General features: G+C 39.5%; 8 protein-coding genes, 3 non-coding genes and 1 pseudogene across 11 annotated transcripts in view; all 12 read right to left on the bottom strand.

The window, feature by feature from the left end:
- Positions 1-9605, bottom strand: part of st6galnac3 (ST6 (alpha-N-acetyl-neuraminyl-2,3-beta-galactosyl-1,3)-N-acetylgalactosaminide alpha-2,6-sialyltransferase 3) — a 109780-nt gene extending 100175 nt beyond the window's left edge. The window contains exon 1 of the mRNA XM_085377614.1: positions 9548-9605. Coding sequence (XP_085233740.1) covers positions 9548-9565 — 18 coding nt within the window. The 5' untranslated portion in view covers positions 9566-9605. The remainder of the gene's footprint in view (positions 1-9547) is intronic.
- A 27902-nt stretch (positions 9606-37507) lies between these two features.
- On the bottom strand, positions 37508-42022 carry rabggtb (Rab geranylgeranyltransferase subunit beta). The gene is made up of 9 exons (XM_085377979.1): positions 41985-42022; positions 41543-41650; positions 41038-41235; positions 40628-40733; positions 40470-40522; positions 40061-40171; positions 39498-39623; positions 38835-38984; positions 37508-38643 (listed from the first exon to the last, which is right to left on the bottom strand). Exons 1-9 carry the CDS (start codon positions 41985-41987, stop codon positions 38503-38505), a joined length of 996 nt encoding a protein of 331 aa, XP_085234105.1. The 5' UTR covers positions 41988-42022; the 3' UTR covers positions 37508-38502.
- Positions 42023-43185: 1163 nt separating this feature from the next.
- acadm (acyl-CoA dehydrogenase medium chain) lies at positions 43186-52097 on the bottom strand. Its single transcript, XM_085377010.1, has 12 exons — positions 52032-52097; positions 51211-51322; positions 50949-51046; positions 50201-50270; positions 49823-49923; positions 48890-48970; positions 45840-45970; positions 45570-45678; positions 45189-45329; positions 44294-44389; positions 43931-44179; positions 43186-43849 (listed from the first exon to the last, which is right to left on the bottom strand). Exons 1-12 carry the CDS (start codon positions 52044-52046, stop codon positions 43778-43780), a joined length of 1275 nt encoding a protein of 424 aa, XP_085233136.1. The 5' UTR covers positions 52047-52097; the 3' UTR covers positions 43186-43777.
- Positions 52098-59955: 7858 nt separating this feature from the next.
- rps8a (ribosomal protein S8a) lies at positions 59956-63435 on the bottom strand. Its single transcript, XM_085377131.1, has 6 exons — positions 63399-63435; positions 61843-61949; positions 61479-61578; positions 61096-61271; positions 60516-60645; positions 59956-60109 (listed from the first exon to the last, which is right to left on the bottom strand). Exons 1-6 carry the CDS (start codon positions 63400-63402, stop codon positions 60000-60002), a joined length of 627 nt encoding a protein of 208 aa, XP_085233257.1. The 5' UTR covers positions 63403-63435; the 3' UTR covers positions 59956-59999.
- On the bottom strand, positions 60753-60820 carry LOC146613093 (small nucleolar RNA SNORD38). The gene has a single exon (XR_014907082.1). It is a non-coding gene; the product is annotated as a small nucleolar RNA SNORD38 (small nucleolar RNA).
- Positions 61369-61438, bottom strand: LOC146613092 (small nucleolar RNA SNORD38). The gene has a single exon (XR_014907081.1). It is a non-coding gene; the product is annotated as a small nucleolar RNA SNORD38 (small nucleolar RNA).
- LOC146613091 (small nucleolar RNA SNORD46) lies at positions 61680-61789 on the bottom strand. The gene has a single exon (XR_014907084.1). It is a non-coding gene; the product is annotated as a small nucleolar RNA SNORD46 (small nucleolar RNA).
- Positions 63436-66256: 2821 nt separating the features above from the next.
- Positions 66257-74020, bottom strand: hectd3 (HECT domain containing 3). Its single transcript, XM_085377725.1, has 20 exons — positions 73957-74020; positions 73147-73592; positions 71779-72032; positions 71546-71681; positions 70974-71095; positions 70465-70578; positions 70256-70338; positions 69976-70141; positions 69714-69795; positions 69428-69610; positions 69294-69346; positions 69029-69197; positions 68836-68949; positions 68571-68660; positions 68077-68283; positions 67840-67969; positions 67288-67362; positions 66826-66907; positions 66660-66731; positions 66257-66500 (listed from the first exon to the last, which is right to left on the bottom strand). Exons 2-20 carry the CDS (start codon positions 73495-73497, stop codon positions 66416-66418), a joined length of 2568 nt encoding a protein of 855 aa, XP_085233851.1. The 5' UTR covers positions 73498-73592; positions 73957-74020; the 3' UTR covers positions 66257-66415.
- A 1087-nt stretch (positions 74021-75107) lies between these two features.
- Positions 75108-79093, bottom strand: best4 (bestrophin 4). Its single transcript, XM_085377735.1, has 9 exons — positions 78942-79093; positions 78757-78857; positions 78438-78671; positions 77581-77735; positions 77389-77466; positions 76793-76945; positions 76172-76252; positions 75935-76089; positions 75108-75375 (listed from the first exon to the last, which is right to left on the bottom strand). Exons 1-9 carry the CDS (start codon positions 79091-79093, stop codon positions 75108-75110), a joined length of 1377 nt encoding a protein of 458 aa, XP_085233861.1.
- An 8655-nt stretch (positions 79094-87748) lies between these two features.
- Positions 87749-95630, bottom strand: LOC146613087 (uncharacterized). Its single transcript, XM_085378248.1, has 3 exons — positions 95452-95630; positions 89146-89294; positions 87749-89059 (listed from the first exon to the last, which is right to left on the bottom strand). The coding sequence occupies exon 3, from the start codon at positions 89055-89057 to the stop codon at positions 87816-87818; it is 1242 nt and encodes a 413-aa protein (XP_085234374.1). The 5' UTR covers positions 89058-89059; positions 89146-89294; positions 95452-95630; the 3' UTR covers positions 87749-87815.
- A 1631-nt stretch (positions 95631-97261) lies between these two features.
- LOC146613086 (uncharacterized) lies at positions 97262-98263 on the bottom strand (annotated as a pseudogene).
- A 5489-nt stretch (positions 98264-103752) lies between these two features.
- glis1a (GLIS family zinc finger 1a) lies at positions 103753-143887 on the bottom strand. Its single transcript, XM_085377873.1, has 8 exons — positions 142994-143887; positions 133841-134002; positions 117226-117339; positions 114097-114223; positions 110724-110877; positions 104606-104739; positions 104421-104519; positions 103753-103895 (listed from the first exon to the last, which is right to left on the bottom strand). The coding sequence occupies exons 1-8, from the start codon at positions 143885-143887 to the stop codon at positions 103753-103755; spliced, it is 1827 nt and encodes a 608-aa protein (XP_085233999.1).
- Between the last annotated feature and the right edge of the window lie 292 nt (positions 143888-144179).

Raw genomic sequence — 144179 nt, 5'->3', positions numbered from 1 at the left:
GCTAATTTGATATGCATTCAAAGAAAAACAGAGGAGGAGGTGCTAAATCCAGATGCAGCCAGCTGCCTCACGCTACAACTGCTTCTGCTGACTCTTAAATGTGTGCAATGGTAAATGACTGGAGCAATAACTTTAAAAACAGAAGCACTTGATTACTGAAGAAAAACATTGCCAAGTTTGGTACCAACAGTTTTTATGTATTTTCCCCAAATCAAGGGACCATATGGACGTTTGGGGGTTTTTTTTTTTTATTGAGATTTAAGCCAAACCCCTGAGAATAACTCCGGTGTTTCTGAAAGTTAGGATTTCTATTCAGTCAAAAACTGAAGCAACCTAAACTTTTCAGATGAAAATACAGCTATAAGAGTGCAGTCGACTGTAATGATTAAAGAAAAACAATGGCAGATTAATAACTGCACTCAAATATTTTCTGCATGAATTGTCACTCTGTCCCCTTGTTTCGGGGTAATTAAAGTTTAAAACTTCAACCTTGACATTACAGCTCCACCGTGAACGCATGTACAGTAATAATAGGGGTTATGGCCCAGAGGTTCTTTGTGAGCGACGTGTAATTTTATGCTGCTGACCGTGACTGCAATTATAGCGGGACTTAATTTGTAGGCTGCCATATCACCTCTTTCATTAAACTGTGTGTCGTTTCTTTGTGTTTAGTCCAGTAAAGGGACTAGAGAAAAAAAAAAAAAGGATGGCCAGTGCTGGCAGCTCAACTCGTATCGGAAGAGCTCAAGCAGCCTGAACTGGCAGAGCAGCACATGATTAAACACAACAGGATTAGAGACTGGCTGAACAACACAACCAATGAGAAGGAGTAAGGCAAAATCAGAAGTCTTTCCCAGATGCTGATAAGATCCCTTGTGTAAGTGAGAGGTCACTACTATGACCGCTGCACTGTGGATTAACGCCAGATCTGGAGGGAGGTGATCGCCCTTGGTTACTACTGTGGATAAGCTAACCTTGTACTAGCTTCTGCAGCAGTGTGTGTATGTGCACAACAGATGTAGGTTACATTACCATAATAAAGCAGCCACACGCTTAAATGGTACTCTGTTGGCTCAAAAGGGTTCAGAGGATAGACTGCAACAGCAGAGCAAAAGACAAAGACTTTCTTTGAGGTCTTTGAGTCAGGAAAAGGACTCAGCTAAAGTTTGGGTGAAATCTGATTTCTCCTCACGTTTTATTTCTAAAATATTATGGAACATAGCTGCACCATTTTTTACTGAAACCTTCACGTTCCTGCAATGATGTTACAATATGAAATGTCTTCATGCGTGGCTGAATTTGCTCCTTTTGCAGTGGCTCTTGAAATAAGTTAGAATCAATATTTCTAACAGGGCTGCTGTGTCAACAAACAATGATGACAATGTGACAATATGAACAAGGTTACTGGCATGCTCTGTAAAAAAGACATATAGCTAGAGTAGCTTCACCCACTGGTTTTGATTTTTGATTTTTAAGCGTCAGTGTTGTACTAGCCACCGCCAGAAACGACCACATTTAGACGAGAATGTCGAGAAAAGTTATCAGCTGCCACTAGCAAGCTTGGTTAGCACGCTGCAATGCTCAATTAAAAGCATGGCATCCTGACCTGTTCATTCATTCATTTTGAGGCTGCAAGGTGTCCAACTTTTTAGCGGGGTATCACCCAACCCTAGCTCCTAGCTATTACTACCTATTATTTTAAAACTTTTCACAAATGCAAATTAAACAAATGAAAACACAAAAAGAGGTATAAACTCACAAGCCTCTTTGTTTGGGTAACACAAATATCTAATCAGTTGCATTGCAGTAATTCAGTACATTTCAGCACGTAGTCAGTATGTTGAAGTTCAAAACCAGCTTTAAAATGGGGAAGAAAGGTCATCTTTAGTGACTTTTCAAGTAGCATTGGTGCTGGTGCCACACAGGTTGAGTTTACTCTCCCACAAAATATCCAGTAAGTGACAGTTTTCTGATGTCTGAGATCAGAGGGGAATGGCCAGACTGCTTCGAGCTGACAGGAAGGCAACAGTAACTCAACCACTCATTACAACCCAGGTACGTGCAACATTTCGAATCCTGAAGCATATGGGGTACAGCAGCCGAAGACTACAGCGGCCAAGAACATAAAACTGAGGTTACAGTTTGCATCGGCTCACCAAAAATGTCCACTGCCCTCTGTCCAAGACATCATCATACCTTTATAGCTATGCCATCTGGACAAACCACCTGATAGTCTTCATTATCTTGATAGCTGCCCTCACCTCCTCCTTACTAATCCTCTGGCTACAACCTACCTGAGTATTATTGCTTTCTGACCACAGTGTTGTCATTGCTGCTTCCAGCAGGATAATGCACCACGTCACAAAGCTTAAATAATCTAAAACCGTTTTGTTTTGTTTTTTACAGGACAATGAGTTCACTGTACTCATTGTCCTGTACCCAGTCCCCAGATCTCAATCCAATAGAACTACACCTTTGGGATGTGTGGAACAGCAGATTAACATGATGGATGTGCAGCAGGGAAATTTGCAGCAACTGTATAATCCAAGATGTAACTAAGTAAATGTCCAGTGAGTTTAAATCCTAAAACCTCCCTGATTTTAAGCATTAATTGGATAGCTCGATTTTTACTTTTCAGACAAAAACTAAACAGTTATGGTTTTGGGTTCAGGGTGTATCCGAATTCGGATTCAGCAAACTTCAACTAAACTTCTGCTGAAGTAGTTAAGAACGTGTCACAGTTCCACACACCCTTAATGCGTAAGAACCTATTTAACTGTAAGTAATTGATCTATTCTACTTTAGGACTAAAAAGTTTTTGTCTCCCTGTGCGACCAGGCAACTATAAAACAGTGGATTCTGAGACTTCTCCTGTAAACTTCACACTCAAGAAGTAAAACAGATAAAGGGAAGAATGGTACAAGAGGGAATCTGAGCAGGGATTTGATAACAGTTTGAATACAAACTACAGTATCTGCTTCATTCAACATCCTGCCAGTACCCCGTGCTTTCTCTAAAACTGTGACGGGACACGTTTTATCAGCTCCCTTTCTATAGCAACATAATCACATGGGACAAGAGGGACTCAGAGAAGTGCCATTCATCCCTGAAACTCTTAAGAAATGGGACACTGGCTGCATTCCCCATAGTTGTAAAAGCACCGCTCTACACCCACTAACGACGGTCTGTCTGTGTGTGCACGCATTAATTAATCTAAAATTTCGGCTTGTGTGTTTTGGTTGGTGTGCACCCACATCACCCCATCGGGCGAATTTGCTGCTCTGGCCCTGTTCTGCCATATGTGGTTAGCAATGAAAGCAGAATAGTTGTCTTTTGATGTGATGTGATAGAGGGCTTATTCTGAACTGTTAGCACAGAGGACAACAGCGACAGCCTTTCCCAGCTTAAGCACAGCTCTTCACAGACGAGCTCACTCCAATTAAAACAAAAGATGACAAAGGGGGAACTCTGCATGTCACATTTCTTTTTTCAGACCCTACTTGGTAGGAAACTGTGAATAAAACAATGTGTTTGTGTATATTTACATAATCACTATGATAAAACTGGGACAAACACATTAAAATGTCTATCTAAAAATACATTTATTCTTGTTTATGTCATTTTCAGTCTTTGTCCCTTGTTGAGCCAATACATCTGAAAGCATATTGGTCAAACACATAAAATAACCTTCACCTATGGTCACAAGCTTTAGGTTGTGACCAAAAGGATGAGATCGTGGGTACAAGGACTGCAAATGAGCTTCTTCCAAAGGGTGGCAATGCTCTCCTTTGGCGAATGGCTGGAGCTCAGTCATTCATGAGGAGTTCAGAGAAGAGCAGCTACTCCTCCACATCGAAGGGAACCAGTTGAGGTGGTTGAGGTGACTAGGATGCCTTCTGGGCATTCCCTAGGTTAGGTTTTTCACTTCTACCAGAAGGAGGCCCTGGAATAGACCTGAGACACGCTGGAGTGATAACATCTCTGCTGGGGAAATGAAGATATGTGTGTCTCTGTTTAGACTGTTGCTCTCTCGACCTGGACCCAGATAAATGGGAGAAAATTGATGGAACATTATGAAGAAAGTGATGAGTCCATGGAGGATGGATGCAGAAGCAAAGAAATTGTGAAAGACAACAACTGCTCTGAAAGAAAATCTCTGATTTTGGAGGAAAACTTGCTGCACTGACTGGGACCTGCTTGTTCCTGACATGGAAAAGCTTCATGCGTTCATGTGTGAGAGCAATCCAAGGTGTGGAGCTGTAAGAACAAATTAGTGTTTCAGCTCCTCTGAAATCACCTATCACAACAAGAAAACAGTCATTTTGTGTGCTGATATAATTGCTACTCTTACTCCAGCACAAACACACACTAAACAGTGACTATTTGGACAGTTAGGTCAGTCAGTCTACAAGCATTCCCAGAGGGAGATTTCTAACGCAGCTAGCAAAAAAAGCAATTCAATGCGTGTAATTTCTGAGTTTACTCAGATGCAGTTTAATGATACTCTTCATTTCCCAGATCTTTAAAATAGGGGTTGAGAGTGCTGAGCTAGTATGACCCAGAGACCCACAATAGTCACAATAATGGAAAATCCTCTAGGATGCAATAAACCAGAATTACCCAATAAGTTTACAAATGGTGACCAAGATAATGTACACTCTGATAAAAGCACTTCACAAATGAAAAACAATCTTGTCAGTGTTTCCCTGGGCCACGAAAATAACCTTAACAGCTTCCTTTTAAAATTCAGCAGCATACATGATGCTGCAATAACCTGATATCTGCTAACATGTCAGACCTCCACATCTGGCTTTAATTCATGGAGTCATTTGTTTACCTAATATTAGTTAGTGGTTAAAATTTTAGTTGGCAGTAAACTTTGAAAATAAAATAATAAATAATAAAGAGATGATGGAAAAACTGGTGTATGGAGAAAAAAAATCATAATATTCCTGAAATATGTAACTTCAACATCCCCCCAGGTTTCCACTTAAGAGAAAACTGCCAGAAAGATTAAAATGTCAGGCATTATTCCTCAATAACAAAAACACAAACGTCACCGTGACTTTCATCACTCTGTGGTTTTATTGGTGCTCTTCTAATTGCACTGAATCAACGGAAAGTTATTTTCTAAAGACTGCTATTATCTATACATATTCAGCAGAAATGGAACACAATCATTTGCATATTTTGTTTGTTTTGGGGGTTGTTTTTTTTTCATTTTGCAGTTTAATTTTTGCAGCACTTAAATTACATCATCTATCCATCCTTTATTGCCTATTTAAGAATGTAAAAAGAAAACAATATGCACAGACATCCAAGAAATCCATGAAAACGCTATACAGCTACTGGACAAATCAACATTTAAACATATTACAAGAACATATGACAGTAAATTGTTGACATTTACCTTAAAACTCGTGCAGAGAGTATATAAATGATATGATAAAGTCAATGTGATGCTGGAGGTCCTCAACTAATAGCTCCTTTAATGGGAATCGTTTCTGTTTATTCCCAGCTCTATATTTATTCTTGGATTCTGCTAGAATAGTTCTGCATGTTTGACAGTTTCCCCTTTACTTACCTTAGCATGCCATACTGAGCCTTGGTCTACACACTTAGTGCATCCTGCCTCAAGCAAACTTTTACCGTCTCTATATTTACGCTAACTTCATTCTGATTGGATCGATTCACAATCAGAACGTTTCTGCACTCACAGCCAGAGTATGCGTCTCATTTGATAATGTTAAGGACATTTACTATTGTGTAGATACATTATTTACTTAGTACTTACAAGTGCATATACTTAGTACTTGTAGACAGACTAATCTCACTATTTAAACTTGCCATGTTTTGTATGATCACTATAGCAGCGTATGTATATCAGAAAAAAAGAAAATTTATTATATGATTGAAGTATTAAAGACACAAACATTTGTATTAGGTGGGTTTGGATTTATGTACCTCATAGCCACTATCTACATCAGAATAATACGGAGCTAATAAGAAACAAGGACACTGGTATCATTTAATTTAAAGTTACAGCTCATTTACTTGCGTCCACTTCTCGTTTACATTTCGTTCAGTCACTCTGAAACTTGTACCGTGTAATTATATTTTCTTTTTTCCCCGTTTTTGATATTACAGTGTCAAATCTAGTGTGAAATTAACTGCTGTCTCCCATAACAAAAACAGCCTAACAGAGCAGATGCGGGTGTGACAGTAAAGTTTTTGAAGTGACATATTGTTTCTTGATGAAGCTGAAGAGGAGGTCGTGGGTGTTTGGATACTGTCAGTCATCTTTCAACTATAGCAAAAAAATAAAAAAGGATAATATATTAAACGTGGCAAAAACACATTATGTTAATGGTGATGAACTGATTTTGTGTATGCTTTTTTTAAGAGAAAGGGAAATGAACATGTAAAATCCTCTTAGAAGGCACAACGCAATATGTTCAACTACTCTTACAGCATCAAAAACCTCACGATCGAGCACAACAGACTAAGAAGTTACCGTATTAAGCTTTAAGCACACAAGTTACAACACAAAACTCATTCACGCCTATTGTTGGGTACCCCATTCAACTGCTCAATAACACAAATGTCTAACCAGCCAATCACATGATCGCAACTCAATCCATTCAGGTAAGATTTCCTGCTGAAGTTCAAACCAGTATCAAAATGTGGAAGACAGATCATTTAAGTGATGGGTTGGGTGTTGGTGCTTAACAGGCTGCTGAGTATTTAATCAACTGTTGATCTGCTGGGATTTTACCACACAATCATGAGTTTACAGAGAATGGTCTGGAAAAAAAATTAAAAATATCCACTGAGTGACTGATCAAAATGCCTGTTTGATGTCAGAGTCAGAGTATGGCCAAACACTTTGAGCTGATAGGACACCACTAGCTACTCAAATAACCACTCATTGCAACTAAGTTATGCAGATGAGCATCTCAAACCTTAAAGGAGATGGGCTACAGCAGCAGAACACCACACCACATTCCACTACTATCAGCTAAGAACAGAAAACTAAGAGTACAATTCACATTGGCTAAGAAAAAACAAGACTTTAAAAATGTTCCCTGGTCTGATAAGCGTCAATTTCTTTTGCAATATTAGGTTGACTGGGTCAGAATTTAGTGTAAACATCAGCAAAGAGTGGATCCACCCTGCCTTGAATCAACAGCTCAGGCCTATGCTGTTGTAATGTTGGAGGGGATATGTTCTTGGTACACTTTGGGCCCTTTATTACCAACTGAGCATTTTTTAAAGTCTGACAATATACCTGAATATTGTTTTTCACCATGTCCATTAATTTATGATCACACTGTACCATCATCCTCCAAACTGGTTTCTTGAACATTAAAATTAGTTCACTGCACTCAAATGGCCTTCTTGGTCTCAGTTAGAGCTCAATCCAGCACCTTTGAGATGCGGTGAAATGGGAAATTTGCATCATAGATGTGTGATGCTAACACATCAAATATGGAACAAAATCTCAGAGGAATGTTACAAGCCCCTTGTTAAATCTGTGCCACAAAGAAATAAGGCAGTTCTGAAGATTAAAGGGGTCCAACCCAGTACTAGCAAGGTGCACCTAATAAAGTGGCCAGTGAATATGTAACGTCAAAATCAACTTCAATTGCTTCAGTCCTGACAAACACACTCATTCTTGCTTCACAGTTTTAAAGATTTTTGCTTTTTTTTGGTCTTAAGTGATATAATGGTTGGATGGATGGATGGATGGATGGATGGATGGATGGATGGATGGATGGACTTTCAGACTTCTTTCCTTGAGCAGTCCATTATCTTCTGATCGATTTAAATGAATCCGTCAAAGTAGCAGGATACAGATAGTACCAACCAGGCCTGTCAGTGTCCTTGTATCACCATGACGTGGCTACATTTCAGGTTACACCGTGGGTTACCATGTCGGTTTCAGAAGGGTCTGTGGTTACACGAAATCTATTATGACACATAGCTATAAATCCCTAGTTGAATCAACAGTGTAGGTATGTCATAATCACAAAGCTTTTTTAAATCCTACACTGTAACATGACACAAACTTCACTAAAAATTTAACTACACACCGCTTTGATGACGTCCATGCAGTTATTATGGCTGGGAGCGGCATTGGCCATTTGCAAAGGCTACATCATAAGCTCTCCATAAGCTCTATTATGACACATAGCTATAAATCCCTAGTTGAATCAACAGTGTAGGTATGTCATAATCACAAAGCTTTTTTAAATCCTACACTGTAACATGACACAAACTTCACTAAAAATTTAACTACACACCGCTTTGATGACGTCCATGCAGTTATTATGGCTGGGAGCGGCATTGGCCATTTGCAAAGGCTACATCATAAGCTCTCCATGGAATCAACAGAGGTCTAAATTAAGCCCAACAGTGGTCCAGAGACCTGTTCGGCTGTCATGGGGCAAAAGGTTGACCATCCTCACGGCCCTGAATCGGACAAGAAAATGAATGATAGACAGATACTTTGAAAATATCTTTAAGAGTTCAGCAATAACCATTTTAACTAAATATCTGTTGGCTTGACAGGAAAAAAAGCTGCCCATACTATCGCTACCTTCACAATTCAAGCCTAAATTATAACTTGGGAAAACAAAACAGTCCAATTAGTTTAGTTTAGTTAGATTCATTAAGCAACATTTTAAAACACTCTTTGCTTCTGAAACTCATAATCCCTAAATTTTCACTGTCAGCTAAGCAAGCTTTAACCTGCTGAGCAGATTTCAGACACTATGTTGTGGTTCCCAACTTTCTCAGGTATACACCACTTCAGAAGTTGAAAAAATGTTATTTCTCCACACGTTACAGTTTTTTACTAATTCCTTTACATCATTAATCATTTATCTTAATTTCACTGTATATTTTCAGCAGACTGTCCATGCCCTGCAGTTTGAACCACTAGACTATGTGTAGAACTCTGGAAAGCGGTGGTCGATATTTTTCATGATATTCCTACATTTCACGAAGAAGTTATTTAAATCATAAAGACAATACCTGCTACTGTCATCCTTTATTAAGAGAAATCAGTGTGTAGTCCCATTAAAGAAGTTTCAAACGAAGTGAAATCTGCTTCCTGTGAAGGACGTCAGAGATTTGTTAACTTTCCCTCAGCTCACGTGATGTGAACACCTGGACATGTCAGGAAGGATGTTGTGTGCACAGCTGGCTGGCCTGCTGATGCTGCCATTTATTTATTTATTTGCTTGTTTGTTAAATAAACACAAACATGGGTTGAAAACTAAACTCAAACACAGGAATCTGCTTCCATCATATTTGCACAAGGCCCCCCCAAAACACACACAAAAAAGCCCAGCAGACAGGAAGCAGAGGAGGGTTAATTACCTCCGCCGAGCATCACCACTGCCAAATGCAGCTGCCCGGATCACGTTTCAGCGCACATCTGCTAAAATGCACACTGGCGGAAAGCCGGCCACGTCTCAGCCTCCTGATGTGCGTTTCTTCCTTTAATGACAGCAGCATATGAGTAAGAGAAACCCCCTCTTACCTTCCACATCCAGGCCATTCTTATTTCCACGCAGACAATGGTGGACCGCCTGTTTTCTTCAGCCCCTAAACGCGCTCACCACCTCCGTCTGCAAGCACGTTTCCTCACGTGCTCATCACAGGAGCAGATGCGGGTGCAGTGCGGTGGTATGCGGGGATCGGCTCCATAAATGTTGGAGTGTACCGTTATTCGTCTCCTCTCTGTTTTTTTTTCCTCCCATGGAGCTGCTGGGACCTGCAACGACGCTGCGTTGCTACTGGCCGGCTGAGACGCGTAGCCCCGCCCCGTGTGCGGCACGTGACCGCCGCTGACGCCCTGGCCCTGGCGTTTTACAACATCAGGAACATGAGGACGAGGGAAACAATAATAACAGAGGGTGCTGTGTGTTGAGTGTAGGCAGAGACGGACTTTAAGGTTATGCAGTACCGCCCCTCATTTCTTCATAATTTGCTTCCAAAGAGCCAGACTCGTTTTTCAAAGTGGTCTTGGATTTTTCCAGACATTCCGATGGTCTTCCAAAGTTTTTTTTTTTTTGTTTTTTTTTTGGAACATGGGCTGTTTTTTCACTCATTTTTAGTCCAGTCCATCTGATCCTTTTCAGAGGAATGTTTCTTGGTTTTTTTGCGGTTTTTGTTTTTTAATTAAGCCGCTTAGTGAAAGAATCCATTTCAAATTGCATTTCTGCCTCAGTATGGTGTACAGTGTGTACACGTGGGGGATAAAAGAAGAAGTGACAGGCTTAAAAAAATTATCTACTGCAGATAAACAGTATTTGATTGGCATGTCCTTGAGGAGAAAAGGTAAAGACCTGACACAGGACCAGAGAAATGTATCTGGCCCTCCTGTTGACATATAGTGTCCATTGAAGCCTCATCAGAAATGGTCTCAGTGGGAGAGTGGCAGTGGCATCGGGTCTCATGGAGTTTTTAGTTCACATTATTGTTAAAGTATACAGAGGATGTCAGGAGGTTCATCAGTGTATACAGCCATTTGTAAAACAAAGGGAAGGCTCTGTCATGGGTGTGGCTGCGTTTCAGCCAATAGTTTTGGAGATCTTGTCAAAATTGATGGAATTCTGAAAGTAGAAGAGCATCGTTAGATTTTCATCCAATCTGAAAGTCTTCTGATTGACAATGTTTTGGTTTTTCAACATGACAATGAAACACCGAGACACACTGCCAATAAAAGTAAAGCTGGATAGAAAAACACTAAATGAAACTTCATTAGTCATGGATTGGCTTCCCAGGAGCCCAGATCTCAAAATTGTTGAAGCAGTGTGAGATCATTTTGATGGAGAACATAACAGAAAGTAGCCAGCATCCAAAGAAGAGCTTTGAATGTCCTTCAAGAAGCCTGGAAAACTCAAGACTTTTAAACAGTGCTGTGTTTAAACAATGTTACTGCCATAGGTAAAGTGTGAATCTAACTATATGTCACTTACTGTTGCCTGAAATTTGTTCAAATAAGTGTACTGGATGGCGTACACTGTTTGAGTTAAGACATGAGTGCTTTTCCAACCAGAGAAGAGTTGTTTTTGTTTTTATTTAATATCCCTTTCTTGCAACATCTCATTTAACTGTTTGAAACATAATGCAGTGAGGCTCCCAGGTAGTCTGGCATTATTATTATGATTATTATTATCATATTAGAGTCAAATGGTAAATGGCCTTTATTTGTATAGCGCTTTACTCGTCCCTAAGGACCCCAAAGCGCTTTACACAACCAGTCATCCACCCATTCACACACTGGTGATGGCAAACTACATTGTAGTCACAGCCACCCTGGGGCACACTGACAGAGGCCAGACACTGGCGCCACCTCTGACCACCACCACCAGGTGAAGTGTCTTGCCCAAGGACACAACGACCGAGACTGTCCAAGCCGGGGCTCAAACCGGCAACCTTCCGATTACAAGGCGAACTCCCAACTCTTGAGCCACGATCGCCCTCAAGACAAATAAAGGCATTTTTTAGTCTTCTTTTGAAGACTGAGAGCCAAACGTAACAGCTTAAAATGTCTGGCTAATATCAAGCTTAACCTGATATAACTATGCAGTCAATGAAAAATCCATTTATTTAAATTTACTGCTGGACTTAATAGATCAGATATTTTTCAGCAAGATTTCTGCTCATGTTCAGAACTGTCTGCACAATTACACTTTCACACATGTTTGATCTGTGTTTTGGGATGCTTTTTACCTCAGCTACATCACTGAAGCTAACCAAAATGAGAAGGAAAGGGAACATTATGCAAAGCGTTTATAAGTAACTTTTCTATGAAATATTTATACTTTCATGAACTTGGTGGTATGATGTTGTCCTGAATTATATCTAATCTACAGAAAAAAGTGCTGTCAGTCATATTCACTGATTTTTCATTTTTCTCATCTCTTTCTCTGGTTTCCTCTTCTGAATTCATACAAGTCAAAGTATAGGTGTAGGAACCAAGAGAACAAGTAATCATTACTGTACAAAATCAGAGTAAAATACATATAGACAACTATTTATATTCTGTGTGTTATTAACAGAATGCCAATCTTCATCTTTATTTTTTAACAAAAGAGTTATCTGATACCAATACTGTGTGTTGTTTACCTTTGAGGCACACTGATCTGATCAGACACTATACTCCAGTAGTCCTTGAAATTCAAAAAGTTCTAAACTGGTAAATTGTAAAAATCAACATGTGATTTCACCAGTGCCGAGACGAACAAAGTTAAAATTGAATCATAAGTCAGGCAGAAAGAGGCAGAATGATAACACAGTGCACTGCTGAGAGAATTTGGAACTGGAAAAATCTAATCTGGGATTTTAATGTGAGGATTTATCTTCCTTTTTTTATTTAGCTTGCTCTGTGAACCCAAAGCACAGCTGTTACCTTTGAACTGGCAATACAGGTCAAATGTGCTCGTGGGCCTACAGCTGGACTGCAGCTGATGGGCCCTGGAGCTGAGGGTGGCCCAGTTTAAACTAAAATAATGACAAAGTCAATGTTAATTCAATTCCATTCATATCATTTTGGTTCAGTTTTACTAATATAAATTCACAGTCACAGCCACCTAAAGATACTTTATATTGTAAAGACCCTACAGTATTAGAAAGATGTTTAAAGTCCATTTGTTTCATTAACGGTGGATCTTAGAAGGTTAACCAAAGCGATGGGTAACTGGGCATGCTTTCAATAATTTAAGGATCTCATATGTGTTAATTCACTTGTGGTTTGCTTTCCATATCACAATGGTCTAAGAAGCGTGTGGATGTCAGTGCACAGTGAGGTACATTTTTCTTCTGCCACTCTTTTGTTACCTTGGTTTTGGGTCATTCTTATGCTTGAAGACCCATCTGTGAGTCATCTTCAGTGTTCTGGCTGAGAGAAGGAGGCTCTTGTTCAGGATTTTGAACCCTTAATAGAAAAACAGCTGCAAAGCATGTTTCCTCCTCCGTGCTTAAGTGTGGGGGTGGTGTGATTTTGGTTTCATCTGACCACAGCAGTCTCTGGCAAATTTAAGATCATCCTGTACATGTTCCTTCTTGAGCAGAGGGACCTTGTGGACCCTGCATTGTGTGTTACCTCCCAGTTTGGGGCTGATCCGCCACCTTTCTCATGATCATTCTAACCCCATGAGGCAAGAACTTGCATGGAGCTCCAGACTGAGGGCAATTGGTGGTCATTTTTATTTGTTTCATTTCCAAATAATCACACCAATATTTGTCATTTTCTCACCAAGCTTCTTGCTGGTGGTCTTGTAGTCCATTCCACCCTTGTGCAGGTCAACGGTCTGCTTCTTGATGTCCTTTGACAGCTCTTTGGTCTTTCCCATGATGGTGGAGGGGGAAAAATCATTGTGAGGACGTGTGCTTTATACACAAAATAAGCTGCAATCAGTAAGAGTATCTGTAATTGACTAATTGTATGACACACAGCCAATCTGGGAATTCCGGTTGAGTTATTTCACTCAATGACATGCAAAGCGACTTATATCTTTTATGTAATGTATTTTTTTGTGGATTTTTGGTTAATATTCTTTCTCTCTCTCTGCTATAATGAAACTATTATAACAATTAGAGACTGTTCAATACAAATTCAACAGGGGATTCCCCCACTGTCCACACAGAGTCCTCGCTCTTTACATTCAAATAATTATTTCCTTCACTGTACGTACAACTGCTTAAAAATTGAGACAGACCCCATACACTCCCATTTAAAAAAAAAAAAAAAAAAAAAAAAAAAAAAAAAAGCTTTACCACCCCACCACCACCCCTTTCAACACAGCAGCACAGTGTTTATCTTTTTTCTATTTTTAAACCCATTTAGGAGTCACCACAGCAAATTATCTCCTTCCTTCCCTATCCCTAGCATCTTCTGTCACACAAATCCTCTGCATCCATAAACTTTCTCTGGGTCTTCCTCTTCCCCTCCTGTCTGGCAGCTCCAACTTCATTACACCCGCCATCCCTCCTCTGCACATGTCCAAAACATCTCCGCCTTTCCTCTCTAACTTCTCCAAACGCTCAGTCTGAGCTGTCCCCCTCATGTACTCATTTCCACTCCTATCCATCCTGTAAACTTTCTTTTATAGTTAATAAATTACACATTTAAATTGCATTAGAGGTTCATTCATGAGCACAATTACTCAGTGAGAGGGTTTGTACCGTTTGATCTTATTTAGTGTTCAGTTGTACCGAGACACACAGGTGCACCTTGCTAACCAAGCCAGCTAGCCAGTGCTGATACTTTCCTGGGTCTGCCTTGTCATCCAAATAAAGTCACATAAATTTTTAAAGCAAAGAAAAATGGCAAAAGTCATGCTGGCAATAAGTTTTCAAGCAGCAGAATACAAGCCGACGACACAGCAGCATAAAAATAGATATACTTCTGGGGTGTTCATGTGTGCCCACATGCACATTCATACTGCTCGAGTATAATCCTAACTTTTCCATATTAAGTCAATCAGTGACAAACTATATAAAAAAAAAAACTATAACATTTTAACCCCTAATGAACTTGTTGACAGATGGCATTTATCAACAGATATTTTATATTGGTGGTTTTTCTTCTACTAATACATAATCAGATGTACTTAAATGTAGTAGAATTTTTTTGCATTTGTATATTTTCAGTACAAATTCCTGATTATACTTGTGTGCCTTTACTCAAATAACATTAAAACACAGTAAAAGTACTGCCACCATAGAGTTAAGGGTTCAATTTACATAGAGGGCAGGTTGGTAACAGTTGGGAAGGTAAAAAGTTAAGGCTATATTTATTTATTTCACGACATGACATTTATAGATGCAATTTGTGTTGAAATATCCATCAGCCCTACTGTTATATTTTTGGGAGCTTATAATTTTTAAATTAACTGTGGGAAGAAGCTGAAACAAGGGCAATAAACTAGAAAATCTTTTTACGTTTGTTTGCAACATCAAAATACTTCAGAGGAAGCACACTATGGGGAGATGCATGAAAAAAAAAAGTTTCTCTGACTCAAATCAACAAGCTCTTTTCTGGAAGCAGGATACTGAGTCGTACAAAGAGAGTATCAAGTGCAGTATAATGTGGAGAAGAAGTCATGTTGGGAGAAAATCAGTGTGAAAATCAGTGATCTTGTCAGATCAAAATTAACCTCTGGGAACATGTTATCTTGTAAGAACAACATCCATATGTTGTTCTTACAGCAAGTCCTGCTGGAACACGATCGCCGTTCCAAAGATAGCACATTTTAATCTTGTGAGGATAAGATATTTTTGTGGGAATGCGATCAGGTTGTTGTGAAGTTATTGCAGTGTGAGAAAACAAGAACAGAAGTTGCAGGAGCAGGTCGTTACATTACGGAAACAAGATCGATTTGTGGAAAGAATTATTGAAATGAAAATCATGCAAGTCTAGATAATCTTGCTGTGCTGTTGTGACAGCTCCTTCCATTTGCCACAGATTTGACATTTTCCAGTGTAGTCGTTCTCCCAGTGGGCTCTTTGGGTCAGCGCCGCCTTTTGTAAGGAGTGTCAGGAAAATGTAGAATAATTTAATTTTTCAAGTGTGTCCTCTGACTGTAATAAGTCTTTGGGGATGCAGCCACACTGCTGCCAAGTTTCATTTCACCTCGCTGCATGATGCAGATGTTATTTAGCTCTTTTTTGCTTTGAGAACAGACTAGAGCCAGAGTCAAGGATTGACTCATAAAATCAAATTCACAGCAACGATAAAAATGTAGCAAATAGTTAAAAACTTAAATCACCATTGTGGTTGTTTTCTCTCCCAGTATTTTTACTGGGTGTTGTTTATTAGGCAGTTTCTTGGAGTGGACTTAATTATGTAAGACAGACACACACTTATTGTACGGCTATATCAGTAATGCTGAGAGAAAATAGTTTGTTTTTAAGCTCGCAGCTCTGTTTGATTTGTTTTTCTTTTATAATTACAAAAACTTATGTGAGAACATTTTTGTTGTTTTCTCTGGTGGGTAGATAAAGTCAAACTTGCACTTTTTTTTTCAAGTGCTGATTTCACATGAATGCAAAACTGTGGCATTGAAGAAAATTGATCAATTACCTCCAAGAGCAGTAATCAGTGCTGAAGTTGTGAAAGTTTCTAAATTAAATCCTGAAATATTGAGAAGTGAGCCAAATTAGATTTTTGTCATTTTTCCATTTGTATCTTAGCTTTTTGTTGTTGTCGTGAAATTCCAGCAAACAGATGCCGTTTGAGGTAACACAAGGACTCAAGGCTACCTCAGGATACCTTAAGAGTCTGTTACACAGCAGGAAAATTACAGGTCCGCTGCTGTCAGCGAGAACATGCAAATACCACACAGCATGCACACAGGTGACTGATGAGCTCGAACGAGGTCATGAAGGGATGAGGATAACCACTGAGCCAGTGGACTATCACTGTGTGAGGTCATTAGTGTGTTTGATTACCTTATTTTTAATCATCAATATTCCCATAATATTCATAAAGTCTTACTGTTTTATTAAGCCTTCTTTTTTCTGAGTGTGTGAATGGGTGGATGACTGGATATGTAAAGCGCTTTGGGGTCCTTAGGGACTAGTAAAGCGCTATATAAATACAGGCCATTTACCATTTACCATTCTCTATTAGCCTTTTTACTGTAGTTCTGTGTTATTAGAATTTATTACAGGGCTGCACAAGTTACTCTTTATTTAAACAGTCTAGAGAAAGAAACAACAGAATCATATTATTACCAGTAAAACAGATAGCCAAAACAGAAAACACAATCAAAAACAACCTGTGGCTTTTCTAGGCAGAGTTTCCATGTTCTAGCTCGTCCATGTGTTTGTTATGGATACCCTGGCTTCCCCCGACAGCCCAGAGGCATGCGCTTCAGGTTAACTGGTGATTTTAAATTGGCCGTATAGGTGTGAGTGCGGCCATCTGTCTCTCTGTATTAGCCCAGTAATATATTGGCAGCCTGTCCAGGGCGTAACCCACCTCTCACCCAATGACAGCTGGGATAGGGTGCAGCCTAACTGTGACCCTGTACAGGATTGTGAAAGAGGATGGACGGATGGAATCAGAAAATAAAAAAATAAAAGGTTTTCAAGCTAACCATCAGTTACCAAAACTTTTCTCATTTAGAGTCAACAGCTGTATGTACTGTTGATCCCATTACAGTTTGTGCTTCTTATGGAACAGTTTTTGCTCCAACACAGGGAATTTAATAAAAGTGATTGTGGAGCACCAGTGTGCTACTCACCACTTTTGGATGAATGCAACTTTGTGTGCTTATCCAATTTGAAATGCAAGTTAAAGGGTGGCTCCTTTGACAGTGATATTGCTAACGTGCACCAGCAAGTGATCAGAATGGCACTTCCAGGGAGTCGTACAAATGTGGCGAGAGCAGTGTATGGCTGCTGAAAGGGAGGACTTCAAAGAAAAAGGCTGAATTTAAATGAGGTTTTTGCTCTTTATAGGTGCAGTGGTGGAAATTTTTGATGGCACCTCATAAATTTATCATGTAACTCCAAAATAGTGGTATTCATGAACATCAATGGATGAAGAGCTTGCCATTTTTACATTTTCTTTCATTATTACACATTCCCAAGAGATCGGTGAATAAGGAATATTTTTGGAATGAGGTTGCTTCTTTGTTGCATTTGATTCATACAAAATCACAGAGATGGACGTGGCTGAAGAGTTTAGGTATTTGAAATGCTTTGCTACAGGGAAGAAAGTCACTAAACAGAAATGGCTGCAGCCAAACCCTCTAACAGCGGACCAATCGATGGCAGCTGTCAGCAAAATAAAGTATGGAGAATCTGACCTTTCTCTTTAAGACTGCAATATGATAAATAAATAAAAAAAATTTAAATGCTAAAAAAAAAAAAAAAAATAGCTATATAGAGCAAACATTTGTGGATTTTTTCTCTAGTCACCTGAACTTAAACCTACTTAAGTCTATGAAAGCTAAGCATTGCTGACATCCATAAACTGTATATTAAAGATGGACATTGTGACATCACACACTGGTTAGTGAAGTCCTGTTGTGCAAGCAGATGGTAGGTGTTAAAGGTTAAGATTAGTCTGTGAGTGTGTGTGAATGATAGATAAAATCACTTGTACAAAAAATGTTTGTGTGAATGTGATCATTGATGGGTGAGGAATGCTGTATAAAGTGCTCAAGTAGAGTAGAAAATGTAATTATTTAAGAATCAGTCCGTTTATCCTCTACCATGATTTTCCCACAGACTTCTAATCATCAGATTTTTGCAGCCAAAGAAGTCGCCCCCTGCTGGCCTTTGGGGGCAATACAGGTTTAAGGCAATTCTGCACTGGCTTCTTTCAGAATCTGGAGCTATGTTAATCTTTTTACATACAGACAACTCAAAAAGATCTTCTTTGATGCATTTTAACACCATTCAAAGACATTATGGATGATCAGGTTTGAATCATATGATGCTGCCATCAAAGCCGAAGAGGGTAAAATAAATACAAAGATATTCTGAAATAAAATGTTATAAGATTTTTTTTTTTAACTTACCATTCATATTGTTAAGGTGTTATTTATTTTAATAAAAAAGTTTAATTTAACACAATGACCACACTGTGTACATACATGCTGATGAGATACAATAGATCAGTCCATATGATGACAGCCTGGTCAGTGTTAACTACCTTCAGAAAATACCGATGTAAATAAAGTTGTCTCCTTTCAAAGAGTTTGCTTAAAGGCGATCTCAAACTGTTACTTGAATGAAATCCTGTCTTGCCAAGGTGTCACATTCCTTTATGAGAGAAGGATTAAATATATTGTAGAAATCTCATTTTAAAAAGCCAAGGACACACAAACACAAGTTGTGGCCACACAACCATCAAATTTCAATTTAACCTTCTTTGACAGCACATATTTGGAGAGCTGATTTGGTTTGAGACATTGATTTTATGTTCTTTCACAGAAACTCTTGGAAATATCAGAGAAAGTGATAGAAACTTGGCAAACATCCTGTCTGTCTTTCCCATCACGCTATTCTGATGCTGCCTTTGTGTTCCTCCTGCCTGTATGGAAGGCTGTAATTGAGTTCAGCTGCAGCCTGCCTCCCTGCCAGATGACATGACACCTTGAGTAAACAGAAATTTTCCAAGATGTCAGTCTTGTTTGCAAATGAAAGAAACCAATCTCAGGTTCTCTTTTTTTTAAACAAAAAATATTTGATATACACCAGCTGCAATTACTGAAGCACAAACAAGCATGGATTCACGAGGTACAGACACTTGCTGCTTGAAAAGAAGCACATACCCACACCTATAAAACGCTCTGAGTGGGTAACCACAGCCTGCTGGTACACCTCACTTCTTTTGATTAGGTTCTACAGCATTGATTAAACTTCTCAGTTATTTTCGGCAGGTGTGAAGCAGGTCCTCTCAACAAATCAATAGCTCTATCGGGGATATCACCAAATCTCCTTCTTTCTCGCCGTCTCCATCTCTTCTCTTTTAAAGCTTTTCAAACAGAGCATGAAAAAAGTAACCCTCAAACGCTGGAAGTGCAACATCACGGATTAAAATTCTCAGAGTAGCGTGTGCGTGCCACTGAAAGAGAAAGTCAAGGTCATCTGCATCTGAAATGACCTCTGGATGATTAACGGACTACGGATCATACTCTGTCACCTTTCATGATGTGATAAGCACCTATCAGTCTCAAGGAAGCAGAGGAAGGTAGCGCTACACCTTCAAGTTAGAAACTGTCTCAGATGGGTGTCTCTGCTTTGTACAGTGGATCAAATGACCGACAGCTTCACCTTCAACTAGCAGCAAGTGAACTTCCAGTTGACTTTCCAATATAGAAACAAAGTGTTTTGTCCCACTTCCACAGGCCTGATGTGTACAAACCAAATGCATGCATGTACATATTTACTTAGTATACTGTGCCATGGCCAAAAGAAAATCCTCATCCTCATCAATCATATTTAAATATCCACCCACAGCAGCAATAAAACCCTAGGGTTTCTCGCTTGTGTACTGATGGGACGGTGTGTTATGTTGGTAGTGTTCCAGCGTGGGCACACAACATGTTAAAATCCTACATGGATTTAAACTGTGGTATGGATTTAGGACACAGCTTAAAGTCTTCCCCCTTGCTAGCAGCTCTAGAAAGCTATAACATGATGCTGACATTAACACTAACAAGTTAATAAAACCAAAATATTCATCTCCTTAGCATGCCTGCATGTCAACATTTGCTGTTCAAAGATTTTTGCTTTACAGGTACTTGGTTACAGATGTGAACTGCTCCATTGCATTTTTGCCTGATGTAGAAGAAAGCTTTGTGATGACAGAGTTATTGCACTAAACAGGAATATGTGCAAGTTAAACTATCAAACAGCTGTAGAGATTTTCCACTCTGAATGTTTTGGGAAACAAAAATCAGGAGGATTCTTCCTCTGAGGACCATGCATATCAGTACAAAGGTTTGTTCCAGTAAATCTGTTATTTATATTTCTAAAACTCAAGAAAATTCAACCATCCAGATTGTATTTTTGCACTGAAGGCATTACAACAAGAAAACACTAAACATTACTTTTGTTTCAACAGCATGGCATTGTGATAAAAGTCCAGAAGTTGGCCTCCCTGCAGATAAGGGCCACCCTATTAAAAATGTTTGAACCACTGTGAAACAAATAATATGACAAAGGAGATCAACTGAAATCCTGTCTCAAGCAAGAATATAGGGGGGAACAGCCAAACTGCATCAATAGATATCAGCTCCCAAACGCTCACAGAGTGCTGTTCAAAGAAGAAACCATGCAGCACAAGCCGCTTGTCTGACATTAGTTATCACTGCGTCCAAATGCTCTTTCAGTTTCCAAAAGCAAACAGCCACCGAGGCATGGTGTTAAAAATGGTTCAAATTTTTTACAACTCTAATAAAATATAAGTGAATTTAGGAGCTTAATGTTGTTAGATTATTAATATTAAGTTAGCTAAATAAATGCCACTACATACCATGTTTTCTCTGAAGACAGAGCAAATGCACAAGCACATGGAAGATGAAGGTTAAAGGTTAAATTGTTCTAAATAAAAGTGCATGTTGAGACTGCCTGATTAGCAGAGACAAATACAACCATATGGTAGGAAGAAGACCAGCCAACACGCTGTCAGTGACTGATATGTTGAAAAAGTTGTGATCCCAGGTTTCAGTTCACACTGGAATAAATCAGAGTCTGAAGTGTTATAATATTTTTCGTCCTAAACACCATAATACACCTGAATATGAATATTCAAAAAAATAAGGAACACAGCACTGGAATAAAATAGAATAGCCCTTTATTTTCATTGTACATGTACAACAAAAAGGGAACGAACCTCATCTAGTGCAGCAGACTCTTGGGCTCAGAAATGGGGTTAAGTCAACCTTTAACAAGCTGACAGTAAACACTCTCCTTTCCTAACTAGGGGGACCAGGTGGGACTGCACAGCACATTTATCCCTTGTCCTCCTGCCCCAAATATTGAAACAATGTCCTACATTTTGATTTGTTCCAGTTTTTGAAAGTCAACACTGAGAAACTTTTATTGAGTGGCTGTGGAAAAAAAACAGCCACTCAAAAGAATTTAATCACGGGTCTTCTGCAGATTAACACTTCACTGTCTTTTGCTCCCTATGCCACCGCTAAAGTGGAAAATTGCAGATTTTTCATAGAAAATAGAAAAACACAAATGAATGTGAATCATACCATAGCAAAGACTGAGAATTACTTCCCACTGGTTTCACCCAACTATTAGAAATGTCATAGAGTTTGTTATGCTTCTATCAGTTATGTGTGAGCTCAAAACAAGATGTACCAGTTGATGGATGAATCCCACTTTAACCCAAATGATTACTAAGCAACTGAAGCAACAGGTAACAACAGTGTGATGGCATTAGCCACGCATCGGTAAAATCAGTCCATACATTCACCTCAGTTTGTTTCGCAGTTAAGTCAAGCAATATAATCAATTAATGTCTTTGCTTAAACCTAACAGTGATATTTTGAAGTGCAGCTATAATAGCATTTAGTGGTTTTACCAAAAGAAAAGTTTTCTGTTACTAATTATGTTTCTCTTTCTTTGAGTTACCTGATTTGGGAAGGTGGCTGTTTCCTGTCTGGGCAAAAGGCGTGGCCAAGAGCTGAGGAGTTGGATGGTCGTGCTTGGCAGGACCAACCAAGTGCTTCTCAGAAACGGGGATGTTTTAGGTTTACTTATGTAGTTTCGTGCTTAGTTAGTATTGGCGTTTGTTTTTGTTTCCCCTATCGTGTGTAAATGGTTTGGCCAAACCACTGTAAAGGTTACCCTCTTGTGTCTTTGTGTTCAGGTCAGTTTGTGAGTTGTGTCCACGTTGTTTGGTTAATTTTCTGGAAGTTACAGTTTGAGTAGAATTATATTTAGTTGACCTCTTTCATGGGCCTGCCAATTATATTTTGAATTTTGTCTGTTTGAACTTTTTGGGGTTGGTTAAAATTAAAAAAGGCCATTTTGAAGACATTTTTCCTGTGTCCTCTATGCCAGGGGTCTCGAACTCCAGGCCTCGAGGGCCACTGTCCTGCAAGTTTTAGATGTGTCCTTGATCCAACACAGCAGATTTAAATGGCTAAGTTACCTCCTCAACATGTCTTGAAGTTCTCCAGAGGCCTGGTAATGAACTAATCATTTGATTCAGGTGTGTTGACCCAGGGTGAGATCTAAAACCTGCAGGACACCGGCCCTCGAGGCCTGGAGTTCGAGACCCCTGCTCTGACAGTTTTAAACATTACTGTTAGAAACATAATGAGGAGAAGCTTCTTCCCCCCAGGCTATTCGGGCCCTGAATCAGGTGTAGGACTGGACTCTCACACACATCACATCACCGCACGCACTCTGTTTATTTGCACACTAATTATAATTTATTATCTCTTTTTTTCTTTCAAAATTTCTTTCATAAATCGTTATTTGCACATTCTTACTACTGTAAATTTCTGAGTTAAAATCTGTAAATTTTGTAGTAATCTGTGAATCTTGCTGTCATTCTTACTGTCATTTAATGGGCGGGCATTGCACAGCAATAAGCATTTCACCACATGTCGTTCTGTGTATGGTTGTGTGTGTGTGTGACAAATAAAATTCGAATTTTAACTAATTTTTTTCCGCTTGTTCCACTTGGGCCTATTCCTGCTGCCGTAGGCTAAGTGACAGGGTGCACCCTGGACAAGTCACCAAGCGTTCAAACCTGTGGGCTATTTGGAATCAACAGTTAATGACCAGTTAGTTAACCCTAACCTAAACAATATCTTTGGACCGTGGGAGAGAAACCCTAATTCCCAATAAAATGCTATAAGAACTTGGACTATATCCACTATTCATCACTAATCTATTCAGTAATCTATTCAGTATTTCACTCAATCAATTAAAAAACAAAAAACAAAAAGTGATCCCCGTAAGTAAAGTCTGTAGTATTCATCCTCGATATGTCATGACAATTCATCTAAAAGCTTTTCACCAATGAGAAATTGTGTGCCTTCAGCACACAGTTAAAACAACCACCTTTTTTAAAAGTGAGAATGTGAGAAAAAATATTTTGAATTTTTTTAATGCTTCAGATTAATGTTTGCTCACATTTCAATAGAATGAGTTGAGACTTGCCATTTTAGACGAGCTTCTCTTGCGTCTGATAACAAAAACTGCCTGCAGAGAGAGAGAAAAGACATTGTGTCTGAAGTGTTCCCACAGAAGCTTGTGATGAAAAGGTGTGGGGAAAAAAGTACCCGAGGACAAAAAGTTAAAATCGTATAAATGTGTAAAAATAGAGGGTAACACAGAGAAAGGCGGACAGCCTAATAGTCATAACAGATTTAGACTGCTTGAAGGAAGCATTGCCCTGAGGTTCATTTAAGTACTTTTCTCTCATCAGCGAGGAGAAGATCTAAAACTGTGAAAAGAAAAGAGAAGCCAGTGCAGTTTTTTCTCCCAGAGCTATTGTCTAAAAATACTGGACACCATGCTGCGAAGTATGGCTCTGATTTCAGTTTCACAGAACCTGCATCCATTTGCTTGATGGGAACAGTTGGCGTTGGTCTGATTCCCAGGCTTCAGTTCGGTGCAGTGAACCCAGTAAGAAGATGCCTGAGTGATGATGCCCTCTCTGCCCCCTGAAACCCTCCTCCTGTGCTGACAGACACAGACACAAAGACTCTGATAGAGGCTCTCAGCTGATGGAGACAAGCCTGTAAGTACTATTGTAGCAATAATAATTGCAGATATAAGTGATGTCAAAGCATACCTCAGCATGTACAGTGGGGGATTCAATTTCTAATAAGGAGGAATTCCTCTGTTTTATATTACATACATACACATAGTCAAGCTGCATGTTCTCCACATTTGTTCAAACCTGAAAATCCATTTTATCCCAGCAGGATCTTGAAATGTTCTGAAAAAACCCCAGAGACGTAATTTCTCTTTCACAGTCTTCCCATGGCTCCAAAATTTTTCAACAGGTTTGTGGTCAGTTACAGGAAAATCTTTGGTCTTAAAGGCTTAAAATAAGTATATAAGAAATTAACATATAGAGAAACCTCAACCTTGCATTCTTTTTAATGGCCAGCGGGGGAAGGGGGGGGGGGGGGGGGGGGGGGGGAATGTCCCGTGGTTGCAAAAAGAAGTCCGGCTGCATAGAAGTCTGTAACAAAATGACTCCACTTCTCACTTGTTTCAACACCTCAGGAGACATTTTTGCAAAAAGAGTATGATTTCAATCTCCTTTTTTCAATCTTTTTTCATATGACATTAGCTCTGGTAAGTGGCTATCATGTAAGCAACCAATGTCCTTGGTTTATTCACCAGTGGGATGTGTCACAGTGACTACATCCATGTTTTATAGTCCATATAGCCTTCAAAGCTGTGTTTGAACTCACTTTTCTGCTGCAGTATGAATCATTCTTCACAAAGATGCAAACCAGAGAGTCGAAGATGCCTCTGAAGAGTAGACTGCTACTCTTTCTTGGTCTAGGAGGAGTGGATTCAAAGCTCAGAGCAGTGACTTCAGACTTCACTATGGGTTCACCCTATTGCCATTCACCTTTGTCTTGGATTCAGCAGTAAACAGGAGTTTTTCCCTCTTTCTCCATGAAATGCTGGCATGTCTTAGCCCAACACGGATGTTTTTTAAGACATCACTTGAGACACTACTTGTAGACAACAGATTTTTTTAACAAGGCTTTTGGTGAAAAGTCTTAGCAAATTCTGTCTGTGATGAAGCTGTTTTTCTGTCTCCCAGTGAATGCAACCTACAAATCTAATTTCAGAGTGGAAAATAATAAACTTACACCAGGGTTCTTTATGTAAGGTTTATAGCATGAAGCCAGAGATCTGAGAGTACACCACAAGTCAAAACAGCCTTGCAATACTAATTGAAAACAACCTGTTAGACAGATGAATTAGTTTAATACAGTGGACACAGATATATTGTTAAAAATGATTCACTGATCATGAAATATTGAATAGCTAGCGTTGGGAAATGGATTTCTCCAGAAAAGCTACTTACTGTGGCTCTGTTCTGGCCATTACTTTGTCTTAAGTCTGGGCTTCTTATAAGAGTGTGGTGAGTTCTGTAGCTCAGCTGCAGGGGAAGGGTTGGCCAACTTGGCTGGTAACGATCGTCTAATCATGCCTCCTCTATTTCAGTAGCACATTGGGACCTGGAAGAGGAAGAGAGCTGAGTTGGAGCAGCAGTGCGAGGAAACTGGGCAAACAAGAGAGAAAGGGACAGCGGCTGCTGCAGCTTGGAAACAGCTCTGTAAATAAAAGTCACAAATATTATAACCACTGTGTGTGTCATGCTTTCTAAAACCCATTTATGCTGAAAGTCTCTTTGAGGAGTATGGGAAAAATGGCATCGGTGTTCAGTGGGTTTCAAATTAACAATATTAGTTAAGTGTGGATGTGAGGTTGGCTCAAACTGATCGAACACCATAAAGAATCAAATAGTTTTAAAAAAGATATGACGTATGGTTGATCTGAGTACAGGAACAGTACAGTACAGTACAGTCTCATTAAGCCATGACTGGGATTTTACTTTGGAGTGGTGTGACCTTAATGAGCCAACAATGTTCAGGATAGTGAAGCAAGTGTTGTTAAAATAATTTAAGATATGCTATGCACAGAGATGAACTGGGAGAGAGTAATGGATCATAAAATGATTAAAACAAATTGGTCGGTGGTAACAGATGTAATATAACATGAGCATCAAATAGAAGCACATCTTTGGGCCATTATTTCTGGAAGGCTGACTTTCCTGATGGGGAAAGAAACTGCAATTTCAATTTCACTGGTATGCCCTGATAATCCAAAACATAAAAATAAATCAAACAGATAAAACTACATTGCTCAAATTTTTTTTATCATATTAGAAATTGTGCAGAATTTTTTTTAAATGGGCTTATTTCTTTTTCTAATATTGACCTCAGCTTCTGTTCACTGCACTTGCCTTGAGCACACAAATCCCACTCGCCAGCTTTTCAAATCATTTTGTTTATGAACAGCATCCAACCAGAAGAAAGCTGGCTTAAAGGTAGAGTAGTATCAAGACCTACTGTAAGATAAATACGTTTTTTTAAAACAGTGGATCATTCAAAGCCATTGTAGCAGAACCAAATAAAAACAAGGACCCTGAAAATGATTGTAATCAGTTGGACCATAAAATGTAAAGGTGATTAGGAGATCCTGACAAAATGATAACACTATCAGCAAAATTTAACAGCTGCTGTGGAATCTCACTGTGCTTCAGCAGGTGGACTTTTCCAGGTCGTCACATTTGAAATCTTCATATTTATCTTTTTCTTGGCTGCTTTCTGAGCTCCTTTTATCTAAATCTAATCAGCTGTATTACAAATTTGGTCACACATTACCACACAAGAAATCTCTGTTAGTTTTTTTTTCTCTATTATTGAATACACTGACAACTTTTTATAATTAAAAATGGGCTGAATTATAATTTTGGTGAAATATAATGGAAATTTTAGCTTTAATTCAACATTTAATTCAACATATTTTCACAAAGATTATTTAGAGTATTTTCTCTGGATTGATCTCAAACAACAAACCCTTCTTCAGAAAACTCTTAATTTTCACAGTTGTCTTATGATGAACATTTTAATATTTCATAGTGATCTGGTAGTTGTGGCTTTCCAGAACAGACCTGTGTAAACCACAATTTTCACACATCTGTTTCAGAGGCTATACTCACACTTCGTATCGCCTGCAGCCACAGAAACAGCGGATAATCCGCTGTCCTGTGTTCCTCCGCTTTCAAGACAGCTCACAAGAATGAATCATTTTGACTCACTATGACAAATTTCTCTCAAGCATAAATTGAAATGTAATTACCACAAGTTCTTTTGGACACTGTGTCATTTTGTTAATGTATGAATGATTCATCTCAGAACACAAGGTTCATTTGTATTAATAAATGAATTGCAGACTAGGAGTCCGTGCCCAAGTAAAAATTTAGTTTCCATTTTCATTTTCCCTTCAGCAGCTTTAAGGACATTTTTATTCTTTCTGAACTCTGATCCATGTCATCATCACAGTCCAAAATTTGTGCTTTACTGCCTCCTAGTGAATACAACAGTAGGTGATAATGGGTTAGAAAAATTTGTCAGATTACCAGTTATCACTGTAGGGCAATAAATATGACATCTGCTGCTTTTCACACACATCATACCAAAGACAAATCTAGCACCCGGTGGTCCATTTACCAGCTGTTATGGAGCTTTTCATCATCTCATTTTTTCTTGTTATTGTGGAAATGTAGCTGCAACCTGTCATTTCAAAAGTTATGGAAGAAGCTGTTCAGGGAAAGATGAACGAGAGGTGTGAAGATCTGCATCATAAAAGCAGATGTCAAAAAGTGCATAACTCATTTAGGTTTTTATTCCAGATTTATTGTAAATTAAAAATAGGGAAGATTTGGATTATAATTTATAAGAAATATTTAATGCTCTGTTCTGGCTATTACTTGATTTCATCAGGCTTAACACTATGACCACCTGCCTAAGATTGCATTTGTCCCCCTTTTGCTGCAAAAAGAACACTGACCTGTCGAAGCATGGATTTCATGGACCCCTGAGGACGTGCAACCAAGATGTTAGCAACAGATCCTCAGCCACATCCATCAGGGAATATCATTTCAATGTAAGCATGTACATGGTCTGTAACAATGCTTAGGAAGGTGCTACAAAGTAACATTCACATGGATGGCAGGACCCAAAGTTTCAAAGCAGAAAATTGCCCAAAGCATCACACTGCCACCACTGACATCCCCAGGTAAGGTACGCATAAGCATCCGACCATCCACATGATGTAAAACAAGGGTAGGCAAGTCCAGGCCTCGAGTGCTGGTGTCCTGCAGGTTTTAGATGTGTCCTTGATCCAACACAGCTGATTTGATGGCTAAATGACCTCCTCAACATGTCCTGAAGTTCTCCTGCTAATGAATTAATCATCTAATTCAGATGTGTTGACCCAGGGTGATATCTAAAACCTGCAGGACACTGGCACTCGAGGCCTGGAGTTGCCTGGGGAACTCGACACTACCCCTGATGTAAAATAAAACATGATTCATCAGACCAGACCGACTTCTTCCAGGGCTTCATGCTCACATGTCCATTATTCGTCCTTTCGGCAGTGGACATTGGTCAGCATCCACACTCTGACTGGTCTGCAAAGCCACATTAGCTCATCTGTCAGACCAGACCACACAACTTTTCCTCACCACATGCATCACTGAGCCTTAGCCATTGATGTTTTGGAGATGCTCTGACCCAGTCATCTAGCCATCAGAACTGGAACCTTATCAAATTTCCTCAAATCATCACCCTTCCCCAGTTCCTGCTCCCAACATAAACTTTGAAGATAAAATGATGAAGAGATAATGAGTGTTATTCACTTCACCCCTCAGTGGTCATAATGTTATGCCTGATTAGTGCATACCTCAAAGGTATGTTTTATAAGTTCTTCCTTTTAAAGAGCAGGGTAGTGCTAAATATACTGATAACAAGTGAATTACAATTAAAAATCTGATGTATCTCACAAGTTCTGAATTCCTAACAAAGAAGACTATTAGGTTCTTGCAACCTATGGTTAAGTAGCTTGTAGAACCACCTTTAGCAGCAAGTAATCCTTTTCTGTGTGACTTTATCAGTCTCTCAGTGGGAATTTTGGCCCATTCTTATTTACAGCGTTGCTTCAGTTTATCAAGAGGCAGGCATTAATTTTTGCACAGCTCTCTTAGGTTTCTGCCACAGCATTTTAATCTGGTTGAGGTCTGGGCTTTGACTGGACTGTTGCAGCACAATGATTCTTTACATTTTCAGTCATTCTGTTGTAGATTTGCTGCTGTGCTTGGGTTCACTTTCTAATTGCATGACACAATTTCGGTCAAGTTTTGATGACTGAGAATGCATCAAGACATGTAACTCTAGGGTTTCGTGCTTCATCTTGTCTGAGCACACTCTGACTTTGCGGTGAGTTTGCTGGTACAACCACTCCTGGGAAGACTGGCATTGAGCAAGACTTCATATTAACCATCAGCAGTGAGATTTCAAGCATTTCAATAATCATGCCTTCTACACTTCTCTATCTACTGATGTCTCGTTTCACTACTGTGGGGTTTTTCCTTAGTAACTTCAAGTTGTTAGTTGCTTAGAAAATCAATCCTCATGAGACACAATGAAATATTCTCTTGAAAGTTGAAAGTTCAGCCCAGCGTACATCTCAGAGGTGCCCTGCTGTCATGAAACTGCAGATGCTCCAGAACAGCTTCCAAACAGACCTTGAGTTCAGATTGTTTTGCCTGCTGCTGTTTCTGAGGTCAGGAGTAAACTTTTGTTCATGTTACTCAATAGCACTACCTGTAGGGATGTTCTGTTTTCTTAAGAGTCTGGCTTAGTTCAAACTCTCTTAAAAATATAATGTTTGATGTATGAATAAAATATAAGAAAAAAAAGAAATCTTATCCAGTCTAAGTGGCTGACAGTTCACCATAGAAGAAAATGAGTCATTAAAAAATCATGAAGGATGGTGTTGATGCCTGATCGGAACTTCAGGTCACAGCAAAAAACAAAAAAAGATAAAGTGGAAAGTAATTAAGATGAGAACGAAGTCATGATTTTCTCTCTTGATATTTTGCAAGTCAGTCTCACAGCAAATGTACACCAGCTACAGCTTTCTACAGTGGGAACGGCTCTAAAATTATGAGATACTTTCACTTATTCCTGTTTCTTTCTACTGACCTGCATACAAGTCATGTGAATGTCATATTTTTTTATTTTTTCCATTCCAGGTGGTGCATGACTCAAACACTGGACTTATCCTAGAGACTGGGGTTTAGATTCTGTGTAGGTTCGTTTTTAATATTTAATTTGTATTTTTTAAAATATATATTTTTTGCTGTTTAGGCATGTTATCTTTAGAGTTTGACCCAGGAGACTTGGAGTTTGCGTCCTATGTGGTATCATTAGTTTTTCTGTATTATTTTTTATATTGTTTTTAGTTGTTCTTCTGACAGTGTTTAGTTTTGTTTGGTTTTTGGGTGCAATTATTTTTTCATACTATTTTTAGACATTGTCTTTAGGGCCATCATAGCTGTTACACCTTTTGCTTTGAAACTGTGCAGTTTTTAATCATCTATACATCCACACATTTTCTTAATTGCTTTTCCATTTCAGGGTGATGAGAGAGCTGGAGCCTATTTCACGCTCGTGTTCGTACCAATTTAGAATTGCCAGTTAACTTTAGTGTGGGAGGATTGTAGAGTGCCCAGACAGAACACCCACACAAGCACCAGGAGAGCACAAAAACTCCACACAGAAACGCTCCAGCCAGCCAGCAGATTTGAACCAAGAACCCTCTTGATGTGAGGCAACAGAGCTGACCACTGTACTGCTTTGGTACCCCATGAGGAACTTAATTGTTGAATAAAAACTGGACTTGTCTAAAGAGCAATCCTGACCGCCTACCACCATCCATAAAGCTGAGTATTAGACTTCTTGTTTTCACCAGGAGTCATGGGCCAGTTTTTCTTGGCTGAGCACACAGACTTCTTGACCCTAGTCTTCACTGGATGCCTCAAAATTCACATTGTGAGCAAAAACTTTGTTGAATTTTGGTGTTTGTTAGCGTTGGACCTTTTCCTGCTAAATTATCCATCTCATGGTTTATCATACAGACATGACAGTGGTTTAAAAATTCTTATTAATAAGTAATCCAGGAAAAAGTCAGTTACGTTTGTGAGTTATTTTGTCTTCTTTAGACAGAAGCTTCAAGCAAAATCAGCAAACCTCAGAGATTTTTGAGGCAGTTTTGTTTTTCTTCACCTTCAGACTGAAAATAAGCTCACTGCATAGAGCTGCCTGAGAGATTTTAGACACCTGATATCCTTTCACTTCAGCCAAAGCACTGAAAAACCTATATTTTTGAATGACAACACGGTGAAGCTTTAAGCAAAGCCACAATACCAGCTGCAGCTGCTCTGTCAGTTGATGGGTAACAAACTCACCAGCAACATGAGGTAAATTATAAATTTGTTGGAAACAAACAAGACTGTCCAATTCATGCCAAAGCTGCAAAACCGACCTCTCGCGGAGCTGCTGGGAGGCAATAACAGAAGCAGAATAAAACCAAACTGGGTGAAAAGTTAAAAACAAAACTGCTCCAAACTCATGAGTAATCTCTACACACATAATATTGCTGTGGCTTAATTAAACATTTATTAAGTGATTGTCTGCTGTGCCTGTGGTTTAGCAGCGTTTGGCTGCAGCTGCCTGTCCTGGACTAATCCTCTGTATTTTGTGCTGAGAGATAACGAGAGGGTGACAGGACTGAGAAGAGGAGAGGGAGGAAAAATGGGTTGCGGCTTTCCTTGCAAACAAATACGACAGAGAGGTGAAAGCTGTGATCCATCCATCTGTCTCTCTGCTCCTTTTCTCTCTTTGGTTTCCTCACTCTTCGCCTCTGTCTCTCATTCACACTTTTTTCTTTTTTTTTTTTGCTTCTCTCCCACCTTCTGTCTTCCCTGTCTCTTTCTCACTAATGAGAGCCAGTGGGGTTTCTCAGCAGCCTAACAACCAGCATGTTTGTCTCTGCCCAGACACCAGGGGCCCACAGATTACTGCTCCCCCATGGACTAAATGAATACACAAATAAATACAAGGCTCCCAGTATATTTTCTGCAGCACCACATTGCACTAAGAATATAACACGATGAAAAATGCATGCAACAGGAATGGTGGCAGAGGTGAAGGCAGGGCCAGGGGCACCTTGGGTCTGATTGGCCCCTGCATACCTCACGCCAGAGTCAGAGAAGGATGGCTTGTTAGTATTATGGATGGAATATTGAACAGGTCAGCTGAAGATGTGGGGGACCTCATGATTCCAGGTTTTATTAAACGAGGTGGCACAAGGGCGGCCAAGGAAACTGCTGGGAGGCCAGGGGCAAAATCATAAAAAAATATTTTAAGATATCATCTACAAAAAGACACAAAACAAACTGATGCAAAATGACCACAGGTATATCCAAGAAGGCCAAAACACACTAGAAAAACCCAAATCAGGCTCAAAAGTTCATAAAAAGATTGAAAAGTATTAAAAAATAGACCCAATAAGACCACAAGCAGATTCACAAGGACCACCGACAGCCAAAAAACAGTGAGAAACGTGTCCCTCTGGACTCACAGAGCTTAAAAATGACCATGCAATCATGTTAAATATCTTAACACCTTCACAATGTTCTAATGGCGCTTCTCAACAGGAATTAACAGCTCTATGAAATAAGGCTTAGACACAGACACAAAATGACCACTGAAAGACACAAAGCAACAACACATGAAAACAAAACTGAAAATAAATGTAAAAGGACTACAAACAGCTGTAAAATAACCCTGTCACTAACAAGAATCAAAACTTTAAACGCGTCTTATCTAAAGTTACTTCCCAGCATGATGAAGTTCATCAGAATATTAATGTAAAATGTGCTTCACCATCTTCACGATCCTGATGCTCTAATTACTGCCGGGAGATAATAACGTTCTCCATAGTTACTGCAATCATTTTATCATTAGACTGACATTTTATTAAAGCCTTTGTTAGAAAATTGTTTCAGTTAAAGTGTCATTTTCTTATCGCCGTTACATTGCAGGGGGAAATCTTATCTTCATTACATGGAGGAAAACAGGTAGGAGAGAATTACAGAGACGGACTGCATCCATCTTTTTACCCCGGTCCATTACTGCAGTCTGCCACCGCTGTGAAACACAATCTCTCACACAGCATCGGCAGAGTCTGTGGGCTGCCAGCTTCATTACTGCAGCATCAATCTTAATGCTGGAAGTAAAAGAGTTTTATCCTAATCAATGCAATTCATGAAAGTCTTTAACTACAATCTGTTTAAATGCTTAACATTAGATATTAAAGCTAAAATATCTCATGACAGACTGTGGATTTAGTTTATGGATTGCAAAAGGAAAGAATAAAACTCCAGTATGACACCGTCTATAACCTGACTTCAAAAACATGTAAATTTCAATAGCATAACCAAAAACTAAATGTAGAGTATACTGCATGTTATGGCTTGTGTACTGAACTGCATTAATTTAATGCCTAATACAATTTCTATCCAGTCTGTTGGTTTTATATAATTATGACGGACTTAAGAGAGACTTAAAGCAACATATATATATATATATATATATATATATATATATATATATATATATATATATATATATATATATATATATATATATATATATATATAAAGGTAAGGCTGCCATCTAGTGGCAAAGCTAATTTAGTTCTGCAGAACGAGCTCATACATATGAAAACGACGTCTATACAATATTTAAGATTCTGGTACAAAGTACAAACATGTTAAAAAAAATTTTTCAAATAGTGACTGTTTATGCAGTTCAGAGGCGTTATGACAGGGAATCAACAGACTCTTTATGAATGCTTTCCATAACCTCTGGGCTTCCAGACTCTCTAATCAGCCAATCACATGGCAGCAACTCAGTGCATTTGGTCAAGATGACCTGCTGAAGTTCAAGCTGACTATCAAAGTGCAAACGAAAGGTGATTTGAGTGATTTTAAATGTGTCAGAGTTTTTGCCAAACAGGAAGGTCTGAGTGTTTCAGAAACGGTTGGACTATTCTGATTTTCCCACACAATCACCTCACATTCTATCACATGTCAGAGGTCAGACTGCTTTGACTGATAGGAAAGTAACTCAAATAACCACTCGTTACAACCACAGTATGTAGAAGGGAATCTCTGAATACAGCACCGTGAACCTTGAAGCAGCTGAGCCACGGCAGCAGAAGAGTTTTGAAAGGTTTTCCTTTGGTCATGTTGCACTTTTTAGAGTGAAATAACTGCAAAAATGATTCACACAGCTTAACCCTCTGATGCATGAATTATGAAAGCCTTGGTCAAGATTTTTTTCTTAAGTGCTTTTATTCTTCTCAGGACATGAAAAAAAATGTTCAACTCTTTTTTCCCCAAAAATATGTTTTTTTATAAAGTTATAAAGTTGTCCACTCCAGTGGACTACATGCGCCTGAGCACTTAGCATGAAATACTGTGAATTTACTATAAAAATTTATTACCTTGTGTTCTATTGTAAATATACAAACACTTGTTTGCTTGTATCCTTTGAAAAACATCTCAGCAATTTTTTTGGAACTTTCAACTCATAAGGCCCCAATGTTTAGACGTAAATAACAAAACCAATCAACAGTCCTAGCTGTGAATCCTACACCTGAATATGGCAAACTATCTCCAACAAGAGCAACATTTTTGAGTCTACACAGTTCTATAACGATGCAGGACAGTATTACCAAGCCCTTAGTAGCATGCTGGAAGAAAACACAAACTGACATCTTAGTCTCTGCATCTCCAAACACTTCTGTGTTCATCACACCTAGGCTGTCCGTAGTTCCTATGTCTCTGTTCTGCTCTGGCAGCCACTCTCATCATCACTGGACTTATCACTGAACTCATCATCACTGCACTCATCAATGAAATCATCATCACTGGAGCTGGATGGAATTTCCTGGACTATTCTGTACGCTGCCTTATTCTTTGCTGCATTTGAAGTCTACAAAATATGATAAAATAACTATTATAGTAACTCAAACTACAGCTGATCTGCACAGAAATATACATTTTAAATGAGTAGCTTATAAATGTAACAATTATATGCTTACTTATAACCAAAACAGTCCCAAAAAACAGTGAGACAATTTATGACTTATGTTAAAAAAATATAGTGGGTAATGCATGATGTCCACTACAGTGGACACATGGTTAATCGTAGTTTTCTACATATTAGACATAACAATTTCTTATTCCAAACAGATAATATCCTTCCCTAGATGTTACTGCATATCATCATATTTTTTTTACCTGTTGGGCTCTTTTAGCATAGAAGGATTGACAGGATATGCCAGCAGTGGTCGGCAGGGGTGACAGTTTGTCTGCCATCTTTGATTCAGAGGAAATTTACTTGCAGTTGCACTAACTGAACACTGAATTGACCTCAATGGAGCATGGCAGCAGAGAGCACTCTAGAGGCTAATATGCAGTTCCACCATAGAAACCAATGCATTAAAGAGATATGTACGTTTTAGTAGCTGTCCACTCCAGTGACCACTATGCATCAGAGGGTTAAGTTACCGTGCTCACAAGATGAAATGTTTGCATATCACACATGCAAAGATGCTAAAGTAACAGCAGACACAGGTTACAGCTTCAAAAGCAAACCAACAGCAAAAAAAACCCCAATATTTAAAACTAAAATATTAATTGTTGTTTAATTGTCTTTCATTTAAAAATCTCCCACATTTCAGTGCTCCAGCTCACCCAGTGTGAAAAATGCATGTTCCTCTTTTCATTTTTTAAATAGTTTTCCATTTTTAAGTAACATCACAGTGTGAGGGGCTTACTTGGGGTTATGGGTAAACATTAAACCAAAACCTTTAATCAAGAAATCAGCACATTATTCCACAATGAAAAATAATCATCACTCAGTATCACCATAATTAGCCCCATGCGAGCCAAATGAAACAGCCTGTCCATTAGTGATAATCTAGCTGTAATATAGGAGAAAAACAAAGGAGGTATTTTCTCTGCATTATTTACCTCTTTTGATTTTTCTTATATTATATTCATATTTTTACAGCAGTAGGTCTGAATCCTCCTTACCGCTGATCATTACACCTTTTCTTCCACCATGGAGTAATCAGCTTCATCTAAAAACCTGTTAGTATTTTATTGGTAGTCGATTGAAGTTTACCTGAGCATGAGAGGCAGCAGATGGCCTTCCTCTTTTGTTAGCTGAATAAGTAAAATAAACCAAACTGTTACCCTGGTCTGCAAAATGGATTTGTTTACTCTGTGGCTGTTCAAGTTCTGTGTAACTTTTATGTAGTTTGAAGTAAATTGCCACCATGGCACCTTTCTCACTTTGTCTTCTACAGCAGGGTAACAATAGATTCTTCTAAATTGAAGCCCAAATACGTAAATAGACTCGATGTGCATGTTAGAGATGAATTGCTATGGGATTTGAAAATTCAAAGCCCAAGTTTAGTTTAAGTCTTTGTGGGGCATTATTCAAATTTATTCACCAAAACACTATGGAGACTCTAAACTTGTATCACTTACAATTAATGTAAAAGTAGACTTTAACTTACACGTTTACTATTCGGATTTGGGGAAAAGTCTCAATATAGTTGCCTTCTTTTCATTTTCATTAGAGTCAAGTTTCAACTTGTATTTTAAATAAGCTCCAGCTGCTCAGTTAATCACACGGGGTCCAACAGCGACAGAGGCGGCGCCGCGTGTTTGATTTGGCTGATTTTTACATCAGAAGCTCTTCCTGACCCCAAGGGATTTGTGTTTCCTCCTGGAATCAAATTCATATTAATGACACAAAACGTATATTTTAAACAATCAAACAGAAATAAAGCAAAACAACATCATCATCAATCATATGGTCCTTTTAATGCTTGATCTGAAGATGCTTTTATGGGTTTGAGCGGCCTTTTCATCCCGACAATAAAATCTCGTTTTTGACATCATTTTTGTCTGTTGCAAGTTTGAATCATATCCAGAATGTACAATTACGGGAAGATAAAACTCCGATGACTGGCATTATTTATCTGCATTATCTTTGTTTGCTGACGAAGTCAATTTGTTTTTTATTTTAATATGTTTAGTGAGCAGAATCCATTGAAAACTGAACTTTAAAACTTATAATAACACAGGGGTCACTCTATGTGACTATTCATTTTGTATAGCAATAACATTTACTCAGTATTAAAAGCCCTTAAAAGGGGAAAACTAATAAGAACGAATGCTTTACCAACTCACTGATAATGTCTCTCTTTATTGACACTTAACAGTTAACAAAGAACAGATAGAAATTTAATTCTGTAAGACGAGAAGAGTGCACAAAGTGAACTTGAAGCTGTCTGAAAAGCCATTTCATTTGACGGTAAGACTGGAAATATTTCATGTTGCACGCACTGTGGAGGCAAATCTAACACAGCTGCACTGAGCAACATACATTTAAATAAATAGTGTAACTAGGATCCTGGATAAGACATTAAACGTACCAATGATAGTGTTTAAGCTCTGGGTGGTTCCAGTCACAAAGAGAACATTTTCTCTTTCCATAAAGCCCGCCAAAATAAGAGTCTGTGTAGGTTTTATTTTAATGCATGGAGAAAGCTGTCCTATGACGCATCTCCACTTCTAAAGCCTACTGAGCAGTGTTGCTCTTCACATGCTCTTATCAAATACATAATAAGCTAAAGGCAGGAAATTGAAAAAGCTCTAGCTTTATGTGTGACAACATACTAAAACAGCAAATCTAACTTTTACCTTTTCTCCCTCAGCCGAATTCATCTGACTCATCGCTTCCATTCTTCACTCTCAAGTTCAAAGCTGATAAGCTATGAATATTCCCAGTCATTCCAGTAACAAACATGATAATAAAGCACGATAGGACAGAATAGAAGGAACTTCTGGCCAAAGAAACTCATAACACTAATAGCTTCTTGGCTAGAGGACAAGCTGGAAGGTGATAACATCAGGAAGATGAAACATTTTAACTGTGAGCAAACTTTCACATTTTCCCCCACAAACTGACATAGTGAGTAAGTTGAGAAGTTGTTGTTGCATGTTGTTGAATGTTTTTGCATGATTTCCAGCCTTCTGCAAAGATGACACGTCAAAGCATCTTTTTAAGCCCCTCCTTTCGTTGCAGTGACACAAGAACACCGACTCGATGAGTAGCAGGAGGATTAAAACAGAGAGGTTCAGAGGAAGTCATGTCCAAACTGTGAGACTCTGTGCACCCGAAATCCAGCCGTGCCATGAGCTTCTGTTTTGTGCGGGTGGAAAAAGTGTCTGTGTGATGCATCAGAGGGTTAGCTGAGGAGGTCAGGCTGCAGGCCAATACGCTGAAGGACATCCTCGGGCATGCACAGCACCGGATTCACCGGTTTGATCTGTTCGTCTCCAAGCAGGGAGAGACCTGCAACCCCGAACAGGGTGTGGAAAGGATCCACCTGCAAAGGAGGATTAATAGGAATCAATAAGACTGATTATAGAGAAAATACTACAAAAGTGGGCCACAGAAATGGACCAAAACACTTCGCACTCAGTGTCTTTGAAACCACCTGCTTTACCTCACATGCAAAGACTTTTTTTCAGTCCAAAACATAAATATTCAAATTTAGATTCTTAAAATTCTTCTCACCATATCTCCTGGTCTATCGGCAAAACCTCCCGTCTCCTCGTCTTGACAGGCCAAAATAAACTTTCGCAGCTTGTCTTTGTCAATCCAGCGGATCCTGCCGATGATTTTCAACGAGGCCAAAACCCACCACGAGTAGCACACATCTGGAAGCTGAATGATACCGAAAGTAAACCACAGCTGTTGCACGTATTTTCTGCCACATGCCGGTTCAGAATATGGAGGCAGCAGTCTGCAGAGACACTGAGAGCTCCCTCTACCCACTCCACCTCCTTTAGCTCCACTTTTCTTGGTAGGATATGTCTGAAACACCTCAACTAGGAGGCGTCAAGTCAGTCAGCCCAGTCAGTCTTAGTCAGATGCCTGACAACCTCAACTGCCTCCTTTTGATGTGGAGGAGTGGCTCTACTTTGAGGCCCAAAGAGGACAGAGAACCCAGCCACCCTTTGGAGGAAGCTGATCTCCTCCTTTCAGGCACATTAATATTTTATTTAATCTTAAAAACTGTATTTATTACCAGGTAATCCAATAAATCATCAGCCTGTTCAATCTGCATTATTGCTTCTACAGCTCAAACTCTTCAACTGCGAAGGAGTCTGAACTTCAAACTATAAAACCAGATACTTTCATTAAGTAACTCAATACTTCACAGTGTTTGGCACAAACCTTCTCAGGTCGACCATTCAGGCCTCCAGACGGCAGCTGTCTCTCACACAGCCACCACCCCAGCAGGTCAGCGTTCAACTGGTGTAACTGGCCAGTGAGCGACAGGAAGCCAGTGCAGCAGTAAATCTGACAGACAGGAAGGAAAACACCGGAAATTGATTTAAATAACAACTGATCCTAAAGTGCCAAATTCACCACCATCCAGGTTGAACACGTCATCCTTACACTGCAACTGTCTTGGCCTCATTTATAAGTCAGCTTCATTCAACAAGACTGGTGTGCAGGAGCAAATCAGGCAGGAAGTGTTAACTTAACATATAATTCCTTTATTTTATTTTAGGTTGAAACTTAAAAGAGTTTTGCTGCTTTTGTTTAAAAAGATTGATTTACTGTCTGACATCAATTCAATCAATTTAAAAAATGAAATTGTTATGATTATTGAATCTATTGACAAATAATTGCAATTTTGCTCAATTCTATTTTCTATCAAATAGAAACAAAACACTTCTGAGAGTCTCCAAACTTCTCTGTGGGAGTAAATATCAGTATATCAGTGAACTCACCTGACCAGCATGAGACTCAGAACCAGGTCTGCATCCAAAGCCTCCATCAAAGTTCATACATGACAAAACAAACTCTACGGCTTTGTCAACATTGATCGTGTCCATCTTGCCCTGGGAAACAAAAAACATCTTAAAATGAAGTATAATGAGCTTAAATTAACAGTTTATTAAAACATGCTTGTTAAGACTTAAGAATGAAAGAGCTGTTGAGTCAACTGATGAACTTTGTGATATTGTGTAACTTTATTATTTATTTAGCCTCATTTTATCGACACAAAATAAAGTCCGATGCTCCCACATAACACTGCCGAGTAATGGACTTTCTAAAACAGGTTCAACTATAAAAAGTTTTAAGTTAAATAATAAATCATGTAAATAATAATTTACATGGAAAGACTAACATACATACCAGTAATGCGAGTGTAGCAACAGCGCAGAAGGAAAACCGTGTGTCTATTTCTCCTGCAAAGACAAAAAAAATTTAGAAAAATTGTTCTTAGCTTTATTTATTTCTTCCCTAACTTAGAAGCACGTGTATTGTGGGATGTGAGAGTAAAACTCACTCACCCCACTTGTCCCCCGCAAAAGAGCCATCTTCCTGCTGCAGCCCTTTGACATATTCCACAACTTTGTCCACATCAATCGCATCTACGCTGTCATACAAGCACAAGATCTGAGGAAGAGAGTTCACAAAATACTAATAAACAAGAGAACATAAAATACACCATGTGCAGACCATTCAAGTTCCTTTACAGACCAGACACTATGGGACACAATTTGAGATGTTTATTTGAGCTAAATATAAGCAGCACTATGAAGAAAAATAAATAAACATCTAGAGGAATAAACACTAGAACTGCTAAAAAATTTTGCTAAAGAGGGGCCAATTCAGAAATATTAAAGCACATATAAATATTTAAAAGTTCAGTGTATCATCTAGAATTAAAGCTGTAGAGAATACGAGAGTAATCTGCTACCTGGACGGCACTGAGGGTGTAGAGCAGGTGGGGGTCATGTCCGATGCTGGCGCTGATGCCTCCACACTCGTGCTGACAAGCTTTGATGAAGTCTACGATCTCCTGCTGGTTCATTCTGGGTAGCTCCCCCATCAGGTCCATCACAGTCAGCCCCCAATAGATGCCGCTCATCCTCAAGTACTCAGACAGCGTGTACTCCTGACAAAACACCAAAGGTCAGCAGCGTTAGTTCAAAAACATTGGCTGCTTTTTAGTGATTGCCCCTCTGAACTCCAAAGTCTACCACAGAAGCTCAACTGGATTGTTATCTGGAGGTTTTGAAGACCACCCATTCAGCGACCCCTTAGAATTTGAGTCCCACACTTTCTCATCCCATTCAGTAACTCCTCATCTTCTTTGGGTAGGATCATTGTCGGCGGGATGACAACGACCACCCTTTTCTTGCAAGTGGCCAAGCCCAGAATAGAAACACAGATATCAAGGCTCTGATGAGGCCTGTACTCACATAGTCGTCCTTTTTGGAGCCGTAGGCAGCGATGTAGTCTGCGTGTTTCTCCAGCAGCAGCGTGCTGGGAGCGTCGGGCTTTATGATCACATCTTTCACCTGGGTCCCCTGAAATTCAACACACATCAACAACACGTCAGACAGCCTTAAAACTCAATAACCTGAAAAAAATCAAACTTGACTTCTTCCTCTTCGTAATCTAGCGCTGAGTTAACCCCTGTTTAGCAGATAAATGGCTGACTGTTAACATGATTCACGGCTTGTTGACAGGCTGCTACATGCTAACATCTTAGCCACTCTGCTAGCTGCTTTCACTGATTAGCGCGCTTGTGTGGGACTAAGTTTGGATAGACTAGAGGAAAGAGCACACTTACATAATATTTTATTGTAATGTTATCCTAAACTACACTCGTTATCACACTAGAAACAGGTCGCTAGTTACCATTCTGACATGATCCGGCGTTTTCCTTCTTCCTCTTCTACAACAATTCGGGCTGTTGGTTTGAAGCGCGTTATTGCCACCTATTGGTTTGGAAGGAGAACTGCAGCCTAAATCCTCATATTTGAAGTGATATTTGTTACTCGAATATATTTAAGCACAAATGTTCAGGTATCTTACTCAAGTCATTTATTTTTGCAGTGTTGGGGGAAAATTTCCCACTGCAATTATTTTTCCATAACCATCATGTGCAACTTCGAGCAAGGCACCACTGAAAACACTATGACCAGCTACATCACTGTGTGGTTTGGAAACTCCACCACCTGAATCACATAGTAAATGCAGCAGAAAATATCACTGGTTGCTTCATTGCCCTCCCTCCTCAACAACTGTAACACCTGCCTAGCAGTCAGTATTGTGGTGACCTCCCCCATCAGACTGATACACAGCTTCAAAATATTGAACTCCTTCCTTCCTCAACTCACTCCCCACTCTGTCCCCCTAGAAGACTGGATTCTAACCAACCCACACACGAGCAATGTGTCTTACACCTAGCCTTTACATAAAGGACATTAGTGCTGCTGTTGTGTCTTGACGACTATATGGCTGTTATCTACACATATTACTTCAATTACAGAACTGAAAATGAAGCAGACTTTTTAAAGTTAAAGAAGTTGTTTTAAAAGTCCTTAAATATAATGAATATTTGACAGATTCCTAACAAGTGAAGCTTGCAATAAAAAGAAATAAAATAAATAAATAAATAAAAAAACGACATGGTTGTGAATGCTGTCATTAGGTAATGAGCCCTCTCTCAGCACGTGGAGGACTCAGAAGAAATGAAATTTAGAAAAGACTCAAACTGCTTGTTTATTTAGCAAATGGGAGAAAGGAGAAGAAAAATAAATGTTTAGACTGAATGAAATAATTTATTCAGTGACAATTTATGGACACAATTCTCTATGATGTGACAACGGTCTATCGTCAGCTCATCCACACGTGCCTTGTCTGCACAGGTAAGCCGTAAAGCTGACGCTTTACACTGGATATTCATTTGAAATCTAGAAGAGACAGCAGCTAAATGTAAAATCAAACTGTTTTCAGACAGCATGCAATTTTACACTCATCAGTATGTTTATACATTCTGGTAAGAAATTCATTTCTACATTTAAAACCTTTTGTTTTTAAAAAAAAAAAAAAAAAAAAAAAAAAAAAACACAACAAAAAAACAAGCAAAGATCAGTATGAGAGTCAGAACTGAGAGAAAAGGCTTAGAGTAAGGCATGAAGAAATTAATGACCATTTATCAAACTTCTGATACAAAGAAGAGTGAATGTGATCAAACACCAATCACACTGTTCAAGTACTGCAGCAACAGAGTAAGGCTGAAGGTTAGTGCAAGCCTAGTCCCTTTTTTCTAACTTTAGTCCCAACAGTTCTGGTTCATCAGCAGAAGCTTCACAGCACAACAGGCAATTGGTAGATCACACTATTAATGCTACACAGTATGCCCCCACCATCATCATTAACAGAAACTGTTCTGTGATCAGGACATAGCTGTGTCATATTCTGCGACTTGTTGGATTGGTGTAACTTATGGCATCGTGAATTCTGAGGCAAAAGGAGGCTGATGAGTCTTGTTGATCTGGATCACTCTTGAAAACCGCAGTAGGATGAAGTGACATTAATGCAAAATTTTGATCGTTATCCTGAGTTCAAGTGGCCAAATAGAACAGAAACAAATACATTATGTATACCAAACATGAAAAGTAAGTTTAAATGATGATGAGCAGACTTCATTTCTTGGCTCTTCCCAGGTGTTCTCGGGCAATAATGAGCCTTTGGATCTGAGCTGTGCCCTCGTAGATCTACAAAAGAAATCAGATTAATTAAAAAAGATGAAGCTGAGATGGTGTAGTAGTGCATAGTTACACATTATTGTCACCCACCTGGTAGATCTTTGCATCCCTCATGAGCTTCTCTACAGGGTACTCGCTATTGAAGCCGTTGCCTCCAAATATCTGAACAGCATCAGAGGCCACCTGATTGGCGATGTCCCCTGCGAAGGCCTTGGCGATGGAAGCGTAGTAGGTGTTTCTGCGGCCCTGGTCCACCTCCCAGGCAGCACGCTGGTACGCCATCCTAGCCAGCTCTACCTTCATCGCCATCTCAGCCAGAAGGAAGGACACAGCTTGGTGCTGCAAAACAAGAAACAGAAGCACGTTGATCTTTTCTTCATCTGAGTTTAAAACAAAAGCAGTCCAACTAAGGATACCCAGATTTTAAAGGACAAACAAAATGCATGAACACACCTCAGCAATAACTTTGCCAAAGGTCTTCCTCTCCAGAGCGTAACTGGTGGCTTCGTCGAGTGCCCTCTGTGCCAGGCCGGTAGCTCCTGCTGCCACCTGCATTGGAGCAAATACATGAACAACCGTGCTCAGACAAATCTTCAGCTACAAGTTTAAACTTTTGTCCTTAAATCTGGTGATGTTGCATCCACTGTAGTCCTTGTTTAGTTTCCTGCTGATGTTTTACTACATTTCAAAGTTCCTGTTGTAACAGAGGCAGCTCATAAACTGAAACAAAGCCAGGGTTTTCTTTGGCATTTTGCCTATATAGGATAGAGACAGTGGACTGACAGGAAAGCGGGGAGAGAGGGGGAAAACAGGCCGCAAAGGGCAGGAGGTCAGACTTGAACCTGGACCGCTGCTTTTCTGGCCATGCAATCACATGGTCAACCACTGAGCCAAACTGGCACCCAATTATCGCCATTTAAAATCATGGTTCATATTTGTTAGCACACGTTTGAAAATTTAAGAGTCCACACTAGTGCATCTTTGTACTGCTGAGTCACACTCAAACTACAAGCTCAGAGACAACTTTGATCAATATTAGACAGTGAAAATAATAAGATATTCTCCTTAGCTGCAAGTGTTAATTCTCCAGGAGCACAATATATATCCCTTAAACTGTAGCAAGTTAAATTAGATTCAAATGACAGGAGGGGGGGGGGGGGGAGAAATCCACTGCTTAACACCTTTAAAGACCAATAACTTCAGATTTTTGCACTCCAATTTCTAATCCTTTTATTTGCAGATATAATTTGATGCCAAAAGATGAATCATGTCTTTACTTCTTGTAAAGATGAAGCTATGCACAGTAGTCGTTACAGATGTTAGGTTTTGTCACAGCTGGAAAACTTACTGGTGGCCTGGTCATGTCAAAGGCACCCATGGCAATTTTGAATCCAGATCCCTCTCCGATCAGGACATTCTCCTTCGGTATTCTCACATCCTCAAAGGTAATGCCCCTCGTGTCAGAACACCTCTGGCCCATGTTCATTTCCTACAGGCACAAAAACAAAATAAAATTTAAAATGGGATACATTTACAAACTGAACATTTTTCCTCCTTTTATTACATATAATTTTTAACAAACAACAATCATTTGCACTACTCAGTAAATTATCTGACATTACACGTCTAATGTTTATAGAACAGAGCATCAAACTTCTGCAACATTTAAAATATGATTTACTCACTGAAGAATGTGCTTAATGTTTTAAAAGACTCTTTTTCAGCTCACCTTCCTTCCTATTTGAATTCCCGGAGTGTCTGCATCCACAATGAAGCCAGTAAAAGCCTTGCTGGCTGAACACTTGGGATCTGAGTTAGTGCGAGCAAGCAGGAAGTACCTAAAAGTATTAGAGACTAAATTACCAGACAGAAGTTGCTGTAGTAGTCAGAGAGAAAAGTAGTGCGAATTTCAGCATTCAGAGTGGCCTTGAGGACGAATGCCCTTTAAAACTGATCACTACAACTTTGCAATACATCAGCAGCAACTGTGAGCACACACCAGTTAGCTTTCCCTCCGTTGGTGATCCACATCTTCTGCCCATTAACAACATACTCATCGCCCATTTTTACGGCTCGTGTTTTGATGCCAGCCACGTCAGATCCTGCCCCGGGCTCAGTGACACAGTACGCCTGCAGAAACCCACACAGGAGTTAAAATGAGAACAGCAGCACCGTCTTTCATTGCATGTTTGCTGCTGTCAGCACACAGTAGTAAGACACAGAGTTTATGGTCCTTTTTACAAGATAAATAAGGCATGACGGTATAACAAGAAGCACTCTGAACTGCCTTGTTGTTCAAAGTCTCCTACACAAACAAACTTTCCTTCATTTGTTACCATTTATTCTGTAAAGGGTATTAATAAACAAACTTGAAAGTTAAATGCTCTGTGGATTACAATTAAGAAATTAAAATCTAGGAAATTCTTTATTTGCACCAGAATCTAATGCCTCTGTATCAACTTTGTTGTTTAGTTGAAGAAGAAGTTAAGTTCTTTTTGTTTTTCCTAGAGCAACAAAATGTTCTTTTTAAAATTCTCGCTGCATGAAAGGCTCTAAAAGATCTCTCAGTTATGATTTGTCATTTGCTAATGTTGATAAAGGTCATCCAGTAGTGCTGCTAGATAAGCTCGTGAGTCCACTGAATATTACAGATTTCCACTGAGGTCTACGGAAGTCCGTCCACAGAATTCCTCATTAAATTAGCAGAAACAGTTTAGTAAGAACTCTCCCTTACAGAAACAGGAAGTCTCACTGGGTAGCCCTTTCAGTCCCAATTATGGAAATTCATTCATCGAGAAGTTTGAGCCTGATCATCTCCTGCTTATCCAGGGCCAGGTCTCAGAGGTAGCAGCCCAAGCAGAAGAGCCCAGACCTCCCTCTCCCCAGCCACCTCCTCCAGCTCATGGCACACCGAGGTGTGCCCAGGCCAGCCAAAAGACATAATCAGAATCAGAATACTTTATTGATCCCTGGGGGAAATTATTTTTTGTTACAGTGCTCCATTTTAAACCAACATTAAGACAAGACAGACAATACGCTAACTAAGAATAGTACAATATATACACACACACATATACATATATATATACATATATATATACATATATATACATATATATACATATATATATATACACATATATATACATATATACACATATATATACATATATATACATATATATACATATATATATATATATATATATATATATATATATATATATATATATATATATATATATATATACATACACATACATACACATACATACGTCACTTATAAATAAATATTTGGAAAAGAAACATGTGTAGTTGTAGCAGCAAACAGTGTGTTAAGTGGATGCGTTGTACAGGGAGATGGCCACAGGCAGGAATGATTTCCTGTGTCGTTCAGTGGTGCTTTTCGGTAATCTCAGTCTCTCACTGAACGAGCTCCTGTGACTGACCAACATGTCATGGAGTGGGTGGGAGGTGTTATCCAACATTGTCTTTATCTTGGACAGCATCCGCCTCTCCGACACCACCTTGAGGGAGTCCAGCTCCATCCCCACAACATTGCTGGCCTTACGGATCAGTTTATTAAGTCTGTTGGCATCTGCGACCCTCAGCCTGCTCCCCCAGCATGCAACAGCATAGAGGATCGCACTGGCCACAACAGACTCATAGAAAATCCTCAGCATTTTCTGGCAGATGTTGAAGGACCTCAGTCGCCTCAAAAAATAGAGACGACTCTGGCCCTTCCTGTAAAGTGCTGTGGTGTTTTTAGCCCAGTCCAGTTTATTGTCAATGTGTACTCCAAGGTATTTATAGTCCTCCACAATGTCAACACTGACCCCCTGGATTGAAACAGGGGTCAAGTGTTTCCTGGTCTTCCTGAAGTCCACGATCAGTTCCTTGGTCTTTGCCACGTTGAGCTGCAGATGATTCTGCTCACACCACGTGACAAAGGAGTCGACCACAGCCCGGTACTCTGTCTCATCATCCCTGCTGATGCATCCAACCACCGCAGAGTCATCAGAAAACTTCTGAAGATGGCAGGTCTCTGTGCAGTGGCTGAAGTCTGTGGTGTAGAGGGTGAAGAGGAAGGGGGAGAGGACAGTCCCCTGTGGTGCCCCTGTGTTGCTAATCACCTTGTCAGACACACACTGTGGGAGACGTACATATTGTGGTCTTCCTGTCAGGTAATCAACAATCCAGGACACCAGAGAAGCATCCACCTGCATCGCTGCTAACTTATCACCCAGGAGGGTCGGCCTGATGGTGTTGAAAGCACTGGAAAAGTCAAAAAACATGACCCTCACAGTGCTCGCCGGCTGGTCCAGATGGGTGTAGACACGATTGAGCAGGTAGATGATGGCGTCCTCTGTTCCGAGACGAATCTCTGCCTCCTCCTGGTAGGACATGCCCAGAACGCCTTACCCAAGAGGCACCAAGAAGGAATCTCAATCAGATCCTCAAACCATATCAGCTTGCTCATTGTGCCATATGGCAACGGCACCTCTGCTCGGACTCCCTCCCAAATGACTGAAATTCTCACCCCATCACCAAGGAAGGGGCCAGCCAGTCCAGAGAAAACCACCACTTGCATCCACATCTTATTTTTTTTGGTCACTACCCAGAGCTCATAGCCATAAGTGAGGTTAGTGATTTAGAGGGATAAATCAACAGCCTCCAGCTGACACTGCAGAGGCTCGCACCCAAGTGTGAAACAGCAAGAATGAGAATTAGCACCTAAAAATATGACGCCATCATTCTCCACAAGAAACACCTGAACTGAATGTTTGTAAGTACTTTAATTCTAGATGACAGTTTGGCACATTGACACTTAACTAAAATCAAGAGTAGTAACCATGACAGTTAAAGATCTAATATTTCCCTATCAAATATTACAGAGGAAAGAAATATTCCTTAAAATATATGAGGGCACTCTTATCTGTATGCATGTTCTGCAGTAGATGATTGAACTACTGCAGAACAAGCAATATCACTAGATGCTGCATTCTTCCAAATATCAAATCATGTCATCGTTTCCAATTAAATACTTACACACATGAGAGGCTCCTCAGTCAGCCGTCCCAGGTATTTCTTCTTCTGTGCATCACTGCCAGCAATAATGACAGGCATTTGCTGTGTGGGGGAAAACAGATACAGTTCATTCTAACACAGCTACTCTTCTCCTCTGTGCTCAATATGCATGAAATAAACTTTGGGAAAACATCATTAGCCTTATTTTCTTAACATGAAATACTTTTGTACGTGTGAATCTAAACAGCTGGCTGATGAACAGTCAAAAGCCGGCTCCAGAGAGCCCGTGATGGCTGATTACATAAACCCCCAAGTTTCCCCCCGGGTTCAAAATAACCTTTTAATCATCCCTGATATGAGTTCTGTCCTGCTGCCAAACTCTTGTTTATTGGCTTTCGTTTTAAATTGTCTTCTTGGTAAATGGACTGTATTTGTATAGCGCTTTACTTAGTCCGTAAGGACCCCAAAGCGCTTTACACTACATTCAGTCATCCACCCATTCACACACACTGGTGATGGCAAGCTACATTGTAGCCACAGCTGCCCTGGGGCGCACTGACAGAGGTACCTGCTCCGATTCCTGTCCATATGTACTGAAAAATTATGCCTCTCTGGCTAAGACTTCTCCTTTTCCCTTACTTTAGGAGACATTTTCTCCTCTGAATGTGGAATGAGAGTCAGATTCTGATAATATATGGCCCCTTGAAGCAAAATTGTATTTGTAATAATTTGCTAAATAAACAATATGCTTGGCAGCAGTCCATTTTTGGTGGATCAGTTGCAACAACAGGTTCTAAAACATATTTAAACAAGTTACAAAGCCAGTTTAAAGGCTCTAAATCTGGTTCTAGGTTTGTGTCTTGGTGGGCCTTACATAAATAAATAAATAAATAAATAAATAAATAAATAAATAAATAAATAAATAAATAAATAAGCAAGCTGTGAATAACTTACTCCGAGAGAGTTTGCCTCCATGGCAGTTTGCATCCCTGTGCATCCATAAGCCAGTTCCTCTGTGATGAGGCAGCTGTCAAAGCTCGACAAACCCATTCCACCTGAAAACAAAGAGGAACAAATAAGGTTTTCAAATGCAGTGTTCAGTGTGTCGAGTTTCCTGAAATTAACACATGTCCACTGCCATTTTCCCCCAGGAACAGCAAACATGGTCACACTAGGCAACAACATTACAGCTATCTGTATTATCTCTTTATGTAAAGGCAACATGTATGGTATGATGGAGACTGCACTAATATTTTACCTGTGAATGAATCTCATCCATGCAAAGCAAAGTTTAGAATGAGCCACTAAATTTCAAATAAGAATGCAACACACCATATTCCTGTGGAATGTGACCGTTAACCAGACCAAGCTCCCACGCCTTCTTGATGATGGGGAAAGGATACTGTAAAGGGAGACAACATGTCAGTGTTACCACTTTTAATTTCGTTGTACCTGTAACAATGACATTATGTTTCTGATTGTGATTCTACTAAGCCTCTAACAATCATGCCAAAGGGAAAAAAAATAGAAAGGTTAAAGACAAGTCTGTGTACACAAGCAAATATCCACACACACACACACACACACACACACACAGTTTTTGTCCGCTAGAGTGGGATTTTCACGGCATATTCTGCACCAAAATCTGTGCGTTCATCATTTGTTTGAAGCCAGCTCACCTCCTGCAACCACTTTTCTGAGAATATGCGATTCTTTTGTGGTTCGGACTCCTGACATTTCTTTGTAAGTGGAGGAACACCAAAGTAACTGCTTATAGGAGCTTGCTTCTTCGACATCTTTACGACTTCTAAACAAATGTCTGTCCTCCTCCAGAAAATCTTATGTACGCAAACACGCGTTGCAACTTCTTATCTGATGCGCGTCTTTTATTTTGACAGCGAATGCGCACCTGCGGACCACTTATGTGCACCCCTGACTATAGACCTACTAAGTGATAACCGTAATTGAAAATCTCTACAGACATCAACAGTACAAGCACATCTACATATATGAAGTAAAAAAAAAAATTTTTTTTAAAATTTGACAATCGCTACAGCAGCCCAATCCTCGCTTTACTCACTTCACCACTCTTGTCATAAGCAGGAGCAACAGGTATGATCTCTTCTCGTCCAAACCTCCTCGCCAACTGCTGGAACTCCTTCTGCTGATCGGTCAACTCTGTGGGCCAAAGAAGCAACAAAGCATTTTAGCTTTATTTTAATAGATCCCTATAAACTACATCACTGGAGCGGTTATTTGCTAAACAAGAATTTCATGCATCAGTTACATGAGACCCTACTTTAAAAACAAAATGATATTACCAAGGCCTACAGCCTATTTACCAAATGAGAAGCCAAGGGGTGGAGCAGGGCTGCTGGAAGATGCTGTGGCACTGGCTGTAGATGTAGAAGAGCTCTGCAGACGGATCCCACACCGCACACCAGCTCTGAGGACCTGTATGTAAAAAAACATAGGTATGCATCAGACAGTTTGTGACACCTCACACCTGTTAAATTAAAAACTTAAGAATCATTAATCACCACCCATGAAAATGACACAAAAAGCCTAATGTGAGGGCACTTTCTTAGCACTGCGAGTTTCCTGTTCGTGAATTCTTTACTCATATTCATAAGCCTGTGAGCCGTGGTAATGTTTGGCTGCAACCCAGGAATAGGAGCATTAATGGTTGAGTTATTTGTCTTTTACTGCCGTGTTTGACAGTTGTGTCTTCATATTCCTGTTTACTTCTGTAACAGTGCTTTTCAATCGCTTGTTTGTTTGCTGAGATGTAACATTGAGATTTATAAAGGGGTAGAGTCTGTCTCTTAAATTTCTTTGAAAACTCCAATGTTGCCTAGTCCAATTTAAAAAGGTAAACCTTTTGGTGTAACTAATGCACTAATGCGTATTTTGACAATATAAAATTACGTGTAGATTTAGGAGAAACCTTTTTACATGTAGACTAAATGAACATTCCTCTGATAACGTCTCATAACGCTACAGCACTGAGCTAGCTAACGCTAGCGTGTGACGTAGCCGCTAAACGTGCAGAAAATCGGATGAAGATCGATAAACTGTCAATCGGGAGGTGCTCACAGAAAATCTTTAAGGAGTTAACCCACAACAGAGACAGGTAGATCATTGCTAAGATAGAGAATTTTACCTTGTTCAGCAGCATTGTTATTGCACCAGAGGACTCTCTACACTAACCGTGTTCTACCTTTGCCCTACTTCTACATAAGCGTCCTCTCACCCAATCAAAGCAGTGACATTAGTCACGTGTCATTGGTTGGCCGTGACTGTGACTTTTACCCCAGTTAGTTACTTAAAAGCTTCACCTTACAGCAGATATCACTTTAAAATGCGTTAAAGCACAGAAAGATTACTTTAGCCAAATAAAACGAAACTAAACCTAGATGTTTTTCCCCCAAAAAATAATCATTAACTAAAATAAAACACGACCAAGATTAGGCTTTAGTGCACATTTATGGAGAATTTGTACAGGTGGAAAGTAACGAAGTACAAATACTTAAGTAGAATTTTCAGGCATCTGTACCTAACTTGAGTAGTTTTGTTTTCTGACAACTTTTTACATTTACTCCCTACATTTTTAAACAAATATCTGTACTATCTACTCCTTACATTTCAAAACAGACTTTACTTTTGACTTAACGCATTTGAGGGAACTTATTATTATTATTTCAAACATCAAACCAATTTCACCATAAACAGTGACGCATGAAAGGCAATCCTGTTCTCTGTGGTATTTAATAAACTGAAAATTTAAAGCTCACTTGTAAGTCCTGTGTTTTTTAATCAGATGTTAGAATCAGATTTTTTTTCATATTGTGAAACCTGCTGCAAAACAAACCATAGCAGACTAACTGTGTTTTTAAAAGGTTGCATTAAAATCCGCTGCTTTTTAGCACAGGGTAAACAGGTTAGCTGGTTGTACTGTGATGGATTTAAAGTTACGGTGTGTGAATGGTGAACAGTGGTTGTGGTGCTCATGGTCAGAGTCAGGTCACATCAAGTGTAGCTGAGATGAATTTGAATTTAAGCTGATGATGCTTAGATTCATTGACTGAATTCCACCTTCATACAAACTGTACTGTCTAATATAAAGGCAGCATAAACAGTGTGCTGTCAGTGCAGAGGATGGAAATCAGCCAGGCCAACATTAAACATCTGCTGACATCTTGTTGAATTTAGGTGTGCAAGAAAATCTACTCATAAGAAATTACTGCGAGTTGTGATTCTTTTCTCCACACTGAGCCACTACAACTAATTTTAGGTTTCCCCCTCCTGCTGAATCCCACTTTAACCTCGTTCCTACTCGTTTTCCTGTTAAGAGGCAAAGTCAGTGTGATCAACTATATTATTATTGTGTATTATTATTATTGAGACAACACAATCAAAGGTTCTGAATATTTTGAAATGATTTAATAATTTAGGTGAGCTTATTGATCCAAATATCAATAGTATCAGTACCACCACTGCTATTGGTACTGGATCAATACTAGCACAATAGTATCAATACTTCATGCTCATTAAAAAAATGTTCAAAAAGCTCTTCCCAGGAGGGTGACACGGTTGCCCCCCTGGTGGTCTTCCTCGGGTCCTCGTACTCTGGGACCTCTGGATGTCTAGGGCCTGGATCTCCTCCATACCTGCTTCATGCTCTGGGGGACGGGGCTATGGCTCCCCACACTCCGTGCTGATCCACACAGGTGTTCACAGACACAAACTACACCTTTGTTGGCTGCTACCTCAAATCACATTGTGCGCTGTCAATCATGCGTACTGCACAGTAACATGTAATATTTAGTATCTACTGTTAGCTACTGTTAGCTACTTTATTGTGATGGTGTTGTATTTATTATGTTGCTCTTTTTTGTTTGTTTTCTCTTCTGTTTTTTCTTATCTCCATACAGGTGATCCAGGTGTTTTGTTTGTTTTTCAATTCTTTCTTTCCCCTTTCTCACCATCTCTTCTCCCCTCTATTTTTCTTTCTCTCCCTCTCTTTCTTTCATTCTTTCTCCCTGTCCTATCCCCCAGTCATGTCTACCCCGTCTGTAACAACCGAAAATCAAGTAAAATAAATACTTAATTATAATAAAGGTCAATCAAATATGACAAGGCCATGATGATCCAATTGGTAAAGTAAATCCGCTTGGCATCTTTCTTGGCCTTCAGACAACAATTCTGATGGCTAAAGATCCAAACGGGACAGGCAAAAAAAAAAGAAAGAAGAAGTGGCAGGATGTACTGTGAAGTGTACAGGGCTCTACTCTGCACAGATTCAAAAAAATGCTGCAAAACTGATACTGCAAAAGCAACCTGAGAGTTTCTCAAACTAAAGAAATGAGATATTCTTTAATGGTCAAGTCAACCCAACAGAGCATGCTTTTCAGGCCTGGCAGAGCAGGACAGGACAGGTGATGTCCATGAGTTTTTCAGCTATTGACTACAAAAGGTGTCTATGATACAGTTACTAAATGATTTTGAAGTACTGCATCTGTTTTCTGGACAGGAAACACTCAAACTCTCTATTAAAAGTTGAGTAGTTTTGAATATTTGCAAAACATATTTTAGTCTATCGAACACATTTTAATATTACAGGGAGTGCAGAATTATTAGGCAAGTTGTATTTTTGAGGAATAATTTTATTATTGAACAACAACCATGTTCTCAATGAAACCAAAAAACTCATTAATATCAAAGCTGAATGTTCTTGGAAGTAGTTTTTAGTTTTAGCTATTTTAGAGGGATATCTGTGTGTGCAGGTGACTATTACTGTGCATAATTATTAGGCAACTTAACAAAAAACAAATATATACCCATTTCAATTATTTATTTTTACCAGTGAAACCAATATAACATCTCCACATTCACAAATATACATTTCTGACATTCAAAAACAAAACAAAAACAAATCAGCGACCAATATAGCCACCTTTCTTTGCAAGGACACTCAAAAGCCTGCCATCCATGGATTCTGTCAGTGTTTTGATCTGTTCACCATCAACATTGCGTGCAGCAGCAACCACAGCCTTCCAGACACTGTTCAGAGAGGTGTACTGTTTTCCCTCCTTGTAAATCTCACATTTGATGATGGACCACAGGTTCTCAATGGGGTTCAGATCAGGTGAACAAGGTGGCCATGTCATTAGTTTTTCTTCTTTTATACCCTTTCTTGCCAGCCACGCTGTGGAGTACTTGGACGCGTGTGATGGAGCATTGTCCTGCATGAAAATCATGTTTTTCTTGAAGGATGCAGACTTCTTCCTGTACCACTGCTTGAAGAAGGTGTCTTCCAGAAACTGGCAGTAGGACTGGGAGTTGAGCTTGACTCCATCCTCAACCCGAAAAGGCCCCACAAGCTCATCTTTGATGATACCAGCCCAAACCAGTACTCCACCTCCACCTTGCTGGCGTCTGAGTCGGACTGGAGCACTCCAGTGATGTTGCAGCTCTGAAATATGGCCGAACTGGTGGCAAGTGGCATCTTGGCAGCTGCACGCTTGACTTTTCTCAGTTCATGGGCAGTTATTTTGCGCCTTGGTTTTTCCACACGCTTCTTGCGACCCTGTTGACTATTTTGAATGAAACGCTTGATTGTTCGATGATCACGCTTCAGAAGCTTTGCAATTTTGAGACTGCTGCATCCCTCTGCAAGATATCTCACTATTTTTGACTTTTCTGAGCCTGTCAAGTCCTTCTTTTGACCCATTTTGCCAAAGGAAAGGACGTTGCCTAATAATTATGCACACCTGATATAGGGTGTTGATGTCATTAGACCACACCCCTTCTCATTACAGAGATGCACATCACCTAATATGCTTAATTGGTAGTAGGCTTTCGAGCCTATACAGCTTGGAGTAGGACAACATGCATGAAGAGGATGATGTGGACAAAATACTCATTTGCCTAATAATTCTGCACTCCCTGTAGACAAGAATAACACAAGTAAATAAAAAAAATTGCAGATTTTAAATGATGATTTCATAACCATGTCTTCTTGGGAAGCTGAGTTAAACTAACTACTGCCAGACTCAAGAAGTTATTTAAATAGAACCTGCCTGACAAAGTGACAAAGACTAAAACAAACACATTGTGTGTCCCATGATCTAAAGAAACAGGTGACAAACAAAGTCATTGACATCTATCAGCCTGGAAAGAGTTACAAAGCAATTTCTCAGGCTTTGGGACTCCAGTGATCCATTGTGAGAGTCATTATCTGCAAATAGAGAAATCCTGGAACAGCAGTGAACCTTCTCAGGAGTCAACGCTTCGACTTCAACTCACCCAAGAGGTCTCAAAAGAACCCAGAAAACCATCTAAAGAACTCAGAGTCTCAGTGAAGGTCGGAGTTCAGTGATAAGAATGAGATTGGGCAAAAATGGCATCCATGGGAGAATTCCAAAGGCTCATCTCACATTTTCTAAAAAAATATCTAATGATCCCCAAGAGAGAAAATGTTCTGTGGACCGAGAAATTCAATTCTCTGGAAGGTTTGATTCCTGTAACCTCTGGCATAAAACTAACACACCATGGAGGGTTACGTGGCCATGTCAAAATCCTGACTTAACCCTGCTTGAAATAATGAAAACCGTCTGCGCTTGCATTAACACAATTTTGCGAAGAAAAGTGGAAAAAAGCTCCTCCACAGTGATACGAAAGACTGACAGTTACTACCAGAGATGGGCAGTAACGCGTTACTGTAATCCAGTTACTTTTTTCAACTAAAGAGTAATGTACGGGATTACTATAGCAAAAAAAGTATTTAGATTACTGATTAGATCAACCATGGATAATAAGGAGTGCAGGAGAGAGTACGAGCATGCAGCATTCAAAGCGTTGACGTACTAACATTACTTTGAGTTTTATTCCGTAAAAAGTGAATGAAACATTAGTGTCCACTGTACACTCTGCGTGGGAATGTGAAATTCACAGAGAAACCCCTGGATCCCCCCACTAACATGACTGCTGTGGCACCAGGCAAACCTCCACCCGCCCCACTCCTGCTAAACAGGTGACAATAGATTTAAGAGCGAAAGGACTTAGTGCCGCTGAATCTTTAATTGTAATTATTTTTTGCCGTGTTTTACTTGCATCTATTTGAAAGAGCGAGTGTAAACACAAAACATTATTTTATTTTATATGTTGAAATATGCAGAAAACAGTTTTTTTTTATTTTAATTTAATTTTTTTTTGACATTTAGGAGTCACTGTACAGTATCATGTGCATCAGCTTCAATAATTTGTTACAGATATCCATCTAAATGTCTTCTTCTTTTTTTAACAACGAAAACATCCATGCAAAAGAAGAAAAAAGAAGAAGAAACTAAGAAGAAGAAAAACAAAACAAAATGACAAAAACAATTAGTGAGAGAGATTTAATTACCAGTAATATAAATAATAAATCTAAGGTTAACAAAGTCTAAATCTGGCCTGCGTGTTATTATATAGTCCATCCATTTCTTACAACATGACACACACAGGTCCCTCTTGTAGTTCACATCCGCTCGTTTTCTCCATCCTGTAAATGTCCATTATGACGTCCATCCACATGTTCATTGTTGGGCTCTGACATGAAAGTCATTTTTTGTGAGGGCTTTTTTGCCTACCACCAACAAAATATTAAACAAATATTTATCGTTCTCTGTCCATCCTTCTGGCATGAGTCCAAAAAATAAAGATTTACTTTCTAGAGGCAAATAACTTCCAAATATCTCTTGTACTGCTACATGTATTCCCTTCCAATAAGTTTTAATAACACGACAGTCCCAGTAATTATATGATAATGATTTGCATTTGTGTTTCCACAATTCTTCCAGCAAATGGGAGGGTTACTTTGATTTTTGGTGAGATGTAATAAAATATGTTATCAGGCTTTTCCAACCAAATTCCCTCCAGCTCTGTGAGCTGCTACATTTCCATTGGTATGTCCTTATTGTTTTCCACTCCTCCTTCATAATATCTATACCTCCCTCCATTTCCCATTGTTTTAATATGTAGGGTTGAGTGTGATTTCATGTTTATTAACCCTTTATACAAGGCAGCGATAAAGCCTCTATCTTTATTTGAGCTGTATGCCCAGTCTAATAGCTGTTTGCTTAATTCAGCCTTAGATTTGATCTTTTTGCCTCATCTGTAGGTATCTACAAAAATCCAGTGTTTCTAACGAGTATTTTTCTTTAACCTTTTCAAAACTAGTAGTCTACCTTTCTCCATTACCATACATAAAGCTGTTAATCCTTTATTTGTCCAATCTTTGAATCTAGAATCCAATTTACTTGGAACAAAATGTGTATCGTATGCACACCACTTAAGAATTGCTACATCTTCTTTTAGTTTATACTATTTTATTACTATTTCCCAAATTTTAAAAGTCAGCTTGATCCATGGATTTAAAATAGTTTTTATTAAATCTTGCAGGCTACTCGCTAATTGTATTCAAGCAATTGTGTTTTACTCACATTAACTTTGTATCCTGATAACAGAAAATAGGTTTAAATGTTAAACAAGTCTCTTCAAGTCAAAGACAGTTGCATATAACTCAATTTTTGCTTAAAGCAATGTGCATAAAATTGAAAGATTAAAACTAATAAAACAACTTTTAGAAAGAGGCTTTTCATTTGATTCAATTTTATATGATGGATTATGCAGAAAAAATGAATTGGGCTGAAAGTTCTTTTGCTTTATTCTGTAATCAGGTTGTGCATCATGTTTTCGAAAAGTAACTACTTAATGATAAGTAATCATTAAGTAATGGATTACTTTTTTCGAGAAGTAATTAGTAATTACTTTTTTTCAAGTAACTTGACCAACACTGGTTACCACAAATGCTTGATTACAGATTAGTTTTTGCTGCAAAGGGTTTCGTGACTCATTAGGTTTAAGGGGAATTGTTTTTTCACAAAGGTCCAGACTGAGGTTAGGGTGGTGTTTTTACCCTTAATGAATGGAATTTTCTCAGGTTATCTTTTGGCTAATACTTTTTAACCTAAAACACACCTCCTCATCAAATTGGTTTAAAGACTTAAAACATTTAACCACGTGAGTTTCAATTAATGCAATCCTTATGTTCTTCTAAGGAACTGATTTTCTCATTTTCTATACACACACACACACACACACACACACACAACACTTTACCTCTCAAATATGTTATCCAATATTTGCAGGCTACATTGGCAGAAATAAAACATCCTCAAGATTTTTTCTGGTTATTTGCATCAAATCCACTGCTAAGTGTTAAAAGTCATACCTCGACTCCAACACAAGCAGTGTTAATGTAACGAACAGACATTAACAAGTATTTGCCTTATATTTACACCAACACCTAAGCAGCAGAGGCCTTTCCTCATTAAAATAGGTGTGGGAATGTCATTCTAAATAGTTGCTTTTACTCAGATCTGAATACTAGTGATGGGACGTTCTGTATCGAGGCTTCGGAGCGTGTGTCGAGTAATGGAGGGGGCGTTTCCGCGAAGCGCGTATCGAGGCATGCTTCATTTATGGGAGGAGCTGAAAATGATGACGTCCGAAGCCTCGCTGCCCGGCTGTACCACGTGACTGGTTCATGAAGCGGTTCGAACTTTGCCGCAAATAATCATTTTCCATACTGCCAGCATAAATATACACAGTATAATGCCATCACTACACTATAGGTGTTTTACACACTCCTTTTGTTGTTGACATTTACAGGCTGTGTGCAAAATGCCACACTCTTCAAATTCATGCCAGCTATTATTTTTACGTCCAGTAGGTGTCCTGCTAGAGCAAATGAAGCTTCATGAAGCTTCGCGTTGGGGTGAACCAATTGGATGAAAAGCTTCAGTGCTTCATGGGGCTTCATCTGCCCATCACTACTGAATACTCCTCCAACTCAGCAATTCATCTAATGCACTCTTTAACGCATGCAGACCTGAAGGCAGTCAGAAATCTACATTTTTATATTTGTCACTAATTATAAGGTGTGATCTGTTTACCCCCAGTTAGCCTTTGAAAAGAAAATCCAGTTCTGATTGAATGCACAAATAACAGTCACATCCAGTGAAAGAGCAGACACAGTGGACAGTTGTGGGACGTTTGGATTTTATTGACGTATCAAACAGCTGTACATCTATTTGCCTTTCTTGGCCTTGATCTTCCTCAGGTAGAACTCCAGCTCCTTGCCCTCCAGGATGTAGCCGTCTGCTCTGCCGCACTGGCCGGGTCTGGAGGCGATGCAAGCTGCATGAAGGAAGATGGAAGCAGAGTCAGTCACATTATCAAGGTCAGTACATCAAGTTTCAGATGTGTGGGTTTGATGTTGCAGAAATATATTTAAGGCAATGAGAGCATGTTAACGTCAGTCTTTGCATTTCTCCTGTCATTTGACCTTTCAATAAAAATACAAATATTTTATTCCTAGCAAATTTTTAAACAGTCGCTCAAAATTATTTATAATTCTTGTGGAAAGTGAAAACCTTTTTGTTAAATACACCAAAAACACTGCCCTGGTATTTGTATTTTAACACATATGCACAAGATAAACTACCACACATGATTACACTTTCATACTCCAAAATGAAAACTTTCAAACAGCACTCACCACTTATCCAAGTAAAAATAATTCTGCCACAAATGTTGGACTTACCGAGCAGTTTTCCCTGCTGGAACTGCTCTTCCAGGAGTGAGCTGATCTTGGCGTTCTTCTTGCGCTCATCGTACTTCTTCTGGGTCTTTTTTGACCTCTTCCTGTTCAGGATCTCTTCCTCCTCAGGGCTCTGCATCAGGATGGGAAAGCAAAGCTCTTTAGATGTTGCAAAAAATTACTGCACAAAAACCACATGCTTTGAATGTTCTTTTAATGAGCAACTTCAGTTGACAGGTCTTTCTCAGAGTCTTTACTATCACCACTTCCATTCAGTAGCAGAACTGGACAAGTTATCGTCATGGAAAGACACATATCAAATCTGTTATCTTTGTTAATAAAGATAAAAGGCTTGTACTTTGGTTGTTTATGGACAAATAAAGACGTCTTCCACTGAAGGGAGACGAAAGGCATTTAAAAAAAAAAAAACAACTTAAGAGTCTTTGGTATGACAAAGCTGCTGCATATGAAAGCGATGTGCCTCCATTAGCATTTAAAAAGCGTTCACAGTAACACAAGAGAATGCGAAACCTAGTTATAACATGCTTTAACTACAAGCATCAACACTGAGCTTATGACATACCAGCTTGGCGCCCTTCTTGCGTCCCAGTGGAGTGGCGTAGTGAGCCTCATACCACTGCCTGAAGGGAAGACTGTCAACAAGGACGATGCAGTTCTTCACCAGGGTCTTGGTTCTGACCAGCTCGTTGTTGGAGGCATTGTAGACCACATCAATGATCCTGGTCTTCCGTGTGCAGCCTGAATACACAAAACCCAGGCACGATCATTAAACTTCCCATTGAATCTGACTACATAGTTTCATAAATCATTTAACTATGAATAGAGAGAAGGTGTCTTTCTCAGGAGTCTTTGCTGTCACCACTTGCATTCAGTAGCAGAACTGGACAAAGTTATCATCATGGAAAGGTGTGTGGAATATCAAAAGGTATTCCAGGAGAAACTTACACTCAGAGCCCCATGAGAAGTTTCCATTGTCCAACCTCAGAGCTCGGTACTTCTTGTTCCCACCGCGGACCCTCACCGTGTGGATGCGGCGAGCTCCAATCTTTAAAAAAAAAAAAAACAACAAGAACACATTGTATTATAGTTTATAAAATGATTTGTGTGAAACCTCCTTTCCTGAGCAGCAGCATGCATATGCTTTGAAGCGTGTCAGTGTAACTATGACAAGTCCTAACATTGGTAAGCCCAAAGCTTTGAACCAAAACGGCTCAAAAAAAAGACCCACCTAAGGTCAAGTTTTCATCACCCACGCTACCACATTATTCAGTCTAATCAGGTAAGAGGTGCCCCCCGCAAAAAAAGTCACCTTTGTGTTTGCAGCAGGTCGCCCGAGCTCATACTTCCTCTTCTTGTGGTAGGGTTTGCGTTTACCGCCGGTCTTGCGGCGTTTATGCCAGTTGTCCCTTGAGATACCTGCAAAAGTAAAATACGGAAAACTAGGAGTCAGTTTACTGGGCCAACAACAAGATGCTAGCAAGAAGATTATTTTTTTGTGCTTGAGCAATCAGTTCTCCAAGGTAAGGGTTGTCCGCAATTTGATTTGGATTCCGCATAAAAGAGTTTCATCATGTCGCTCAAGCAATCAAATGGTACTTTAAAATGGCAAGATGTAGTTGCTTTTGCAAAAAGTTAAAAATTAACAAAGCCAACTTGTGTTGCATATTAACACAGATTTAAACTATTTTAACAGTAAACAAAAAACTGAGATGAGCCAGCTTCCAGACTCAAAACCACGCAGCAATATTTCAGGACTTGCCAATAATAACACAGCTAACAGCATCTTGACAAAGTGACCAACACCAGTTTGGTTACATGCAATACTCAGATACATGCATTCAGAAGCTCTTACAGACCCACTACATCACATTGGTACCTTAAAATCTCAGTCTTCTAGGCTACAAATACACCCTAGACTGTGCTATCATAGCATTCCTAAAGTCAGGACATAAACATATTTCCACAACTATTATATATATTCGTTTGGGTTTTCAGTAGTAATCCAGGGGCCCTACATCACCAACGTGGACCTAAAGCCACCAAAACATGTGGCTAGTGACATCTCCTGTGTTCCACCCTGCATGCAGGCCTGCTAACTGTCCCACTCAATGAGCATTAGTCTTTATTCTCCAAGTGGCTGGTGCTCCACTACTCCATGTTATGGTTTGAATGTGGACCAGATAATTCAGTCCATCTTCCAAAGCACAACAAGGAACATTTAGAGGTGAAGCCCAAGGTGTCCCACTGGAGAACATGAATGCATCATAGAGCATGCAGGAAGGGAGACACGAGACAGGCCGGGTCTACCTGCGACATAGCTTTCAAAATAAGATGCCTCTAAATAGGACAAAATAAAGCTGAATTAAGCTCGACAACAATAACTAGACAAAATACTTCTCTAAAAAAGCATAAGCATTTACATTATTACGTTAAGCGTCTCAGCCAAGCAGCGTGACAAGATCACGATAGGCATGCTAACTAAGCTAACTTCGACCAGCCTAAACAGTTGAATTTGCGAGCAAAGATGTCCAACACTTCTCGTATAAAGCCAAATTAACGCGAAAACACCGCTACTTCACAATAAAACGTCCCAAACCAGCCACAAGAGAAGTCTTTGGGGACGCTTCAGCCTCAACAGCTAACTACATAGCCATTGAGTGCAGCCATCTTGGATACTCGCTTCAGATAACGACTAGAAAATATTTCTTTAAAACAAATTCAACATACTATAGACAGCAAAGAGTCAACTATTTCTATTTAGATGACAACATTTATCGCTATAGCAAACCATTACTGGAATATTCCTTCGTTAAAACATCAGATGGGTAAGGATTCGGTCTCCGGCGCGAGCATGAAAACACGTACCCATTCTCAGGCGCCGGCTAGAAAGAGGAACCGCAAGGGCTCATGGGGAGGTTTGAACACCCTAGGTCTCGCGAGAACTAACTCTTCAGCGAACGAGATTTCCTTTATTGTCTCAGAAAAGTTTCGAGATATCACTACCAGAGACAGAACAACATTACAGAAAGTACAAAATTGCTTTCATATTCTCTAAGGTTTTCATTTTCTTCTTCTTCATCAGACTGTTTCATTTATGTGTGGACACAGCAGATCATCTGCCTCCATCTCACTCCATCCCTTGCATCCTCTTCAGTTACACCAGCTTTCTGCATGCTCTTCTTCTCCTCTGAGGTCTTCCTCCGTCCAGTATATCCAATTCCCTCCTTTGCACATGTCTAAACCATGGTAGCCTTGAAACTCTAACTTTGCCTCCAAATCGCTCAGCCTGACCGTGTCCCTCTGATGTACTCATTTATAATCTTGCCTATTCTGGTCACTCTCAATTAAGGTCTGAGCATCTCCAGTTCTTCAACCTCCAGCTTTCCCTCCTGTCTTCCTGCAGTGCCGCCATCTTCATACACCATAGCAGGCCCTACTATCATCTTGTAAACCTTCCCTTTCACTCTTGCTGTTATCATTTTTCCAGATATCGCTCAAGGTATCACATACAGGTGCATCTCAAAATCTGAAATATTCTGAAAAAGTTTATTTTTTTCATAATTTTATTCAAAAATGTGAACTTTTTTATATCCCAATAACACATCTCAAGCCTTTTTTGTTTTATTTTAGATGACTGTGGCTTATAAATCATGAAAATCAGAAATTCATTATCTAAAATGATTAGAACATATAGTATATATGTTACTATATGTTAGTTAAGTCATATTTTTTCCAGTTGTGGTCTGAAGTTTACACACTCGTCATGGGCATAAATATCATGGTAATTCTGGGACTTTCATGATTTATTTGCTTATGCAACATACATCTTTCATAACTTTAAAAAAACAAACAAACAAGAATTGGATGTACAAATTTGAACTTTATTTTCCTCTAATCCACACAGGGTCCAAAATATGCATGCACCTCCTCATATATTTGGCTAAAATCTGCTTTAGCAAGATACCAGATACTTGTGGTTCTGCCTTAATTCTGGCAGGATATTTGGCCACTCTTCTTGGCAGAATTGGTAGAATTCATTTAAATTGATTTCCCTGGCATGGACCCACAATCCACACATTTTTAATAAGGTTAAGGCTGAGGCTTCGAAAGCGCCAGTCCACACGCATTATGTTAGCCTGCTTCATCCATTTCAAAACCAGTTCTGTTAGGGTGTTTGGGCTCATTGTCCTCTTGAAACACCCAACTGCCTTCAAGTTTAGTTGTTGATCCAAAGTAAAGTATAAGAATTTGAAGGTACTCCCTCCTCATTATTCTATCCACTTTGTGGAATATACCAGTTCCACTGGCGGCAAAACAGCCCCAGAGCATGATGCAACCACCATCTGGTATAATGTTTTTAGGTCATCTTTACTCCTCCAAACAAACCTCTTGTCACTGCAGCCAAATAACTCAGTTGGTCTTGTCTGACCATAAAACTTTTGTCCAGAATGTATTTAGCTTGTCCATCTGGGCAGCGGCACATTTCAGTCACGCTTGAAAGTATCAACTTTGAAGCAAGGCAGTCTTTCTTGGTCAGCAACCTCTCAGTCCATGGTGATATAAAACTCCCTCCACTGTTCCTGCAGTCTCCAGCTCATGTTAGGCTTAAGTATTTCGCTGTTCCTGAACATCCTAACCAATTTGATCTTATCTAAGAGTGACGGTTGAGTTTTTTAACAGACCTTGCCAAAGGGATGGCAGATCCAAACAAAGTATTATTTTTATTTACTTGTCCTTTTATAAATTCCATCTGTGCCTTGTAGCAACTGTCAGACAAATATAACCACAATAACAGAGTTGTTACCATTGCAGACATTAAAGACACTAACAACAAGAAAGTGGTGTAGGAACACAATCACACATCAAATATAAGTAAGGGACATCCATATCACACCACATCATATAATCACCTATATTTGTTGAACAGAGAAAGGTTGAAAAGACCTCTGGGCTCAAGATCTTTTATAGACTGGGCCATTACTGCCATATGAAGTGGCTGGTGAGTGGATAATGACATGTATTTAATTACTGCTGTGACAAAAGGACTTGATGACTGCAGGGAATGGTGCAAATGTTCTGTTTATGTATTTGCATGCACGCGTCTTTCAGCGTGCCTTTGTCTGCTTCTCACTGTGTATCACCATGTTGTTATTTTTGCTTTTGTACTCCAACTCTCCTCCCCGAGTCCCGTCACGCTGCTTAAATAGAGGAGCCACGATTAAACGATGGCTACCTGCTGTTGACCATCCTTCCCTGGCACTGCCCTCTCCCTCTTCAGTGGCTGAGTCACAAACCACACCCCGCAACAACTTCTATTTTGTTTTACAATTTTTAGAGTTAGTAGTGAAAACAGATGTCATTTCAAAATGTATAATAAAAGAATAGACATAATGTTAAAGAACGTGTAACACAGGTACTTTAAATAGGTTGTTTTCAGATACAAATATAATAAAATAAAGATTAAGAATGAGTAAATACATATAATGCGTAAATCTGATGTAAAATTTTATTAACAGTAATTAATTGGACCGTGTGTTATACAGATGACTTTATCTGTTTGATCATTTTTAACAGTTTGGGTTTAGAAACACTGTTTACTCATTTTTATTACCAGCAACATTTAAACATGACATGTCATGATAACTTCTTCCTGTTTTGTCTGGGTTAAATGAGTCTTGAAGAAAAATTTGATCTTTTACTGAGTTGAACACATAAAAAGTTAATAAAAACCATACTGAGTCACGTCCATGTTTCCATATAGTTATTTATTATATACAGCTATTGGTTATTTGGCAGTTGTGAGGGTATGGTGAAAAGTTGGCAAGATATCTTGATTCGACTGAGTTGTGGCGTGTGCAGCGGTCAGTGAAACAGTAGGGAGATCACTCTTCCCAGGGACTCATGTCGGTATCAATGGCCACACAGTTGTACGCAGCATAGCGCAGCTTCTCCTCACAAACTTTCGCACTGCAGGACAAAACAAGGAATAGAGGAAACACAAGACAATAATGTAACAGTGCTGTCAACTTCAAAAACTGCTTAATAATCTTTAAGAGATTTAACTTCTGTTAAATCATCAATGCATCATTAATAACAGTGCACATAAAGCACATGGGGTTGTTATACCTCGGATAGTTGGGTAGATAAAGGGTACTAGAACATGTGGAGGACTGTGGAAGTGCATCAGTCGTTTCAGAGCTGAATCAAGAAAACAAACAACAAAAAACAAATTACAATCAAATCTAAATCTAATTGTAGTCAAATAATAATAACTACGTACACTTGAACTCACCCTTGTTTGTCAGGAAAGACGTAGATAGGTGCAGGAAGACGACTTCGACCGGTTACAAACCTCAGAAACCTGCTGCGATCCTCTGAAGACAGAAATCAAGAATATCAGTCTGGGTCAAAATCTGCACTTGAATAATGCAGACACAAATACAATTTAGCATCTTTATATAAACCTAGAACCTAGACCATAAATTCACCATGAAAGAGTGAACCGAGCTCATAGACAAAGCACGATAAGGTTTATTTTTCAATCTTATACAACCCGTCTTCTTCTTAACACCAGAGGATCTGCCCCCTGCTGGTCATTACAAAAAATAGCAATTTAAGGGATTTCTCCATTGGCGTCATTTTTCGGACCCAAAAGCTTTATCTGTCTTTTATATTTGGCCATTGGTGCAGAGTTTATGTTGTGAGAGCCATTTACTACTTTTTAAAATGGGGCAAAAATAAACAGTGAACTCACCATTGGTGAAGTTTGTCAGCGCCTCCCATAAGTACTGCACTCTAACATCACTTTGTTCCAGGTCCTCATAACGTGCTGGTGGGGAGAACAAAAGATTACAATGGTTTGGTTACTTGCAGCATTTTGTGACTTAATACAACTTGCATCTTATTACTTCACCTTAACTTGTACCTTAACAGAAACAACATCTCAGACCTCATTTGTGGTCGAGGATTTGAAAGGAACGTGGATAAAACGAAGATGGGAAAAGTCCCACAAGAGGTCAACCTGTTTTGTATTTTTAAAGCTACGCCAAGTCCACTTGTGAAAAAAGGTACCACATGCATACACGGGTGTACTGAAAATGAAATACAATTCATTCGAAAACATAACAGATACCACTGCTAAAATTAGATTTAGTTTAAACTAAGCTAGAATTTTATTTGAATTTATCCACTTCCAGTTGTGTCTTGGATAAATTACTTGCAAATGGTCCCATTTCACTTTCTTAATTACGACAGAAAAATGTCTGCTTATAGTCAAAGTCAGTTTAAATCCAGGCCGGACACTCACTGAGTCGCTTCAGAGCTTCCACAGTGATCTCTGGGTCTCCACATATTTTCTTTTCCACTTCCTGCCAGGTGAGCAGGTCCAGCACTGCCTGAGGAACCACCTTCAGCAGTCCCGTCTGTATGGCAGCAATCTGTAACACACGTGTACAAACCACTAAAACATCACTGGAGTATTTTACAAAGAGTTGGCTTAAAGAGTAAAAGAAATACGGGTAATTCCAATTTATGTGAAGCCCACCTGCTGTTTGCTCTCCTCCATCCGAGCTTTCTGCACCAGGCGGATAAACTCACTGCGGTCCTCATAACGAACTGACACATTACTGCCACCGGGGATCAGTTCCACCATTGAGCCATCCGTCAGCAGAGTGGTGTAGACCAGCTCCTCCCCAAATCGGAACTCAAATGTCTCCTGGTCCATGTTCTCCATGGCCTCCAGAAGGTTTACCTGAACACATGTTCACAGTGAGGCAACCAGGAAAACAACCCATCCAATCTGTTAATTCCTTCTAGATTTTAATTTTAATGCAAAAAGAAAAAAACAAACCCAAAACGCTACATGAAACAAATGTAATCGATCAACAAACTGTAGGAGCAAATTAATAATTATTATAAAATAGTGACAATAAATTCTTGTACTTTTATGAAACACAGTCAGCAGAGACTTTTCTTCTTTCAAAGCTTTGACATTTAAATGACACCACCATGTAAATGTAATGATTTGAATATCCTCACCAGTACAGAGTCTACTGCAGCAAAGTCTTTACTCCAGCTGACAGCTTCCCCAATCAGCTGCTTCCACACAAGCCCCGGAAGAGCCAAAACCTGCAGGAGTGAACACACAGCAAGTCTGAAAAGTCAAATATCTACAACTAATAAATATTTACAATGGTAATTATCTATGTTACAATAATTTAATAAAACCATTACATTTTTGTTAAAACCCAATAAATATTCTTACACTATTTCTAAAATTGCAAACAACCTACAAAAGACTCACCAAGAAATCTTTCCCTCTGAGAGCAGCACCCATCAGCTGACCGATCCACTCGTATTTGTGGAACTCTTTACAGGAAGGGGTGGGAACGTAATAATCTCTAGCCTCAAAGTCACCCTGACAGATGAGCAAAAGACACTTTTAGAACAACAGTGATATCCATTCTGATGATAGGCGGCAATGGGATAGTGACTACCTGATTGGATGTCCGGCTGAAGAACGGGAGAGGCATGGGACACTCGGACGAGCTGGGGCAAAGCTCCTCCGACATGTCTGCGAGGCTATCTCGAAATCCACCTCCTTGGTCGATAATTCCCTCTGCAATGAACTTGCATTCCCACCACTGGTCATAACGAGCGGGCCACCTGAAGGATCAAAAAGGCACACTGGAGATTCAGATTTTAATCCTCGAGTTATAAAAGTCCTAAATATTGGACACAAGAGGCTGATAAAATGCACACCTGTAATCTAAAGTTTTCTCAAACTTGTCTGACGGCTTGAGACCCTCATACACCTGCAAGAGGAAAAATAAAGCATCTGAATTATTGCACATCTTCTCTACACATTGAATTTTAGGCTTCCTTCTGGTCCCTACCTGGTTGAAGACGGCGTTCTTGCAGGTTGGGTCCAGAGATGAGTTGTCCCTGTGCTCCATGGCCAGACGTCGGTTAATGTAGAGTCGAGGCATGAAGTTTGGCTTACTGGTCTCCGAGTCTTTCAGGCACTGAGTGATGAGGGCTGAGCGGCGCTTGGACAGCAGCAAGAACTGCTTTATGCTCTAATGGGCACCAAAAGACACATGTTATAAAGAAACACATAAAAAATGCTTGCTGTTGTGCACAGATCATAAATGACATGTTAAAAGCTTTAGGACGGCTCACTTTGATCTGGTTGAAGGTACCCAGGCTGTAATCCCAGGCTGGCACTAGGTGCGGGAGCGCGCTGTCCAAAAGATTGATAAACCTGCAGACAGAAAGAGACACAAACTGGAAACACCTTCTGTTTACAGATAACATGGACAATCAGAACACTTTATCTTGAGGGTAAAGGCCTGAGAAGTTGAAGAAGGATATTTTTTCCAAGCCCGAAGACAAATATTTAGTTCTGTAAAAAGTACATGGGGCACAATGTTCGCTGACCTACCTCTGGATAACTAACGCTCTGCGGTACAGGATATCTGGTGGGGTGCCCTGCAGACGTGGGTAGCGGACGAGGTTAGAGGACTGGAAAACATCAGCGTTCAGACCCAGATCCCTCTCACAGGACGACTTAATCTTCAAGCCTCGGATCCGCACATCTATTCCATCCTCTGTAAAAGCCAAAATGAGGAAAAAAGCGTTGCTTTATGTTCAGTGCAAAAGCTCCTGCAAAAGCATTCAAACAGAAATCAGCTAGTTTGACACAAAAACATAAAAATTCTGACCTCTACATTCCTCGATCCGAATTTCTATAACTGGTAAATGGGAAGTCATATCCTCAAGCACACACACTTCTCCTATCAGATTACTAGAAACATAAAAGTAAAAGTACATAAATGTAGAATATAAACTGTAATCAGTATGCATTCATTTTTGAACTTTTTTTTTTGTTAAATTGCAAACTGTAGCAATAATCTCGTTTGACAAAACTTACTCATCTATGGTGACGTCACTTAGCTTCTTTAGGTTGTCTCCTTCTCCTCCAAACACTGTGACTCTTTTGGGCATGTAGTTATCATCCGTTGAGTCCACAGTCAGTATCAGCTTACTAGTAAACAAAACAGGCAATAAATAAAATATTGAGACCTCAGCAGCTTATCAGTGAAACAAAAAGAGACATAAAGTGCTTCACATTTTTAAATGTCTAATATAGCAACTCTACGTGATGATTACACCATCATAGGGATAGTGCAAAATTTGGGTATAATACCCAGATCAGTTGTTGTCAAACTTCTTACTTTAGAACCCAAAAACATTATATTCATACCATTATATATACTAATATTAATATATACATTACACCACAAGGCAAAAAACTGCATGTGGCACAGTTTACATTACAGTTTATCTTAATGATCTTGTTGTCATAGTCACTGCACTGTCCAAGCCTTTGACTTTATTTTTACTATTCTTTACTATTACTCAATTTTTGTGTTTCCTTACTTGACCACAGTGCCTTTCTTCATGTGCAGGCGGATCCAGTGTTGGCCCTGCATGCCGTCGCTCTCCCAGTAAGTTTCAACATCGCCATCTGTCAGGCAACTCGCCCCCCCGCTGGGATCTTCCTGTAAGCAAATATCAAGGTTTGATGAATGGACTGAATTCATAAACAAACCCATTTTAAATTCATAAATACATACATATTTGTCATACCCACAAATAATTACATGCATGTTATACTAGACTGTCTATCATGATGGTCACTGGGTCAAATTAAAGTAATAAAAACTTCTCAGATCAATCTAGTTTCCTTTCACTGCATTTTTGATGTCATCAGGAAAGAGGTCCAATGTAACTCCACCGAGAACGCCAATCCATGTTTTGCCAACGTTAAAAAGAAAAGAAAACAAACCTTACGGACTAGTTACTAGTATTCTATTTACCTTAACATGACATCACAAACTACAATCCTCATTTTCTTTTTTTTATACTTAGGAAGATTTAGACTGTTTGAAATGAGATTTAAAGTCAGTCGATGCGAGTTTCATTTGTGACGAGGGCTTAATTTTGCTCACCGAGCATGAAGACACATCGATGCTGGTCACACACTGCTTCACACTCCCCAAGTTCTCGTCCTCTTTTCCTATGTGATCGTAGAAGTAATGCACGAGGTCCTCATCACATTCATATGTCCAAGTAGGAGGAACATACCTGAAACAGTTCAACTGAGCATTAATTGCATTCATTTTAAAATCTGCTGCACCAGAAAACTCAACTTTCCATTTTAACTTTGCACAGACGGACTCACCTCAGCTTCTGGATGGCAGCCTCATCACACTCTGCGATTTTGGGTTTCTCGCCAATGTAAAGTGCATTCTCCACATCCACCACTTGTTCCCACCTGTTGCAGGGCTTGTGGTCGTAGCCAAAGAGCTGCTGCTGCCTAGTGACAGTCTCTGGTGACTCCACGGGTACCAGCCTGTCGCCTCCCTCGGTGTGTTTACACACGAGGATCCAGCCTTCCTCCAAATCTTGGCCCGGACGGTGCTCCTCCAGCTGCTCCTGGGGACAGCCACGGATCAACTGGTCAACATTTGCTTTCTTACCAAATTTACAATAATTGAGAACACACAAATCAACCTATAATACCTTTTTCGAGTTCCATATTTTAAATTTTGTGTCACAGCTCATAAAAAATTCTTATTTATCTTGTATACAAAGTTCATCCACTTTCTGAAAAATCCATATTTCACTCCACCCTTGTTACCTTTAAGCCAACTGTTTTCCTGAATGGCTTGCCCTTTTGCAACCAGAGGGTTTAAACAGCAGGTATGAGGAGCTGCATGTCTGAGATGACATTAGGGATATCAGCTTTCTATGACCTCATACAGAGCCAAGAGCTGAAAAACTGTCTGAAATAGTTTTATTTGATGCCAAACACAGGAATATAATTCCTGTGTTTGGCTTACATGAATTATTTGTATGTAACAAAACTCATTATTTCTAACTTTAACCACAATAGACATGTGCACCATTATTGTGCAATATACACTGCAATAATTATAATCAAGATTAATCTATTTTTGCTGTAATAAAATGTGGCAAAAATATATAAACCTCTCTCTTTCTAACTCAGTTGCTCGAGCTTATATTCATGATTCATCATTTTACAGAGCTCTTATTGATAGTGACAAGATCACCTGTTTTTCTGAGATTACCAGTTAAACCTAATGCATATCTTTGGATGAAAATCACTGCAGACATGAGAAGATCCTAATATGATATCACAAACTGAAATCTTCAGTCTTGCCTTTCATTCAGAAAAAACATTTGATATAAGAACTGGAATCAGTTAATGTGAGTTTCATTTGTAAAGAGGGTCAAATTTCACTACTATGTACCTAATATGTTACTTTGCAGCTCAATACTTTTATTCTTTGACCCTTTTAGAGCTGTGTTATACTGAGCCTTAGCAAAGCCACTCAGTTCATCCACTGTCTGAAACTGTCTGAGTGCTTTTAGGCTCACTGGATTATTGGACCTCATTATTTAATGTGAGCATCCACCACTGTAACAGTATGTAAAGTGTATGTAAACAAAGGGTTATTGTTGTTTCAAGCAGCACAAAGACTTTTACTGATGTCACTGCATCCAAGGGGAAGTAACAGCGTCTTACCTTATTCATTTTGACCCAAAGGCCCTGGCTATTACAGTACTCCTCCCCTGTTGTCCGGATGCATGTCCCTTTCTTTGGTTCAATGTTGTACTTGCATGCTTTCTTACTGTGGGCAGTCTGATGGGGGCTTTCGAAGACAGAGACTATGGTTTTTCCCACGGTGGAGCCTCCCGCAGAGGCACCGGAGGAGGAAGCGGATGAGCTGGAAGATGAATCCTTGCAGATTTTGTAGCACACTTCTTTGGGGACATAACACAGACACTCGGGCACCGGTTCGCTCCTCCTGAAAGTTTCGATGCACCTGTTCAGGAAGCGGATCCTGCCGAGCAGCAGGTGAGGGTTGTCGCCCATCGTGAAGGTGGCAGTCAGTAGCTCAGCAGTAGCAGGAGCTCATCGGCTGACATTACACCGCTTTTGTTTTCCTGCGTGGCTGCGCAGGGATGCTCCTGTCAAACCAAACAAAACCCAACTTTCTTTAGAAACTTTGGCTTCGTTTAAAATATCGATTAATTAAACTGGCTCCTAGCTCTCCTAATAAAATCTGAACACTGTTTGAAATGCTAGGAATTCGCTAATCAGCAGGCAAAGTTCCCTGACACAAATATCACCTCCTCCCATTAGGTAAAAGTGAGAGCGCTAACATTAGCATGCTACCAGGGTGTTCAGTAAACGAGTCCATCCCTCACCGCAGCTGTCATCAACAACCCTGGCGGCCAGCTAGGCTCATATTTAACAAAACTTCACGGGACATGAACATTTCACGGAGTAAGAAGTGTGGTCAATTCTTAAAAACAGTAGATACCAACGTACCTGCTGACAAGTGTCCCGCACCCTGTTACAGATTCTATGGTTTTCTGACAACACGGAAGAGCAAAGACTCTTCTGATCCTTCCGGCCTTCCGTCGCTGTTTCCTTTACAAAATAAAAGCTTCTCAGTCGAGTATTTAATTTTCTTAACTTTTGAAGGCTGAACTCCGAAAATAATTGCCAGAAAGTTCACATTTTTCGAACCCTGACTGTTTATCCAACCTTCCAACACAACTTTAAAAAAAAGAAATTAAAAATAAATCTGCATGGATGAGTTTTAATTGGTATTTGCTACAGCCGGGATTTTTGCGAAATTCATTGATTAATATGTTTTTATAAAAACTCATAAAAACTCGTGTCAGATACGATTAAATACATTAGTGTGATCTAAGTGTAAAGAATAAACTGCAACTTTAATATCATTATTGTTAGTGTTGTTGTTGTTAAGGGAAATCACGTGGATTTATGTAAATACAGTTATAGCAAGGGAGGATTACTTACTGAACAAAGGCTTCAGACCTCCAAGGCTTTCACAATCAAAGGTTTACTATGGATTGAGTTAAATACACCTTTTTAATAGCATTAATCACATCTTACAGAGCCTGTGTGGAAGACAAACCTATTTCAGTATATTCAACAATCATAAACATTCATAATTTTCATTATACCGATAAAGTTTTCATTTATGAAAGACTTACAGTCATCAGGGTTTTACAGTGTTTTCAGTCACAGTGTTTTCTGCTTTGAAACACTTTAGCTCCCTCCAAAGAGTTTTTAGCCACTTAAAGTAAATTGCACAATAATGATAATAATAACATATTTTTCATCTGGAATTTTATTTACTCAAGAATATCAGACATTTTTTTCTCATAATACATAGATTTCTGACAGATAGGATAAAATGGGTCTCTGACACAGTACTAAGCAAACAGGAGATCTAATAGTTAATAATTAAATAAATAATTAGTTTTGTGCTTAATTTCCAAAAATGTCTACAAATAAAATCTGAAAAGGATGAAATCTTATTGTAGTTCACAGTTTAAAACAAGCGAGACCTTTCAATGTCACATTTCCACCTCCCCAAAAAATGTTTTCAAACATTTTTTTGTCATGTTTACAATAAACGTTTTCAAAAACATGACAGCAAGTATCAATTAGTTGTGTTCAATTAAAACTTTAATTAGTCCCCTTTCTTGTTCTTTGTGAGTGATCACATCTATTTCCCTTTCATCATCCCCGTCTGCCTCGTTTGGGTTTGACGAGACTTCCTTCAGAGAAGAGAGGCTCCCACTGCGCAGGATGCCTTTACCCCACTGCAGAAGGCTGTTGAGCCCATCACTCACAGAGCCCTGAAGGTGCAAATGCTGTTTGTTCATAGGAGTGCCTCCAGGCTGGTGAATCTCTAGATCTTCAGCACTCATCCTGAAAACATGGAAGATACTTTAAACCCAAAGATGGCAGTGGTTGTGATTTATTTAGGAATGTAAAATCAAGCTATTACAACAAACTGTCCAGAATGGAAGTGTTAAATAAATTTTAAGTATAAAAATATACTTACATTTTCAAAATTGTAACTGAAAATTATGATATATTCCCATTATCATTATGTAATATTATCATTATTATTATATTATATTATCATTATCATATGGATTAAAATTTTTATAAAAAATGAAAAAGATTTTTGACAAGCTACAAAAAAAAAAGAAAAATCAAGATAATCATAGAAGGATTGATATATAATTCCAGTTCTACTTATAAATAGAGTTCACAAATATTTACATTTTGAATAAAATACACACACACATATATAACATAACATAACAAGATGAAAGAGGTGGCTTGGGTGAGGGAAGTCTGGGCTTCTCTGCTCAGGCCGCTGCCCCCGCTACCCGAACCCCATAAGGTTCGGGTAGGGTGGATGGATGGATGAATGGATGGATATACTCATATATCTTAAATTCCATCCCTCTCACTTTACCTCATGTCATAAGTGGAGCCTTTGAATGCTGGTCTGAGGCTCTCCGCTGCTGTCGACAGAGTGTAAGGGATGGAGAAGTGTCTCTGCATCCAGTGTTTGTCCTTCACCATTGGAGCCAGATTCTGGTACATGTCGTCCACAGCCAGCATTGACACCTGCGGGAGAAAGAAAGAGATTTAACATCTCATTCTAGGTTTCTAGTAGTCATAATTAGGGGGAATGTCTGAAGGGGAAAACCTGAAAGTTTCTGTCAATCAACTGGTTCGTTTCAAAGTCATCATCATCTTCGCCAAATGGATTGATGATCAGCTCTCCCACCTACAAAACAGAAACAGAAACTGGACAAGCAAACAGTGGGAAAAAAAACTGCATGCGTCAGTGCTTCAGCATGCCTTTCTCCATGCAGCTGTGATATTCAGTAAACATCTCAGTCTACTGTTCCCAACTGATGGGTCAGGGGCCTCCAATTGGTCACCAGATAACTTAGAGGGTTTATGAGTTGAACAAAGAAAGTTCGCATACATAAGCTTGGCGTAGTTGTATTAGTTATTCAAGTAAAACCAAAAGACAATCTTGATAGGAAATCTCTTTTTAGAACAGCAGCAACAAAGACCTCAGCATCACATCATTGTTATTTTTTTTACTTTTCAACTGCTGTGAACAACCAATTTATGCTCATAAGGTGTATTTTATGAGCTTATTGGATGTCTTTTTTTTTAAAAGTAAAATCATACAAAACCACAATGTTAAAACTGTCACAAAAAATAAAAAGTACATATTTCCCTCTGAAATATGATAAGACTATATTATAGAGCCTGGAATGGAAGTGTGCACTTATACATGATGGTGCTGTGTTACCTTGAGCCAGCCAGTGTAAAAGAAGAACTGCAGCAGGGTAAAAACAGGGACGTACAAGTCCAGTCTGTGGTCCTTGTAACCTTTCTCGGGATTCAGGAATTGTCGGCCAATCACACAGAAGCCAAAAAATGAGTAAACTGCAATAGTTACTACCTACACAGAAAAAAAAACCCAATGAGATAGAAAATTAGGGGTTGCTAAGTACAGTTGTGTCTCAGAAGGTAGAATCATCTGGTGATTTATATGAAATTGATGAAATCTGACAAGCACATATGTTGTTGAAAAGAAACAGCAGAAAGGTTTTGTCATGTAAAAAAACACATTTTATGTAATGATCTAGGCAAAAAACCTGAACTGGTCATGAGTTAAAGAAGCATATCCATGTGCACCACTAATATGATTCAGGACAACAGCAACATTACATGCTGATGGTTGGTTTAATCTATAAAAAAATCTAAAAAGAATCCAAGTTTTATTTGATAATTCCTTAATATGTTCTAGATATAAAAATCTTTGAATGTATTTAGTTATGAATCAAGTCTATAGTGATGTACAGCACTTAAATGAATGGCTCATATTTCATTGGCTGATCGTACCTGGGTGTAGACCAGAGGGATGCTTATCCAGTCGTAGTGGAACAGCAGACTGCACTTTGCTCTGTAGTTATTGAGTTCCTGCAGATGTAGTACAGCAGTGGAGTTTACGCACACTTTAGAGCCATAGATTATTTGTAAGTCATAGAAAATGTGTAGGTCTGCTCTTGTTGCATTCTTTAGTAAACTCCTCACATCCATCAGCAGCCTCAGAGCTATGTCGTCCCTCACTCGGCCCTCCTCTCTCGCTCTGGACGCCAGGTTTGAAAACCACGTCAGAGGCATCCAGTACTTGTTGAAGTCAGAGTGCAGTGACTCAAACTTTTTCAGCTCCTCCAAGGTCATAAATCCTGCCCACGTATTAGACACACTTAGTTAACATGATATATGAAACCATTAAATTACTGACAGCAATTAAAGTGACTGCAATAAACTGAACTGCATAACACTGAAATGTTAGTATTAGGATTTTATTCACTTTAAAATACAATGAAGTAAATGTGTTTGAGTTTTGGTCTGTTAGTTAAACTAAACAAGACTGAGAATCATGATGGCTGTTCTTTTTTTTCCCCATTTTTTCCCCCGTTGTAACTGACAAAATACTTGTATCCCAAAAGCCCCACTGCCCAACTCAATCTTAATCACACATTTTTACTAAATGGACAAACTCCTTATCCCTGTGAGGTGTACAGTGGTATATTGTGACCTATAAAAACAATTCTCTTGGCTGAACTCTTCCCTGTTTTAGTGCTAAAAATATATATTTCTGTGTGTTTATAAGTATTTGATGTGTAGAAAAAACTTATTTCAGCATTATTTTGTAACTTATAACTAAGATTTGGTGAAGTAAAAAGATGCCTGTGAGAAGTACAAAAGGAAGAAGTCTTGAGTAATGAGCCCTTTATTTTTTCCTCAGTATTGTCTATATTGGAAGCACTCTGTCTTTCTTACTGGTACATTCAGCAATTATTATATGTCTGAATATGGTGCAAAAGGTACATTTGAGATTTTTAAAATTAACTCGACTTTTGATTAAGAACTGTTGCTCTCACCAGCCTCCACAATGTGGTCCAAAGTTGGGAACCGCTTGTGAACTCTTGTGCTAATGGAGCGGAGAATAAGGACTGAAGATAAATTGGCATATCTCATGAGGGTTCGTCTCAGCAGACGGCCCTTCTCATCAGTCCCGTGGACGTTCCCAGACACCACCATCATCAGGTTGTCAGGCAGTGGGAAGCTGGTGTACTGACCCCACCACCTATTAAAGGCCAAGGTCACATAGAAACCTAGAATAAAACAAAAAAAAGAGAGAAAGTTCATGCATATGATTTTTTTTTTTAGTTCTTTAACTGCTGTATGATTCATTCTTACCAAGCACAAACAAAACAGGGATGTAGTTGGTGTTGGTGAACTGATCACAGTAAAGGGCGATACGCTCAAACAGATCCTGCTGCCTCCGTGTGAGGAGAAACCTGTGGAGCAAATTAAAATTGTCACTGCGAGACAAACAAGCAAAGCTAGGTAAGAGTAAGAGCGGTATGAAAATGTGAATTTACCTGTAAAACAAACTGAAAAACAAATAAACACTACAAAACACCAGTAACTCCTTGTAGAGCAGCCTGTAGATGCTTCCCTTCCACCTGAACAGGAGCCTGGAAAAGCCAGCAAACCTGGCATTGGCCACCTCAAGACTGTAGGAAACTGTCATGTTTAAGCACCAAATCCCTGAAAAGCATTAAAAGGCATTTAAATGTATGTTTAATAATTACATATACATAAAAGACTTTTTAAGACCTGTCCTACCTCCACCTGTGCTGAATCCTGTTGTCCTGAGAAAAAAGTTTCTTCCTCTGGGCCTGAATTTAAAGCTCTCTGTGGCGCTGTCATAAATTAACACCTTAGTTTTATTACTTGGGAACCTGCAGCCTAAGTGAAACACACCTACGGTTACAGACTGCATGAAAACATCTCTTTTTAAGCTCACATAACTGGTTTGAGTGATCAGCAATCAAGTTATTATTCAGTAAAACCTTCCAGTAAAAGTTATAATCTATAAGGTTCTCAGTCAACACAAAAGTGTTAATAATTATTGTGTTAATTCCTCCTGTTAGTGCTGAGCTGACTTAAATATTTTTAAAAAGTTAAATTATTCTTACAGCTGTCATTTATTCTAAAAAAAAAAAAGATAAATAATAATTAATGATACACAAAAGCAAAAAACAAAACAAAAGACAAAAAAAATCTAGTGTTGTATCACATTAAGCAAACAGAAACACTAAATTATTACATGTCAGAGGCAGTTGGGCTTAAAAAATATATTTTATTTATATACAAATTATACATATACCTGTATAGGGCAGCAAGGTGTCATGGTGTTTAGCACTGTTAGCTCACAACAAGAAAGTCTGAATCCAGCATCTGTCCGAGGCCTTTCTATGTGGAGTTTGCAAGTCCAAAAACGTGAAGTTAGTGGGTTAGGTTAACTGGTGACTCTAAATGGCCCATAGGTGTGACTTTGAGTGTGAATGGTTGTCTGTCTCTCTGTGTTAGCCCTGTGACAGACGGATGACCTGTCCAGGGTGTACCCCGCCTCTCACCCCGTGCCAGCTCCAGTCCCCCCCTGACCCTGAAGTGGAGACGTGAAAGAGGATAGATGGATGGATAAGCTATATAAATTTAGATTTTTAATGAAACTTGTACGCAAACAATTGGACTGCAGCTTCTTCTAAACTATGTATGATTTATCACACTCAGGAATGCATTTTTTATAAGAGCAGACTTTATAATAATCGTGTATAATGTTACATAATGACGTCATTACAGCTCATATTGGATTGTAATCTCTGCAGGGGAATAGCTCTTTATATGACTTCTAAATATTTAGAATTGAGGATTTATTTTATGATCAAGACTGCCATCTGTTTTATAAATGTATCCATTTTATGTGCGTATTTGAGAGGATTATATCAGCTGTGTCAGTTTTACTGTTTGATGATGTATTTATTACTGTTATTGACTTGCTTCGTCTAGTTATCTGTAAGGCTGAATTACGTTTTAAAAAACTTGCATGTTAAATTTTAACATGCAAAAATTTAACATGCAAATGTTGTTGCACAATTGCACAAATCTGCTGTTGTTTTTTAATCATTTGTTCTCACATAATAAAAAATGTGGCGTTTTAAGCTATATGTAATACTATTCTGACTGCTGTATGTGCCTTTTCTTTTCAAATAAGGTTTACTTACATATGTAAAGTAGAAAGCAATATTTAAGTGAAAATGCACTGCACACTTTTTCTGTCGACATGCCTTTTTCTGATGTAACACAAATAAGTACTTTGGACCTGCTATCTCAGCATCCTGCCACAGAAAATCAAACAGAGCGCACACAGATTGATTGCTCAGCAGAGGCCGCTAGGTGCGTAGACTGTGTTATTTACTGGTGACTGTGATAGCAACAGTCTAAACATCAGAGCTGTCAGAGGTGTCCATCCCTCCAGTCTCCGTCCTTTGTAACTGGTTGCTGTGCTTAGCTCACTTGTTTGTTTTTCACATAGTTACAGCTCCTCACTGTAAATCAGACTCTTCTTTTCCAGCCCTGCTTTGGACACTGGTTCTGTTTGCTCACCTCTGAGTGGACATTTATGAGGCCATGTATCCTCCACTGGAGCCTGGATCAGCAATCACTGTGGACTTCCCCATTCCCAGCCTGAATCCGAGTCTCACAGTGTTTACATTTTTATTTGCACTGATTTTTGTTTTACTGGGAGATTTAAAATATATATATATATCCACGCTAAAAAAGAACTAATCTCAATTCCTGACACTAGGTGGCATTATTGTAATGTGCAGCATGGCTCTGAGCCTCAGCCCTTAGGCCTGTATTTACTTCATAAACAGAGACACCCAGAGGCTCCTTTATTGACAGAAAACAATCAAAGGAACATCTGACATATTTAACACTTTGTTTGCATTTTATGTCAAAACTCTCTCTTTATTACTGGTTCCAGAAATCTTAAAAGTCTTGCTTTTTACTTTGCTTCCCTCGTGAGTATCAAACTGACACACAATGGTTCGTCTGTGATCTTGATCTATAGATGAAACACACGCCCAGATTAGCATCCATGGATACTCAGACAACTGTTTCAGCCTAGTCATTTCCTGCCTTTGGCTACTGATTGTGGCTAAGATCTCTGAGAATGGCACTTCCATGCCGATCATTTTGGTAACCCAATGCTGTAATTACAACTTCCCACGGTGAGTGAAATTAGAGCTCAAAAGAGGGATTTCAGGTAGCTGGGGTCAGCCTGGGTCATTGCCAGGGCAGAAAGGGGAACAGAAAAAGATTAGGAGTCTGTTTTCAGAGATACTGAACACAAATACTTAAAGACAAGCTTTTATTTCTCTGTCAACAATATTAAAGTGTATACACAATCAACATAGTGCATCTTCCTGTATAAATGTGGTTAAAAAAATCAGTGCTTTTATTACATACAGTATTGCCATTTTACATCTGAATGATTACTAATGATTCAGCGATACTGAAGACGTTACGGAGTGTCAAATATGTAGCTAATGGCACAAAATCTGTCTGCAGCATTTGCAAAGTGTTAACATTACAGAGAATCAGGACACAATTTTGTCTCAGGCAGATATCTGACTCATTGTCAGTTTTACAGCATTTTTACTGAAAAAACAACAACGTTACACTTAGCCTGTCACCACAAAAACAAGCCAACGTAGTTTGTTTTTCTTTCCTTTACAACAGTAGCCTTTCTTAATGAAAGTAGACTGACTAATTATAAAAAACAAACAAACAACAAAAAATCCCAAGCCTTGACTTATATTTGACACTTTTAAGACATCTCAGGCTGTTTATCAACTGTTTTATGAATTGATAGTTTATTAGTTTTCTTTTTTCTTTTTTTTTTAAAATCTTTGTTCAAAGACAATAAAACATATACAATGATTTTGCTGGTCCGGACTTAAGATTAAACTAGCCTACATAGCCTATTAACTAAGATGTCTAACAGGCTTTTTAGGCTAACAAACAGTTTGTCAAACAAAGCTCGTTTATGTTAAAATGAAGGAGGGTTATAAAGTTTGATTACTTTTTTAAATATTCGGATTCCATGTATCCTATTATTTAATTTTGGCAATTTTAATTTCCCAGCAGGACTAAATTTAATCAAATTCAAATATATTTAGTCTAAATGTTACGGCCCTAGCAGGGCCTCCTTCTGAAGGTGCCTGTGTGGGCGTGTCCCACCACCTCTTCTGCCTGAGGTGCCACACTTCCCTTTTGTGCAGCTGACTCTCGTCAGTAATCAAGGAGATTTAAGCCCAGGGAAAGGTGATTTCTGGGCCAGAGTGCCATTAGTGTGGTTACAGCTTGTGAGCTGAGTGTTTGTAGCTAGTGAGCTGTGTTTTTGGTGGTTTTCAGCTAGTGAGCTTCATGTCCGTATTTGCAGTTAGTGAGCTGCTCTTTCTTTTTGGCTTACGTTTTACTTTATTGACAAAAGCCTGAGTTTTGTTTTCTTAAATGGTGATAGCGGCTTGTCCGTCTCTTTTAGTTGAGCTACTTTAATAAAACTCTTTAATTTAACCCTCATGCCTTCTTGTCTCCTTTTTCTGACCCGGACACTTTTTGTTACTTCCCCCTCACCGCCTAGACCCCTCAGGGGAACGTAACACTAAAAAAAAAAAAGTGTGCTTATTGAAATGTATTTGACACTAAGCAATAGCACAACACAAATGTCCAGTAATTTAGAATGTAATTTTAGAAACATGTAAACCTTTGGACTTGTATTTATACAGTCAAAAGTATAGTTAAGGTAGTGAAGTTTGAAAGTTGGCGCTTTTTTATGCCTCTTCTAAAATTTCAAAAGTTAGCATGTTTGCTAACTAGCAAGAAAATTAACCAAATATATGATTCATTTACAACTTTAGAATGTGGGTTTACAGGTTACAATAAAAAAAAAAAGGTTAATAGTACATTCACCGTAGCTTGCTACTGTTTTTAAATGCTAATCCTGAATGTTATCAGTGTGATTTAGCTAAAGTTATCTTATATATATCAAGCTTTGGCTAAACTTTAAACAAAACAAAACTGGAGAGACCACATCATAAGAGACTACTTCATTCATTCTAAATTAAAAACACACTGTTTCATATATGAGGTAATACGAGGTAAGGTTTACTTATTGCTAACTTTACATGTAGCCTTAGCCTCACTCTTTTTATGCATTTTTTGTATACACCAAATACATTTTTTTTAACATTAGTCATTTCAATTAATATTGAGAAACCATAGGCAATATTTTATTTTTACCAGTTCATGAAGTAAGTTTATTATTAGCTAAAATTCATTTGAATCTCAGTGTTGCTTCAATGTAATTAGCAAAATAGTCAAAACAAATGTTTTTTTTTTTTATATATATATACACAAGGACACATAAGAACGACAGTAAGTTAAAAAAAAACTAAAAAAAATGTTTATTAATTGAATCTAAATTATAGAATTTGATTTAAACTTTTAAAATGTGGTGAAATTCAGCAAAACTCTCTGTCACACGGGCTTAGGTGACTTAGGAACTGTACCAAAAACCTCCTTGTGATTGCTTTGGCTACTAGCAGGTTGCTAAAGTTTGCATTGAAGACAGACTTCACTGCAAACCCTTGCTATCCAACTACCAGTTGTTAGTGAAGATTGAAGAAGCGTAATGTAAAATAGGAACTGGAGAATGTTCATCTTCACGGAAAAAGTGTGTCAAACGACTGAAACTAACAGGCTTGAACACACAAAACTTCACTTTGAAAGCAAAATGTCTCAGTTTCCAGTTTGCGTTGCACTCTTCACAGTTCTACAACACTTAGTGAGGAGTTGGCGAATGTTTGCAGACAAGTTAGAATGCTCCATGCAAACTACGGGCAATCACAGCAATCTGTTGGCAATCAAAGTAATCACAGAGGTTTTTGGTGCAGCACTATATACTGCTGTCTGATTAATTTTATCCAACAACACCCAGGAAGCACTTGCCAACTATTCAGGAAGAAAATGTTTTTCCTTAGCAACCTCTTGCTAGGTCCCCAACCAGTCTCCAGGGCTGTGTGACTAGAACTTAGACTCCAGGAAATGTTTTGTCTTTAGTGGTGGGGATAAAGACAAGACATTCATGTAACAGAGTACAACCTGACTCTAACAATATGCTAACTTGTATATAATTTTTGCATGTTTGGCCAGATGAAGGTACCGAAACTACTTGGTTAGTTTTAGGAAAAGACTGTGGAGGAAAAGACTGTGGATTGGGTTAAAATACTACATTTATGACTACCACAGGATAAATGAGGCAAATTGTGTCCATATTTACAAACAAGCAAATCACATTTCATGGCTATTTCACAAATTGTGAAATTAAATTTTGTCAGCAGGTTATTCAGTCAGAAATAAAGTCCAGTACATAACTGCTGCCAATGTAAACCTATGACAAAAATATAAAGCTTGACAGGCACTGAAATAATAACCAGAGAATAACATCTAAAATGCACAGAACTGTACATCAGTGGCATGTAGCTGTATGTCCCTTTTACATTAACATAACAACAAGCTGTTTTGTGAATCAACTGTCTTTGCATTTGTCTTTTGACCGAAGAGCACTTGGCAACCTTACAATGTTGATATATAAAGCTTAAACGTAAAATATGTGAAAACTCATCTGGAAAATACAGATCAGTTTTTTTCAATTGCAGGAAGTTCCACACCCTTTGCTGCACCCTCAGTATTTCACTGAACAAAAAAACCAATTAGCCTGCGAAACCAGCAAGTGTGAGAGCGAGACATCCGTCTGTTTTCCACATCTTTGATAAGGATCGAGTGTCCTACACTGTCACAATAACCCTGCTGAGCACTGTTTTCTTTCGTGCAGGTCTCAGCTCCACTTTACCGAACAAGCACTGCTTAGATTTGTATCTTAAACCAGCATTTAGGCCCAACCGCCATGGCCTTTTTCAAACTCTCTGCACATTTCAGTGTGTGACGCAAAGCAAGCGTCGTCATCTTGTCTGTCCTTTTATCCTCCCTTAACAATGAAAGACACATAAAATTAGATTTGTCATCTTAGCTTTACATTCTACATTTAGCTCTAAATTAACTACGAACATAGCGGTGGGATTAGTCATTGTTAAGCACCTATATTTCTGGTTGTGCAGCTTAATCAGGAATTCTCTTGTGTTCGGTACAACAAGTCGAACAGGAATGGCCGGAACAACGACAGTTGTGTGAGGTAAAGAAAAAGTAGACACAAAAGGCTGCTGTACTTAGCAGTTAAAAATATATCCTCGTTCCTTGTCTTTAAAATGACATTAAATGCACACTGCACTCGACTCAGTATTAAACAGAATAAATCTATTTCCGCGTTTTTCCATAAGCGAAAAAAAAAAGAAAAAAGGAAAATCAGGCCTCCCTTTTGAGCCGTCACTGCGTTCCTCGGGTCCCACAGGAAAAGCTCCAGATTAAATCACTTCCTCACACATTGTGATACTGTGGAGGCTGGACCACACTGTCCCTGTAACTAGTTAATGCATTGTTTTGATTTGGCTGTTGTTTTTTTACACACTAATAGGAAATTTGGGGAAATACATTTATTTTTTCTACCCAGTTATAGACTGATAAAGCTCCCTGATCTGTGTGTTACGTATGGAGACAGAGGTAAAGGAGCATTGTTCTTCCTAGAACTGAGGGCTTCTGGACTGAGATCTCAGATGTAGTATATCCACCTGATTATCACTAGATATAATTTAACTTAATGTTATTTTTTTATGCTAGAATATAAGAAGTTTTATGAAGGAGCATAAAAGTGATTTACTTGCATTCCTGATCAGAAAATTTAATTTTGCTGTTTGAATGTTATGTTTGATTCATTTCTGGCCTCTCACTGAAGTCCAGTATACTGTCTCAAATTCAAGTATGAAAAATTTAGTTCAGTGAATTCAGTTATTTCAGTTGTAAACAAGTCTTTGAAAGATTTCTGAAATATTTGTGTTTTCTTAGTTTTTTGACAGGTGGTCTAAGAAATTTGTAAGGTACTCTATGTTGGATGCTTGTAGTAAAAGCCAAAGGTCTAAATTGTGTGTATAAAGCCTGCGAGCCAAAAACCCAGGCTTCATTCTGCTTTTAGCATTTGTTTTTCTCTTTTGTTTCTCCTCTAGGTGCTGTATAAATGTCATATAGAGTGGGTAATCGTAATATGGTCTAAGCACACAGCTATAGCTGCGAGCACAAAAGCCTCACTCCTGCTGTTCAAATCTGCTCCTTCTACAGGGCAGCCAATCAGAAGAAACTTGGCTTAAAGGGAGATAAAAAAAAGTCTTGTTTCAGACATAGAAGAGCTGACCAACATAACAGGTCTTCTTTCGATGAAGGGCAAAGAGCTATCTGGCTTTGCCCAGGTTAGACATCAACATACTAGCACCTTAAAAAGGCCCAGTCAAACCAGAATACTGAAAACATTAAATTTGTATACATTTAGTTACCCAAATTTATGCCTCAAAGCAAGCCAACACAGCAGTGCTGGTTTTGAAAGAAACCAAATTAGTGTAAAGTAGATGTTTTTCTGTGGGTTAAGAACAGGCGCATCAGTGTCGGCTGCATTTGACTTACAGGAAGTCCTTCACTGCTAATTTAAACTGCACTGTTATCAATGCTGTGCTTTTCCACCTATGACAAGTCAACATGTCCACTGTAAAAAACAACAACATGTATTTCTGCCTCTGATCACTGACACTAATACATGTATGAATTTATTTCTAAATAAGCTTTGGACTAGCATTAGCATCTTCATGTTAGCGCTTCCCTGTTAGATGTAAAACTGTTATCAAACCTCCAAAACTAATTACAGAAATCTTGGTATTTCCAGGCTTTTAAACTTAAAAACGTAACTTTATTTATTCCAGACACAGAAGCAGAAATAAAAAACTTCTAAAATACCATGGCGTGAGCATGCATCGAAGCCATGACAGATTTGTCATTTATTGAGCTACAGTGTTGTTTCTGCTTAACTTTAGTTTCTGCATTTATCAGATAGGGCAGTACAGACAGAGCAGGCCCTGCTGTATCTTTATGCTATGGGAGGCTAACTTCTAGAAACTTTCTGTGTGTTATGACACAAGTATATGACTATTTTAAGGAAAACTCTTTTCAGATATTTGAGAGAATCAAGTGGATCAGTTGCCAAACCAACTGAGACTAGGTAGTTCTGCTCTGATGAAATAAAAAAGAAGACAGACAAAAACACAAAGAAGGACAGAAACCTGTAGTAACTTTGGCAGGAATATCTTAAGACCTCATCATGCAGGAAGTTGGTTTGAAGGCACCATGTGAATGCCACAAATATTCTAATAAAGATTTTTTAAAGTATTTCCTGTAATGCTGATCTATTCTTTGGTGGAAGATGATGTCGCCACATTCTCGTACTCGCCATGGTCCGAGTCCTCCAGTTCGATACCTGGCACCAGGTTGTAGTACTCGGTTGACTGAGTCATGTAAGCTTTCTCCCTGTCAGCTGAGTCTTTCATCACTTCTGTGACACTCACCGTGTCCAGCTCTGTATTATTGGCCCCATCAGGCTCCTGGGAGCCTTGCCTCTCCTCTGTGGAGCTGGAGCGGCACGAGGTGACTCGCGGAAGAGACTCTACTGAGCCCAGCTTGATCTCCACTTCTTCATAGATGTCCCTGGTGCTGCCCAGGAGGGCGGATGCTGGGCGAAGCAGCAGCTGGTTCTTCAGGATCCCCTCTCCAGCTTTACCCTGCTCAGCCGCTGAAGGCTGCTGTTTGCTGCGATGCTTCTGGCCGTTGGAGCTGGAACTGTGAGGCCTCTTTTTTGAGCTGCTGAAAGTAGGCACTTCTTTTTTCTTCCTCGTCCTCCCACAGCACCAGCAGAGCAGCAAGGTGGACAGGACGAGGAGGGGAAGGACAATGAAGAGCGCTGTGAGGCCGGCTGGCCGACACGCATCGGAAACCTTCACCGACAACACAGTCCTGCCGGCCAGGTGCCAGGGAGAGAAGCAGGTCATGTTCCAAAGCAGATCCTGCAGTTTGATGGTGCGGTTAGCCTCCCTTCTTGCCTCCAGGCCTTCCACTAACAAGCAAGAGCAGTCCCAGCGGTTCCCATCCAGCTCCAACTTTTGAAGCCTCGGATTGTCCAATATAGAGCTAGGGAGGAAATTTAGCTGGTTTTCTTGTAGAAACAACTTCTGGAGGTTGTTGGAGTCCTTTAGAAAGTCCCCAGGAAGCTCCTGAAGTAAGTTCCCAGCCAGATCCAGCTCCTTCAGACTGGGCTGTCTCCCCAGAAACCCACTTGGTAACATTTTTAGTCTATTATGACTCAAAAATACCTTCTGCAATGCAGAGGCCCCAGAAGCCTCTTCACCACTGATATCGAGAGAGCTGATATTACAGTTGGAGAGATCCAGTGTCACTATGTTTGTTTCATTGGTAAACACAGACCAGTCCACACGGGTGAAAGCAGATCCAGAGTAGTTCAGGCAACACACATCAGCAGGAACCTTGGAGGGAAACTGGGACATAATGGTGGCTCCTGGACAAACACATCCAACAGCAAGTCCTGTCTTCACTAGCAATATGAAAATCAGCCGGAGACTCCACTGGAAAACCATCTCTGAAACAGAAAAGACTGTTAAACCCAGCACAGAAAACATGACTTCATCACTACATATTGGTGCTCTGTCTGTTACTCCACCCTACCTGTTTCCTTGTCTCTAGGAAGGGATCCACTTTATGTTGGCTAACAGAGCTGGAATTATAGTTGTAAACCTAGCAGCTCCTCCTCCAGGTTGCTGTGAGGATCGCAGGAGTTGGCATGGTGACGCGAATCACTGGGGATCAGTTGCTAGCTGTGAGAGAGGAAACAGATGCTTCTATGACTCTCACATGAAAGTAATCTCTTAACTGGCAGATGGGAGTTACACATGCATGAGTGGAGTGAAAAACCGGACTCTAATCTGAGAAGAAGGTTATCTACACAGACTTAGACCCCCTCAAATCTGGATCTATGTCTCACTTTAATGCCAACATGTCAATAAACTTGCTCTTTGAAACAACCTCCAGCATTTTGGTGTTTATGGTTGAAGTTGATTTAACTGTGTGTTTGTGTAAACCTGCTTGTAAGAATTAACTTTGTAAGGTAAATACAGTAGTACTTAATAGTTCAGTTTAAGCCTGAATTTTTGTTTAAATAATTATAATTAATTATAATGCCAGTCAGAAACACCCAAGCTTACTAGCATGCCTTGTAAAAAGTGATATACAACTAAAGTATAAAACTGTAGTTAGAAAATTGCTTGAAAGAAAGTCTTAAAGACTTCACGTGTGATGCAATTTACCAAATGCACAGTGTACAGGATGTACACGCTTTATACATGGAGATAAAAATGATGCTGAGGTTCATTATGGTCACAAAAATGCAGCAGGGTTTCCCACAGATTCTGAGTCTATTTGTGGAAGTTGGGGCCGAGCATGTGTGTGTGTGCACTCGACGGGGGCACATGCACACTTCTTAAGTAAATAAACTGAAAAGACTACTTGGTGACAAATAAATAACAGATTAATAAAAGCAGCAGTTTGTGAGCATGAACTCTGTGGACATGAGCTGCACTTGCTCAAGGCAGCTTTGATTCACAGTAACTGTACCTGTAACTTGTACCATACAGAGTTTATATAAACCATGCAGATAAATATAAATAGCATCCATAGCAGATTTGAGCTATTCCCAGTTTGTGTTCTTTCTGTTAAATTTGGGGCTTGAAAAGCCCACATATTGTTGCTGTGATGGTTTTTCCAGAATCCTCAGTGACTCTTTGGACCACCGGGATAAAAATATGCCCTCCAATGAAGATAAATGAGATTTAGAACCTGTTTACAACATTTCTTGGAGCGAAAAATCTGTCTGTGCAATCAGCGAGCTGAATATTTTTACTTCCAGATGTAGAAGAGTCTGTGGGGATTCTTCAGAACAACAGTAAGTGCTTTTAAATGACCTTCTGGTGCATTTAAACTTTGCTGGTTAATTTAGTTTTGGAAAAACAAATGGTTACCTCAGTGAATATATGCTCTTAATGTCTGTGTAGGGCACAAACTGGACTTAACTTCAACAGCAAAATACAAATGTGCTATTTTTATCCATAAATATAAACTTTGTTTTGTAGCGTCTGGACAGGTTCATTTTGAAAATGTACGGGAATAAACAATTTCACAGCACGTATAGTAAAAAACGAAGATGACTCAGAGGATGGTACCCAAAATGTCTTATTTCACTGTAATTTCACTCCATCGTAATTACTTTAAACTCAGGTTTCATCCCTGCCGTGTGTCTGGCTGGGAGAACGTGACACGACAATATTTTGGAAAACCTGCACTTGGAGACACAAATAAACTAATTGCTGGTCACTTCCTAAAACTCACATGTGTACTGTGACGCCGCCTGAACATGAAAGCGCATGTGGTCGGCATAAACAAGGCCTTTCTTTTCCAAATGACTTACATGTGAAGCGGGCAGGATGACACCAGCCGGGACGGAGACTGTGTTTGTTTCGCCCGCCAAAAAAAGGAATGCGATAAATTATCAAACAAAAAAGCAAGACCCACCGCGGTCTGCCTGTAGACCTCATGTAACCATGGCAACCAACATTTGAAACCAACTTAAGGTAGGGACGGGCTTATCCCAAATAACCTTCACACAACTAAGTCACATGGTAACAACTGGCAACTAGTTACGGTTTCTTCCTGGGTTCAAACCTGAGCAGGGACCTTCTGGGTAGAGTGTGCATGTTCTCCCCGTGACTTTTATCTTAACTTATTGTTGCTCTTTGCTCACAAGCTCAAAATCTATTAGTTGTTCCTTGTACAAGACCAGGGGGTTAGGGCCTTGCAGTCTGTGACTCCAAGGCTCTGGAACAGATTACGACTCCAACTCTGTTTAGCTGACTGAAACTTTTCTGTTTAATCAGGCTTTTTAATTTGTTTTGTTTTCATTTAACATAGTTCTCGTCTTATATTAATTGTGTTTTAATTCTTGTACGTGCTTTGTGACTTTTATGCCTGTGAAATGTGCTACAGATATAAACTTTACTTACTTTGGATCCCTGGTTTCTCCTACCCCGCCTATCTCAGCTCAGGACACTCTCACCAAAGAGATTCCTAATCTCAGCCAAACTCCAGATGCCAGAATTAAACAAGTGATAGAGAATTTATCTGAAACCTTCTAAAACAGGGGTCCCCAATCCCAGTCCACAAGGGCCGGTGTCCCTGCAGGTTTTAGATCTCACCCTGGGTCAACACACCTGAATCACATGATTAGTTCATTACCAGGCCTCTGGAGAACTTCAAGACATGTTGAGAAAATAATTTATCCATTTAAATCAGCTGTGATGGATCAAGGACACATCTAAAACCTGCAGGGACACCGGCCCGCGTGGACTGGGATTGGGGACCCCTGTTCTAAAAGAAGAACATTTGCTTTTCTTCTAAGCTGTTCTCTGGATTTTGGACCTTTGTTTGGGGAAAACAAGACACAAATCTTCAAGTCTCAGAAAGCTCAATGTATTTTCACTATTTTGATGTCTTATATCAAAACGGGTTATATATTGAACCCACTCTATATAGCGACAGCACTCCCTGATAGCAGTGCGCTCCCAAGCAGCGAAATGCAAATCATTAAAACTGCTCATGAACAGGTTGCTGTGTTTGCCCGTTTGTTCCTCTTTTCATTTTCTCTTTTCAAATATGGATAACCGTGTTCTGACTGGGAATATTCTGTGTGAATGTGTTCTAAATAATTTTGATTGTTTTGTTTACTGGTTCCATTTATCATACTTTTCTAAATGATTAAATACATTCTGGTAGAAATAAAAAGGGGGGCTAAGGCCTTGAACGGGCCTTTGATGTGTCAGTGGGATGTGTCCCAGCTAAAGAGGCTTGCCTTGAATCGTGCAGTCTCAGAGGCTCTACTGCCAACATCCTGGAGTTGGACAACACAATTCCCAGACCAGAACCAACCAGACATGTCTATAATTCCTGGTTTACTCAAGTGTAGCGTTTTTAATAATTTTCTCAGACTCTTCCAGATCGTGAGTGTGCTCCTCTGTAAAACCAAATGTTCTCCTGGACATAAAAGAGGCACAAATGGCTTTTTTTCAACCTTGACTTAAAATATCAGCACAGCAGCGAGGCTCCTGAACAAATGCAGGAAGTGAGCGTCAGTGGAGAGAAATAATCTGCCTTGAGCTGATATCTGCCGCTTGTAGAGATGATCTAACATTTCTAGTATGAGTATGAGGGAGGATGAGATATGGTCGGTATGAAGGAGGCTGTATATGTTAAAGGGAAAGTCTGTATTAAATGGGATCTTATTGCACTTCTGACAGTGAAAACAGCTTCATAGAGAGTATAACAGCTTTAATTGTGTATTTTAATCGTCACTTTAGACTAAAACTAAATTCTTTAATATTAGCATGAAGTGACTTTGAGTAAAACACATCCTTTACAGGGAATAGCTGATTTTTCCCAGCAGAGCCAAGCTGTTAATGTGAACTAGAAGCTTAGAAACGATACAGCACTGCAGGATCTTTTAATGATATCTGCTACATTAAAAAAAAAGTTTGACCAAGATCCAGACCGAATGACACATTTTACAGTTGAAAAACCGTAAATTAACCTTGTTAATGTTCTCTGTAACAATAAAGTACTATCCCTTAATAAACCTGATCCAGTGTGGCTGCACTGTTATATCTTCTTAATAATTTTCCAACAGATACATCTGCACTCGGCTACTGATATACTGGTCTAGCTTTAGCTGTCATATTGGACGTAATGGCTGGTATGGCAACAGAGCAACAGTCACTGGAGACGAGTTTCTGGACACCTGATAAATGTAAAGTCATTTACATCATTCTTGTTTTGGTTTGGTTTGTGCAAACTCCTGAGACAAATATCTGTCCTCTTTAGCAGCTACGTGCTCCAGTGTGTTCACCAGCTGGTTTCTAACTTTGTGTCTGCAGTTTGGTGCGAAGCCAGCAGTCCACCGACAGTTTACATAGCTTTTTAACACTCAGGAGAACAGTGAGAGTGAACCAACGCTGGCCAGAAAACAAAAGATGAGCTGAAAGACACTAAAAGTGAGGGGTGAAAACAGTTATATCAGTCATTTGCTCCTTCTGCCGCGAGCATTCCTGGGATGACAAACAGGCATGTTTCCACTTCAGAGGAATAAAATCTGAATAAAATATGATCACTTCCATCTCCATATTTTTATTTTCTCATATTTATTCAGGACGAATATGGGAACTTGAAGGTCTCCCTGCTGGAAACTAAACATCTAAATCTGTTGCAGAGTACTGAACATGTGACATTCACTTGTGCTGGGATGCTGATTAGTTGATATATGGAGTAAAGCGTCATTAAAGGGGACTTATCATTCTCTATAATTCTTTCTTTTTTTATTATACCGAGGCTCGATACAGCTCCTTGGTTCTGAAACAAATCATTGCCTTTAAGGCAAATTGCTTCTGATTGGCTGCTCTTCACAAACAGAAGGTTTCACAGCAGGCAGTTGGTGCTTCTGACCTCACAGCCAGATCATTGTTTGGGTGGATGACTATATTATTATTATACAGAGCCAAGAGCAGGAAAAACTGTCTTTAAAAACACTGAGCTTTTTGGCTCACGGGCATAATACTTACACTTACTCTGACATCAGTTTTTAACACTCCGCTCATGTTTAATATTAAAATCCAGTCTTCTAATCGTATATGTATGACAGAAACAGACAGAGAGCACGTTAGGTCCAGATTAAAAAGCAGACATTTATTGATAAATCCTCAAAAAATAAGGAAACAAGACAGCAATCACCAATTTAAGATCTACCAGTGGATGTTCATATGTCATCATTTGAACAGAGCCTGTATAGTGCTCTGTTTATTTATAATATGCACCATTTCATTTGCATGTTGCACAGCCCTGTGAGAAATCTTTGTTCTAACTGATGGCTATCAAGACCCAGGAACATCCCTCTGAACACGGAAAAGGAAAATGCGTGAAGGAAATAATTTGCCTGGAGTTGGACACTTTGGTTCAAATGTTCACACCCGAGCAGGAGCCAAGTCTGGACAGCTCTTGTATATGTGCAACTAAGTTCATGCAGTCGCTCGTTAAGATAACTGCATGTCTGAAATGTCAAACTCCCATCTCGCCCTGATAACAGGGGCAGTGAAAAGGTTATAGGGTCCCTGCTGAGCAGCATCTGACTGACATGCCTTGTTTGAGGTGTCAGTCAGTCTATGTCCAGTATTCAGTGCAAACATTAGCTGATGAGCTGATCTTTGGATTCTGACACTACACACAAACATAAGTCACTTGCTGACCTTTGCAGATCTTCTGAGTTACGCCTTTAAGAAGATTTAAATCTGGAGAACAAGGATGATCTCACTGACCAGCAATGTGAGTTGCTACATCCTCTCTGGGAGCAGAGCTTCCTCTGAAATAACGGTCTCCATTCTCCTTCATTTGAGCAGAAAATATCTGAGCTAAATTAGAGCTGCAGCTGACCACACACTGGGGTGGGGGTGGTGGTGGTGGGGGGGGGGGGGGGGGGGGGGGGGGGGGGGTGATTTGGGGGCTTATTGTGTAAAATTTTAATTCTCCAAACTCAGTACTGTTAAATATTCAAATGTAATTCAATAATTACCAAAATCAAATTAATTAAATATTCTAAACACTTATTTGGTGTATGGTCGACTTTCTGAATGTGATTGGATAGCACTGGGTCACATAGGTCCGTGACCACCTGCAGTGCTTAAATCTGGCCACTGTTCACCATAAAAACACATTAAAAGCATTATTCTACGACTCGGACCAAAACAAAGTGGCTATAATTGAAAAAACAAACAAACAAACAAACAAACAAACAAACAAACACGGGAACACCTCCTAAAAGTTAAGTGAAGGTGCGTTTTGACGCACAAACACGCAGTCCATATTTAAAACACATCACCTTACCTGCGATGTCAGCTACAGGCGTGTTGCGCTGAAACCCTGATGGACGACTCGAACATCACGCACAGCCACGGCAGCAGCTCCTCTCTCCTCTCTGCATCCCATCAAGTGGTCCGTCTGAAGGGCTTCCCCTCTTCCAGCGAATCCGGGGGCGCGTCTTCCTCCGAGAGGAGTGTGGAAACACAGCCTCCTGGTTGTGTGAGGGAGTGTATCTTTGTGTGGGTGTTAATAAAGTTAATCCTTACACAATGTGATCCTTTATTTGGTTGAAGACGACAGATTGAACCCTCGCTGAGCACCGGGCAAGGTTTAACTGAAGCCACTGAAGGTGTGTGATGTAGCAGGGCGCCACCTCTTGGTTGAAGTCGTTTTCAACATTTCACCGACTCAGGATCGGATGAATCCAGTGTTGGCGTATTTTAAATAATAAAAAGCAGATAAATATAAACTTGAATTCTAGCAAAATTTTGTAAAAATTGAGTGCATATGTTGTATTGGTTATTTCATGCACTAAAAACAGCTGAAAGTGGCTGAGAAAAATTTCTGACTCGTATAATCCACAACCCACAGGATGCTGCTGTTCCAACAGTAAATAATCAGAATCAGAACACTTTATTAATCCCAGAGGGAATTACATAAAGAACTATTAATATCAAAAATTAATTAATGGCACAAGTAAACACACTTGTCACTTTAGCAGGGGTACAGATACTTTGGCAAGAGTTGAATCAACGATTCAACTTTATTACTCAAGTAAAAGTGAAGGAGTATTGCCTCTGAAATATAGGCATTTATTAAAGTCAGACTTATATACTGGAAGATTCAAAAATTCATCTTAGAAACTTCCGATTGTTCCAAGTCCCAGTAATTGTGGCAGTTTGAAAAAGATTTAATAAAGGTTTCATAAAATAACAGTCAAATTTCAGATGAGAGAAGAAGAAAAAAACTAAATGAAAGTGGCTTACTGCAGAGTGCAATTACTGCACTTGTGTTCATTATGGACCGATTTCTGACAGAAACGTTACACACTGCAAATTCATTCCCTCACTCACTTTAAAATAAATAAAATACTGATCATCTCGATGCCCCTTGTATTGTGGCTCTCCTGCTTTGAAAGGGAAACTGCAAATACATGATTGCAACTACAAAGATATGCACGGGCCAGCTTCACTGATGCTCTGCTCCACAGAGTTAGTTTTTTTAGGACTTCTGCCTCGGCCTAAACCAACACACTCTCAAAATTTGACCAGCTGTTCCTGAGACGTAAAGTTGAAAACTTTCCAGATTTTGTTTTCTCTATTCTGAATATTGACACATTTAACCTGGTTTCCCTTTTAAGTGAAATTTTACAAGACTTGGTACATAAATATTTCAGGTATTGTCAAAATGTTGTGATCTTTGACCACCGAATAATTAACTTGAACACTCAGTTTCAGGCGATCTTCTATACTTTTGGATCTGTATGATGCCAGTGAGAGTGGATATCCCAAATATGATCATCTCAGCCACAAAGAAGCTCCATCCATCTGCTGTTCAAGCCTTATGCTTGTGAAAGGCAACCAATCAGAAGAGGTTACATGGAGGCAGAGGAGACCTAAACTCATATGGAACTGTGAACCAAACAAAGCTCCTTTAATAAAGTGCAAAAAAATATGTTGAATTCCCTCTAAACAAGAAATTATAATATAAAGACCAAAATATAATCAATTCAGTGTGGAATACATATGTGTCAGCAAATTTTCTACTGTGTTTTTCTCCACATACTGTCAATGATCCACTGAACAGCCCCCACTGTTGTTCTGAGGCAGCTCAGTCATCCAAGTCTCACATGAATGCCTTTTGGGAAGTCAAAGAGGCCATAAGCTTTACTAACACCTTTGCTTTTACTATGAGATGCAGCTTTAATGTTTTCTTTGTATGTGCACCAATAAGTTCTTTTTGTAGAGAACGACGGCGCAGTGAGGGCACTTCACTGACTTTAAATACATCACACGTGAAGAGAGCAGCTCTGTGGCTTCAGACTGTGCCGCCTCGGCAGGTGGTTTACAGGCGTCTGGAGGGGGAGCCGAGTTTGGCTGACAGGATGGCGGAGTGTCAACAGGTGACACAAGTGTGCAACAATGGTCTGACATTACAGAGTCCTCTCCAGCTGATGTGGGAAGGTTACGCTCCAAAGGAGGCTGCGCTGACCTCTGCTGGGGAGCACAGGGAGTGAAAAAGGATGATGACGATGATGCAGGTGCCCTGATTTCTGCCGAAGGTGGCACTGTATCACATGTGTTTCGACATCCAGTTACGTGTAATGTCATATCCTCTTTGCGCATGATTGTTTTCTCACAGTGCGGGCAGTGGTAATGACTCGTGTCTCGGCAAGGCAGGTTGCATCTGCAAATGTTTGTATCTGCAAGGGACAGCCATACATCACAGTTAGGAATTTAGCTGTCCAGCTGTGATTTTACTCAGTGATGCGATGGCATAAATATTTAAAAATCATGTTTCTTTCAAAGTAACTCTAGCTTTCTTCTAAAGCTGATCTACTGACTCCAAATCAGAGTTGGTAAGAGTAAGTAAAACTGTTGACCTTTAAATGTACGGTAAATGCAACGCTGTTAATCAAAAGAAGCCCACATTTATTTCCTCTTGTCATCAGCTTACCTTGGAAATAAACTGCATTTTTGATGTGGGACTCCAGATGTCTGCACATGGTCCTTGCACGTGTGGTGGTGAATTTGGGACACAGAGGGCAGCCCAGCTGTAAACAATTCCCAGTTTTACTCTTTAACTGGCATCCAGTCTTAATTATGGATGGATGCATCCTTCATCATATTTTTATTTACTTTTTCCTTTATACAAAAATAAAACATATGATGATGATGGATGGATGCATCTGGAAAACAGTTTTTTTATTATCATTATTACTTGTTCTATGTGGTTATTTTATAAATTATGAAAGAATAAACTACACAGCCCACATTAGGAGCCGGTTTCCAGGACAGTGACTAGGTTAAATGCCAACCGTCTCCTTACACGTTGTTAGGCTTGTCAACTGCGAGGGTCACAGTAAGCTCCAAGAGTCACAGTAAGCTCCAAGAGTCACAGTAAGCTCCAAGAGTCACAGTAAGCTCCAAGAGTCACAATCTTAAAAATGAGCTATATGTAAGAATTTATTTTAAAGCTGATTCAAAAAGAAACAATTTTGCTACCAAATGCAGTTTATTATCCAAAATATGTTTTCTGCCTCTCTGACAAATAAAAATCATCATCAGCCACACAACAGACTGAACAATGAACAATAACACACACACACACACACACACACACACACACACACACTGAACCTTCAAATTCACACTAATATAACAAAACCCCGTCAAACCAGTAAATATTTAAAGTGTCTATCAATTCAGATAAAGTATTGAAGAACCTTTTTCTACACCAATCAGCTGTGACCAATAAAGGACGTTCTGGTCTGCGCATGCGTGATTATCTCAAGCGCTGACAGCTAAAAACAAACACTCGCTTTGACAGGTTTAACACTTTAAGACTGTCACACACTAGATTCTTCGGTATATTCAAGTTTAATGTAACGTAACTTTAGAAAATATTCTTACCGCTGTGAGAAAACAAAAACAGATGCAGACGGACCTCCGCGACAGTTACCTCCACAGGTTGCAGGAAATTACGTGACAGACTGCTCATGGGCAACTTTACTTCCTCGTCTTTAGGTTTACTGTGGTTAGACTAAAGGTGCAAGTCGCCCCCTACTGTAGTAGACGGTAACATCGTCATTACAGTATATTTTGAATATTAGACCTGGTTTCTATATATTTAATTAAAGCCTTTTGAGCTATCAGCTTCTCTTCCCGGACCTGCCTCACTCTGTTTCCCTGCATTTGTCTTTTTAATATGAACTTCTCGACTTCCTGACCTCTATGTAACATCGTCTTAACTCTGATGAAGAGCAGCTGAATTGATTACATGGCTAGTGCTGCTAAATCCTGCAGGAAGTGTATTAACAGAGGACTACAAAGGGAGAAGTGCTGAGTAATCTGGCCCTGTCATACCTTAAAGGCCTCACAATATCATTTTAGCTAACCTGAGCACTTTGCTCTCAGACTGCAGGCTTGTTGTTGGTTCCTAGAGTTTCTAAAAGTACAATGTTAGAGAAAGGATTCAGGTGTTAGGCCTCTGTCCTATGCAACCAGCTCAGAGACATACACCCTCTCTACTTTTAAGATTAGACTCAAAGCTTTCATTTTTCATGAAGATTCTGGATGATCATTTATGAATCAATCACACTAGAGTAAAAAATGAATGGCTAATTCATTGCAACTAGGAACAATTCGTGGTTGCATTTGGCAACTGATTGCAAATAGTTGCAGCTGGTGGCCCAGAGATTGAATGTGCCACATGCTAAACCACCCTAAACCTTTGGGTGGCCAGTTGTAAAGGTAAGCTGGTGGGAGACAGACAAAGGTTAGCAAATAACTGCTGTCTGACTTATAAATTCAGACCGATTGGTTGCTTTGTTCTAATGTGACTGTGGCATTAGCTGTGCTGCTGTAGGCCCAACCTGCTGGGCGACTTCCCATGATGCACCAATTCTCCTCTTTTCACTCCTAGTGCGTTTATATGGCACTACTGTAACTTTTCTCTGCTCTTGCCTGTAGTTTTGTGTTTTGTCTTATTTGTTGATCCTCCTCCATTCGGTCATGGCATGATTGCCCCTCTTTAAGCTGGTTCAGGGAGTTCTCTTCAATGCACCATCACCAAGTAGTTGGTCATGCAGGAATGCTAATACAATATTAAGCACCTTGAGATGACTGAGATGAACTGGAGGGATGTAGAAATAAATAATTTGATTGAAAATAATCTGAAGTATGTGTACTTGTGTTTTTTGTTTCTAATGCAGCATAATCCAATCATTTCATGTTCTAAAACCATTTTCTTATAACTATTGCTCTAGGAAATGTAGCTAGTAACCTTTCAAAAGTCTTACAATTTAGAGTGGGAATGAACTTGATCCAGCTGGTCCAGTAGATGGCAGCATTACCCAACCAAGATCGTCCACTTCTAAACATGGAAAACCCAAAATAACAAAATTAAGAATTATAATCATTGTTTGTCACATTTCACACTAAAATGCAGTACTGATTCAGTACTTAAAAACAAAACAAAAAACAAGCAAATACAAACAGATTCTTTTTATTTTGGTATAAAAGACAGATGCATTTTTATACAGTTCAGTAAGAAAACTCTACAAAATTACTACAAAATCAGTGTAAACATTTTCTGGTTGGTCATTTTCTCAAAGTCTCTAAGCCGAGACAGAAAAGAGTGCAGAGAAGATACTGTAAACACTGAAAATAACACTGATTGAAACTGTACAATAAACACATAAAAGGCAGCGCGCTGAAGAAACGAGTCACACGATTATACTGCTGTCCTGTTTTTGAGAATAACTTTATTTTAGTGCAGTTTATTGCATAGTTTTGTTTGTTTCATCAACATCAACTCCCCTTTGTGACATTTCTGGAACATTTCTATACAGCAGCCCTCTTTTGGGTATCTGCTGCAGTTTCCCCTCTAGTCACAAGCAGAGTGAGTTTGCTCATTGACACTGCAGATACAAGATAATCTGGTTACTCACAAACACACACTATGACCTTAAAGGAGTAAATTATTATCTTCAGATGATGTCTTTCTTGTTGCGAGCTACATATGATGACTGTTTAGTGTAAGGCTGCAGCTGGGTTAGGTTAGCTTCACACGAGGACTGGAAATAGCTTCATACAGCTTTAAAATGTTTTCCAAGCTTCCTACTTGAGACAGAATATTGTTGTGCACACCATAAAGCATGCTAAAATTCATCCTTTTGACTTCACACACATATGAACGGGATAAAATGAAACAACTTCCACTGCTCTATTAAAAAGCTACTTTCAGCTGCTCTTTTATTCATAAGGAGTCACCACAGCAGGTAGTTTGATTGTCTGAGATATCTTTAATACCAACATTTGTTGATAGGCCTCTGTGTAACTGACTGAGGTGCTACCTGTAGCTACAGGCAAGGACATCATAAACTGCAGCTGTACAGGATGTGGGCTATGTTTATAAAACTATAAATGTCAGAGGTTCCATACATGAATTTGCTTTGAATAAGTGAAAACCCTTCACAGCACATCTAAATGTTAAGACTCCAGTTTATAGATTTCTATTCAGACATTCAACTGAGCATTTTTGTGGTCGACTCATTTGTTTTACATACATACAAAAAAAAAAAAAAATTAAGACTGGGAGGAGACACAAACCCAGCCTCTAGTGACTCAAGCCAGTGTACTCCCTCAGTGCCAGAACCAAGCCTGGATGAATGTGGGAGGGACACTGCATCAGCAAAGCCGAGTGTATATCCTCCTGAGAACTACAGGAAAAAAGTATCTTTCAGTTTAACTTTATTGTGATTTCCTGTCTCTTTGGATCAGAGGCCACACAAACACATGAGATATCATTGGAAACATAAATGAATAGACTGATTATCAGGAGGAAATGGTTGGAACCATTTGCTACGCCTCCCCTTGGAAAGAAGGGAGCAGCTGAAAGCATCTTCTGTGGATGTTTTTTAGGTCCATTTTATTGCTTTTGTTAGACCCATGCTAGCTGTTTCCAGTCTTTATCCCGCACTCAGCTAACCAGCTGGTAGCTGTAACTTCATAGTTAATACAACAACAAGAAAGAGATATCGGTCTTCTTATGTAACCCGGATAAACACACAGCAAGAATCTCTCCCAAACGCTGGACTAAGCTTTGAAATGTTTAAACTGCTGAATGTGTTGAATTAAAAAGCTGAATCTGAGCGTTTTATTTACAACTTTATGTCTTTGAGTTATTCTTGAACCTCCACTGTTTTATCTAAATCACTGTGAGGACTGCAAACATTTAAAAAACATATTTACACACAAACAACAAGAAAATATGAAATTAGAACATTTTGTGAATGTGGATGTTTCGTTTTACTGATGTCTTTGTAATCATCTTCTACATTCCACTTTGTGTACCCACACGAGGTTGGGAAGCATTGCATTATGGATTACTTCTTTGATTATCTCCTACAAACCAAGCCACTGCAGAGGCAGAAGTGTCCTCACTAGCTAAGATCAACATTGGAGACAAAGACAAATAAAATGAAGTCTGCAGCTCCTTCTATCCAGAAAACACAAATGTTGTGGTCATTTTTGAATTTAGAAAAAAAAAAAAGTCATTGCTACTTTGCTACTGAGAATACTGTGCAGAAATCTTGACCAACTCCTAATTTCATTATACTTTACTTCCAAGCAGCCAAACACTCTTGTAATCTTTAAAGTGCTCTTGAGCAATAGCCCTCCAGGCTTTCTGAAAGTCTTTCAACATTTTTCTTTGGACACTGGTTAGAGCTTGTACCTGAGCATTTTCACAGGAATGTTTTTGTTTATTAAGCCACTTTACACTGACCTCTGAGCAGCATCTTTAAAGAATTTTAGGGAACTGAACAAGCAAGGGACAAACGAAGAAGTGGCAGGCTTATAACGCTATTCTAGTAATAGTATTATCATCTGACAGACATGCCCTTGGGGATCCTGTCAGATCTGATACTGTCAGATTTCGGTCCACCATTCAGTACCGTCTGATAATCATCTTAGTGGCAACGCTCCCAAACACACTGAAGATGCAGTAAAAGCTTACCTGAATAGAAAAACACACAACGGAACAGTATCGGTCATGAACTGGGCTCCCTGTTTCAACATTACTGAAACAGTATGGGATCATGTAGACAGAGCACAGAGCTCAATGCAGCAAACATCCAAAGAAAAGCTTTAAATGTTCTTCAGGAAGTCTGGAGGACATTTCCTAAAGACTACTTAAAGAAATTAAATGAAAGCATCATACCAGATATTGACTTTCAAGCTTTTTAGAAATCTGCAAACACTGTTTCTGCCTTATATCTTTGAACATTTCAACAAATGGCATTGCCTATTTCCCATTTTGCTAGTGAAATATAAAGAAATGTTGGGTGGGTCAAGACTCTTGCACAGTACTGTCTCTCTGTGATTTTCCCTTTTGGCCATTTGTTTGTTTGTCCACAGATCCACAGCTTAACAAGAGTTTTTCAGCCTCTAGTTATTTTTGTACCATTTAAACTCCCACTGGCTTTTTTCTCTTGCCAAAAAAGGAACAATGCTGATAAAATGCTCCTTAGATATATATATACACAAGTGAGTGATTGTCAGCTGTCGCATTCATGCTGCATAGAATATTTCTGGGTGTCCATCACGAGTCCAGATAGACAGAGTAAATCTGACTGAGGCAGCGGTCGACACCACCTGCCTGGAAGAGGAAGCTGTCGTCTGGGCAGGGAGGCAAGGAGTAACCGCCCCCCGCCTGACCCTGCAGGTCCTGCAGCAAGTCAAACCCTGACAGAAGGAAAAAAAAAACAACAACACAGCAAATGAGTTATTTAAATGTGAAAGGTTTTATTATTACATATGGGAAAGAGTTTAGTTGGAGGTTTTAAAAAAAATGCAAACAGATAGTTGCCTTCATAATTGTTTGAGCAACTATAATCAATGTTTTATAATAAATGGCATCAAATAACAGCATGGAAACCATGAGGCAATATTAAAACCTACTACAGCTCACTGTTTATCTGTCTGCTCAGTAAATGTTTAGTCTCAGTTTGCTCCCACTGTTCTTATAGTGTCACTTTCAGTAGCTGCTTTTAGTAAAAAGGCTCTAAAAACCTTTAATTGACCAAATTAACAACAAGCGGATAAAAAGCTATTAGCCTCAGTAAAGTTTTACTCTTTAGTCAGATAATTATCAGCTATATAGATCTTTTTAAAATTGCATTAGAAAGCTTATTTCAGCTCTGAAATAAAACTACAGGTTACCACAGATATAGTTAGCAACAAGCTACATTTGTGTAGTTGACGTCTCACCTGTAGAGTGGGAGGCGGGCTGGTTGGTGAAGTAACTTGCAGGCTCAAAACCTCCATCGCTGGGTGCCTGAGCCATCTTTCCCTCTCCATACAGGCAGCCTAGGAGAATCACAGAGTAGACGAAGATGAAGCATGGCATTGAACACACGCCTCACTCACATTACTTGACTTGATGTTGTCTGTACCGTGTTGCTGCGAGAACACTTGCTGTTGGTGGTTGTAGGTTTTCTGGAAGCCCTGCAGCCGGACATCTACTCTGTCTGAGCAGGGACTCGCTGGGATCACGTCAGCGGACACAAACAAGGAAGCTGGTCTGTTCCTGGAAACGCACAACATAAACATTTATCTAGCATCAAATCACAAAAACAGTTGCCTCAAAGCGCTTTATACTGTAAGGTAAAAACTCTACAGTAATGTGGAGAAAACCCCAACAACCAGACAACCAACCACCAGGCCAATTTTGGATTAAGCCCTGCTGCCACAGATGACCACCTTTTCTGCTTGCTCACCTTCCTTATAAATGGCTTCTTCACAGACATCCAACCAGTGAAATCATTCCTGATTATTCTCAAGTAGACAGATAACAGTAGATGGATCAACTGATGGGCCAGATGCCTTTTTCAGGTCGTGCGTCAGGTCTTTGGTAGATTTTTAAAATATTTCTTAAGGACATGACTTTCAGAAACTGCCGTAGATCATTTTTAGGCCCATCACTTTTCCTTTTGTTTTTTAGGCAAAACTGAACCAGTTTGCTTAACCTTCTAGGACCTGGCGTCCACATATGTGGACATCACATTATGGGTTGTCTAGACCACAATACTAAATTTTACTCTGCAAGGGCCTGATATCCACTTACGAGGACATTATACTGCCACCGTTCTACTGAAATTTAAGACGAATGTCCTCATAAGTGGATCTAATTTTTCAAAGAAACAAAAATCAGGTAAAAAAATAAATAAATCTGGTAATTCTTTGTTTTTATATTCATCAGGTTCCAATCAGCCCAAATAGCAAAGAAAATTAAAAAAAAAAATGCCATGAAAGAGTTCGGGTCTTAGGAGGTTAAGGACACACTCCACACCACATTGAGATAAGTTTTCAGTTAATAGTTCTTTGAAAATTTTTTTTAAAGACCTCCAGAAACTGCAGAACTGTTGCTCAAGAGCACTTTAAATAATTACAAGAAAGTCCAGCTCCTTGGAAGTAAACCATAAAGAAATAAGAGATGACTTAAGATTTCTAAAGTTAGTAACATCAAACTATTCTCCACAAACACGGTTAACTTTAAACTCCAGTACTGATTACTGCGTGTGTTTCAGTGTTAAAATGAATAAACACTGACCACATTCATCATAGTGATGGAGTGCTACGTGTCAACAGGTCCTACTGAAGCCATTTAAAGACCAAATCTAAGTACAAGTTGAAAGTGACAGGTTTGATGGTTTAACTCAAAAATTATTATTTATTTTTTTTAAAGTGGAAATGAAGTTTCCAGAGAATTGATCCTGTATGTGACTGACTCAGCCCGGCCTGTTTCTACACTAATGCTGTTTTTGGCCTGACCTTCACTTCTGCTGAACTGCTGAAAGTTTCTGTCACACTGAGATGTATATCAGCGTTTGTTAAGCACCATAAAATTCAACACAAGTTTTCCAAGCCAATAAATATTATGGTAAAACGATAATGATGTTGTAACTCTCTGATTGATGGAACTTCAATCTTAGTTGTATTAAACTAAATTGTGAAAATTATTTCATAGGGAAGGTTTTCAATCAATGTAAGCAACAACACTGACTCTGATACAATGAACCCAGGGCACGAGGTTTTCAGGTAATTAAATCAGATAAACATCAGCTGACCGCTGTATACATCAGAAACATGTAAACACTTCTCTTCTGCAAACAGTGCAGTTTGTATAAGAAAGCGTTTCCACCTCAGGAGGGTAATGTGCTGCAGAGAGCTGTATCCATCTCTTTGCTGCAAGAATGTGCTGACTGTGCACAAACACTCTGACTCAACATGGAAACGAATGAGTCAGTGGAGCCAAGTCGACGAGAAGAAAGAAAGGCAGCTGAATTTCTCTCTAAGGAGATACGCAGCTGAAAAAAAAAAACAAAAAAACCCCGTACGGTATTCAAGTGCCCCCCTTCCACCTTCAAAGAGCCCACTCTCAGCATTTCATGTGGCCTGAAGGCTTTCCTGGATGATGTACTGCAGCATATTGGTCCCCAGAGAGCCAAACAGCACTGGTTTCTGCTGGAAGACTTTTAGTGGGCTTCATAAACAAGCCAGGCCTTGTCAGAGATACCGATGGCTGCTGGTCTGAACATCGTATATTTTCGCATCTGATCAGCTATAAAAAGAGGAAATGTTTGGAGATTTCTTTACATATCTCTCATTTATCATCCCCAAGTCTCTTTATTACCCATTTCCCATGTCAGATGCTATTACATTTAAGTTAACAGTCTCTGCTTTCATTGGAGAAATACAATAAAAGCCAAAATTAATCAGAAGGACTTTTTGAAACCCAAACTGATATAACTTACAGATGGCTGTGGCTTCCCGAGGTAATAAAATCCAGGTTTTGTATAGTATTATGTAAACAACGTGGCCTTTGATATAGCGTGGCTGTTGAAATGAATGTGCTGCAATGACTGCAAGGCAAAAGAATTCAACACATCTTTGAATTTCCCCTCACTGGCCCCTGAACCATCAGCGCTGACCTTAACTATAAACAACGCCGTCTGCGCCACGGCTTACATTCTTGTAATGTTGCAACAACATAGTTGAGATGTCTGAGCTGTGCTGGGTCGATCTGTCACTTTGTGGCCGGTGTGCCCAACTGCTCACATGCACGAGCTTACCGAGGGCCCAGGGCTGAGGACGCGGCTGTCAGTAAACCTCAGGAAACTTTTTGTCTGATCATATTTTACCAACTGACCCTCTGCAGGACTCACGTTTTTCTTACTAACTACAGCTGCCATCCTTACTGCTTATGCAGAATGAAAGGAATCCAGCTTGCAGAATTTAAGATCTTCTGCGCATTGTGCTGCATTTAATTGGTGCCAGCTTATGATCACAAACCTGATGTTTCGAATTTGAATTTTGAAAGTATTTCGGTGATATGGATTTAATGGATCACAGGGGATTACGTTAAATCTGTGCAATACAGATGGAGATTTAATGGGATCTAAGTGCTACCACTAAGTGCTTAGGGAAACTACAGCACAAGCATTTCATTTTAGAGCTACAGCAAGTAAAAAAAGTGAAGGATTTCACTTAAAGCGGCTATTTAGGTCCAATGTCACTTGGAGTTTCTGCAAAATAAACTTCATTACATCGCCTTCCTTCAACGTGTATAATAGTGTTTCTGTGTGAGCGCTATCCTGGTTAGTGTGCCTGTATCTGATGGACACGCTGCTGCAAAAAAATGCAAATCCAGCACCACGCTACCTCTCTCTTCCAACCGCACAATATATACAAACACTGTGCATCACAAATACTAAACTGATGGACAAGCCTCACTGCGGGCCTCTGTAAATTATTAAAAGACGTCAAAATGGCTCATTACAGCCAGAGTAAACATTGGCCTCCCTATGAGGTCAGAGCATGATGCTGCCTGCACCATGAAGAAAAGATAATTTACTTTCACGTGTTTAACGTCTCTCGTCTAAGTCATTTTGTGGAAAATCAAGTGCTTGTCTGGTATTAGCTTTGGCAGGTTGTCATATACTGTGGGCACCAGTGGGATTCAATGACATCCTCCGCTGCTATAAAGAGACGTCAATGGACGGATTGTGCATAGCTTCATGGAAGCTCTACTGTAGCTGCACATTTTAGGAAGGCGGAGAGATTCTGAGAGAGGTGAGCAAAGTTCCTAAAAATGCACAAAAGCATCCAAATGTTTGATTTATTAAAATCTGTATTTGTTTTGTAAACTTTAAAGTGGTTTTAGAAGTGAAATATGTGATGAAATCCAGATCAAATAGTACTTACAAATTCTGTGTTTTCTTGTATATATATTGGTTGACCGACACAATACAATCTCCTCAACCCAAGGCCTGTGGCTGGCACACATACATTTATGATGTAGTTTTATCACTACAAATACAATAACTTCTTGAGTAGTTTTCAAAGAGGAACAACTAACCGTAACGTGTAAGAATATCTGAAAAACAGAAGTGGACTTTTTTCATTTGTAATCATAAGAAAAAAAAATAAAGATCTTGCAATAAAAAAAAGCTTCTGCGTTGAGACAAATTTCCATTGATACATATTTCTTACATTTTAAAAATCACTAAGCATTTCCATAAACAATCTCAGATATGTGTCTAATCAATACAATGCACTTTGCTTTAGCAGTCAGGGTCAAATCTGAATCCTTTCAAAAAAGATGACATTGACCAAAAAATAAAAAAATAAAAAACCTTCTTCAGCTTCAATTCTAATCAGTGGATTCGCCATCACTTAAACATGCAGACTACTTTTGCAGTTTGCACAATATCACTAAGGGATAGAAGTGAGGTTGGCTTAAATGTCAATATGTATCCCATAAACCAGGGGTGGAGAACTCCAGGCCTCAAGGGCCGGTGTCCTGCAGGTTTTAGATATATTACCCTGGGTCAACAAACCTGAATCAAATGATTAGTTCATTACCAGGCCTCTGGAAAACTTCAAGACACGCTAAGGAGGTAATTTAGCTATTTAAATCAGCTGTATTGTATCACACTCAGGTATTATCAGTGAAGGAGTTCTAGTTAATTGCACTTCTAAGTGGTCTAAGTAAAGTAAGACACACGAGGCTGTCGGCATAAATAAAAGAATAAAAGACAAGTGGCACAAAATCATGGAAGGATATGTTTTTGTCTAGTCCACTTTTCTCGCTGATGAATTGGGCAGCATCTCCTCTGCCTGCCTTTCTGGAAAAGTCACAACTATACATAGTAGACCTTTTGCTACTTTCATTTCAACCCTAAGGGTCAATGATGAACCCTAAAGCTTAAACCTGTTGAAATCAGTGCTCAGAGAAAACAACCAATCTTAACATTTAAGCCAAACACCGAAAGGCCACTTGAAAACAACCCTTGGAAATATTGGAAGAATTTCATATGAAACAATGTGCATTATATGGTAATATTTTATATCATTTATTAAACCACAAAAATGTTATTCTGGCCTTTATTGATGCTATTTTATTAGACAGACTGTTTTTGTTTTTACTATAGTGCCAATAAAAGTTACTTTATGGGCAAACCTTCAATGACCAATAATTTTAGGCCCTATTGTCCAGAAACTGCAGCCCTGGAGGCTTTCAGCTGTATCTTTTTAGTCTCACTTCTACTTTTATACTTGGCTAGAGAAAATTTGTCTCAGCTTACAGTGCACATAAGTTCTGTGGTCTCCAACTACCCAATCAGTGCGACCACAAAGCCATAACTCCATCTCTGGTGATAATGTCTCTGGTTTATTCAAGAATGCACAAGCTCGGATCTCTCTGGCTTTTTCTAGAAATCAGAGATGAGGGAAAGCAAAACAAAATGACTGTGAAATCTTTAGTATCACTTTGAAGCTTCAGTGTTTGATATGGAACAGAGCCGGACTGCTCAGAAGTGTTAAGCAGCTTAGAAACACTTTAATACATGCCAGATATGTTTAAACAATACGTTTAGGACATATAAAAGCAGAGGTTTTGGGGGCGAATCCTTGAAAAGGATACAGAAAGGAGCATAAAATTGAGGTCTGTTAGTTTTCACTATTTTTATCTATAGTAGAAAATAACTCTGAATAAAAACTGCCACATGAGATCTTATTCAGCTCCACTGTAGTGAGTTGGCAAATCCCAGCAGCAGATAACTGAAAACCTTGCCAGACACCACGAGGGGTAAGTAGGAAAATATGTCTTTTCTTTATTTTTGTGATTTGGATGAACTGACTATTTTACGTTTGCCTCTTGTTTTATTGTTAAATGTCAGTAAAGTAATCTCCTTCCCAAGAAATAAAAGCAGCCCAATGTTGAAATACATGACAGTGTAGAAATTAAAAATGATAGATGTTTCTTTGCTTTTTATTATATGAAAGAAAATATTCACAATGGTGCAACAAGATGCAACCTTGGGGAAGATAAACTTCCATCAGATTTAACTACTGCCCACTGCTGCCCATAAGCAAGTCACTAAACATCTATTACTCTGCTATAAAAACTAAGTGGACTGTTTCCAGTCCAGCTTCGTTGTATGAATAAATAAATAAATGCTCAGGGGATGCACCGCATTTAACTTGAACTTGCTCTGATCTTACACTCACCCCTCTCTCATGCTCCCCGGGCTTGTTAATGAAGATATTGGGCTATTAGCATCAAAGTTTCCCTCCAGGCCTGGATACCTCGAGTCTGCTGATGGGGGCAGAAACTCTGAATTCCCCCGACTGTGGGCGGTGCTGCTGCTGTTTGAGTACACACCTGAAAGAGAGCCACAGATAACCTCAGTAAATCTGCTCCACCAAACATTTTGAGCATCCACCTCCACATCTGGTCCCACATCTAGTCTGAGGTCTCTGCAGCAAAGGTTGGATGATGTATATAACAGTTACAATAGAGTAGGAGTTAACATTAGAATCATTAGAAACTTCAACTGCAACGTATTTCACTTCAACGCCAAATTACATGTAGCCAAGTTTTCCAAACACCAAAAGTTTAGGAAGTGTTGCAATGCTTTTCATTCTCACATCTTTTGCTGTCAGAGATCGACCGCAAGTAGTTGTGGCAACTAACTGGTTGCCCGGAGGCTGAGTGTGCAATCTCCTCATACACTGGGTAAATACTTTCAATTGCACAGCAATTGCACAAACAATCACAGTCAGACAGAACGACTTTGATTAGTTTTAGACAGACTGGTGAATGTTTTAAGATAACTGGCATTTAGAAATGCAGAAAGATTACCAGGGTGTTGCAATAAATCTGTGTCAGCCTGCAACACCTTTCCTGTCAGTCAAGGCTTAACTCAACTAGTTGCTAACTGGCTGTACTCTGGTTATTTTCATATATTTTCATACTCTTGACAGGCACTCGTAAACATGACCATATTTCCCCAGTCTTGGCTTGTTTACACTGGCTTCCAGGACGTTGTAGAATTGATTTAAAAATTTTATTGCTTGTTTTTAAATCTCTAAATGGATTAGCTCTGTCATACCTCTCTGATTTGTTAACTAAAAATACTCCAAATAGAACTCTCAGGTCAGCTGAGAAGCAGGCTGAAAAACTGAGGAGACTGGGCCTTTGCGATAGCTGCGCCCAAACTTTGGAACAGTCTGCCTCTTGAAATTAGGATCTTTCCAACATTTTTAAAACCCATCTGAAAACACATTTTTACTCTCTACCTTTTAATTGTGTTAAAATTGTGTTTTACTTTGTTCTTTGTGTGGGTTTCTTCTACTTTTTTACTTTTTTACTATGTACAGCACTTTGGTCAACCTGTGTTGTTTTTAAATGACCTTATAAATAAATGGATTGATTGATTGATATATAAATAAAAGTTGCTGAGCATCTGTGCCGTTAAATCTTCCTACTACATCACTATCACATCACTACCTGTAATGATGATTTTCACTGGGTTCAAGCTGTATTGAATTGTATTATAACAAACACCAATAAAATATAAAGAAATGAAAGGCTGACTCTACTCAGTGTTGCACTTTATTTTTCAGCACAGCCTGAATTCTCTCAAGCTGTCTTGCAATTTCTTTAAGTAGTCTTCAGAAACGGCTCTCCAGGCTTCTGGAAGGACATTCAAAGATCTTTGGATGTTGGCTGCCTCTTGTTCCTTTCTCTGTCAAGATAATGCAACACTGCTTCAACAATGCTGATGTTTGGGCTCTGAGGAAGTCAGTCCATGACTGATAGTGCTCCACTGTTGGCTCTTCTATCCAGGTATGCTTCTACTGTCCGCAATAATTTTCATGGTGAAAAATTGAACTAATATCAGTCAGATGCTTTGCAGATGGTATAACATGGTGGATTAAAATCTGACTGTACTCTTCTGCAATCATTCAATTTTGACAAGCGCCCCAACACCGCTGGCTGAGAAGCAGCCCCAGACCATGACAGAGCCTCCTCCATGTTTTACAGATGGCTGTAGGGATGTTTGTACCGCTCTACTGACCTCCTCCATAAATACTGAAAGGCCAATAAAACTCTAATTCGTATTCATTTCCCAATAACAGCTGTTGCCAGTGATCTTCAGTCCAGTTACTGAGTAATTTGGCATACCTCAGCCTCTCTTCACATTTCTGATGAGGCTTCAGTGAACAGTAGATGGATCACCTGAGGGGTTAGATTTTCCTCTCAAGTCCTGTGTTAGGTATTTCCTAACATTTGGTGGGTGTGTTTGTTAAGTTTGGGAAGAAATTATGTTTTTGCAACAGATTGTTGGTACCAAGGTGCCTGCAGACATAATTTAAAATGGGTTCTTTGCAAAGTTGTCTGTGTAGACACAACACTGATTCAATTAGGTCCCTTTTACAAGGATTGGACTAAAAATGAGTAACAAAAAAAAGCAGCCAATGTTCAAAGAAAAGCTTTGAAAGACCTTTAGAAAGCCTAGAGAATTATTGCTCAAGACCACTTTAAAAAATGGCAAGAAAGTCTGGCTCCTTGTAGGCAAACAAAACTGTCGAAAATATTAAAATACTCAATTTATAGTTAAATGAAACTCTTCCAAATTATCGTGCAGTAGTGACATTTCCCCCCACTGATGAGCAACTCAATGTGCTATAGAAAAACAATTTCTGGTGTAAATACAAGTATATTACACACAGTGTGCACATATGGACAGATGGGGATTAGACTATGTTGCAAGCAGACTTTGAGGAGTTTCCATGGTCAGCGTAATCCATTTTTCTGTAAACCTTTCAGAGCCACATTTCAAGCCTACAGGGGCTGAATGCTCAATATCAAAAATATAGTTTCATGCTGTTCATTTAAATCTGTAACTTGTACCTGCATGCAATCAGTAAGCTGTCAGCACTAGGTTTTAAGCCAAGCTGACAATGATAGTGTGTGTCACCATAAATCCACCTAGTATACCACAACAGAAAGCAGTTTTCAGGCTATAACATTTGGCCATTTGAGATAAGAAAAAGTCCTCCTGGGATTTTTTCAAAATTAAACACTGACATGCTTGTTTCACCCTGACTAAACATAGCTCATAGCGTGCCGCTTGAGGCTTTTCCCTCAAAGTCTTCTGAGTAAAACGGCGAGTAGTCTGAAGTAATAGACATGGACAGCTTTCCTGGACGCTCTCCACTGTCTTTGGCCAACTGAGCCTCAGTGTACCTGACAGCTTCTTGATTCTGGTTCAGCCATTGAAATGGAAAGAAAAAGAGCTTGGCTGGAAAACCCGTTTGGAGAAGCTGAAGGACAAGTGGGGTGAAGGCCAACTTGCCCACAGTCATGGTGCCCAGTAATTGGACAAGGTAAACACTGGCATGATGAGCTATCATCGAAGGAATGAGAGAGGAGGGAAAGGAAAAGGAGCAAATGAGGCCATGGGAGAAAATGAAAGAGACAGCTTAACAGCCCAGGTGTTTTGGGCAATTACTCTTTTCTTTTGGGTTTTGCTCATTTCCAGAGAGGCGCTGGAGGCTAAGCACAGACTTCTGCTACCGTTTCATCTGCACATACCTGTGAAGTCATCTAAAGCCGGTAAAGGTGAGCTGTTTTTTTGGTGCGACGAGGCAGAGCTGTGGAGATGCTGGCGTGCCAGGCAGTCACTTAAGATGTCAGATTCCAGCATCGTGTGCACCTGAACCTGACAACAACACAAAACGCATTACAGCCATATAGATACATGTCATATAACAGCACTGTGTTATCATGCTGGTGACCAAGTGTGGGTGTTTGCCAGCATGCAGGGATGAGAATAATTACGTTAAAGCTGCAGCTTAGTTGTCTTCCAACTATATGCTGTTGGGCAACGCAGCTCCCATGCAAGTTTAAACTAAATGACTTCTCTTTTGATTTCATTCAGTAAAGCAACTGAAAACACAGTGAGCGAGCTGCAGGAGGTTTTCTACTGTTCATTTATCAAAGAAATGAGTTTGCACCAGATGCCTGGTTCTTGTTTCATCTTGCGATCCAGCTTCTTGAGGTACAAAATCCAGAAATCTTATTAGGCAATCGTATTCCAAAAACGTTCTAGCAAAGTTAAGGCTAAACAATTGGCTTTATTTTCCAGCGCTAAACAGAACATCCCCCCGGAACTTTCCAAAACAATTTATTGACAGCTTCGGGATTCAGAAGAAGCTCGCGGCAGACACCCAGGAACCACAAAAGCGGCGTGAATAATCAGCAAGAAATGCTCACCCAAAGTAGCGTTCACGAAGCCAGAAACTTCAATCGCTGTGACACATCAGCTCGAATAAATGTATGCCCGTGAGGAGCTTAAGAAGCTCATCTTTAATATTTCAAAGTTCCAATTAGCCCCACAGGGTTTACTGCAGCACAGGGCGTGTCGACTGTGTCACAACTTACCAACACACGTGGTTCTGTTTAAACCAAACAAGGCATGCGAATACACACACAAAGCCCCAGTGTCACTCACAGGCCATAGAAAACAAAAAAGGCCCAGATAAAGCAGAACAATAGGCTCCCTATTCGGACTTCCAGGGAGTGTGTGTAATACTTTGTTTTGTTGTATTTCATCCTACTGAATCATAAACATACCCACTCTCTCCTGCTGCTGCTGTAGTTCTCCAGAAATAAGACCTGCAACCCCCGAGAAGCCCCCTTTCTCTTTGAAAGTTATATAAAGAAGCAGTTCTCTACTATCTATATTTAAGAAAAAAAATTCTGGAAGAACAACATTGTTTTGAACTTTAAGGTTAAACGGGAACAAACATGCATCTCATTTGCTTTTAAACATGAGGTAACAATCAGGAAATAAAATCAAGATGTAGCACCAGAAAAAACCCTGTTTTACTTTCTCTTCCTGAGCTTGTTCATTTTTAGCTACAGATTTTCTATTCAGGGTCTCATGAATGACTGTGTGTGTCTTTATGGAATTTAAAACATAACCTTTTTTGGGGGGCAATTTTTATGTTTTAATAATTATTGAAAAAAGCTGTCTATTTTTAACTGAAATGCCAGATTTGGGGAATGGCACACTCACTGATATTTTTAGGAAAGCAAAGCTTTTATTTGTGTGTCACTTTTACAGAAAGAAAATCCTTGTTCAGAAATTGCATGCTTTTACGGTCACTCATTTCTTCCAAATTGGATCAATTTTAAATGAATTCAAGGTCATTTAAATGATTTGGCACCTGCAGGCAGGACATCTGCCTCCAGATGTTAGGCTTGACCATAAATGCTTCAGTTTGGCTTTTGATTAATATGTCTTTCATTCTTTATTTTATGTAAATGTGTATGCTTATAATGGTGAGTATTGTTCCGTAACCACTGCTGATTAAGCAGCTGTCTATGTTGGCCAGGACTCTGTTGCGAAAGACATTTTAAACCTCAAGGGTCTTGTCACCAGGTTAAAATGAGGTTAAATACAAACATGCAGTCATGTGAATAATAAGGTTTCAAAATCTAAGTTCACCCTATGATCTAGCAGCAATAACCTGAAATAATTGTTTTCTGTATGACTTTATTAATATGTGGAGGAAATTTGGCCCACTCGTCTTTTCAACGTTGCTTCAGTCCATTGAGGTTTGCAGGAATTTGTTTATGTACAGCTCTCTTAAGGTCCCACCACAACATTTCAATCAGCCTGAGGTCCATTGCAACACCTTTTTAACCATTCTGTTGTAGAGTTTTTGCTGTTTTTGGACTCATTGTCCTGTTGCATGACCCAGTATAAGCAAGATATAAATGGCCTTATATTGAATCTAAATATCGGTATACAGAGGTGTTCATGTTTGACTCAGTGGCTGCAAGGTACCCGGGTCCTGTGGCTGCAAAAGAAACCCAAATGATCACCGCTTCATCAATGTGGTTGATAGCAGCTATGTTGTGTTTGTACTGATATGCTTGTTTTTTACCAAATGTGGGACAGTTGCCGACATTGTTTTTAGTTTGTAGAGCCTCTTTGTCATTTGTCATAATAACCTTCAAGTTTTGTGCTGAAATAAAATCAAAAACATGCATGGCTGCTCCTAATAACTTCATCAAATAATGAGTGGAGCCTTCATAGCAGTTTGTATTGTTTTCATTATTATGAGAAGAAACACAACTTAACATGTATTCCAAAAAAGAGAAGACAAATATCCATCATAAATACAAACTCCAGATGTGCTGTGTATAATTGCAGACAGTCAAGTATAATAAATTGGGAAGGAAAAAAAAATCTATCAAGTAATATAACTTAAAACATTTCATGTTTTATGATGTTAAGCTGTTGAGAAATAATCAATTGATTCCAGTAAATTTCAGCCCTGTGAAGGTGGCTCAGGAATACAAGGCACTGATGTGATCCTGGTTTAAATTATGTACTTTTGATCCCATCCAATAAAAGCTTAAATATGACCCCACTATTGGACAACCTGATAGGTGAGTGGTTAGGGTGCACACTGCATGTTTTACTCCTGGCTAGACGGACCTTTATTGAATGTCTTTTCCACTATCCACCCAAACCATCCATTAAGGGCAAAAAAAATGCAGCTCAAATTTAAAAAAACGTCCCCAGGTTGCTTTTAAAAATGCTTTGGCCATAATTTTTTATTTCTAACCACACTTTCTGAATCCTCCCTTTGCTTCTGAACGACACACAGTCAAGTTTTAAAAACATAGAAAGGTTTTAATGTTCATTACCTTGACCTCCTTTTCCTGAAGGCCTTTGGCTGAATGAGCTTTGACGTGCTTTCGTAATGAGCTGGGGTCAGTGTAGCGCTTGGTGCATCCCGGTATCTGACAGGCGTATGGTTTCTGTGAATGAACCACAAGAAGGAGAGGTGAGAGAAGTTTGACTGAACATTTAGAAGCACCTTGGTTTAACTTTCTGTTATAAAAAGAAAACAGGTGTGCTGCTATTAAAAAGAGCACAAATTATTTTTTGGTGTTTTGGGGAACACTTTCTCCTGCAACTCTTCTTCTAGCGGATTGCAAAAATTTAGCAATGTTGATTTCAGTACTGAGCTAAGGAGAACAAACCTTTTTTTGTACAGAAAACACAACAAAAATAGCACAACACGCCAAATTAAACCCAGAGCTTGAGAGTTATTATTAGATTTACTGTAAGGTGCAGACTACACCATCTCTTATATATCCTACATTATGTATTGAGAAGGTTACGAATTTTCTACACCAGAACTGAATAATATTCACAACACGATGATGATTTTATAGTCTCATCAGATACAACGATGTCAAACATAAAATGTGTGTACAAATAATGGCACAAGTTCAGATGACTCACATCCACACTGAAGGCATAAACATTTAGGATAAAGATCGTAAATGTGGCTACTTCTTGTGACAACTGGACTAACAGAGGAAGAAAGAAGATGTAGTTCTGTCAACATTTTACATAAAGTGCTCCTCAGCTGAAAGGGAGGATATTTACCTTTCATCTGCAGGCTTAAAAGAGGGGAAGAGAGAAGAGAGTTTAGCCATAAATCATTTCATTCATAAAGTAAACTGTATGAGCTACCTGCAGTCTTTGTATTCATATAAAAGTATTTATTTCTGCACATTATTTCCTGAAGGAATAAACATTTCATAGCAGGCTAAAGCAGCTGGAAGACAAAGTATTTTCTGGTGTAATGATATAAAATACTACAGTTAACTGAGTCCTCCTGAAATAAGTAAAATGAGTAACATCGTGGAATGTGTGTTGAAATGTTTTTTACTGTACAAATAGCTCATTTCTTATATGCAGACAGGTTTTCATCATTTTACTTCGAAGTAGAAAGTTGAGTAAGATGACTGTATTTCACAATTTAGTGAATAAATGAGCTCATTGCCATGAATCTCAGATCTCTTTTTTATTCGCTCTTTTTCATTGCCAAGTATTTAACAGGTGGATTCAATTATACATTCATGAACCAAATATACTAATCAATTGTCATATAACTAACAACATCTGTTTTATCATCTCTAACACCCTGGAGGACAACGGGGAGAGTTTAGACGCTCTCCAAGATTACATCGACCGCTGTTTTCAAGATTTAGTAATGCATAAGGCCCAGAGTGCATCTTCCCCGGCCAAAATCGAGACGCCGTCATCGAAGAGAAGTCGCCAGGCAGACTCCCCCGGTACAACATCGCCTGCCGGCAAAGACATCGCAGAAATCCTGGAGTCAATCGACAAGCGATTGTCCAGTTTCGATGCGAGGCTGTCCCTGGTGGAGATTTTACACCGGGAATTTAAATCTCTGAGAGAATCCCTGGAATTCAGCCAGCAGCAGGTGGAAACGCTTGCCGCTGAAAATGCCACGCTACGGGAGTCGGTTAAATCTCTCACCGATAACGTGACCCAGCTAAACATTGAAAATAAAAAAATAAAAGAGTCCGTTATCGATCTACAAGCCCGTAGCATGAGAGATAATCTTGTGTTTTCTGGTATTCCAGAAACTGCCGGAGAGGACGCAGAGGCAACGGTGAAAAACTTCATTAAAATCCACCTGAAGCTGCCGGAGGACACCGTAAAGAACATCGACTTCGATAGAGTACATCGCTTGGGGGGCGCGCGGTCGCGGACCGGGAGACCACGGCCTATTGTGGCCAAATTCAGTCAATTCAAACAGAAGGAACAGGTGAAGAGTCGCGGCAGAGAGCTGAAAGGAACGGACTTCAGCGTGAACGACCAGTTCCCCAAAGAGATCCTGGAACGACGCAAGGTCCTGTTCCCAGTTCGACGTAGCTTCATCCAGAAAGGCTCCCGTGCTGTCATCGCCGTGGACCGGCTCTACGTGGACGGACAGCTTTACCGCGACCTCGGCACCACACCGTGGTTATATTAACTGCACTCCAGATAAGAACCCGCTACACTCTTTTCTTATTCATTCACACTTTCTCCTTTAACATGAGTTTAAGCTAGTAATATCAATATGATGTCATAGCAGATATAACACCGTCACCCTCCGTCATTGCTTTAATTGGAATGTTTCCGTTTCGTTTCTTTTTTTTTTTGTTGTCGCTCACAGTTCATGTGGTTTCTTTCTTTCTCTTGTCTTTCACTGCTGTGGTCACCTACTTCCCTACTCACCTACAAACAACACCCTCTATTTCTCCATATTTTCACAACACGATCACGCAAACACATCAGCTCAACGGCAGCACATTCACAACAGCCTCACAGCACGCACAGACTTGCAGGACACATAAGCAAGCCACGCTTGTTCATATTAGTGAATATTCACACACATAGTCAGACTTATGGAGTCTCTCACCACACTTTTTCTCTTTCTATTTATAAACAAGGGATGTTTCCATATTCTCTCCACCTGTCTAAACGAAACACCCAGCATACATCATTAGACATACACGCACAATTAAGGGCATGCTGAGGTTTGTCACATGGAATGTAAATGGAGCTGGCACCAGAGGAAAGAGGTTAAAAATATTTAACCAGCTTAAAAAACTACAGGCAGATGTTGTTTTATTACAAGAAACTCACAAACCTGTCACAGGTTTAAATGAACTTAAAACACCTGAGTTTCCTAACGTGTTTGCAGCCGGTTATAATTCTAGACAACGGGGAGTAGCAATTTTAATACATAAAAATGTTAATTTTACAGTACTCGATACAGTTATAGATCCAGAGGGTAGATTTCTAATTATTAAACTATCAATATTGAACAAAAAACTATGTATTGTTAGTATATATGGTCCAAATGTTGATGAACCCTCATTCTTCCACGGTTTTTTTAGTGCACTCTCTGAACACCTTGATTGCACACTCATTCTTGGCGGTGACCTCAACCTTGGACTAAATGAAGAAATGGATAGGCTCAACACAACAGGAACTCAGCGTAATTGGCAGTCCACAAATATAATCAAACAATATATGAACGACTTTGGTCTTTGCGATGCATGGCGCTCTCTTCACCCCACCAGTAAGGAATATACTTTTTTCTCGCATGTTCATCACTCTTACTCTCGTCTGGATTATTTTTTGGTCAGCAGCTCACTGCTGTGTGACATTTCAGACACTGAGATTCATCCTATAGCTGTCAGCGATCATGCTCCTGTATCTTTAACACTAATGCACAAGAATAATACTACGCCAAGTAAAAACTGGAGATTTAATATATCACTACTTAAAGATGAAGACTTTATTAAATACTTTAAAAAGGAATGGACTTCATATTTAGACTTTAATGACACTCCCGGAATATCTGCTTCTGTTCTATGGGAAGCAGGGAAAGCTGTGATGAGAGGTAAAATAATTTCTTTCTCATCACACAAAAAGAAAGAAGAAAACAAAAATATTCAGGAATTAGAAAAAAACATCAAATCACTAGAAGAAGCCTACGCGTCCCACCAAGATCAGGAAACATTGAACAAAATATGCAAAACAAAACTAGAATTAAATGAAACTATTAATAAAAAAACACAATTCCTTATACAAAGACTTCGCTTGGAGAATTTTGAACACAGTAACAAATCAGGTCGATTTCTAGCTAACCAGCTAAAAATAAATAAAGAAAAAATAACTATATGTGCTGCTAAAGATTTATCGGGGAACACAATATATGATCCTGGAAGAATAAACAACATTTTTAGGGATTTCTATGAAACTTTATACTCACCACAAATAAACCCATCTAAAAATGAAATTGATCTGTTTCTTGACAACGTAACTCTTCCAAAATTACTAGACAGTCAAGCAATGGAACTGGATTCGCCACTGACGCCAAGTGAACTCCAGGAAGCCCTGATAAGTATGCCCAATAATAAGGCTCCAGGTCCAGACGGCTTCCCTGCAGAATTCTACAAAGAATTCTGGACAATTTTGGCACCAGTATTCCACAGCATGTTGCAGGAAATCGAGGAAAAGGGCAGACTACCACCAAATATGAATTCTGCCAACATTAGTCTCCTGCTAAAACCAGGCAAAGACCCTTTATTTCCCTCAAGCTATCGTCCAATTTCTCTTTTAAATGTAGACCTTAAAATAATCTGCAAAGCTCTCTCAAAGAGATTAGAGAAAATGACCCCCCTCTTAATTCATCCTGACCAAACTGGTTTCATAAAAGGTCGGCACTCCTCAACAAATACTCGTAGATTACTTAATTTAATAGACTACTCATACGATAAAAACATCGAAACCATAATATTATCTCTAGATGCAGAAAAAGCATTTGACAGAGTTAATTGGAAATTTTTATTCGCAACTTTACACAAATTTGGTTTTGGAAACTCTTTCATAAACTGGATAAGAATATTATACAATTCCCCAACGGCTCGTATCAGAACAAATGACCAGACATCCTCCAGCTTCTGTCTCCTGAGGGGCACCAGACAGGGATGCCCACTCTCCCCTTCACTTTTTGCAATTTTTATCGAACCCCTAGCAGCAGCATTTAGACAGGCTACAACAATTAAGGGCATAAAATGTAAGAACATAGAACATAAAATCAGTCTCTATGCGGATGATGTGTTGCTTTTTCTGCAAAACACACAAACCAACCTCTCTGAGGTAATTACTTTAATAAACTGGTTTTCAAGAGTTTCAGATTATTCAATTAACTGGCCAAAATCTACAGTTCTCCCCATTAACTGCTCCTTCCATAATTCTTCCTCTGCCCCACTGCAATCCGGAAATATTAAATATTTAGGTATTAATGTCTCTCCTAAGCTTTCAGACTTAACTAAACTAAACCACATCCCACTTCTAAAGAAAGTAGAAGGCGATCTGACTAGATGGAAATCTTTACCCATATCACTCATGGGAAGGGTCGCCACTATAAAAATGATGATCTTGCCAAAAATAAATTACTTATTTTTGATGATCCCTAACAAACCATCACAAGATTGGTTCAGATCTCTGGATTCATATATTTCCAAATTCCTTTGGAAAGATAAACCCCCGCGTATTAGCTTAAAAACGCTACAAAGAACCAAGGATAGAGGAGGATTAGATCTGCCTAATTTTCACCAATACTTCTTAGCCAACAGGCTTCAGTTCATCTCAGAATGGTTAAAACATACCTTCTTAGTTGAGCCCTGGCTAGATGTTGAACAGGCACTATGCAAGGATCTAGAGATTTCAGACCTACCATTTATTAGCTCAAACATCAAAAGACATGAATGCTTTAAAAGTATCAACATCAGCTTTTCTCTAACAGCATGGTGGGAGTTTCTAAAAATAACGGAGTCTTCATTAATCCCATGCAAACGTACACCTATCTGGAATAACCCTGACATATTACAAAACAATAATATGATTAATTTCCCAGAATGGAGTTGTAAAGGAATTAAATACTTAGAACATATATTAGAGGGAACAGAATTTATTCCATTTGACAGACTAGTTGAACAATATGGGATCAACAAGACAAGGTTTTAAATCCATTAAATCCATAGTAAAAAAGAAATTTAACCTCAGTCAAGTTGAATTACAAACACCACTAAGTGCGGCACATTTTCTTACTCTTAAATCCCCCAAATTATTATCTAAAATATACAGAACACTTTCTAAATTAGATTAATCAATATCCCTTCCTACTGCAAAGTGGGAAGCAGATTTATCAGTCAACCTAGACCAAAACTTCTGGTCTCAGATTTGCTTAAAAACTTTTAAATTAATTAAAAATCCCAGTCTGCAATTAATACAATACAAAATACTTCATAGAGTGCACTATACAGGTCATCGGATGTTCAAGATGGGCTTTACATCTTCCAACAACTGCTCACACTGTCAAGGCAATACACCAGACAATTACATCCACGCTCTTTGGTTCTGTCCACCAGTGCAAAAGTTTTGGCGCGAGATATGTGAAGACTTATCAAAGTGTCTGAAATGTAACATTCCAACTTCCCCCTTAGTGTGTCTACTGGGCAGCTTAGATAATGTCACTTCAGAAAAGAATATAGCCCATATGATCTTCACTGCCCTATGCATAGCCAAGAAAACAGTCCTCATGAACTGGAAAAATAAAAATAATCTTAATTCTAACCAATATAGAAATTATCTATTAGATTACATTAGTCTTGACACAGCCTCTGCCACCACATTAGATCAATTGCTCTGGGCCCCTTTTATCAGCTCCATCACCTAGTGGGGGTGGGGGGTCATAGTTTGGTCCCGCCTTCACTGTTGTGATTGGTGAGGGGGTAGGGACAGGCTTAGGGCGTCGGGGGGTTCCCCGGAGGCATCTTCCTTGGGGGGCTCAACCCGGGCTAGCGGTCACGTCCGGTTGGGGGCTCTGTTGGCTCTCAGGTGACTGTTTCCTCGCGGCTGCGTGCAGCGGGGCTAGGGGAGGGTCTGTGCTGACGGACGTGGGTTACTGACCTGGCAACCTGGCTGCCCCTGGGTGGGTCCGGGATGGGCATGAGGTTCTGGGGGCGCTCCGTCTCTGGGCTGGGGCCCGGGCCGGGCCTCGGGGGCTTGGGTCCTGGTTGGTGGGTTGCCGGGGTTGTGGGCGGGTGGGTGCATGGGGGCCCGGCCCTGGAGCAGGGTGCCGCCGGTGCGTCGAGCCGCCTGGGGGGCTCTTCAACTGGTGGGGGGGATGGTCACATCTTGCAGGAGCTTTCTTCTCTTCAGGAACTCTCTGCAGGAGGGGGAGATACAGGAGAGGTGGAGGAAGATCTCAGCCTGGGCGTTTACCGTCTTATGTAGTCTGGAAGATGTGTGGATGGTGGGGTGGGTGCAGTTTTCTCTGTGGTGGGGTTGGGTGGACTGTCCAGGGCTCTGTGGAGCCGGAGGGCGCTACTGCACTGGGCCCCGGTCTGATGGGCCTGGGCCCCCCTTCCCTGGCGGGTCGCGGAGGGTGGGAGTGCCTACTGGGGTCAGCGGGGGAGCTGGCCCCAGGGAGGGGTTACCTGCCCCTCCCTTCCTTCCCTCCCCATCTCCAGCTGCCTCCCTCTTCCCGCTCCTCCACAACCACCCACACATGCAGGGCCTTGGAGTGGGGGTATGTCACCAGGGTGCAGAGGAGGCTACCCCCCCCCCCCCCCCCCCCGTCCCCTTCTGGCTGCCTCTGCCTCAATTTTATCCCACAACTTAGACATTCACATTATTCACACTCTCATTACACATACATATAGGATCTTGGGGGTGGGCACAATCACGGAGTCCAAATTACCATCAGGGTGTATACCTCACCCCTGACGTCGTTGCCCACCTCTCAATTTTAAATACACTTAGTCATTGAGGGCTAGCAGGAGGGACTATGCGCTTACCTGCTGCTCCATGGCAGGTAGCGCCATGCCCTCCTGGGTTTTAATTGCACCTTAGAACACATATGCATCAACACTACAATGAGCGGGTGGAGGGAGGTTTGGAGTCTTCTCCCACCCCCATTCTCTGCGGCCTGCTGGAGCGGGAGGGCTAGTAGGAGGAGTTGGCCGTCCGACTGCGGTCTGGGGTGTGGGGCCTCCCTGCTGCTGCGGAGTCGGGGTGGTCTGCCTCTCCCCACCGCAGGGAAAAGGGTAACACCACCTGGGTCTGGGTGCAATTCCCCCCTCCAGGGGCAAGGGTACCTAGACCCGGTTTGTAGAGTACGCTTGGGGAGTGTGATTGTGTGTACAGCGTCTCTTTATGTCTGTCTCCACGTTGGTTGAGTGTGGAGTGAGTGCATATGAGAGCATGAGGGTGGGAATGGATGTTTGTGTCTGTGTGTGCCTGTATGTCTGTGTCTATATGTCAGGTAGGGTATCAGACGCCACCTCTCTGGGGACACCTCAGGCCCTCCAAGGTTTGGAGGCCTATCTCCACCCACCACCACTTCCCCTGCCGGTGGCGGACTCCCTCAGGTGTCGGTGTGTTGGTGGTTCTTTGTGTCTGGGGGTGGGCGTCCGGGTACACACCGGCTCACTCCTTGGCGGCTGCTTGTCGGGGCCTGGGGCCTGGGGCTCGCTCGGGCCCCTTTGGAGGTGGGGTGCCCCCGGCCTCTCGGCCTGGGGCTCGGTCACTCAGGCACAGCTGGGGGCCGGCGGAGCTCACGGGCGCGTCACTGCAACTCCCCCTGACTTCTGCTCCGCGGCTGCTGGGCGAGCCCTCATCTGGGACTCTCCTCAGCTCTTACTGGGACAGTGGCGCGGCTGCCCCTCTGTTGGTCTTCCATGGTCTCTTGTGTTCTGGGGGCCTCTGGATGTCTGGAGTTTTGATCTCCTCCATACCCGCTTCACACCCTGGAGGACGGGGCTGTGGCCCCCCCACACTCCCTAGCAGATCATTACATGGAGAAACCTTTGGAATGCAAGCATGCTGATCCACACAGGTATGCACACATGGGTATTCACAGACGCGGACTAAAGCTTTCTTGGCTGCTACCTCAAAGCACACTGTGCGCTGTCTATCTTGTGTGCTGCACAATATCGTTTATTATTTAGTAAATATTGATATCTATGACTAGCTAGTTTATTGTGATGGTGCTTTGTTTTCTCTATTATTATGTTGCTCTTTGTTGTTTGCTGTCTCCTCTGTTTGTTTTTTTTGTTTGTTTGTTTTTTTTTCTCCATACAGGTGACCCAGGAGTTCTTTTTTTTTTTTTTCCTCTCTCTTCCCCCCCCTTCTCACCGTCTCTTCTCCCCTTTGGTTTTCTTTCTTTCTCTCCCCCTCTTTCTCTCATTCATTCCCCCTGTCCTATTTATTAAAAAAAAAAAAAAAAAAAAAAAAAGACAAAGGATGAACTGAAGCTCTGCCATCACGTAATGTCGCATACTGCTGTTTCTGATGTCATTTAGAAAAAAAAAAAGAAAAAAAAAAAAAAAACACTGCCCAGTTTCTCATCTTTGTACGTGGGATTACGAAAAAAGTTTGAGATTACAGCAGAGATCACAGCTGTGTGCTAGATGAAAGAGACTATGACGAAGAGTGATTTGTTAAATGAAATCAGATAAACTTGCTGCTGTTACATTAGTAGCGAAATCTGACTAAAACTGATCATTTTGTGTTGTATTATAAACCAGGAGGTGTTGCACAAGTCAGAGCTAAAACAACACATTGTTGATGTTGTAAATAAATAGTTAACTTCACCAGGGCAAGGGTTTTAGAGGTGCATGAAGCTGAACATTGTGAGGCTACCACACAGGTCAGCCTGGACTAAAAAGGGTTTAGGACCTGCTGCACATCCATGATGAGAATCTGGCATTCCAACATATCCAAGAAGTTCTCAGTTGGGGGCATTTGAATATAGTGAATCTGTAAAAAGCTCTGATCTGAGCTTTATGAAGAAGCCAACAGAAGATAGGTACACTGTGGTATTAAAGGGATAGACATAGTCAGCAACAATACTCAGGTAGTGTAGTGTGGTGTTTAAACTACACCAAGGATGCCAAAAAAAGGAAAAAGATAAAGAAATTGCCAAGAAAATACCCCTGTACCACCACCAGCCTAGACTGTTGACACGTAGCAGGGTGGATCTATGCTTTCGTGTTGTTTTTATGTTTAAATTCTGAATGTCACAGAACCAGACAAGGCAATATTGTTTCTCCAATCTCCTCTGGAGGAAATGCAGAGTAAAGCTGAGCTTAGTGAGGTAGGAAAAACAAATCACCATGGGCAACAGTGAGGTGTTTTGGGCATGACTTTTTATCTGCTTCTTAACGTGGAGCATCCCAGACAACATTTGAAAACCCCTGCTTTTCAAAATGACTTCTTTCTCTGTAATTAGTCATTTGCCTGAAGATCTAATATGGAAACACTGCAAAGAAATATCATTTCTTTTTTCTTTCTAATATGGCAGCTTTCAGCATATTTGTCACACTCATCTTTGTAAAATATTAAAATTTAACTCAGCTTTTAAATGATAATTTCATTTATTAAGGGAGAGAACTATCCAAACTTAACTTGCCCTGTGAGAAAAAGTAATTTCCCCCTTAAATTGATGAATTAATTAAAAAAAAATAGGACCCATCTAATAAAGGGAAGTAGGCTAAAAGATCTCAATAACAACAAATAATGCTACAATCTAAAGAAACAGATGAGAAACTCCTCTGTCATTGACATCTGTCTGTCTGGAAATGAAGACAGATGTATGAAGTCATTTCTAAGGCTTTGGGACTCCAGCGAACCGCAGTGAGAGTCATTATATACAAACGGAGAAAACTCGGAACAGTGGTGATCATTCCCAGGAATGACTGACCCACCAAAATTACTGCAAGAGCAAATTGACGACTCATCCAGGAGGTCACAGAAGAACCCAGAACATTCTAAAGAACTCACTTGCCTCAGTTAAGGTCAGTTTTTGTGATTCAACAATTAAAAAAAGAGACAAACGAAGAAACATCTTGATAATCCTCAAGACTTTTGTGTCTCGACACTGTTGGACTAATGAGTGAAAAGTAGATTGTTTGGAATGTCTGACTCCTGTTACATCTCATGTTAAACTAACACTTTTCATATAAAGAACATCATACCAGCAGTGGCAGTAGTGTGATGGTCTGGATCCAGACAACCATAGTTGAGGAAACCATGAATTTTGCTCTTTACCAGAAAATCCTGAAGCTAAATGTTTAGCTATCAATTCAAGCCCTGAAGCTCAGGCTCAGTTTGGTTATGCAGCAGGACAGTGATCCAAAAAACGTCAGCAAGTCCACCTCTGAATGGCTGAAATGCAAAAAAAAAAAAAAAAGAGCCTTTGAAGCTTGGCCTTAGTCAAAGTGTGGATTTAAATGAAATTGAGTTGCTTTGGCATGACCATAAACTGTCTGTCCATGCTTGAAAACCCTCCAATGTGGCTGAATTAAAACAATTCTGCAAAGAAGCCAAAATTCCTCCACAGTGATGTTATTATTACAAAAACTTGAAAATTTGATTGCTGTTTGTGTTGCCAAGGCTGGCACAACTAGTTATTAGGTTTAGGAGTCAGCTGCTTTTTCACAAAGGTTCAGGTAGGATTGGATAAGCTTTTTTCCTTTATCATATAAAAAAGAAAAAACAGCATTTTTGCATTTTACCTGGGTTATCTTTGGCTAATGTTAAAAACTGTTTGATGATCTTGGGTTTGACAGTAATGCAAAAAACAAAGTAGTATTGAAAAATCACTTGTATTTTTTAATGATGCAACAAAACAATGAATGAAGCAAATGAGTAAAAATGCTGTAAAAAGAATTTTTAGTAGAAATATATCAGGACAGGCTTGACTATAATAATGCTTGTGTCAGTGGGATTGTTATTTTTCTAATGTCTGCTCGATTTTTCTTCTCCAGTATTCCCAATTTTTGTGTAATTCTTAAACAAATACATTTCAAATTATAGACATGCAATACCAACGTAGATCTGGCATCAGAGTAAGTGCTGCTCTACAGTGTCTGTAAAAAAAAAAAAAGAAAAAAAAGGGGGCAATTTCAAAACTATTTCAGGAAAAATATTCCCTGTGAGACCAGCTCAGTTCTCTCTTAGTCTAAACAGATCAGCACCAAATGAAGTGCTGTCTTTCTAATCTTAGCATAAATTCAGGGTAATGACATGCAAAGTGGTTATGGCAAATGACAGCTCTGAGACAGACTGTAAATTCATAAACTGCATATCAGTTTCCAATTATGTGTGCCAAAAAAATTTTGAAATCTTTTTTTCCTGTTGCCAGGGCTCAACCCAAAAAAACCCAAAACAAAACCCTGGCATTATTCAGCACCACATTTCATATCGGATTTGTCACAGTCCATCACCTTTTTGCACTTCACTGCCATCGTAAAATGAAAGCTCTCAATGCTTTTAATACATTTCCAAATTCTCAAAACAAACCACATTTTTATGTTATGTGAGCGTTAACTTAGAAAGGTAATTCCTGCTTGAGCCTGCACTTACTTTAGGACAAAATTCCCCAAAGTGTCATATTAGTAACACAATACAAGCTGTTTAATCAAACTTGAAAAACATTTCTTGGCCTGCCGTTGCACTACTCAGCAGTTATTTACATTCAGACAGGCTTCCACTGGGCCTCCAGGATGGCGCCAGATGTGTCTGATTGTTAATTTGTGACGCAACTTCGAAGCCCCCATTAGCCAGTGTGAAACCACTAAAGGGAGAAAATAACTTGCTGTAATAACAGTGGAGCGAATCGTGAAGCTCCATCTCATCCGTGTAATAAGAGATCTGATTCGCGGGATTACAGCTAAATTCTCATCACTTGTCAGCAGGAGTAGAAATAACTGTGGTCTGTAGGGTAAATCCACAGCAGGTATGCAGTTTCACAATCCCAAAAATGTCAGACTGTAAAGCAGAGACCACCTCACACCTTATATTACTGAGCAAATATTATTTATCTTAATATTCAGAGCAATTATGTGTAGTCTTGTGTTTTTAAAGTGTATGGTCTCATGCATTGCAGCAATTTTTAAACATAATTTATTGTGTATTTTGTATAAATGTTTCAAGTAAATTCACCCAGACAGACATGAGCAGTGATACTATAGATTCACTCGCCACTTTTTTAGATACACCTGTTTATTTGCTCATTAATGCATTAATCTAATCAGCCAATCACATGGCAGCAACTAGGCTTACTGAGGCATGTAGACATGGCCAAGACAACCTGCTGAAGCTCAAACTGAGCATCAAAATGAGGGAGAAAGGTCATTTAAACATCTTTGAACACGGCATCGTTTTGGTTCCAGACAGGGTGGTCTGAGTTTTTTGGAAACTGCTGATCTACTGGGAATTTTTCCACGCAGTCATCTGTAGGGTTTACAGAGAGACAAAATTAAAAATACCTGCTTGATGTCAGTGGTCAGAGGAGAATAGCCGGATTCTTTAACCTGACAACAACTCAAATAACCTGAATGAATAGCACGTTGAACCTTGAATCAGATGGGATACAGCAGCAGAAAACCACAATGAATGCCACAATAGAACAATAGAAGACTGGATTTCTGCTCTAACGTTCGGATGGTAGGGTCAGAATTTGGTATCAACAACATGAAAGCACGGATCTATCCTCCCTTGTTTCAGCGGTTCAGACTGCTGGTGGTGTAATGGTGTAGGGGATATTTTCCCTTAGTACCAGCTGAAGATCATTTAAACATCACGAGGTACCTGAGCACTGCTGTAGTGTACCCATCTTCTGATGGCTGCTTCCAGCAGATTCGTAAAGCTCAAATGTTCTCCAACTGATTTCCGAACATAAAAATGAGTTTACTATGCTCAAATGACATTTACAGTCATCAGTTTCACTCCCATAGAGCACATTTCGGATGTGGTGGAATGGCAGTTTGGCATCATGGATGTGCAGCCAACAAATGTGCAGCAACTGTGCAGCATAGTGTTGAATCCAAGCAATGAAGAGATAAGTCAGTTCTGAAAACAAAAGTGGATTTAACCTCCTAAGACCCGAACTCTTCCACGGCATGCATTTTTAATTTCTCTTTGATATTTGGGCTGATTGGGGCCCGATGAATGTAAAAACAAAGAATTACTAGATTTTTTTTTACCTTCTTTTTGTTTTTAAGAAAAATAAGAGCCACATATGAGGATATTCGTTTAAAATTTTGATAGAACAGTAGCAGCAAAATTGAGTATTTTGGTCTAAATAACCCAAAATGTGATGTCCACATATGTGGACGCCAGGTCCTAAGAGGTTAACCCCATACTACGAAAGTGTATCTAACCCAGAGGCTCAAAAGGAAAAGTCAATTTCACTCAGTTATTTTTAGGTAAATACCATCTGCCAAGAAGGTGATGTAACTGACTGCTTTGTTTTGTTTTGTTATTTGTTACCAGGTTTGCTCAAAAAAGTTATACTGTGCATCAAAGGCTTGGAGGTGGACAGAGATTTCCAAATATTAAATTATTTTGAATAACCTTAGACACTAAAATGTTGTTTAAACATAAAAGTTATGACAGGTTCATCTACAAGATTCATCCAAACTGTAGCAAAGCACTCTTACTTTATATTTAAAGTTATTCTAAAACTTATTTTAAATTTTTTAGAATTCAGTACTTTTTTCTACAATATTTTAAATGAGATTTAAAAAAAATAAAGCGCTTTCTGAAAAGACCTCATCATATTATTAAATCCTATTTATTTAAAAAACAGTTCTTCAACAATCTAATAATACAAGTAAATGTCCTCCAATAACATTTTACCCAAGGGATGGAAGTTTTATCAGAAATATCTTGTGAAAGTCTTGATCCAGCTGATTTTTACATCATTATTATAAAATCACTTCATAACATTTTCCATGTTTTGCCAACAAACACTTTGGTCCAAAAAATGTAACTAATCATTTCAGCCGATAAAAATAAGTGTAATGGTTTAATAACTAATGTTTTTTCCCTAAAATATAGTCAAGCAAAGTTATTATGTAATATTAAAAAATATATATATATTAAAGTAGATAAATACCATACTAATGCAGCATTTAAATACATCCCCTGGGCATGAGAACACCTTCATGGAAAGAGTGACAATGCTGGCACGACACTTGACACCTGGTACACAAGAGTGGATTACGAGAAAAGGCCTGTTTCTGTTCTTTCTCAGGCTCCATCAGCTGTGGATTTCATAACTTATTTTGCAGTTGTAACCTTAATTTATGATCATCAAGAGCACGGGGGACACTCACTCCCACTAGTTTGAGTCCCCTGATGAATTTAATGTCGTTACTGTAGATTGTGTGTATGAAAATTCCTGGAAATTCACGCTGTCTTCACGGTTGAATGGATTCTATTTTTTCCCTGTTTTGTATAAACTGATCTGACACAAGCAGACTCTGCACAGCAAGTTAAAATTGGCTCACACGCACTAGCAGTTTATCTTCCCGAGTCATTCCCAGAAGGTCCCATAGAAAGCTGAGGGAGAGGCAGTCTGCTGCACTTTAACCCTCTGAGGTCTCAGCCACTGTTTTCAACTGTCTGCTGCCTCTGTTAACATAGCACTACATCTACAACAAAGCACATATAAAATCCTGAATAAATGCAGTACTGTAAAATAATTAACGCGTTTTAAGCACACCTGTGTTGGTATGAAAGTTTAAAAAGTCAATTTAATGTTTATTCATTTTTCAGCACACGTCTAAAAAAAAGACCAAATTGTGCTATATAAATAAACTTGCCTTGCCTAAAGTTCTCATGTGGCAAACAGAATTATAATATTGTGGTCGGCGATTAGGTGGAACCTTTTTCTCCTTAACCCTAACCTGTACACCGTACCTTTGTATTTAAAACAACCGCTGAAGTTTGGTGGGGGTACTGTCATCACAAAAGTCACAAAAACACAGTCTGTTTTTCAGGATTACTTTGAAACAAATGTACCTCTAAAGAAAGTTTGTCACTTATGTTGTCCAGACAAATCAGGTACATGTCGCCGTGCCAACCCAAGTAACAGAGCTCTAACATAAGTGGCAACATTGTAGCCCAAACCATGATTTTGTATTATTTTTTTTATAAACTTAACCCAGAGGTTTTAAATATCTAAACCCAATCAGGTAATTTATTTTTAACTAACAACATAGTTAAAAATACTAAAAAAGGAAACATGTATGACTCAAACTTGCATCTCCGGCTGTAATGACTACCTCCACTACGACTCACTACAAAATAAAAATCATGTCCAGAAACACAGTGCACTAGATTAGAGCTGATTAGAGCTGAATTCATTTTCCTACGCCACATTAGCAAGAAGCTTGTTTACCTGAATTTCCCCAATGAGGGACAATAAAGGATATTTCTATTGTACTTCTAGAGATTGTGACCATTTCCCAAGCTGTGTTAAACTTATTAAACTGCATTAGTTTAGAAATACTATGTTGACAAAAAAAAGTGTAGAAATCTACAGTTTTGCTGTGTGTGCTCTCATTAAAGAGTAATAAAGTTGTTGCTGTGGTATTGGGATCCTACATTGTTTGAATTATCAGCCTTAGTGCATTTACACAATATGCAATTAGGGCAAAGGCAAAATACAGCAACAGAATGGGCATTAATGCCAGTGAGTGTCTTTAATTACAAGAGTTAATATAGCATACAAACATGTCAAGAAAAGCTCGTTTTTTTGTCTCCATTTTAAAAATGGCGCTATTTCCAACATACAGCAGTTCAACCAGGCTGAAAGAGGTTACATGCATGTATGATGAGTTCACTGTCTCTGACCCAAGCCAGAATAATTCTTCATGTTATCTTCAGATTCTTTCTGTACTTGCATATAGCGTGTTTACATGACCTTGACCTCTTTGTGACCTACTGTTATGGTGACGTTTGCTTGGAGAAGCAAAAAGCAACCAGCTATTGAGTCCACTCTAATACTACAAACTGACAGAAAGCTCAAATTAGGAGAACGTGCACTATAATAGAGCACATCCTAAATGGAAGGAGCCCACTGACCGTGTCCAGATGTGTGCGCTGGTGTTTAGCACGATCACTGGAGTTGCTGAAAGCCTTGAGGCAGCCGGGGTGCTGGCAAATGTAAGGTTTCTCCCCCGTGTGGCTCCTCAGGTGGATCTTCAGGTTCTCCAGACGGGAGAACGCCTTGGAGCAGCCCTCAAACTAACAAATAGAAAAGCAGAAGATTTTATATAGAAAAATTATTTAAGAAAATGTGCCTAGATTATCTTTAAAAATTAGTAAAAGTGGCACTTTGCCCATCAGCGTACACTCAACAATGACAAAATGAAACCATGTGTTTAGACATTTTTGCAAATCAATTGCATTTAATACCATCAGTTAGTGGGGAACCATACACGGTGAATATGTGCCATCCTATGTTTTCCAAATATTAAAAAGAATGTTCGTAACAGGACAACGCATTAACCCATTCCACTCCTGAGGCGCCTGTATTAGAAGGAGACCGTGTGATATTTAAACAGAACCTGTTGCTTTTTATAAAGACTAGTAAGCAAGTCTACATTCACTCAACAAGTTGCTTAGTGAAACCATGACTAAGAAGATCCAGCAGGTAACAGGTAATGGAGTAAAAATATTTAAAATTGGTTCAGCAGTATCAGTGTTTACTAATATATTGTCATTAGTCTGCTTCTTTCATAATTAAAGATTAAAGAGGAGTTAAAGGATTTTTTTTTTCCATTTATATATTTTAACTGTACTCAGATGCACTGAAAAAGCAGTAGATGAAATAACTTGATAGTGTTGTGCACACTGCTGATAATAGTTGTGTAACAATCTAAAAAGAGGGCTTGAAATTCAAATCCTAGATACTGTCACCTTAGAGAGTTGAATGTCATATCGCCTAAAAGCTACCGCCACCGCTTTAATCCAGTGACAAGCAGTCCCGACTCACTCCGCTGACCCGATACTCGTTTCTCCTGTTCACGCTGGCCATGAACACGGGTATAATGTGCTTCATATAAAAGTAATGGGTTTCAAAAACCCCGGTGTGACCAACTTTTTTGTGAAAGTGCATGCAGTGAGCCAAAATAAAGCTTCAGCACTTTGAGAACGTAACAGTTTATTTAAAAATTTGGGAAAAAGAATGTTCATAACTGGACGATTTCTGTCACTTTATTTGAAAAGTTTGGGGGCTTTTAAGTGCAGTTTGCCATCAGTTTATTGCATTTACACAAGAAATCAGTGTCTAGTTCTTGAAAGATTTTAAGATCTACCGATTCAAATCTGTGACGGTAGACTAACAACTACATGAGAATTTAAAAAAAAAAAAATCATTCTGACATCTCTTTAGGGACTCAAAACAAAATAACAAAACTACAACATAAACTAAGAAATCATTAAATCCCCTTATGTTCCTTTAAAATGCTTAAGTTGTAACTACGTTTGACATAGAACTTAATGTCCTTACAGAAAAAACTAAACCAGAGGCAATGTACCAGTATTTATATCATAAACTTCAGGTAGTGGCTGTTCTCCACTCAGAGAAAAAAAACGTAGCCAAAACCACACAAACACACACGCACCGACTGCGGTAGGTACTGTTTCAATGAGCCTCAGCATGCTTACATACTGCCCGACATACTGCCTATGGTTTATATCTTTACAGAAATTCCAATTTCTACTGATCAGTGTTTCATATTGTATCTTTATGTCAGAACGCCAAATATATGGAAATATTTAAAAAGGAAGTAAGAGACAGCATAGACCAGGGGTCCCCAATCCCAGTCCACGAGGGCCGGTGTCCCTGCAGGCTTCAGATGTGTCCTTGATCAATCACAGCTGATTTAAATGGATAGATTACCTTCTTAACATGTCTTGAAGTTTTCCAGAGGCCTGGTAATGAACTAATCATGTGATTCAGGTGTGTTGACCCAGGGTGAGATCTAAAACCTGCAGGGACACCGGCCCTTGTGGACTGGGATTGGGGACCCCTGATTTAGACCATTTTCATTTGTCAGTATTTTTTATATTTAGAAAAAGGTTTTGAATCAAAATAAAATAATTTTTTATTCCCATGACACAATTTACTCTATAGATTTAACTGTTCTCTCTTCAAAATGACAAAGAAAAAAAATCAAGACCAATCATCGTGTGTGTGACACTTAAATTTGCATTTAAAAGAAAATAATCCCCTTATAATCTATAGATATTTTATAGATTCTATACAAATATTATATTTATTTCTTAAAACTTTTGATAAAATCTTCAGAAAATTGGTCTCTAGACTCAGTTCTAGTTTAGCACTGAAGGCTTGAATAAAGTAATTCTTTTACATTTTTTTTTTAATATCCAGAATTTATTCCACACATTTATTAGCCATCACTAATGAGTCTATAAATGTCACTCACCTCATTAGGTTTAATAAGCCTGTACATAAAAAACACACTACATCATCTTGATTAATTAATCCAAGCTTTGAAAACACCTCGCCACAAAAATACAGATGGGCAATTGAAGCATTCAAACACTGAGTCACACAAGAACACAGATGAAGCCCTGAGAAAGTGAAGCTGTAACATTTCAACAATGTGCAGCTGTGAAGTCAAACCTCACAACATTAGTCTGAGTTATCTGAGAAAAAAAAGAAGCTTTTTTGTAGTTTAATCCATTGCCACAGGAGGACAATATTTAAGATCTATAGTTTATGTTCTGATATTTAATGCAAATGTAATTTACTCTACATTTTTCAAGACTTAATATCTTTGCCATTATTAATTTTTATTCCCCTTTGAAAAAGCACCTACTTTTTCAAAACAATTTTTCTTCTTATTTTACTAATACACACAACCCTGCCAATGTTCGCACATACAGACACACACACTTATAATTTAAAACTACGTTATCAGGAATAGAGATGGCACGATACCACTTTTTTATGTCCGATACCGATACCGATATCATAAATTTGGATATCTGCCGATATTAGACTTAATAGTCACTATATACAGTAATGGACTTCTATTCATTTTACATCAAATTAAAACTTTGGGTGTCAGATAATTATTTATTAAAAGCTTGACATTTTAAATGAGAATAAGAAAGAAAAGTATGTCTTTGTGCCCCCTTTTCCCTGTTCATGCCCTATCGGCCCCCCTGGCTAAACTTTGCTAGATCCGCCCCTGCACAGTTACCAGCCGTCAGCTGCGTACAAAAAGATCCTCGAGTAGAAAGTAATATTAAATAAATTCTAACAACAGCTTATCAAGCTTAAACGTGCTGCTGTTGTTCAGCCGCTGGTTTCCTCTTTCTGGTGCAAAGTGGGCCAAAAGCAAACTAGAGAGACGGACTCGCGACAGAAAAGCCGATCAGCTGATCATTAAGCAGTTTCATGATTGAAGTAGCAGCAAGAAGAGGCAGTCGCCTGTTAAGCTTAACGCAGGAATGCTTTACAAACATTCAGAGATGGACTTACACACTTGCTTTACTTCTCTCGGGGATAACTTTGTCGGAGATGAAATGCCGGGTTGCTAGCGAAGCTCCAAATGCTATCCAGACCACCGACAGGTCCCGCATGCCACAGCCGCTCTATCACGTGATGCATACTGCTCCGACGTGCTAACGTTCTGAGGTGAGTTACGGCGTGTTGCAAGTTTTGTGAGGTGCTTTCGTGATATTTAATGGATCGGATTACTTTTTTTTTTTTTCTCCGATATCCGATCCAGTAATTTAGGCCAGTATCGGACCGATACCGATACGTAATATCGGATCGGTCCATCTCTAATCAGGAATGAAAAAGACGATCACTCCACACTATATCAGGTACACCTTGTCAGTACTGGGTTGGACCCTCTTTTGCCTTCACAGGCATCTTACTGTAATTCTTGGTGGTGCAGATTAAACTAGGTGCTGTTTACACCAAATCCTAACCCTACAACCCAAATTTAACATCAGAAATCAATACTCGTCACACCAGGTGATGTTTTCTCTGATATTCTACGGTCCAATTTTGCTGAGGCCATGCAACTTGTATATTCAGGTTCCTGTTATTAGGTAACAGGATTGGCAGATGATGTTCTTCTGCTTCACTGATTGTAAAGAGTTGTTATTGAAGTTCCTGCCGTCTTCTATTAGACCAACAAGGCATTTACGCCCAGAGAACTGCTACCGATGGGATTATTTCATTTATAAACCATTCTCTGTAAACCTTACAGGTGGTTGTGCAGGAAAATCAGCGTAAATTAGAAGTATTGGAAATACTCAGACCCGACCATCTGGTACTAACAATCATGCCACCGTTTGATGCCCAGTTTAAACTTCAGCAGGTTGTCTCGAGAATGTCTTCATCCATGTCTTGGGTTGCCATGATTAGCTGATAGATATCTAATACCTAAAAACAAACAAACAAACAAACAAAACTAGCTAATGGGTAAAGTTTCATAAAAGAAAAAAAAAAAACAAGCCCTGCAGTTTATACTACAGATGTGATATAATGACGAGTAAAAGAACCATTGACTAATACTTATTATTTATAATTACATATTTGGTACTCTCTTGAGTCTTATAATTCCTGCTAAAAATATTTTGATGGGAAGACATTTTATTCTGCCTTTACAGCTGATAATATTAATTTTTCAGACAATGCTCGTCATTCGAGGGTCACTGGTTTTGGTCTTTTCATGGTTATATGACAGACAGATCATAAATGTACATACATGTGTATTTTATTGAAGCATCATAAATTACACATGATGACTCTCACACAGTGGGTTTAGAGGTGCTTTGAGAACTCGTGTTTACAGCCTGAGGAACACCTGTCCAATCTGGGGCTTGACATTACGAGCTGGTAAATAAAGCTGAATTCATTAACAAACACTGACTGCATTCATGTGAGATATATTCATTTTCCACTGCAGCACCGGGAATGACTTAATTCACATCTTCTGGCATAAGAACTTTATGAAAATGAAATGACGTTATTCACGTAGTTCAAGTTTGACTAATTTTTTGTGTTTATGTTGATTTAATATTTATTAGTTGGCAGCAGGCTGGATCACTATAATGAACTAATTCACTTATGAAGGAAGCGTATCCCAGAGTGAGAACTTCTGAATGAATTACTAATCCTTAGGCTGATGACAGCAGGGAATAACGGAGAGAGCTGCTCAGGGATGGGGACTTGGCACCAAACAGCAGGTCATAATGGGGCAGATGTATTCAGGTCATGAATTATTGAGCTTCATGAAGTGACTCATGACAGAAGTGATGCAGGATGACGCATCGCTGGGGCTCAAAGGCCACTGTTGTGATGGTAAATGTAGAAAGGACCGTGTTTTCACACCAGCGTGGTTGTAGATCTGTCTTTATCTTAGTGGCCTGGGTTAAATTTATGGCTCAAATATATGAGCCTCTTTTTTTAACCCTTTAAGACCTACCATAGAACCAAGTCCGCCAGAGCTTATATTATATTTTTACATGCTGTGGAGCCATTTTTGGGAGCATTTCAAGTTGCTATACATCAATACAACCATTATAGCCCAGATTTTAATAATATGTATTCATTAAGTGCATAGTAATTACATAAATTGCAAAAAAGTGCAATAAACTACAAAAAAATTGAAAATCGTTTTTGATTTTTTAACATATATTTGTAGTTAGAGAAATTTAAGAGGCTTATCCCTCAAAACTGTAAATACAAAAAAGTTGCACAAAATAGTTTCCCACCACAGGAAATTTATTTTGAGTGTCTTCATAGTTTAATTTTTGAAATACACCAATTTTTATACACTGCTGGAAAAACGAAAATAAATATTATACTGCAAATTTGCAAAAAAGCAGCATATGCATCAAAATAAACTATTTCCAGCAGTGCAATATGAGTCCTAAGCATCCCAGAAACGACACAGAAAGTCATAAAGTCAAAGATAACTTTTAAAAAGAGCAGTATAGGCCCTGAGGCCCTGATCGCAAAAAAGACTACATTTCCGCGAAAATGACGTCACTTCCGGTTTCGGCCAGGTAATGGCGGAAATGCAAAAGTTCGCGCTGACGTCTATTCCAACGTAGGAAGTGTTTTGAACAGCTGATCGGACCGGCAAAGCGTGTTTCTGGAATATTATGTTTTTGTTCCTGCAAGCGCTTTTTATGCAGTTTTTGCAAAGCTTTATGTGGAAGGAAACCGTGACCTAGGACAAGCTGATGGCACAATATGTAAGTACAACTCCTCCGGTTTCATATGCAAAAAAATTTTTTGCGCTAGCTTACGTGGTTGCAGTGCTACCGGGATTTAAAAATAGTTACGCATAACAAAGCGTTCCCGCTCCGATCGGCTCTAAAGGGTTAATTATTTATTGACATTTAAAGTTTTATCTGCTGAAACTAGCGAGCTATAGAAGCAAACCCATTGGGTGTTTTTTGTTTGTGCAATGAACAAAACAAAGGAAAGATTCTGCATCCATCCACTTCCTGCTGCTTATCTGGGTCTGGGCTGTGGGGCAAGCAGTCAAGGCAGTCAAGGCAGTCAAGGCAGCCCCCCCCCCCCTCCCCCCTCCAGAACCTCCCTGTCTCAAGACCCCCACAGAGGGACACCAAGTCACTTTCCACTGTGAAATAATCAGGTAATCAACCTTTTAATTCTATAAATGAAAAAGGGAAAATCAGATTAAGTTACACATAATGTGACAGGAAAATATATATATATAACAATAGATGCATACACATTTTACTGTGGTTTTCTTCTACTCTTGTGCTGCATTTCTGAAACTGCATAGGTAATAATCCTGGGGACTTGTAGTATTCAAAAACTGCACACAATGGCCACAAATATGAAAAACCATCTTTTTGTCTTTAGGAACATACTTTCCATAAGAGACAATCATTTAGCTGCTGATCTAAGGACAATGCATAATGTCTATGCTAGGCAATAAATTAAATGCATCTGTCAGAAAAGGCTCAGGGTGATCAGCGGTTTTCGTATGCTTAGACACATCCTCCATTCATACATTCATTCATTCCTCCTCTGGCATTCATGAGTCAGGGAAACCTGTTGTGACGAGAGGAAAAGGTTTAAATCATTTCCCTGTCTAACAGATGGTTCATCAGTCTGGCAGAAATCAGTAGAAGACTGTGAGCTCATTAATGCCTTTCAAACCCAGTTAAAGCTCCAAGTGGCCCTGGCCCATGCGATGCTGGAAAGGATGAGATACTGTATGTTTTGACTGACTGTTCTAAGATTTGGCATGTGCTGGATAAATCTCTCCAAGTGAAGGGAATAAACAAACAAACAAAAAACGTTCATTCTCACAAAAAAACACATACACTGTAGCAGCCAGCTTAACTAGACATTAACCAACAGGGATGCACGTGCAGACTGGATCGGACACAAAACAGCCTTTAACCTCTCGGTTTTCTAGTACTGTATTTTTCGGACCATAAGGCGCACGGTCGATGAACGAGTCTTTTTTCATACATACGGCGCACTGGATTATAAGGCGCATTAAGCAAAAAAAAAAAAAAAAGTCAGATAAGTCAAACTTTACTCAACTCGTTCCATTGATTCATTAATGTTGAATTCTCTCGCAGCTACTCTATTCCCATGTTGTCACAGTATATTAATGACTAACCTTATATTTTACAGCACCCTGCCATGCGATTGCATTTGTCCCTAACCATCAGGAACCCTCACGTTAACTTTTGAGTGGAAAAAAGTTAGCGTTCATCCTCCAGCTTCACTGTGTTTATGTTATGCTAACATAGCAGTGTCGCTAGCGATCACGTAGCACATCATTATATACCATGCTAGTCCAACTTCAGTAACCCTACAAAAGTCACTGCTGTTTAGTTTTCTTCTTCTTTATTTATGTTAGAAGTGATAGCAGAGCTGTATGTTTTAATTTATTTAGAAATCCCATACAGAACATGGTATATCATCCTTAGGTAGAAACTAGCAAGCTAACTTCCTGCTAACTTCTAACTCTGTTAAATTTCATAAATTCTGTTTTCATGGATGCCCGGATGTTAAACTTAATTGTTACACCTGGTAAAGCAGCAACACTGATCATTTTATTAAAGATAAAAGAATTTAGACCGTTTCTAACTCTCAGTGATGTCGCAGTGTTTATTGTGTACCACATAAAGTTGGTTCAAGGTCAGTAAGCAAACAGAATTCATACATAAAGTGCATAAGGCTCACTGTCAATTTTTGAGAAAATTAAAGGATTTTAAGTGCGCCTTATAGCCCGAAAAATACGCTGCCTGTACGTCCATTAGTTCTTAGGTGAGAATAAAGCAGCTATCATTTGGGTTTGTTCACAGTTGTGATCCTCTTGTGTCCTGCATCATGTTCCCTTCCTTGATCAACAGGTCCCAACATTCTCGTTATATACCAGGGGAATCAGGAGAAAACAGCCTTCTGGTACGATGGCTGTGCATGCCAGTACTTTATCACAGCCACACATTTAGGGGGACCCATTATGCTTTTCTTCATTTCCTTAGGTAATATATATATGTCTATGTTATAATAGCGGATGCTCATTAAGTTTCACATAATGACATTAGTGTATGTACAATCCTCATTAATTGCAGATGGCTACAAACGCTTGGCTTTAGTTTCCATCTGCACCTGATTCTGTATGAGCTAGAGCAGATATCCCTTATATGGCTGTCTCAGACACACAAGCCCCACCCAATTGCTGTTCAAAATATCTTTTTATTTGGGGCATCAAATCAGAAGAAAGTTAGCTTAAAGGAAGGGAAGGGGAAGAGAACTAAAAGACTTGTTTCAGATAAAGGATGACAAAGAATGGTTATTTTGACCTGGGAATCATGTCAAGTGGGTCTACTAGAAAACATGAAGTTAGAAATAAGTATAACAGGTCCCTTTCAAAGAATTAATGGACACAAAGTGCTGGTTTTATGTTTTGATGCTTAAAACCCCTTCCATTTGACAAGGTACTACTAAGAATATTACTGTTATTGCTAAATTAAATAGTTGCCGCATTGCTCTAATAAACTACTGTTGTATAAATTCCTTAACGGGGAAAACTCTTCCAAGAGATTTCTGTTTTGCAGTTTGAGAAGTAGTTTGTGTCTTCTCTCAGTAACTTCAGATTTATTTATTTATTTATTTTAAACAGTCCGTTCTGACTCGGTTATCCATTTATTCTGTCATTTAACTGTTGACTAAAGCAAACTCACCATGCACTTGTTGGGTTTTTCTCCAGAATGGACCCTCATGTGGATAAGCAGCTTGTAGCGAGCATTGAACGGTTTGTTGCGTCGCACGCAGCCAGTCCAGAAACATGCAAACTCCTCCCCCTTTCTCTGGTCGATGTGCACTTTCTCGATGTGCCTCACTAGCTCCTCCTGGGTGCTATAAGTGGCACTGCAGTCGATCCAATGACACGGTTGCTCCTGCTGGTCAAGCGTGGGGTCCTGTCCCACAGGTACGTTAATCATGGGGGACTGAAGAGAGGACTGTGTGCTGTCCTGATTGCTGTATCCTTGAAAAGCCTGATTTAAATGGTACAGCTCCCCCTGCTGGTTGCTAATTTGAAACAGTTCCCTCTTACATGGCAAGAAATCATCTGCAGGTTCTTGTTTTACGGAGCAATATTCCTCCTGTGGCTTTTGTTGTTGTTGAGACAATTTATTGTTGGCATCAGAAAGAGGCAAGCAAGATGCAAAAAGTAGAGATGAGGAGGCAGAAGACAGTGAGGAAGGTGGCGAGGCGAAAGATGAAGATGTGGCACAGCTGGTGAGCATGTAGGAAATTGGGAAGGAAGGCTGAGGGTAGCAGCTAAACCTCTGAGTGCTGTTTTGGGTGTCTGTGTGAGCTATGGTTGCAAAGTCCTCCACAGTCTTTTCTACGTGGGATCCGGCTGTCTTACAGTTGAGCAGGGAGGTGAGGTCACGCCCAAGCGAGGAGAGCGACAGTGAGGTCCTGGGAAGACAGCACAGGCCTCCCGATTGGATCGATGGCTGGCAGAAGCCACCAGAAGACAGCGGCGCCTGAAGATCCTCAGCATCCTCAAACACACTCCCAAATCCAGGAAGAGTCACATCTGGAGGCCCGAGATCAGGGGGCCACATGCCAGCCCCCACTCACAGACTCCTACCAAGAGATCCTGTCAGTAAAATCGTTGAAGTCAATTATCTTGGAGCAATTTTAAGACCCCATTATAGATAAAACCCTCTGCAGCATCTTTTCGCATTCAAAGGTAATCAAATTAGATTCATGTGCAACTTCTGGCACCTTCTGAATGTGTAGACTTCAGTCATTTGTTCCAAAGTGTTGCGTGGTCAGTCATCACTCCAGCACTGTGGGAGACAAAAACCAAACCCAAATGAGTCATCATAAAAAAATACATAAATTTAAAAAAGT

The sequence above is a fragment of the Diplotaxodon limnothrissa genome, linkage group LG18 (genome assembly GCF_057381915.1).
Source record: "Diplotaxodon limnothrissa isolate DT_005_m linkage group LG18, D_limnothrissa_male_GT1.1, whole genome shotgun sequence".
In the NCBI taxonomy this organism is placed as follows: Eukaryota; Metazoa; Chordata; class Actinopteri; order Cichliformes; family Cichlidae; genus Diplotaxodon; species Diplotaxodon limnothrissa.
This window is presented reverse-complemented; position numbering and strand designations above follow the sequence as displayed.

Excerpts from the sequence above, each read along its gene's own strand:
- hectd3 (XM_085377725.1), bottom strand. The coding sequence starts at position 73,497 with ATGGGCGACAACCCTCACCTGCTGCTCGGCAGGATCCGCTTCCTGAAC. Across the intron at positions 69,611-69,713 it reads GTACCTTCAACCAGATCAAA|AGCATAAAGCAGTTCTTGCT; the intron begins GTGAGCCGTCCT and ends GGTGCCCATTAG. Across the intron at positions 68,284-68,570 it reads CTGCAGTAGACTCTGTACTG|GTAAACCTTCTGGAGGCCAT; the intron begins GTGAGGATATTC and ends ACATGTGTTCAG.
- best4 (XM_085377735.1), bottom strand. The coding sequence starts at position 79,093 with ATGACAGTTTCCTACAGTCTTGAGGTGGCCAATGCCAGGTTTGCTGGC. Across the intron at positions 77,736-78,437 it reads GGACCACATTGTGGAGGCTG|GATTTATGACCTTGGAGGAG; the intron begins GTGAGAGCAACA and ends ATACGTGGGCAG. Across the intron at positions 76,090-76,171 it reads TGATTGACAGAAACTTTCAG|GTGTCAATGCTGGCTGTGGA; the intron begins GTTTTCCCCTTC and ends TTTCTCCCGCAG.
- LOC146613087 (XM_085378248.1), bottom strand. The coding sequence starts at position 89,057 with ATGGTTTTCCAGTGGAGTCTCCGGCTGATTTTCATATTGCTAGTGAAG.
- rabggtb (XM_085377979.1), bottom strand. Across the intron at positions 40,523-40,627 it reads TTTTGCGGGGGACAAGTGGG|GAGAAATAGACACACGGTTT; the intron begins GTGAGTGAGTTT and ends TTGTCTTTGCAG. Across the intron at positions 38,985-39,497 it reads TGAATGGTCGACCTGAGAAG|CTTCCAGATGTGTGCTACTC; the intron begins GTTTGTGCCAAA and ends GGTATCATTCAG.
- acadm (XM_085377010.1), bottom strand. Across the intron at positions 50,271-50,948 it reads CTTATGACAAGAGTGGTGAA|TATCCTTTCCCCATCATCAA; the intron begins GTGAGTAAAGCG and ends CTCCCTTTACAG. Across the intron at positions 44,180-44,293 it reads TTGGCAAAGTTATTGCTGAG|CACCAAGCTGTGTCCTTCCT; the intron begins GTGTGTTCATGC and ends CTTGTTTTGCAG.
- glis1a (XM_085377873.1), bottom strand. The coding sequence starts at position 143,887 with ATGTGGCCCCCTGATCTCGGGCCTCCAGATGTGACTCTTCCTGGATTT. Across the intron at positions 134,003-142,993 it reads AAAAACCCAACAAGTGCATG|TTTGAGGGCTGCTCCAAGGC; the intron begins GTGAGTTTGCTT and ends TCTATTTGTTAG. Across the intron at positions 103,896-104,420 it reads GCCCGCCTCCCACTCTACAG|GGTTTGACTTGCTGCAGGAC; the intron begins GTGAGACGTCAA and ends TCCTTCTGTCAG.
- rps8a (XM_085377131.1), bottom strand. Across the intron at positions 60,646-61,095 it reads GCAAGAAGGGCGCCAAGCTG|AGCCCTGAGGAGGAAGAGAT; the intron begins GTATGTCATAAG and ends ATCCTGATGCAG. Across the intron at positions 60,110-60,515 it reads CCAGCAGGGAAAACTGCTCG|CTTGCATCGCCTCCAGACCC; the intron begins GTAAGTCCAACA and ends TCCTTCATGCAG.